The sequence below is a fragment of the Hevea brasiliensis genome, chromosome 18 (genome assembly GCF_030052815.1).
Source record: "Hevea brasiliensis isolate MT/VB/25A 57/8 chromosome 18, ASM3005281v1, whole genome shotgun sequence".
In the NCBI taxonomy this organism is placed as follows: Eukaryota; Viridiplantae; Streptophyta; class Magnoliopsida; order Malpighiales; family Euphorbiaceae; genus Hevea; species Hevea brasiliensis.
In genome coordinates, this window is record NC_079510.1 from 5515835 (window position 1) to 5660013 (window position 144179).

Consider the following 144179-nt stretch of genomic DNA (forward strand, 5'->3'; position numbering starts at 1 on the left):
CCACCTTTCTAAAGAGATGTCTCCAAAGACACCTAAAGAAAGAGATAAAATGGCCAAGATTCCATATGCTTCGGCTATTAGAAGTTTGATGTATGCAATGATGTGTACTAGGCCGGATATCGCACATGCTGTTAGTTTGACTAGCAGGTTTCAATACAATCCAGGTTTGGAACACTGGATAGCTGTCAAGAATATCCTTAAGTACTTGAGAAGAACTAAGGATTTATTCTTGATTTATGGAGGTGGCGACTTACAATTGGAAGGTTATACTGATTCTGATTTTCAATCAGATATCGATGATAGAATGTGACACCCCTTACCCGTCTACAGTATATCCGAGTAAGCTATGTCATACGGTGTACCGGAACACTCTATTTTATCTTAATTAATTTTCATCATAATTTTGAATATAACTTGTGAAATATAATTTATTTAAGTCATTTGTTTGAAATTTTAATTTATTTGAGGTTCCGAAAATTTTATAGAAAATCCGGCAGAGTACCGGCTAAAAATGGGGAAAAAAGTTCTTCGGAACCTGTGAAAAACACTTCCAATATTCATATACAATCACTCTCAAACTCCAATAATCATCAACAAGGTCTCAATTATTTTTCAACAACCTTTCCATTACTCAAACATTCATTTCTCATAGTATGAATAAATACTTAAATTCTCCATTCATAACCACAATTTTCATTATTTACATGAACATCAAAATACATTACATAAGTTTTAATTACACAAAAGAAAATAAAAGTTAGTTACAAAATATCAAAATGAAACCTAGTGCCCTACCAATGCACTGAAGATGGTGAGGTGACACGGACACTGTGCAGAGCTGCAGGAGGTCTCACCCAGTCTGTGATCTACTGGGCTCTCGGTCAGTATCTCCAGAACCTACGCGTGGCAAAAGCAACGCGCTAAACAATAATGCTTAGTGGTGCCAATAATAAAATAAAAGAAATAACAGAAAATAAATATGCAGTGAATGCATCGATGTCTTACTTATTTTGTACTTGTTATATTCATTATTTCGTTAAATTTATCCACTTTCATTTTTTTGTTGCCCAAGTAACCTATACTGGACGACTGGACTGGATAAACGGGTAAACTGGCTCTGGGTATCAAGTACCTCGGGCCGTCACACTATCGGTCACATATGTATCTCCAGGTGTGCAATAGAACAGCTAACAAGCTGTAATAACATCGGGCACAAGGCCACATCTCAACACAATGTCAGAATGGCTAAAAGCCATGAAATCACAGAATGGCATAATGCCATGTGCAGTACTGCTAACTGAACCCTATTGGCATGCCAAACTATCCAAACCAATCTTGTTAGGTATACTAGGGCATTTGATAATTTTGAATTTTGTAATTTTTGAATTTCAAGGTTTGGTGTTACTATTCACTTCATTAGTCAACAAAAATATTGACTTTTGCATAGAAAATAGGTACATTGGTTTTAACACTCCCAACATACTACATTTTGCATTCAAAACTTATTGGCATTAATCACCAATACTAGTTCTAAGCTTAAAACTAATGGAGCAGAATTTTCAGTTTTTATACCCTAGATTTACTGTTCCATTAGTTACTGTTGCAGTGGGAATTTGAGAAAATGATAAACATGAAAGTTGTTCCTTATTTTGTCTAGTTGAATTTCTTTTTTTGAATCACTCCATTTGGAGTTTTTGTTGCTCAAGTTATGGTCCAAAAACCACAACTGGCCGGATTGAAAAATTTCAAAACTGACCATATCTACAGTGCAGTGAACAGTGATTGCAACTGCCTTGTTGGATAGGTTATGGTCATAATTTGGGGTAGGTTTCTTCATGAAAGTTGTTGGTCTATATCTTAACTTGTTGCTGTAAAAATTTCAGGTCAATTGGGCCATTCTACAATGAGTTATGGCCAAATGAACAATTATTGTTCATTTGGTCATTCTGCAGAATCTGGTTGCAGGACATCCGGATTGGGGCAAGTTTTTGGTCCACTTGCTTCGGTCTTTTGGGCATGGTTTCTTCACCAAAATTGTGTCATTATGTGTCTAGTTTCATGTCCAATTAGCCAAACACCAATTGGACCTACACAGGCCAAGTTATGGCTGTCCAAACAGGCTGGACTCATAGCCACACCTGTTGCTCTCACTAGGCAGCATACCAAATCAGTTTGTAATGCTATAATTCACTCCAAATTATGGTCAACTTACCTCAAATGGTCACTAATTGACCATTAGAATGTTCATTCACCATTACATAAGCAAAGTCCAAGTTTCTCTCCAAAACCCTAACCCTAATTGACCAAGCCTCCAATTCATGCATCCCACTCCTAATTTGCTATACTAATCATATAATTTATAAGAGGGGCAGCAATATGTCACTTTAAACCAAAGATTTCTCCTAACCCTAACTCATGTCAAGGCTGCCAAACTTCATGGAATATAACCATGCTTCATTAATTCAATTTTTGTCAAATTTTTAACTTAACTTAGCTCAAATTCATGATTAGAAAGATGTAAAAGCAAAGGTTATGGCACTAACCTCTTTGTGTTAGTAGTATGCCCTAGAGCATATCATTTAGTATGTATCTTGTACATATTTTTAATAATAAAAGGCATTTCCACTTTTCCGTTTACATAATATATTTATGTGTAATAGAAAAGGTCCATTGATATTTTGTTAGAAATATTATTCTTAAGTTGTTAAGAATATGAGTGACAATATTTCTAGCACAAAGTATCATAAATAGGTTCACAATCGAAGATACTTCATAATAAGGACATAACTTATCCAGAAAGATTGTATTCATGTTTGTTCCCAAGTTATTTATATGAGATATAAATAAGATGGAATGGTGAGTCTCATGCCATATAACAAACATGATAGGCACTTATAAATGATAAGTAGGCCGAACCAGTGACACTTATGACAAGCACATGGAGTTTACTCTTGTCAATGTTTTGTCATAAATCATATCAGTGCATATAATCTTTAGACCTGAGATAGCACAGTTATCTTGTATATAGGTAGTTTGAGTTTGATACTGCTTTCATACTTGTACTATGTATGGGTATATGGGCATGTGTTGGCTCCTGCTAGTTATATATGGAGGTAGGTGTTGATCAAGATGGAATCTGTTCCTCTAAGTAAATAGAGATAAAATCCTATGTTCATTTAATTGTTCTTGATGTTTCAAGTTCCTAGCCAGGACAGATAGATTTATTCAGAAAAGAGTTTCTGATGAGAAAAATCTTTTAATCAAGAACTGGAATTAAAAGAGAACATAATATTCATAGCAAATGGAGTTTGACATAAACCATGACTTCAGCTTGATTTGGGATTTTGTAATAGAGAGATTCTAGTGCATGGTAACATATGATTATAGGTTCATTTAAGGTAAATCTTATTACTAATTGGGTGGCCATGGCATGCTATGCTAGGTGTTAACCATGGTCTATGAGGTTCATAAAATGATTTAGAGAAATCATTTATGGTAAGAAAGAGTTCTGATGATATTAAGAGTTGATATCATGTCTCATTGCCAATTAGTGATGAGCCTAGTAAGTCACACACATACACAAGTTATCACCTATTTAAATATGATTTAATTAATTAATTAAAGAGTTTAATTGATTAATTAAATAGATTTGGTTTGCAATTAAATTGCAAAGTCCCTAGCATGACTTGAAACCAAATCTAGATAATTGGATGTGTAGTATAAATTAAATTTATATTTAAAGTGTTTAAATATGAATTTAATTGATGAGAAATTAATTAATAGAGATTAATTAATTAATTTATATTTGATATAAATTAATTAGAAGAAGAAAATAATTATTTTGGGTTAAGAACTCAAAATTAAGACACAGGGGCATTTTGGTCATTTCACGACAGTGACACGTGGCACCATGAGATGGTGACACATGGCATAACACATAAGCTTGCCAAATGTTTTTAATCATGTAAGATGATTAAAATCAAGATTAAATATAGGTTTGACACTTGGCACAATGTGATTGGGTCACTTAAACCTAGAGCTAATCAAAAGGTGACATGTGGCTAGGGTTTAATGTGTTAACCTAGCTATTTAAGTGTGGTTATGAAAAGAAAACATAACCAGCAGCCTCTCCTCTCAATTGTCACGCCACTTTGAGCCTCTCCAGCTATTTCTCTTCATCTCTCATCAATTCAAAGAGATTAGCCATCAATCTCTTGAATTAAGAACACTAGAAATTGTTTCTAGTGTCCTGTTTACATCTCTAATCTCTTAAAAGGCAGAACTTGAATTTCTAATTAATAGAAAAGGCTTTAGAAGCTGTTCAAGGGCTGCCATAGGTGTTCTTGGTGTGGACAAGCTAGAGGGACAACATCTGGTGTCCTGAAGACGAATCTCAAAGGCGCAGACACGCTGCAGCACATCAAGAGGTTAGTGTAATCGTTCTTGATTTAATCTAGGGTTCTAAAATTAATCTGATTAATTTTAAAATCTTAAATGGCAAATACAGATCCAAAAACATATTAAAAGAGTTTTAATATGTTGTTTATCATTGAAATCAAATAGATAAAAATAAATCTTGCATGGTGCATGTGACCCTAGGTGAAAATTTTTGAATTCAATGGTATAATCTTGTGTTTTTCACGCTTCCGTTCCTTCAATTGGTATCAGAGCCACTATATTTGCCATTTAGATTGTTTATTATATGATTTACTTGTGTGATTTGATCATGAGATGATTGATTCATTGCTGGTTGGATTAAGAGGTGTGGCGTCACACATGGTGAAGCCACCATAGGTGGCGGCAACAATGGTTCCATGGGTGGTTCAAGGTTTGGCTTTTAATTCTGCAATTGTTGTATGATCTAAGGCCTATTCTTTGACTAATTAAAGTGTTTAATTAGTTGTTTTAATCACACAATTAAATTATGATTCAAATCAGATTTTTAAAAAATGTTTGAATGTGATTCAAATCTGAATTTTAAAAGTTGTTTGAATGTGATTCAAATCTGAATTTTTAAAGTTGTTTGAATCATATTTAAATCTGATTTTTTAAAATTGATTCAATAAAATTCAGATCTGATTTTTTAAAAAATATTTGAATGTGATTCAAATCTGATTTTTTAAAAAATATTTGAATGTGATTCAAATCTGAATTTTTGAAGTTGTTTGAATGTGATTCAAATCTGAATTTTTAAATTTGTTTGAATGAGATTCAAATCTGAATTTTTAAATTTATTTGAATCATATTCAAATCTGGATTTTTAAGTTGAATATGAGATATTCAATTTAATATAAGTATGTATGTTTTATTTAATTGTTAAATAGTGATATGCATGATGGATATCATGGACTATAAAAGACCAATTTGATTAGATTTATTTCTTTTATGTTTCTTTGGGATTGTAAATTAATTAATTTAGTTTAATTTATTTTGGGCATGTATTATTAAGTTTGTAATATTTTTGGGTTGTAATTTCATTTATTTAAGTTCTTGTAAATTCGCCTTGGTATGCCAAGGATTACTATGTAATATTGGATTGCAAGAAGTTCAAGGAGGTCAAGAGCATTGGTGGGACCAGTGGGAGGAATTCAATATCAAGTGTTGATTATGTACTCCTTCAGCAACTCTAGTAAAATGAATGAATGAAATGCACCTAGGAATGCCCTGATTCAATTCTTGGTGGCTCAGAATTGAATCCCTTAGAAAGTCCATGATCATACCATATTTACTGCTTATCCATGAATGCATGAGATGTATGGGAATGTATGCAATTATATGATATATGCATGCTAAGTGGATAATGTGCAAAGTGAGACCTTAATAGTAATTAGGATGGCTATAAAATCTTCCAAACAAATGATTAAGTTGGAAATGCTATAATTAAAGTAATTATAACATAAGCCCTCCATTGGGGCAATTATTTTAAGAAATTTTAAATAGTTGCATGAGATGCAATTAATTTAAGAGATTTTCTTAAGAATAATTGTTAAGCATGAGATGTTGTAAATATGTAAATGGTTTGGTGGCCAATATTGGATGTACCTGAGGACATTAAAATTATTTGCATAATTACTGGCTCAATGGGATCAACTTAACTAATGCAAGATAAGTCAATAATGGATGTACCTGAGATTTTGAGCATTAGGGGCTAGGTAAAGGATTGAACCTCACATGAGATGTGATGGGCAAGGAGTTGCTCACTTATAGTTTATTGTAATTCCAATAATGGATGTACCTGAGGATGATCAATAGAATTATAAGAATTCAATCACCCACTAGAAATCCATCCAACTAGGATTTCCGTTTTCTACTTTGGAAGTGTAGGATTCGCTAAGTTAGTGGGAGGACCAATTTGATTAAAAGACCATAATCATTTTGGTTAATTACTTGATACATTTACTAATTAATCTGGTTATTTTCTGCAGTTAATTTTCTGATAAAAATGACCACAAAACAACCACCACCATCCAATATCCTTGCAAGCATACTTGATCACAACAGGTTGACAGGACCTAATCATGCGATTGGCTAAGAAATTTGAAACTTGTCTGAACCTTGAACCTATAGGATATGTTCTAGACTCACAGGTTCCTGGTCCCTTACCTTCAGAGACCACTCAAGAGGAACATAAAACTTTGGACAAGTGGAAGGAGCATGATATGAGAGCCAAGTATTACATGCTTGCTTCTATGAGTAATGAGTTACAGAAGCAGCATGAGAACATGCAAAGTGCCAATGAGATCCTCCTTCACCTACAAGAGTTGTATGGTGAACATAACAGGAATGCTAGGTATGAGATATCTAGACAGTTATTCCTCATGAGGACGTCTGAGGGACAGAATGTTAGGGATCATGTCCACAAGATGATTAGGCTGATAAAGTAGCTGGAATATCTTGACTTTAACATGGATTTCCAACTGCAAACGGATTTAATCCTTCAGTCCCTTCCTGAGTCATTTGGGAATTTTGTGACAAATTTTCATATGACTAAACAGAATGCACCTTAGTGAATTACTCAACATGCTGGTTATTGCCCAAAAGAATATGCCAGCAATAAAGGAAAAGAGGTAGCTTTGGTTGCATCTTCTTACATTTGGAAAGTCCAACAAGAAGAAGGGTAATAAAAAAAAGAAACCTCAGATTCCTGGTCCTTCAAAGAAAATAGATAAACAGAAAAGGAATACTAAAGCTGAAGGAGGCAAACGAAAGTTTTTCCACTTCCAAAAGGATGGGCCTTTGGAAAAGGCGCGGAGTATCTTGCTTCTCTGAAGGACAAGAAGGATACACCTTGGAAGGTATATCCATATCTTGTTATTTAGATTCGATGATACTTATAGTTCATCTACTTGGGTTTTAGATCTGGTGCAGTTCTCACATTTCTAATGATATGCAGGAACTAGCAAACAGTAGCAGCTTGCGTTCTCAAGATATTAGAGTTCGGATTGGCAATGGCTCAACTGTTGAAGCTTTAGCCATAGGATCTAAATCTTTTTACATGTTTGGACATGTTTTGTGTTTGGATAATATTTTATATGTAACTGATGCTTTTAAGAACATCATTTCTATATCTAGTTTGACTAGAAATGGCTATGAATTTCAGTTCACAGATGATGTTTGCAATATTTATTTTGGAAATAAATATGTTGGTTCGGGTTATATGAATGATGGTCTTTATTATTTGGATAATAATAACAAACACAAATTGAATGCAAGTGATCTAAAAGAATACAATGCCATGGTGAAAACCAACTCAAGTTCAAAATATATTTGGCACTTAAGGTTATGTCATGTTGCAGAAGATAGGATTGCAAAATTGGAGAAAATGGGGATTCTATCCTCATTGGGCTCTGAGCCTACTCCAACTTGTGAATCTTGCCTTCAAGGCAAAATGACTAGATCACCCTTTGTTGGACAAGGGCTAAGAGCTGAAAATATTTTGGAGCTAATACATAGTGATGTATGTGGTCCATTTAAAGAAATGGCTAGAGGAGGCTTTCATTATTTTATTACCTTTACTGATGATAAATCAAGGTTTGGGTATTTGTATTTAATGAAATACAAACATGAATCCTTTGAAAAGTTCAAAGAATTTAAATCTGAAGTAGAAAATCAAACAGGAAAAAGTATTAAAGCTCTTCGATCAGATCGTGGAGGTGAATATTTGAGTACTGAATTTGATGAATACTTAAGAGAGCATGGCATTGTTTCTCAGCTGACTCCTCCAGGAACGCCACAGCTGAATGGTGTATCTGAAAGGAGAAATAGTACCCTATTGGATATGGTACGTAGTATGATGAGCTATACTGATATGCCAATCTCCTTTTGGGGATTTGCATTAGAATCAGCTTTATATATTCTGAATAGGAGTCCATCAAAATCGCTTTCTTCCACACCTTATGAGATATGGCATGGAAGAAAACCAAGTCTTAAGCATGTTAAGATTTGGGGTTGTCCACTTATATCAAAAGTCAACACCGATAAATTGGAGACCAGATCGTAAAGAGGTCGATTTGTTGGATATCCAAAAGATAGTTTTGGATATTATTTTTATTTGCCTACTTCACAAAAGGTTGTGATAAGTAGAGATGCCACATTTCTTGAACAAATTTGTTCAAGAAGGAGGCAAAGGAAGGCAAATAGAGTTAGAATTGGAGAATTCGACCAACCAGCAGATCGATGGATATAGATCCATCTAGTCAACCTATACCCATTGATGAAACATCTACACTGTTCCTCGTAGAACAACTGAGGTATCTCACCCACTGGTGAGATATGGTTTTCTTCATGAAGAAGAACAAGAGTTGTCTACTCATGAAGAAGTAGATCATGGAGATGATCCACTTACCTATGAAGAAGCTATATCCGATATAGACTCTTCAAAATGGATTGATGCTATGAAATCCGAGATTGATTCCATGTATAAGAATCAAGTTTGGGATCTTGTTGACCCACCAAGGTATTGTACCTATAGGGAACAAATGGGTTTTCAAGAAGAAAATTGGTTACGATGGAAAGGTAGAGACCTATAAGGCAAGGCTAGTAGCGAAAGGGTTTCGCCAAAGGCAAGGAATAGACTATGAGGAGACTTTCTACTTTGTTGCCATGCTTAAATCAATTAGGATTTTATTAGCAATATTGCATACTATGATTATGAGATTTGGCGGATGGATGTCAAAGCAGCTTTTTCTCAATGGATACATTGAAGAAAACATTTTCATGGAACAACCTAGGGGATTTGAATCCCAAGATGGTTCCAAGGTATGCAAGCTAAAGCGATCCATTTATGGGTTGAAACAAGCTTCGAGGAGTTGGAACATCCGTTTTGATGAAGCCATTAAATCTTTTGGTTTTATCAAAAATGAGGATGAGCCATGTGTATATAAGAAGGTTAGTGACAGTGCTATCACTTTCCTTGTCTTATATGTAGATGACATACTGTTGATGGGTAATGATACAGGTATGTTGACGACTATAAAGGTATGGTTGTCAAATACATTCTCCATGAAAAACTTAGGGGAGGCAACCTATATTCTTAGGATTCGCATCTATAGAGATAGAGCGAAAAGAATAATTGGTTTATCTGTCACACCCTACCCCTCTGTAAGGCATAACATGATCCCGTAGTATACCTAATGAATTACCAACTCCGTCTACTGATAATCCATTAATTACACTACAAGGGATTTTAAAAACTTTTCTTACTTCTTTTACAGTGGTGAGCACTATTTACAGGTGTGAAAGACTTTGGTGAACTGAAGTGAAACAACTAACTCATTTGATTTATTTGGAATATCTGTAAAAATTTTGGCAAGGTGCCATTTGTATTTTGGACAAAATAGTTCTTCAGAAAACCTGTAAAAAGCACTTCAATATATTTTCAAATCTCAACTCCAACATTTTTATCAACACAACACATTTCTCAAGTCAAATCCACAGTGATTTTCAAAGACTAAGATACAAAGATATAACACAATTTTTACAAGCCAAATAACTCATAATTATTTTACAACTATAATCAACAACTTAAATTTACAACTGCTTAAAACCCAGAACAACATATACATACGGTGAATATACATTACAAGACAAAATGCCACATGTGGTATACTCACTATACCCAAAATCTCTCATGGCGATACTAGCGCCTAGCTCGCCTGTCTGTCTCTCTACTGCGACAAAGAATAAAAGCTATCATTTGAAACAATGTCTCAGTGGTGCACAACATTTACCAAATACAAATTTTAAATCACAATTCATAAATCATATCAATAGTGGATACTTAAAACCATAGTTAAATTCAAGACAATAAATGTCAACAATAATTTAAACTCCATTTGTTAATATCACAATAATTTTCAATAAGTCAGATCATGGTTGAATTCAATAGACAGTATATGTCAATAAGAGTTTAAATCAATTTCACAATCTCACAATACATAATAACACAATTTGATCAAATAACTGAAGAATACAGTGTTGCCAATCTATAACACAATTTAGGCCATGACACAATTTTTCCATATATGCCGTGTTGTACACCACGACAAGACATGCTCACCCCAATAATCGAAATCAATGAGGGAGGAAGCTAGCTATATAATGAGAACTCATCCACACTCACCTCAGACTGGGAAGTCAAAGAGGGAGGAACATAATCATACTCACCCCAGACTGATAAGTCAAAGAGGGAGGAATAATCACACTCACCCCATTAATGGAGGAGGAACATAATATCTGTGTCATGCCAATTGTGAGTCAAAACAATTCCAAACATTTTATTCAAATGATCCGTAAGAATCCAATAAATTTCCAAAGTTATAATTTCATTCACAAAATGGCAACACAATTCGTAATTCACTTCAATTTCCACAAAAACCATTTACAGTGCTTTTCAATCAATAAGTATCCATCAAATACCATTCAAACAGTTTCTCACAGTTTCAAATCATTTACAATACTTTTCAAGCAATGAATATCCATTCAAGTACATTTCCACAATTTAAAACAATAATATACAAGTAGTCATAATTTATTTTAATTGAAAATAATTCAAAAGAAATAGTTGTTGTGCACAAACCTCTGATGACTGTCCCCCTGATCTGGACTCAGTGTTTCCTTCCCTTTTCCTGAGTCTTTGGTAACTGAGAAACACAATTTGAAGTGTTTCAGTGCTAAATTAAACTGTCTCTATCGATGGTGTTTGGTAAATAATGCACTGAACTCAATTATTCACTTAATCACCTAATATACCGACCCTCGATGCGTTTTAGGTAAATTAGGTTTTAGTGTCATTAATATGTCACACTCGATAGGGTTTTAGGTTTGGTACGTTTTACCAAAGTCATTTCCTTGTTTAGTGCATTTTAATGCAACTTGCTGGATTTCGGGATACTGGTTTGACCTAACCGGACGATCTAGTTCCCTCGGTTTTCGGGTCTCGGTCGAAACTACAAACTTGTAGATCTAGGTCTTATTGCACGCGGTGCAAAATTTTAGGTCAATCCGAGTTAAGTAGACCAAGTTATGGTCATTATACTACTGCTGGTCAAATGGCACCAATTTAGTCAATTTTAGGTCAATTTGGTCAACTCTGGTTCGGCCAGTTTTTGGACCCGAACTTGTGCAAGCTGTTTGACTTGCTTATGGTCATTTCTGGGCTTTGGTGTCTTCATAAGACTTGTAGGTATGGGTCTTAACTATTCATGGTTAAAATTTCAGGTTTATTGGACCTGTTTTGAGTGAGTTATGGCCTAAACACTAACTGCTGCCCAAATGGTCAGTTTTCAGGTTTCAATTGCACTTAATCCGAATTGGTCATTTTTTTATGTCACCTTGCAAGCAGAATTTTGGTATGCTTTCTCAATGAAAGTTGGCACATTTTGTGCCTAGTTCCACCTCCAATTGGTCTCATACCAATTGGAGTCACACAATTCCATTTATAGCCTAAAACATATACTGCCCTTAACACATTTTAAAAGCATCAATCCAATTACACATTCAACAATTGCATCTTTACTTCCCAAACCATTTTGCACTTATACCATATCATGCTCATTCAATAGTTTACATTATAGCAACCTTGGGCAGAATACCATGAGCTTATATACACCATAGATAACTCCTAATTTACAATATCCAATTCTAAACAATTTTCCATATATTATTCCTAACCAATACATACAATTTACACTACCAATTTACCTACATTATCACCATTATTTCATATACATATGCTGCCATTTTTGTACCATAATTCAACCACTTTTCATGAACTTAAACATTACCAATCTTCACCATGAGGCTGCCCAAGTAACACATATACATCAAGCTTCCATTTTAACTTTTCAAACTTACAATTCAAACTATATACATGGTAAATCATTCCTATACATTTAAACACTTAATTCAACACCTCAAAACACCATTTACATGAAGAAATAATTCATTAACCTTGATATTCCATGGCTGCCAAAAACAGTACCTTCCAATAACTCATCAATTCTTCCAATTTCTTCCATAAATCAACTCCTCTCAACACTAACACAAACTTTAATGAAGCAAAAATGGAAAACAAGCACTTACCTATCTTTGAAGCTTGTTAAATCTTCTTCAAATCTCCCTTTTGCTCCCAAAATGCTGCCCAAGATGTGTACTTCAACTTTAGTGAAGACAACTTCCAAGAACTATGGCTAAAAATGGAGTGCATGAAGGTTGAGTGGGGTTTGGCTATGGAGTTTTAAATGGTGGTTCACTTCGCCATGGATAACAATTTGAAGAATGAGATGATTTTTAGTGGAGAAATCTGTCCACAAGTTTTATAGGTGTCCCACAATTCATGGTTAGTGGAGCACTAACTTTGGATTAATGTTTAATTAATTTCCAAGTTCCATAATTTGCAAATTTGCCACCAAACTTTCACTATTTATATTTCATTTCTATTTTTCATTTTTCATGCAGTTTTCAAACTTTAATTTCATTTATTTTTCATGGACATTTAGGTCAAAAACCAACTCGGGGTGTCAAATGACCACAATGCCCTGCTCGGGTTGCATTCGATTTTTCTGAACACCGGTTTTGTCCGCTTTTTCGATTTCTCACTTTTCTTTGTACCAATTATTTAATTTTTCTTTGATCTTTCTAATGATATTTATACTTCAATAAGGTTCTATTTAAGTCCTAAAATGTTTTCCGGGTTCCCGCAGCCTAGGGCGACCAACGGTCCACGCCGTGACTTCCCAGTGCGGTCACCCATCGTTAGGTTTCCCGGCTCGTTTAACTTGATCACATTTCTTTGCAATCATTTTTCCTTTGTTTTTCTTGTACGTTCTTTTCTTTTATTTCATTATTTTATGTCTCCTCACTCTCATTGAAGTGTGGTTCTAGGCATCCTAGCTGTCCGGACAACACTGGTCACTGGAGCAGCAGAACGCACTACCGAACTTAGGGGTGTTACATTATCCCAAAGTCTATACTTGGAAAAGGTGTTAAAGAGGTTTAACATGCTTGATTCCAAGAGAGGATTGTTACCAGTGAGACATGGTATCCATCTTTCTAAAGAGATGTCTCCAAAGACACCTGAAGAAAGAGATAAGATGGCCAGGATTCCATATGCTTCGGCTATTGGAAGTTTAATGTATGCAATGTTGTGTACTAGGCTGGATATCGCATATGCTGTTAGTTTGACTAGCAGGTATCAATCCAATCCAGGTTTGAAACACTGGATAGCTGTCAAGAATATCCTTAAGTACTTGAGAAGAACTAAGGACTTATTCTTGAATTTATGGAGGTGGAGACTTGCAATTGGATGGTTATACTGATTCTGATTTCCAATCATATATTGATGATAGAAAGTCTACCTCTGGATATGTGTTCATTTGTAATGGAGGTGCAGTCAGTTGGAAGAGTTCCAAACAGAGCATGACTGCAGATTCCACTCATCGAGCTCGAGTATATTCTTGCATCGAGATCTTGCAAAAGAAGCTGTTTGGATAAAGAAGTTCGTGACAGAACTTACAGTAGTTCCTTCCGTTGAGTCAGCAGTTCCACTACACTGTGACAATAATGGAGCAGTCATACAGGCTAAGGAACTAAGGTCTCACCAAAATCCAAACACATAGAAAGGCACTACCACATTATCAGACATATAGTTGGGTAAGGCGATATAGCCATGCAGAAAAATAACATCAGCTGAAAAATCTAGCTGATCCATTCACTAAGCTTTTGTTACAAGCTCAGTTAGACCGACATCTTGAGAAGATGGGTCTAAGGTGTTGTAATGAATGGCTCTAGTGCTAGTGGGAGATTGTTAGTAGTATGCCCTAGAGCATATCATTTAGTATGTATCTTGTACATATTTTTAATAATAAAAGGCATTTCCACTTTTCCGTTTACATAATATATTTATGTGTAATAGAAAAGGTCCATTGATATTTTGTTAGAAATATTATTCTTAAGTTGTTAAGAATATGAGTGACAATATTTCTAGCACAAAGTATCATAAATAGGTTCACAATCGAGGATACTTCATAATAAGGACATGACTTATCCAGAAAGATTGTATTCATGTTTGTTCCCAAGTTATTTATATGAGATATAAATAAGATGGAATGGTGAGTCTCATGCCATATAACAAACATGATAGGCACTTATAAATGATAAGTAGGCCGAACCAGTGACACTTATGACAAGCACATGGAGTTTACTCTTGTCAATGTTTTGTCATAAATCATATCAGTGCATATAATCTTTAGACCTGAGATAGCACAGTTATCTTGTATATAGGTAGTTTGAGTTTGATACTGCTTTCATACTTGTACTATGTATGGGTATATGGGCATGTGTTGGCTCCTGCTAGTTATATATGGAGGTAGGTGTTGATCAAGATGGAATCTTTTCCTCTAAGTAAATAGAGTTAAAATCCTATGTTCATTTAATTGTTCTTGATGTTTCAAGTTCTGGCCAGACAGATAGATTTATTCGTAAAAGAGTTTCGATGAGAAAATCTTTTAATCAAGAACTGGAATTAAAAGGGAACATAATATTCATAGCAAATGGAGTTTGACATAAACCATGACTTCACTTGATTTGGGATTTTGTAATGAGAGATTCTAGTGCATGGTAACATATGATTATAGGTTCATTTAAGGTAAATCTTATTACTAATTGGGTGGCCATGGCATGCTATGCTAGGTGTTAACCATGGTCTATGAGGTTCATAAAATGATTTAGAGAAATCATTTATGGTAAGAAAGAGTTCGATGATATTAAGAGTTGATATCATGTCTCATTGCCAATTAGTGATGAGCCTAGTAAGTCACACACATACACAAGTTATCACCTATTTAAATATGATTTAATTAATTAATTAAAGAGTTTAATTGATTAATTAAATAGATTTGGTTTGCAATTAAATTGCAAAGTCCCTAGCATGACTTGAAACCAAATCTAGATTATTGGATGTGTAGTATAAATTAAATTTATATTTAAAGTGTTTAAATATGAATTTAATTGATGAGAAATTAATTAATAGAGATTAATTAATTAATTTATATTTGATATAAATTAATTAGAAGAAGAAAATAATTATTTTGGGTTAAGAACTCAAAATTAAGACACAGGGGCATTTTGGTCATTTCACAGTGTGACACATGGCACCATGAGATGGTGACACATGGCATAACACATAAGCTTGCCAAATGTTTTTTAATCATGTAAGATGATTAAAATCAAGATTAAATATAGGTTTGACACTTGGCACAATGTGATTGGGTCACTTAAACCTAGAGCTAATCAAAAGGTGACATGTGGCTAGGGTTTAATGTGTTAACCTAGCTATTTAAGTGTGGTTATGAAAAGAAAACATAACCAGCAGCCTCTCCTCTCAATTTTCACGCCACTTTGAGCCTCTCCAACTATTTCTCTTCATCTCTCATCAATTCAAAGAGATTAGCCATCAATCTCTTGAATTAAGAACACTAGAAATTGTTTCTAGTGTCCTGTTTACATCTCTAATCTCTTAAAAGGCAGAACTTGAATTTCTAATTAATAGAAAAGGCTTTAGAAGCTGTTCAAGGGCTGCCATAGGTGTTCTTGGTGTGGACAAGCTAGAGGGACAACATCCGTGTCCTCAAGACGAATCTCAAAGGCGCACACGCCGCAAAGACATCAAGAGGTTAGTGTAATCGTTCTTGATTTAATCTAGGGTTCTAAAATTAATCTGATTAATTTTAAAATCTTAAATGGCAAAAACAGATCCAAAAACATATTAAAAGAGTTTTAATATGTTGTTTATCATTGAAATCAAATAGATAAAAATAAATCTTGCATGGTGCATATGACCCTAGGTGAAAATTTTTGAATTCAATGGTGTAATCTTGTGTTTTTCACGCTTCCGTTCCTTCACTTTGGTGATTTTCTAAGCTTGTTCACACCTCACTTTCTTTCACTTTCTTTTGTTTTCTTGGCTGCCAAACACTCTAGCAAGGTTGGGTGACAAATTTTAGTGAAGGGACCTAAGGGTTTTGGGGTGAGAAATCAAAGATTGAAGGTATGAGAGAATGAGAGTTATGGAGGAAGAAGGAGAAACTCACGGCTGGCTGAAGAAGAAGGAGAAAACACCAGAATTTTTGGGTCCATTTTGTCTCTTTTAATTGTTTTAAGAAGGCTTGTTGAATGGTGATTGGTGGAGGGTATGTAAATGACATCATGTGATGTCATTATCCCTAATTTCCTTCATTTTTCTTTTCTTTTCTTTTCTACCAAATTTCAATTTAATTTTTAGCAATATTTATTCATATTTTATGTCATAATAATTATTTACTTAACTGGACAAGTCGGCCAAAAATCGCCTCTGAAGGCGAAATGACCAAAATGCCCTCCGTTTGGCTTAACAGGTCAAAATTATGCATGTAGATTGAAAAATTTTTCTAAATATTTTCTTGGCATTCTAATGCCATAGGAACCTCAATAACCCTTCTCTGGAGTCCCAAAAATTATTTTATGAATTTTCTCTCGAGTCTAGGGCTCCTAGATGCGAGAACCGCAACTTCCCACTGGGTTACCCATCGCTTGGGCACCGGCTCATTTGACTTATTTGTATTTTATTTCTAATATTTTTACTAAATTTTTCTTATTAATATTTGAGTTAATTATGGTTCCTCACTTTAGTTAAAATATTTTTCCGAACGTTCTAGCTGTCCGGACCGACACTGGTCACTGAAACAGTAGAATGTACGGAGTTGCCACAGGGAGGGTGTTACATAGAAAGTCTACCTCTGGGTTTGTGTTCATTTGTAATGGAGGTGTAGTCAGTTGGAAGAGTTCCAAACAGAGTACGACTGCTGATTCCACTACAGAGGCTGAGTATATTGCTGCATCAGATGCTGCAAAAGAGGATGTTTGGATAAAGAAGTTCGTGTCAGAACTTGCAGTAGCTCCTTCCATTGAGTTAGCAGTTCCTCTCTACTGTGACAACAATGGAGCAGTCATACAGGCTAAAGAACCCCGGTCTCACTAGAAATCCAAACACATAGAAAGGCGCTACCACATTATTAGAGAGATAGTTGGGCGAGGTGATGTAGCCATGCAGAAAATAGCATCAGCTGAAAATCCAGCTGATCCATTCACTAAGCCTATGTCACAAGCTCAATTAGACCGACATCTTGAGAAGATGGGTCTAAGATATTATAATGAATGGCTCTAGTGCTAGTGGGAGATTGTTAGTAGTATGCCCTAGAGCATATCATTTAGTATGTGTCTTGTACATATTTTATTAATAAAAGGCAATTTCACTTTTCCATTTACATAATGTATTTATGTGTAATAGAAAAGGTCCATTGATATTTTGTTAGAAATTCTATTCTTAAGTTATTAAGAATATGAGTGACAGTATTTCTAGCACAAAGTCTAACATCCTCACTTTAGCTAGTCCGTACAGTCTACTGTTCTAGTGACCAGTGTCGGTCCGGACAGCTAGAACGTCTGGAAAAATATTTAAACTAAAGTGAGGAACCATAATTAACTCAAATAGTAATAAGAAAAATTTAGGAAAAATTTTAGAAATAAAATACAACCAAGTTAAATGAGCCGGTGCCCTAGCAATGGGTAACCTAGTGAGAAGTTGCGGTTCTCACAACTAGGAGCCCTAGACCCAGGGGAAAAATTATAAAATAATTTTTGGGATTCCAGAAAAGGGTCATTGAGGTTCTTATGGCATTAGAATGCCAAGAAAATACTTAGAAAAATTTTTCTATTGGTACAGACAATTTTGGCTCGTTAAGCCAAATGGAGGACATTTTGGTCATTTCGTCTTTAGAGATTATTTTTGGCCAACTTGTCCAGTTAAATAAATAATTTATATAACATAAAATATGACTAAATGTTGTTAAAAATTTAATTGAAATTAATTAGACAAGAAATGGAGAGAAAATGAAAGAAAATGGCATTATGACATCATAATGATGTTATTAAAGTTCTCCCAACCTATCTAATATGGACACATGGCATAACTTTATTTAAAAGAGATAAAATGGGCTAGAAAAATGAAAAAAATTAGAATTCTCATTTCTTCTTTCTTCTTTACCGTAAGCCTCCATCATAGCCACCATTTTCAAGCTTGATTTCACCAACTTCTACCCAACTAAACCTTAAACTCCCAACACAAAAAAGTGTTCTTGTATCTTGGAGATTCTTTTGGGGGCAAAAAGAAAAAGAAAACAAGAACCCTAGCAAGTGGGAGACTTCACTCCATAGAGGTTAGTGACCTAACCTTGTTCTTTCACTTTAAATTCATGTGTAAGGACTAAGAATGAGTGTAAATGACAAAGAAAATTGATGGAATACCATTTGTATGTAAAGCCTAAATTTCAGCAGCCTTGGTTAGGGTAATATGGTGATGATTTTTGTGGAGCTAACATGCTAGTATGGCTACCCTTAATGTGTATCTCTTAAGTGAATTGATAAATGCAATGATAATGCTTGATTTATAAGGTTTGAGTTAGGGTTTAGGGTGGAAAATGAGACTTTGATCATATGATGATGGAAGTAGGTTTTAATGGTCAATTAGTGACCATTTGGTTTGGTTTGAATCAGAAATGAAGAGGATTGTGTAGTGGGATTTGGGTTTGGTGTGGCTACCCTTGCTGACCTGCAGGACTAGACATGAGTCCAGCAGATTTGGGCAGCAATAACTTGAATTGTAGAGGTTCAATTGGTGCAAGGCCAATTGGACATGAAACTAAACACATAATGTCACAACTTTGGTGAAGAAACCATGCTCAGAAAACCAAACCAAGTAGACCAAAAGATTGCCCTAATCCGGGTGACTTGCATTCTGCCTGGGCAAAATGACCAAATGAACAGTGTTTGGTCATTTGGCCATAATTCAGTGTAGAAAGGTCCAATTGACCTGAAATTTTACCAGCAATAAGCTGAGATATAGACCAACAACTTTCATGAAGAAACCTAACCCAAATTATGACCAAAACATATTTAAAAAGTGAGTTGCAGTCACTGTTCCTAACACTGTAGATTTGTTCAGTCCAGAAATTCTGGACAAAATTTTAATCCGGCCAGTTGTGGTTTTTGGGCCATAACTTGAGTTACAAAACTCCAAATGGAGTGATTCAAAAAAGGAAATTCAACTAGACAAAATAAGGAACAACTTTGATGTTGATCATTTTGCCAAATTCCCACTACAAAAATGACCAATGGAATAGTAAAAATAAAGCATGAAAACTAAAAATTCTGCCCAATTAACATTAAGCTTAGAAATGGTATTGGCAACCAATACCAACAAATTTTGAATGCAAAATGTGGTATGTTGGGAGTATTAAAACCAATGTACCTATTGTCTATGCAAAAGTCAACATTTTAGTTGACTAATGAAATGAATAGTAACATTCAAACTTGAAATTCAAAAATTGTGAAATTTAAAAGTGTAATATACCCTAGTATACCTAACAAGATTGGTTTGGATAGCTTGGCATGCCAATAGGGTTCTGTTAGTAGTACTGCATATGGCTTCATGCCATTCTGTGTTTCATTGCTTTCTATGCCATTCTGTGACATAATAGCCTTTGGGTATGTTATTTGAGTTGTTACACTCGAGTTTTAACCCTGATAATTATTACAGCTTATTAGCTATTCTGTTGCACACCGGGAGACACAATGTGACCGATGGTGTGATGGTCCGAGATACTTAGTACCCAGTGCCAGTTTACCCGTTTATCCAGTCCAGTCAACTAGTATGGGTTACTCGGGCAATGTTAATAAATCTTACCAAATTAAAATCGAATAATACTGCAAATAATATCAGAAATTAAGTCTACCCAAAAATGTAAACATACATTCTGCCTGCTTATATTTTATTTTATTTTATTTTATTTTATATTGTCACCACTAAGCAGATGTAACACCCCTAAGTTCGGTAGTGCGTTCTACTGCTCCGGTGACCAGTGTTGTCCGGACAGCTAGGATGCCTAGAGCTACATTTCAATATGAGTGAGGAGACATAAAATAATGAAATACAAGAAAAGAAAATACAAGAAAAATAAAGGAAAAATAATAGCAAAGAAATGTGATCAAGTTAAGCGAGCCGGGAAACCTAGCGATGGGTGACCGCACTGGGAAGTCACGGCGTGGACCGTTGACTGGCCCTGAACTGCGGGGAACCCTGGAAAATATTTTTAGGACTTAAATAGAACCTTATTGAAGTATAAATCTCATTAGAAAGATTAAAGAAAAATTAAATAATTAGTACAAAGAAAAGTGAGAAATTGAAAAACAGACAAAATACGGTTTTACCGAAAAATCGGGAACGTAACCCGAACAGGGGCATTATGGTCATTTGACACCCCGAATTGTCTTTTGACCTAAATGTCCATTAAAAATAAATAATATTACACTTAGAAAATGAAATGAAAAATTAAATTGGTGGTACCTAAAGTAAATAGTGAGAATTAAGGTTTTAATGTGGGATTAAGTGAAAGTAACTTATAAAATGAATTAATTAGAGTAAGTGGACCACTAAGGGAATTAATTAAACACATAGTGGGACATGTGTACACTTAATATGCAGCTGAAACTCCATCTTCTCCACATGAATTCAACATTGCCGTGAATGAAGGTGAGAGGAAACTCCATAGCCATTTTTCATGCAAGCTTTCTTATCTCCCCATTTTCAACTCCAATCCCTTAAGTAGCTTTATGAAAAATGGTCTACACATCACAAGGAAGATATTGATACCAATTTTGAGAAGTTTGGTGAAGGTTTAGCAAGTTACAATTAAAGGTAAGTTTGCATTTTTGAGAAATTCTTTGTTAAAGTTTATGTTCATGTTATGGGTGTTAGTTTGGTGAAGGAAAATTTTGAGTTTGAAGGGTTATTGTTGTTTTCATTTTGGACAGCCATGAGTCACGTTTTTGATGAGGTATTTGTGCATATAATTGATGAGAAATAATGTTAATCATGGTGATTTAGTAACTTAGTGAATTATTTCATGTTTATATGGTGAATTATGCACTTTGATGGGAATTGGTATATGGGACGGCAATGTGATGTTGAAGAATGGTTTGTGGCAGCTTGTGGACACTTGAGTAATGGTATATATTGAAGGAAGTGTGGGCAGAATATTGACCTAGAAGGATTGATGATATGTATGTAAATTAACATTGTAAAGTGTATGTAAAGTTTGTAATGTTTTGGTGTGTTTGTGATGGTACTTAGAAATTGTAATTGTGAATGATATTTGGTGTGTTGAGGGTGATTGGAATCTGCCCAAAATAATGCTAATGTAATGTAGAAAATGCTTTTGGTAATGTGCCAAAACAGTTTGGTAGGTAAGTAAACAAATGGCAAAGGTAAGTGTGTGTTTGAAGTTGGGGTGTGAAATGCATATTGAGGGCAGTGTATATTTTAGCCTATAACCTTGAATGTGTAACCTCAATTGGTATGAGACCAATTTGAGGTGAAACTAGGCACAAAAAATGTGCCAACTTTCATTGAGAAACCATGCCAAAATTCTGCTTGCAAGGTGACCTAAAAAAATGACCAATTCGGATTAGGTGCAATTAGGACCTGAAAAATGACCAATTGGGCAGCAGTGAGTGTTTAGGCCATAACTCACTCAAACCAGGTCCAATTGACCTGAAATTTTGACCAAGAATAGTTAAGACCCATACCTACGAGTCTTATGAAGACACCAAAGCCCAGAAATGACCATAAGCAAGTCAAACAACTTGCACAAGTTCGGGTCCAAAAACTGGCCGAACCAGAATTGACCAATTTGACCTAAAATTGACCTGAAATGGTACCACTTGACCAGCAATAGTGTAATGACCATAACTTGGTCTACTTAACTCGGATTGACCTAAAATTTTGCACCGCGGTCCATAAGACCTAGATCTACAAGTTTGTAGTTTTGACCGAAGCCCGAAAACTGAGGGAACTAGATCGTCCGGTTAGGTCAAACCAGTGTCCCGGAATCCAGCAATTTGCATTAAAATGCACTAAACAAGGAAATGACTTTGGTAAAACGTACCAAACCTAAAACCCTATCAAATGTGACATATTAATGACACTAAAACCTAATTTACCTAAAACGCAACGAGGGTCGGTATATTAGGTGATTAAGTGAATAATTGAGTTCAGTGCATTATTTACCAAACACCATCGATAGAGACAGTTTAATTTAGTACTGAAACACTTCAAATTGTGTTTCTCAGTTACTAAAGACTCGAGGAAAGGAAGGAAACACGAGTCGGACAGTGGAGACAGTCATCAGAGGTTTGTGCACAACAACTGTTTCTTTTGAATTATTTTCAATTGAAATAAATATTGACTATTTGTATATTATTGTTTTAAATTGTGTAAATGAGCTTGATGGACACTTATTGATTTAGAAATATTGTGAATGATTTGAAACTGTGAAAAATTGTTTGAATGACATTGATGGATACTTATTGATTAAAAAGCATTGTAAATGGTTTGAAATTGTGGGAAAGTTAGTTTAGTGTGATTTGTGAAAATCGAAGTTAATTATGAATTGTGTTGCCATTTTGTGAATGAAATTATGACTTTGGAAATTTATTGGATTCTCACGAATCATTTGAATAAAATGTTTGGAATTGATTTTGTGTTCACACTTAGCATGACAGTATCGTATCATTCCTTCTCCAATTATGGGGTTGTGATCGTTTATTTTCCTTCTCCATTTATGGAGTCGTGATCGTTTATTTTCCCTCTCTGGTTTACCAGTTGAGGTGATCGGATGAGTACTCATTATATAGCTAGCTCCCCTTCCTCATTGATTTCGATTAGTGAGGTTGTGATTGCTTTGTCGTGGTGTACAACGCGGCATTGATCGGAAAATTATGTCATGGCTTAAGTTGTGAATGAATTGGCAACACTGTATTCTTAAATTATTCGACTAAATTGCGTTATTATGTATTGTGAGATTGTGAAATTGATTTAAACTCTTGTTGACATATACTGTCTATTGAATTCAACCATGATCTGACTTATTAAAATTATTGTGATATTGACAAATGGAGTTTAAATTCTTGTTGACATTTATTGTCTTGAATTTAATTATGATTTTAAGTATCCACTATTTACATGACTTATGAATTGTGATTTGAAATTGTATTTGGTTAATGTTGTGCACCACTGAGACATTGTCTCGTGATAGCTTTATTCTTTGTCGCAGTAGAGAGACAGAAAGCAGACTAGGCTGCATATATACATCCAAATGAGGATTTCCTGGTATAATGAGTATACCAATATTTTGCATTTTGTACTGTAATGTATGACACTGTATGTACATATTGTTTTGGTTTTGAGCAGTTGTAAATTAAATTGTACCTTGAAGTTGTAAATTAATTATGAGTGTTTTGGATTGTAAAAGCTGTATTATATTTCCTTATCTCAGACTTTGAAAAATTTCTATGGAATTGAGTTGATAAATTGTTGTGTTGAGAAAAATGTGGAGTTGAGATTTGGAAAATTATTGAAGTGCTTTTTACAGGTTTTCTGAAGAACCGTTTTGTCCAAAATACAGATGGCACTCTACCAAAATTTTTACAGAAATTCCAAATAAACCAAATGAGTTAGTTATTTCACTTCAGTTCACCAAAGTCTTTAACACCTGTAAATAGTGCTCACCACGGTAAAAGAAGTAAGAAAAGTTTTTAAAATCCCTTGTAGTGTATTTAATGGGTTATCAGTAGACGGAGTTGGTAATTCATTAGGTATACTACGGGATCATGTTATGCCTTACAGAGGGGTAGGGTGTGACAGCAGAATTGCTTAGCACGTCGCTTTTACCACTCGTAGGTACTGGAGACCTAGCTGGGGAGCCCAGCAGACATCAGACAGGGTGAGCCTTCAAAGCTGCATCCGGAGTCCAGAGTCACCTCACATCTGCACTGCACATAGTAGGACATTAGGACTTTGGGTAGCATTTTGTATTTTATATTAGTTTTGGGATTGTAACTATAAACTCTTGAAATTATTGATGATGTAAATATATGAAATTTCATATTATTGAAATTTTCTGTATATTATGTTGAGAAATATTTATGGATGTGCTTCCAGTAATGAAGTGAAAAGAAAAATTTCTGAAAATAGTGTTGTGATTTGAGATTGAGATTTTGAGATTGACTTGAAATGTGTATAATGGAGTTTGGATTTGGAAATTATATTGGAAGTGTTTTTAAACAGGTTCAAAAGAACTGTTTTTCCAATTTACAGCCGGCACTATGCCGGATTTTCTATAAAATTTGTGGAAAAATTCAAATTTATCAAAAATTGTAAATAAAGGAATTAAAAGGGATAAATTGTAATTGAAATATAAATTGGTGCTCCGGCACACTGAGTGGCATATCTTGCTCGGCTACACTGTAGACGAGTTAGGGGTGTCACATTTAGTGGTATCAGAGCATCTGTTTAGGCGTTTCTAAGCCTAGATAGAGTGCATACCATTGCATTGCATTTGTAAGTGTTGAGGTGACACTGATGCAGATCTGTTTGTTTTCTTATTTTGAATAGGATATGGATCCTGCTTCGCAAAGAGCAATTGATGAAGAGGTGGAGAGTCGTGCTCCACCAAGGGCTGAATCTGGGAGCAGGGGAGAATCTGCTCCACCAGTAGCTGAGGCACCTGCCCAACCTCAGTTTGCTCTATTTCAGCAAATGACTGAATTCTACTGGCAAATGATGGGGGCAATTCCACCACCACAACCACAGCCACAACCTCCACCAGCACCACAAAAGTCCCATCTGGAGAAACTGCGAAAGCATGGGGCTGTAGACTTCTTTGGGAAGAGGGAGGATGATCCCATGACCACAGAAAACTGGTTGGATAGAACCATCAGAGTGCTGAAATAGCTTAACTGCACCCCCGAGCAGAACCTGGTGGGTGCTATGTCCCTACTTCAGGATAATGTAGATCAATGGTGGGACAGAGTAACCAGTGAGGTGCAACCTGAACAGATCACCTTGGAATTCTTCCTCACAGAGTTCAGAAAAAAATATGTGAGCAAAGTGTATTTAGAAGAGCGAAGAAGAGAATTTATTAGTCTGAGACAGAGGCAATTGTCAGTGGTGGAATATGAGCGTGAGTTTGTCAGACTGAGCCAATATGGGAGGGAGATAGTCCCTACTGAGGCAGAGAGGTGCAGAAGGTTTGAAGAAGGACTCAATGACAATATCAAAGTCATGATCACAACATTGGAGATCACAGATTTTGCTAAACTAGTTGATGCTGTAACAAAAGTAGAAAGGGTCCGAATAAATGAACAAAATAGAAGGGAAAGACAGCAGAAGAGGGGTCCGGGTCAGTCTAGTGCATTTTCTGCTCCCAGTAAGAAGAGTAAGGGTCCTCCTGCTCAGAGTTCAGGACCACCACAGGGTCAGGGTCAGTCTCAGGGGCCCAGACCACAGTTCACACCTAGGAGAGGCCAGTCCACACTATCAGTGGGCAGCTCTCCAGGGACGGTGTTTAGGGAACCAGCCCCAGCATCTTCTGCCTGTCAGTACCGTCAGAAGTGGCATAAGGGGGAATGTTGGCAAGTGACAGGTGCATGCTTACGGTGTGGATCGACAGAACATCAGATCAAGAATTATTCGAAGAGGACTACTAAAGTTGCTCCAACACAAGCTGACAGACCTGCTCCTGCACCACAAAGGGGTAGGAAGCCTGGTAAATCTGAGGTAGCTGGTCCATCACTGAGGCCTGCATCCGAGTCAGCTGAGAGGCCAGAGACTAGAATACCTGCCAGGGCCTATGCCATCAGAGCTCAGGAGGAGCAAGATGCCCCGGATGTCATCAGGGGTACGTTTTCCCTCTACAACACTTCTGTGCATGCATTGGTGGATCCAAGATCCACTCATTCCTACATTTGCATTAAACTACCCATAGAGAGGGGAGTTCCAGTAGAGGAGAGTGATCAAGACATTCTGGTCACAAATCCACTAGGCCACAATGTAGTAGTGAATAAGGTGTATAAAAGTTGCCTGTTGAGGATTCAGGGGTATGAATTCTTGGCAGACCTAATTGAATTGCCCTTCCACGAGTTTGACGTGATTTTAGGAATGGACTGGTTGTCACGTCATCAGGAAATAGTTGATTGCAAATTGAAGAGGATTTCTCTAAAAACTTCTGAGGGTAATGAGATCACTGTTGTGGGTGAAAGGACAGATTTCCTGTCCAATGTTATCTCAGCCACAGTTGCAAGAAGATTGATGAGAAAAGGCTGTGAAGCTTACCTAGTACACGTGGTTGATACCAGGCATGCTAAGCCGAACTTGTGTGATATACCCACAGTAAGAGACTTCCCAGATGTATTTCCTGAAGAGTTGCCTGGTTTACCACCAGAAAGGGAAGTGGAGTTTGTTATTGAGGTAATGCCGGGTACAGCACCCATTTCAATTGCTCCTTATAGGATGGCACCCACTGAATTGAGGGAGTTGAAAATTCAGTTGCAGGAGTTACTTGATAAGGGGTTCATACGCCCCAGTGTGTCACTATGGGGAGCTCCGGTGCTATTTGTGAAGAAGAAGGATGGAACCTTGAGATTGTGTATTGATTACCGGCAGTTGAACAAAGTAACTGTGAAGAATAAGTATCCATTGCCTAGAATTGACGATCTGTTTGATCAGTTGAAGGGAGTCGGTGTATTTTCAAAAATTGATCTCCGATCAGGGTATCATCAGTTGAGGGTAAAGGATGCAGATGTGTCAAAAACTGCATTTAGAACCCGATATGGGCACTATGAATTTCTAGTGATGCCGTTTGGGTTAACAAATGCACCAACAGCATTTATGGACCTTATGAACAGTATCTTCCATCCATATCTAGATCAGTTTGTAGTGGTCTTTATTGATGATATTCTGGTGTATTCCAAGGCTAGGGAGGAACATGATGAACATTTGAGGATTGTTCTGCAAACCCTGCAAGAAAAGAAGTTGTATGCTAAGCTGTCCAAGTGTAACTTCTGGATGAGTGAAATCTCCTTTCTTGGACACATAGTATCAGCTGAGGGGATTAGAGTGGATCCCAAAAAGATAGAAGTAGTGATGGAATGGAAGCCTCCCAGAAATACAACTGAGGTCAGAAGTTTCTTGGGGCTAGCTGGGTATTACAAAAGATTTGTGAAGGGGTTTTCTCTTATAGCTGCTCCAAGGACCAAGTTATTGCACAAGAATGTGAAATTTGGCTGGAACGACAAGTGCCAAGCCAGTTTTGAGAGGCTAAAGGCTATGTTGACAGAAGCACCAGTGTTAACACAGCCAGTGTCGGGGAAAGACTTTATGGTCTACAGTGATGTCTCACATAATAGGCTAGGGTGTGTATTGATGCAAGAGGGGAAAGTGGTCACCTATGGTTCCAGGTAGTTAAGGCCACATGAACATAACTACCCTACTCATGACCTGGAGTTAGCAGCAATTATCTTCGCACTGAAGATATGGAGGTATTATTTATATGGTGAAAAATGCTACATCTATACAGACCACAAGAGTCTAAAATATTTGCCTACCTAGAAGGAGCTCAATCTTAGACAGAGGCGATGGATTGAGTTCCTAAAGGACTATGATTGTGTGATAGATTATCATCCTGGGAAGGCAAATGTAGTTACTGATGCTTTAAGCAGAAAGTCCATCACAACTTTAAGATCACTCAATGCCCGTCTGTCCTTGGCTCAAGATGGAGCTATTTTGGCTGAGTTACAAGTGAGGCCAAACCTGCTATAGCAGATACAAGATGGGCAGAAGGCAGATGAAAAATTAATGGCCATTGTGAGAAAAATTTCTGAGGAAAAGGAAACTGATTATGAGGTGAAAGCAAATGGGTGTCTGTACTACAGAGGAAGAGTGTGTGTACCAGATGATGGGGAATTGAATACTACTATTCTGAAAGAAGCACACACTAGTGTTTATGATATACATCCGGGAAGCACAAAAATGTATAATGATTTGAAGCCTCATTATTGGTGGCCTGGTATGAAGAGGGATATAGCTGACTATGTGACTAAATGTTTGACATGTCAGCAAGTTAAAGTAGAACATCAAGTTCCATCAGGATTGCTACAGCCAATAAGCATACCTGAATGGAAATGGGACCAGGTCACTATGGATTTTGTTAATGGTCTACCTCTCACCCAGAAGAAGCATGATGCAGTATGGGTGATAGTGGATAGATTGATGAAGTCAGCACATTTTCTGCCAGTTAGAACTGACTACTCACTAGAGAAGCTAGCAGAATTGTATATTGGTGAGATAGTTAGACTGCATGGAATCCCACTTTCCATCATATCTGACCAAAACCCAAGGTTTACATCGAGATTCTGGAAAAAGTTGCAAGAAGCCTTGGGCACACAACTCCATTTTAGCACGGCTTTTCATCCCCAGACGGATGGACAGTCAGAACGAGTAATCTAGGTAAACCTAAGAACTAATTGAATTTTCATAGTTAATAAATTGAAATGATAGTAACAATGTGAATTATGTGATAGATCCTAGAGGATATTCTAAGGAGTTGTGTCATTGAGTTTGAGGGCAGTTGGGATAGATACCTCCCACTGGCAGAATTCGCATATAACAATAGCTACCAAGCTAGTATTCAGATGGCTCCGTATGAAGCACTGTATGGGAGGAAATGTAGAACCCCAGTGTGTTGGACTAAATTGGGCGAAGATAAGCTGGTAGGACCAGACCTGGTGAAACTGACTGAGGAAAAAGTGAAGATAATCAAAGCTAACCTGAAGGTTGCCTCAAATAGACAGAAATCTTATGCCGACTTGAATAGAAAAGAGATAGAGTATGCAGTTGGCGATAAAGTGTTTCTCAAAGTCTCACCGTGGAAGAAAGTACTAAGGTTTGGAAGAAATGGTAAGTTAAGCCCTAGGTTCATTAGCCCATATGAAGTCATTGAACATGTGGGACCAGTGGCCTATCGGCTAGCTTTACCACCAGAACTGGATAAAATTCATAATGTATTCCATGTTTCCATGTTGAGAAGATATCGCTCAGACCCTTCACATGTCATTTCCATGGAAGAGATTGAAATCCAACCGGACTTCACATATACAGAAGAACCTATACAGATCCTAGCTCGAGAAGTGAAGGAACTGAGAAATAAACAAATTCCACTGGTGAAAGTGCTTTGGAGGAATCACAACACTGAAGAGGCAACTTGGGAAAGTGAAGAGATGATGAGGCAACAGTTCCCTCAACTGTTTGCATCAAATAAATTTCGAGGACGAAATTTTTGTTAGAGGGGAAGAGTTGTAACATCCTCACTTTAGCTAGTCCATACAGTCTACTGTTCCAGTGAACATTGTCGGTCCGGATAGCTAGAACATCCGGAAAAATATTTAAATTAAAGTGAGGAATCATAATTAACTCAAATAGTAATAAGAAAAATTTAGGAAAAATTTTAGAAATAAAATACAACCAAGTTAAATGAGCCGGTGCCCTAGCGATGGGTAACCTAGTGAGAAGTTGCGGTTCTCGCAACTAGGAGCCCTAAACCCGGGGAAAAAATTATAAAATAATTTTTGGGACTCCAGAGAAGGGTCATTGAGGTTCTTATGGCATTAGAATGCCAAGAAAATACTTAGAAAAATTTTTCTATCAGTACAGATAATTTTGGCTCGTTAAGCCAAATGGAGGGCATTTTGGTCATTTCGTCTTTAGAGATGATTTTTGGCCAACTTGTCCAGTTAAATAAATAATTTATATAACATAAAATATGACTAAATGTTGTTAAAAATTTAATTGAAGTTAATTAGATAAGAAATGGAGAGAAAATGAAAGAAAATGGCATTATGACATCATAATGATGCCATTAAAGTTCTCCCAACCTATCTAATATGGACACATGGCATAACTTTATTTACAAGAGATAAAATGGGCTGGAAAAATGAAAAAAATCAGAACTCTCATTTCTTCTTTCTTCTTTGCCATGAGCCTCCACCATAGCCACCATTTTCAAGCTTTTTCAAGCTTGATTTCACCAACTTCTACCCAACTAAACTCTAAACTCCCAACACAAAAAGTGTTCTTGCATCTTGGAGATTCTTTTGGGGGCAAAAAGAAAAAGAAAACAAGAACCCTAGCAAGTGGGAGACTTCACTCCATAGAGGTTAGTGACCTAACCTTATTCTTTCACTTTAAATTCATGTGTAAGGACTAAGAATGAGTGTAAATGACAAAGAAAATTGATGGAATACCATTTGTATGTAAACCCTAAATTTCAGTAGCCTTGGTAGGGTAATATGGTGATGATTTTTGTGGAGTTAACATGCTAGTATGGCTGCCCTTAATGTGTATCTCTTAAGTGAATTGATAAATGCAATGATAATGCATGATTTATAAGGTTTGAGTTAGGGTTTGGGGTGGAAAATGAGACTTTGATCATGTGATAATAGAAGTAGGTTTTAATGGTTAATTAGTGACCATTTGGTTTGGTTTGAATCAGAAATGAAGTGGATTGTGTAGTGGGATTTGGGTTTGGTGTGGCTGCCCTTGGTGACCTGCAGGACTAGACATGAGTCTAGCAGGTTTGGGTAGCAATAACTTGAATTGTAGAGGTTCAATTGGTGCAAAGTCAATTGGACATGAAACTAGACACATAATGGCACAACTTTGGTGAAGAAACCATGCCCAGAAAACCAAACCAAGTGGACCAAAAGATTGCCCTAATCCGGGTGACCTGCATTCTACCTGGGCAAAATGACCAAATGAACAGTGTTTGGTCATTTGGCCATAACTCAGTGTAGAAAAGTCCAATCGACCTGAAATTTTACCAGAAACAAGCTGAGATATATACCAACAACTTTCATGAAAATACCTAACCCAAATTATGACCATAACATATTTAAAAAGTGAGTTGCACTCACTATTCCTAACACTGTAGATTTGGTCAGTCCAAAAATTCTGGACAAAATTTTAATCCGGCCAATTTTGGTTTTTGGCCATAACTTGAGCTACAGAACTCTAAATGGAGTGATTCAAAAAAGGAAATTCAACTAGACAAAATAAGGAACAACTTTTATGTTGATCATTTTACCAAATTCCCACTGAAAAAATGACCAATGGAATAGTAAAAATAAAGTATGAAAACTGAAAATTCTGCCAAATCAACATTAAGCTTAGAAATGGTATTGGCAACCAATACCAACAAATTTTGAATGCAAAATGTGGTATGTTGGGAGTATTAAAACCAATGTACCTATTGTCTATGCAAAAGTCAACATTTTAGTTGACTAATAAAATGAATAGTAATATTCAAACTTGAAATTCAAAAATTATGAAATTGAAAAGTGTAATATGCCCTAGTATACCTAACTAGATTGGTTTGGATAGCTTGGCATGCCAATAGGGTTTTGTTAGTAGTACTGCATATGGCTTCATGCCATTCTGTGTTTCATGGCTTTCCATGCCATTCTGTGACATAATAGCCTTTGGCTATGTTATTTGAGTTGTTACACTCGAGTTTTAACCCTGATAATTATTACAGCTTATTAGCTGCTCATTAATAATCGAGACACAATGTGACCGATGGTGTGATGGTCTGAGGTACTTAGTACCCAGTGCTAGTTTACCTGTTTATCCAGTCCAGTCGACTAGTATGGGTTACTCGGGCAATGTTAATAAATCTTATCAAATTTAAATCGAATAATACTGCAAATAATATCAGAAATTAAGTCTATCAAAAAATGTAAACATACGTTCTGCCTCCTTATATTTTATTTTATTTTATTTTATTTTATATTGTCACCACTAAGCAGAATTGCTTAGCGCGTCGCTTTTACCACGCGTAGGTACTGGAGACCTAGCTGGGGAGCCCAGCAGACATCAGACAGGGTGAGCCTTCAAAGCTGCATCCGGAGTCCAGAGTCACCTCACATCTGCACTGCACATAGTAGGACATTAGGACTTTGGGTAGCATTTTGTATTTTATATTAGTTTTGGGATTGTAACTATAAACTCTTGAAATTATTGATGATGTAAATATATGAAATTTCATATTATTGAAATTTTCTGTATATTATGTTGGGAAATATTTATGGATGTGCTTCCAGTAATGAAGTGAAAAGAAAAATTTCTGAAAATAGTATTGTGATTTGAGATTGAGATTTTGAGATTGACTTGAAATGTGTATAATGGAGTTTGGATTTGGAAATTATATTGAAAGTGTTTTTAAACAGGTTCAGAAGAACTGTTTTTCCAATTTACAGCCGGCACTGTGTCGGATTTTCTATAAAATTTGAGGAAAAATTCAGATTTATCAAAAATTATAAATAAAGGAATTAAAAGGGATAAATTGTAATTGAAACATAAATTGGTGCTCCGGCACACTAAGTGGCATATCTTGCTCGGTTACACTGTAGACGGGTAAGGAGTGTCACACAAAGTATTACAAATCGGTTCACAATTGAGGATACTTCACACAGGACATGACTTTTCCAGAAAGATTGTAATCATGTTTGTTCCCAAGGTATTTATATGAGATATAAATAAGATGGAGTGGTGAGTCTCATGCCACATAACAAACATGATAGGCACTTATACATGATAAGTAGGCCGAACCAGTAACGCATATAACAAGCACATGGAGTTTACTCTTGTCAATGCTTTGTCATATATCATATCAGTGCATATAATCTTTAGACCTAAGATAACACAGTTATCTCGTATAAAGGTGGTTTGAGTTTGATACTGCTTTCATACTTGTACTGTGTATGGGTATATGGGCATGTGTTGGCTCCTACTAGTTATATATGGAGATAGGTGTTGATCAAGATGGAATCTGTTACCCTAAGTAAATAGGGATAAAATCCTATGTTCATTTAATTATTCTTGATGTTTCAAGTTCCTGGCCAGGACAGACAGATTTAGTCAGAAAAGAGTTTTTTACAGGAAAATCTAATCAATCAAGACTGGAATTAAAATAGAACATAATGTTCATAGCAAATGAGGTTTGACATAAACCATGACTCCAGCTCGAATTGGGATTTTGTAATAGAGAGATTCTAGTGCATGGTAACATATGATTATAGGTTCATTTAAAGTATTTCTTATTACTAATTGGGTGGCCATGACACGCTATGCTAGGTATCAACCATGGTCTATGAGATGCCTAAAATGATTTAGAGAAATCATTTATGGTAAGAAAGAGTTCTGATAATATTAAGAGTTGATATCATATCCCATTGCCAATTAGTGATGAGCCTAGTAAGTCACACATATACACAAGATAATCACCAAGTAAAATGTGATTTAATTGATTAATTAAAGAGTTTAATTAATTAATTAAATAGTTTTGGTTTGCAATAAGATTGTAAAGTCCCTAGCATGACTTGAAACCAAATCTAGGTTATTGGATGTATAGTATAAGTTCAAGTTATATTTAAAGTATTTAAATATGAATTTAATTGTGAGAAATTAATTAATAAAGATTAATTAATTAATTTATATTTGATATAAATTGATTTGAAGAGGAGAAATAATGATTTTGGGTTGAGAACTCAAAATTACAACATAAGGGTAATTTGGTCATTTCACATGGTAACATGTGGCACCATGAGATGGTGACACATGGCATCATATAAGTTTGCCAATTGTCTTCCTATCATACAAGGTGATCAAAGTTAAGATTAAGTCTACCTTTGACACTTGGCTTAATGTGATTAGGTCAATTAAAAATAAGATGCAATGTGGTGGTGACATGTGGCAAAGGGTTTAAGTGATTACTTGACCTAATTATATAAAGAGAAGTTAAAAGAAAAATCAACAACCTCTCCTTTCTCTCTTATGTGAGATAGCACATAGTGTTCTTCCTCTCCTCTCTTCCTTTCTCACTTGATTCACAGAAAAATCCTTTTGTTTGTTTGAATTAAAATTGCTAGAAATTGTTTCTAGTGTCCTATACACACATACAACCTCTCTAAAAGTAAGAACCCAAATTATAATTAGTTGGCAAGGCTTGAGAAGCTGATTTGGGGGCTTTCCATTAGTGATCTTGGTGTGGACATGCTAGAGGGATAACACTTAGAGTCCTAGGTGCTTCCTAAAGGTGCTAATTGCATCCATAGTGCATCAAAGAGGTTAGTGCTCAAACTCCTCTTTTAAACTAGGGTTTAAATGAATTAATTTGTTAATTCACAATCTTGAATGGCAAACATAGATCCTAATACATATTAAAAGTGTTTTAATATGCAATTAAGCATTGAAATTAATTAGGCACATAAGAGATGTGGCATGATACATGAAACCCTAGAAGTAAATTTTTAAAATTTAATGCTCTAATGAACTAATCAACATGCTTCCGCTCCTTCAGATCTGTGGGAGCACAAGACTTCAAGAGTTGGAGAATTGTGAATAAGCTACAAATAGATGGATGTTAACCTAGGATGACCCTGAGTTCAATCCTTGTGGCTGAGATTGAATTCCCCTAGAATAGTCTATGATCATGCCTATTTACATTATCATTGTGTAGATGTATGTATGTGATATGTATGTTCATGATGTGTATAGGGATATACATGAAAATAGCTAATGTGCAAAGTGAGACCAAATAATAATAATTAAATTGGACAAAGGAATCTTCCAATAAAATGATTAAGTTGGTGATAGTGTAATTTTGAAAATTGCATCGTGGCTCTCCACTAAGGCAATTATTTAAGAAATTTTAAACACTTGCATTGTTGGCTATGGTTACATAGGGATAATGTATGTGGTTTAAGAGATTTTCTTAAAATAATTTTTAAGCATGAAAGATGTTATGGGTATGTAAATACTTTGATGACCAAGAATGGATGTACCCGAGGTCATTAAAGTTTAAATTTGTATAATTGCTGACTTTGTGGGCTTAACATAACTAATGCAAGATAGACCAAGAATGGATGTACCTAAGATTTTGAGCATTAGGAGCCATATAATTGATTGAACCTCACATGTGATGTAATGAGTAAACTCACTTATGAATTATTATAATTCCAAGAATGGATGTACCTAAGGATGATTAACAAGTTTATAAGAATTCAATCACCTACTAGAAATCCTATCCAACTAGGATTTTTGTTTCCTACTTTAGAAGTATAGAATCCGCTAAATTAGTGGGAGAACCAATTTGATCAAAAGACGATGATCAATTGATAAGTTACAAAACACTACACACTAATTAGAATCTTGTTATCTTCTACAGTATATTCTGATAAAATGAATATAACACAATTACCTGCCATTATTCTCGCTGGCATGCTAGAGGCTAATAAGCTCACTGGACCTAATTTCCAAAATTGGCTAAGCGATTTAAAAATACTTTTAAATTTTAAACATATAGGATATGTTTTAGACACAAAACCTTCTGATCCCTTGCTTAAAAGTGCATCAAAAGAGGAACATGACACTTTGAGAAAAGCAGTATGATGACAACTTGCAAGTGAAGTGTTACATGCTTGCTACCATGTGTAATGAGTTACAAAGGGAGCATGAGAACACTTCTATAGCTTTAGAAATCCTATTTAACCTACAAAGGTTGTATGGTGAGCAAAATAGGACTGTAGGACATGAGATGTCAGGATGTCAGGGCAATTGTTCATGTTAAGGATGTTAGAAGGATTAGAGGTGGGAAATGACTTACACAATCTGATTGAGTTAAGTCATGATTTCTTGAAAGATTTCACCCCTCAAATGGATATGATCCAACAATCTTTTCTTAACTCTTTTTATAAGACTGTTGTAGACTTTCACATGAACAAACTAGAGTGTACACTTACAGAGTTGTTAAAATTGCTAGTCGTAGCCCAAAAGGCTAAGCCTAGAAATAATAGAAAAATGTCCAACAGTCAATTTAAGGAAAAGATGGTTAAAGCTACAGACAAAGGAAAGTATTTCTATTGTCAGATGGAAACTACCCACAGTACTTGGAGTATAGGAAGAACAAGAATGATAAGCCTTGTGAAGGTATATCTTTTTCTTATTTTCTAAATATTCCAAAGTGCTTATAGTTCATTATATTACTGGAACCAATTCTAATAAATGTTATGAGTTCTCATAAATGTTATGACATGCAGGAACCAGCAGATGATAAAGCTTGGGAAACATATAAAGATAGAGAAAATCTTGGTGATGGAGCAATAGTTACTGCCTAGTCCATAATGTTTTATCTTTGTACATTTATTTTGGACACTATTTGTATGTACCTAATGTTTTTACTTCATTTTTGTATCAAGTGTGACTTGTAATGGACATGAATACAGATTCATGGATGATGAATACATTTTATTTATGAAATGAAATGTTTGCATGGGTTACTTCAATAATTGTTCTTATTATTATTGATAATATTAACAAAACAATTCCAAGCAATTAACTTGAGATTAATATTATCATCAAAACCTAATCTTATTTAAAATGAATTTAGCTTTTGAGATCAAGTCAAATTGCAAGAGGATGGGATCACTGAGTTGGTTAAATGGGTATAAGGTGCTTATTAACCTAACTAGTGAATCTTATTCTCAAGGCAAGGTGACAAAATCAAGAAAGCTGAAGAAATTTTAAAACCAATACATAGAGATGTATGTAGTCCATAAAGAAATGATTAGAAAAGGTTTTTCTCAATACTTTGAAGATGTTTACATTTATGAAATGCAAACTTGAAATCTTTGAACAGTTCAAGGAATTCAAACCTAAAGTAGAGAAATACATGAAAAGGGTACTAAGGTCCTTAATCTGATTAAAGGTCAAATATACTCAAGTACTAAATTCAATGAGTTCCTACAACAACAAAATATTGTATCTCAATTTAATCTTTTTAGAAAACCATAGTTGTATGGAATCTCTAAAAGGAAAAATTTATGTTATTTAGGACACAGTAAAAATTATGATGAACTATAAGAAATTGATAATCTTATTGTAAGGATTACTATTAACAACAACTTTAAATCTTCAAAGTAGATAATGATCTATATCAATTTCCACGACGTCATATAAGATATATTGTGGTTAAACACTAAATCTTAAAGTTTTTAAGATTAAATTCTTTAAAAGTGAAATTGATAAAATGATAAATTTGTTGGATATCCTAAAGGAAGTTTGGGATATAATTTTAACTTTCTGCTGAACAAAGAGTTGTTATGAGCAGGATTATTTTCTCAAGAAAAGAGTTTCTACAAGAGAATGACAAAGATGGAAGATGAAATTGGATGAAGAATCATCTAACAACAAATTAAAAAGGATGTAAATCCTTCCAGTAATGAGCTTATTCCTATTAATAATGTCACCATAACAATACCATGAAGTTAAATTCTACATATTAATATATAAAAGTTGTCCATTTAAGCAGAGATTGGTCATGAAGATGATCATATTATTAATGAACAAATTATATTAGATATAAGTTTATTTCATTAATGGTAAAAAAATGGATTTAATCATTATGAACTATATTTATGTTTTTATAAACCTTCCTATAGGTTGCTACCTAGTGTAAGCTACCTAATGGCCGCTATCTAATGAAAGCTACCTAGTGTTAGCTACCTAGTGGGAGCTACCCAATGAAGGCCCAAAAGGTTTATCAAGAACTAAATAAGTTCTAAATGAGTAGGTAGAGACCTATAAAGCAAAGCTGAGTGTGAAATTAGTTTCACATAAAGGAAAGGGGTTGTCTTTAAAGAAACATCCTTACCTAAGGCTATGCTTGAATTTATTGAGATAAAGATGGCAACATAGCGTATTAGATTTTATGTTTTGTCAACTAGTTTTCAAAACTATCTTCCTTAATGGAAACATAAAAGAAGATATAATCTTGGAAAGGTTCTAAAGTGCATAAGCTTAAGAGATACATTTATGGTTTTCAGCAAAACTTCAAAGAGTTCCATATATATAAAGAAGGTTAATGGGAGCAACTACTTACCTAAGTATATATGTGATAACCTTTATTAATAGGAAATGGCAATTGGCACATCAGTGACTGTAAAGCTTAGTTACATAAATTTTCTCCTTTTATGACTTAGAAAATGAAACCTATGTTCTTATTTTTGCATCTATCTAGATAGAGCAAATAAGAATAATGGGATTCTTCATCAGTCTAATTTTGGAAAGGATGTTGAAAGAGTTCAACATGGTTATCTCCAAAGGAAGGATTCTTATTTGTGAAATAAAATATCCAACTTTCTTAAGGAGATCTTTAAGATTCCTAAAGATAGAAGCTAAGTATACTTAATTGTATACAAAGCAAGATATTGCATATGCTATTGGTGACTTGCAAATACCAATCCAACTTAGATTTGGAATGTTGAGTATATGATGAGATTATTCCTAAATACATTGGAAGCATTTGGAATTTAAATCTTGTCAAGAGGAGAAAATAATGCACAACTAATAGAGGTTACAAATCAGACTTATAGTCAAATGGTAAGGATGAAAGGTCTATCTAAAATAGAAAAATTTGATAATCACCCCAAATGTGTAAAAGTAACATAGGATCATGTGGTTATTCAATAAGCTAATGTGATAGTCACTCAAAGCTTTGTAAAAGTTACATATCTCTATTTACGGTTTTGTGTCTATCTATGGTAGTTGAACAATTGAATGAAAAGGTTTCATAAGAGATAACAAATGTGGATTTTGCTATGGAAGCTAAGCATTTTGCTGCATATGATGTCGCAAAAAGGCTATTTGGATTCAGAAGTTCTCACTAAAACTAAAAAGGTTCCTTTCATTGTATCGTCAGTTTGTTTTAACTATGACAATAATAATGCCTTAGTTTAGGCAGAGGGACCAGGTCTCACCTAAAATCTAAACACCAGAAATTAGCTAAATCATTTAATCAGAATAATAGTTGGAAAATACATTAGAGGACAACGTCGGCCGGTAATTCAGCTAATCCCTTTATGTAAGTCATAGATTGACAATAGTTATACAGTCATCTTTAGAAGATGAGTTATGTATACTATAGTCATTGACTCTAGTGTAAGTGGAAGATTGTTAGTAACATGTCCTAGAGCAATGCCTAAGTGTTATGTATTGTAAATAATATCACCTTAAACAGCATGATTATTTTCGATTAATATAAATTATTTATGTTTAATTGAAAATGTCCTTTAACATTATGTTAGATGTTCCATTCTTAAGTTGTTAAGAATATGAGTGACAAGACATTCTAGTACATATGTTATAAACTTGGTTCACAATCTAGGATACTTCATTGGGCTTGATCTATCCGGAAAGATTATCACTTGTGTTTATTTCTATAATTAGTATAGGATACTAATGAGATGGAATGGTGAGTGTCATACCATATAACGAATATGATGGGCACTTATATGAAAAGTAGGCCAAATCAGTGACACAAGATGACTTATACATGGAGTTTACTCTTATCAATACAAAGTCATCTAGATCATATTAGTGCATATAATCCCAAGACCTGAGATAACATAGTTATCTTGTATATAGGTGGTTTGAGTTTGATACTACTTTCTTACTTGTACTGTGTATGGGTATATGGGTATGTGTTGACTCCGACTAGTTATATATGGAGATAAGTATTAATCAAGATGGAATCTGTTACCCTAAGTAAATAGGGATAAAATCCTATGCCCATTTAATTGTTCTTGATGAGTTAAAGTTCTTGGCCAAGACAGATAGACTTAGTCAGAAAAGAGATTTTGACAGGAAAGTCTTATTAATCAAGAATTAAAATTAAAAGAAGAACATATGATTCTAAGCATAAGAGTTTGACATGAACCATGACTCTAGCTAGAATCGGAATTTTGTAATGGAGAGATTCTAGTGCATGCTTTGTATGATCGGGGTTCTTGAATTGGAGAATCAATTCAGAACTAGTTGGGTAGTCATAGCACATTATGCTAGATGTCAACTATGACTTATAAGAACTTAGATGAAATGAAAATTTCATTTGAGTTTGGAATGGTTTCAATAATATTAAAGAGTTAATATTATTCTTATTGCTAATTAGTAATGAACCTAATAAATCACACATATAAGAGCTCAATGATAAAAGCAAGATTAATTTAATTAATTAATTGAATTAATAAATTTAGTTTGCAATAAGATTTCAAAGTCTCTAGTATGACTTGAAACTAAATTTATTTATGGAAGTATTCAAGTTAATATTTAAAGTGTTAAATATAAACTTGAATAAATTTGGCATAAAGAAAAAAAAATCAAATTTTGACAAATTTGACTTTTTAAAATTTGACCATTTGACTTGTTCAAATGCTTACATGGCATAAGTTGACTTGGTCAAAAATAGTGGCTTAAGGTTAATTAATTAGTAATTAGATTACTAATTAATCAAGATTAATTTTTTTAATTGAGTATTGACAAGTGTACCAATAAGGTGATGAAAACTCATTCAAAGTTTGAATTAGAGTTTGACACTTGTCTAATTAATTTTTATTAAAGAAATTAAAAGATAAATATAAAAGAAAACAAATTTGTTGTCTTCTTCCCTTGGTTGGCTGAACCAAAAGTTTTCCTCCATAGCCATTTTGATTTCTTCCTTCCATAGTCAAATTCAAAGTGTTTAAATGTTAAACACTTGAATTAGAACTAGAGAAAAGGTTTCTCACCCCTTCCATAACCTTATGACCGAAGAAAAACCAAAGAATTCTTTCTCTTCTTTTGGCCGCCCCATTTAGAGATGAATTCAAAGGGTTTTTGCTTGGACATGGTGCTATGATCATGGGGCTTGTGTGGACAAGCTAGAGGGTCAACAATTGGTAGCCTAGCTCCCCGGATTAAGGTGATAGAATTTGATTATGCGCCTAATTGAGTAAGTTGTTACTTAAAATCCTAACTTTATAAATTGGGGATTTGTTTCTAAATTGGCAAATTGGGATTGTTATCAATTGTTTGGGACCTATTTCAAGTGTTTTGTAATAGTATAAATTGATTATACATGTTGCATGAAACTTAGGGTTTGAAAGTTTTCAAATTACTAACTATGCACCTAACTAGTGAAATGTTCCAACTTTGGTGCATTAACCTAGAATATATGTAAATATATGAAGAGGAACATTGACATTGCTCAAAATTCCCTTTGTTATTTATATTATTTATGAAAATACTAATAAAAATATACCTATAGCAACAAATGTAAGCATTTGTCACTAATAACTTAAATAGCAGAGAAAAATTCATCACTAATTACTTTTAGTGACAACATATCTGTCGCTAATACATTCAACAATGAGAAGCTATTATATACAAATTTGTTGCTAATAGTTTTAAGGATTATATATTTGTCATTGATACTTTCAGTAATGAGAAAATTATTCTATATGGCACAATTTTTTTATCTAAAATTAATTTATTATATTACATATCAATTTTTTATTAAATATTTTGAAATTTCAACTATAAAAATCTTATATAAAAAGAATAATTATTATACTACATCTTTTAAGAATTTTAAAATCCATATGTTTACAATTTTGGATATTATAAAATTTTGCTCATCATATTATATATTTTTAAAAATCAATTTTTTTTTTAGCTAGAGCTTGGCAAGATTGGAAAGAGGGCGAATTATTTGTTTAAATTATATATATAAATATATGATGAGGTAAAAAACTATTTATAAATTTTAAAATTTTATTTTTCAAAAATTTTATTATATTTAAAGTCTAAGAATTTTAAGAATAATAGTTCCAAAATTGTCATGTGGTATATGTACTTTTTCTTTTTTTTTTTTTACTTTATTTATCATTTTATTGGTATATATCAATTAATTTTTAAAAAAATAAAACTAATCTATCAATCAACTTATTTATTTATTAATATTTGAAATAAAATTATAATTAATTAAAAATTTTATTATTAACATTATAAAAATGTAATATATATATATATATATATATATATATATATATATATATATATATATATTGGTTATAAAATAGAATAAAAAAATAAATAATTTACCTGTTACAGAAGAAAAATAACTAATTTTAGTTGTAATTATGTGAACTTCACCATTTAAAAAAAAATAATAATATTTTGATTATTGAATAAATTCACAACTAACTTTTGAAATTAAGATAAATTACTAAATTTAAAATATTTGAAAATGATTAAAAATTTCATACACACACACGAACATATATATATATATATATATATATATATATATATATATATATATGAAGTTACAAGTTAAGAAGGAAGCTAAACTAATAGATGTACTTTTTGAAAAAAAAAAGAATTAGATTTAAAATTTTATTCAACTTATTTATTTATTAATATTTGAAATAAAATTATAATTATTTAAAAATTATATTATTAACATTATAAAAATGTAATATATATATATATATATATATATATATATATATATATATATATATATATATTGGTTATAAAATAGAATAAAAAAAATAAATAATTTACCTGTTACACAAGAAAAATAACTAATTTTAGTTGTAATTATGTGAACTTCACAATTTAAAAAAAATAATAATAGTTTGATTATTGAATAAATTCACAATTAACTTTTGAAATTAAGATAAATTACTAAATTTAAAATATTTGAAAATGATTAAAAATTTCATACACACACACACACACACACACACATATATATATATATATATATATATATATATATATATATATATATATATATATATATATATTTATGCTTATTTCAACCCTATTTTTTAAGGCCAATACAAATTGATAGAAGTTATAAGTTAAGAAGGAAACTAAACTAATAGATGTACTTTTTGAAAAAAAAAAGAATTAGATTTAAAATTTTAATTTTTCCCCAATATTTTTTATAAAAAATATTAACTAGTAGAAAAGGGTACATGCAATAAAAGATAATTTATGGATAAAAAGTATTTAAAAAAATGAATTATTTTTTATTGATTAGTAATAACATTAAATATCAATTAAAAATATTTTTTAACGGACATTAATAATATATATATATATATATATATATATATATATATATATATATATATATATATGACACAAAGTAATGCTATATTATTAATATATTGAAAAACCTTAAGGCTTACTCATGAAGGTTTGACTGGGTGGTAATACATATTTTAAACCTATACTCAGACAGAAGTTCGAGTAGTAGAGTTACTATTCATAGGAAGGACTTTAACATAATCACACTCAGCCTAAAAATGGGGGATGAGGAACATCCTTAATATTTCCCAAAAAAAAAAAAAAAAGGCCTTGAGGCTCAATCCAATAGAGTTGATTAAAGCTACAAGACTTATTGGCTAAGAAAGGTTGAGACACTTTACAGCATTATTGATAATTATAAAGTTCTTGTTTGCTCAAGAAGTGATTTAATCTTTTGATTAAGTTGTAATTTTTTTTTTTTTAGTATTGGGGATGTTTTAATAATTTTTAAATACTTTTACAAATATAAAAAAAAATTTATTGTCTAGCCTAGTTTGATTCATTTGTTGAAGACATATCACCCACATAGTAAATGCTACGTTCGAATCCCCACTTCATTTTCTAAAAACAAAAATTCCCATTATGAATTTTACATAATTAATTTATAGATCACATTGAAGATAAATTTAAAAACATAATAAGAATGAATCACATATTCACATCTCATTCTTAGGTCTTTGTTTGATTTAAATTCTCTACTTTAATTTTTCAGGAAGTAATTATACTCTCATGAGTGTGAGCTACTCCTGTGAAGTGGAAGAAATTGCTTTCTTGATTTCATAGGAAATTGAGGTAAAATGCCAATCAAATAATATTGATTTTTACACTTTTCTAAGAACTTGAAGTTCGTTAACCAAGTTATCCTCAACCAACCAAGGCCTTAGTCTCATGATTGGGCTATTCTTAATTCCAAGAAATTATTCAGTATATTCGGTGTACATACACTACCTAGAATATACGTGAATGTATAACATTGACATTGCTCAAAATCCCCTTTATGATTTATATTATTTATGAAAATACCAATAAAAATATATCTATAGCAACAAATGTAACTCTTTGTCACTAATAACCTAAATAGCAGAGAAAAATTCATCACTAATTACTTTTAGCGATAACATATCTGTCACTAATACTTTCAACAATCAGAAGCTATTATATACAAATTTGTTGCTAATAGTTTTAAGGATTACATATTCGTCACCGATACTCTCAGCAATGAGAAAATTATTCTATACAAATTCATCACTAATAATTTTTAGCGACGACTTATGTAATCTAAATTTATAAATAATTTCAATTGCTAATATTGCTATAAGTAATATAAATTAAAATTTTAAAATTATTTTAATAGTAATTCTGCTTATACCAAAAATCATATTACAATTATATATTCTTAATTCTATAATATTATTAATTCATTAAAAGTTATTTAGTTTATTCTAACAAAATTAATAAATAACTTTAAACATTGAATTTAGTTTCTACTAATTTATTTTTTTAATTATTCTAAATATAGACATACTTATTACATTAAATTATAAAATTACTATTAAAAAATTAATTGTTTAGTTAACATAATTATAATTATTATTAAAAATTAACTATTTAAGTAAATAAAATTTTTTATTTATTTATATCGATAGATATAAAATTCTAGCATCTCAAGTCTCAACATATTTTTACATATTCACAATAAATAAAACGTCAAAATCACAAATTTAGACTAAAAAGAAAAGAAAAAGAAAAATAGCACAGGGTAAAACACTGCTAGAGGCAGAGAGAGCATGGCAGGCCCCCAAAAAAAAAAAGAAGAAGAAGAAGACAGTGCAGCACCATGGACAAGCGAAACAGAGCAATGGAGAGAGCATGAGCATGGTAGCCAAAAAAAAAAGAAGAAGAAGAAGACAGTGCAGTGCCATGGATGAGAGAAACAGAGCAGAGGAGAGAGCATGAGCATGGCAGCCCAAAAAAGAAAAAGAGAGAAAGAGGAAAAGAAAGTGCAGCACAGGAAGAGAGCAGATGAGAGAGAAGAAGAAGATAAAGAAAACTATAAAATTAAAACATACATACCAGGTCTGTCCTTTCCCTATTCTTCTTCTTCTTCTTCTTTTTTATCTTTTTGTTGGCTGCTGGTTTGGAGAAATTTTAAAGGAAACCCTAGCCCATTTATATCCATCGCCTTGACTCCTTGGGGCGCGCCTCGGTGTGTCTGGCGCCTTGGTGCGTCTCTTGGAGCTTACTTGTCTCTGGGCGCTTGAGGCGTGCCTTTGATAACTATGCGTAACGGTGGTAATGGTCGTTACACATACAACTTAGGATTGGCCTATAAATAACGGGATAACGCTAAATGGAGCCTTTAAAAACCTATAAATAGTGGTTGTTATTTGAAACCATGGAACTAACCCAATCTACATCTAAATATCCAATAACTTGTGAGTGATCTTATCTTCATATAAAAATCTTTATTCCTTTGCATAGTTATCAAAGGCTTAAGGCGAACCAAGGCGCTAGGGTGTCTTGCATCCTAGGTGCAAGGTGCAAGCGCACACCCGAGCCAGTCAAAGCACAAAAATAAAAAAAATAAAATTAAAAAAATTAAAAATGTTCTATCTCAATTCAAGTAACATAATGCTAAACATTAAAAAAAAAAGAGAGACAAGAAAATTAATAATTTATAGGATAAATTTAAATAATTATCCCTGAACTTATATGGTTATAACACTATAGTCCTTCAACTTTAAAATGTAACATAAAACCTCCTAAACTTTCAAATTTTGCACAGTAAAATCTCTCTGACTTTCAATTATTAATTTTTCAATTAGAAACTGATGTAGATAGCTCCCACATGGTGCCCAGTCAACATTTCTCTCACCTCTCTTATATAAAATATAAAATTATTCTCTCTACATGTAAAAAATTATTCTATCTACAAAGAGAAGAAGGATTTAATTTACCCATGGCTTAAGAGAGAAAAGATAAATACTGACTAAGCTTCATACTAAAACTGTCTAAGTCAGCGTTTAACTAAAAAATCGGTAATTAGAGGCTTGAGGGATTTTACTGTGCAAAATTTAAAAGTTGATGGGGTTTTATGTTGCATTCTTAAATTGAGAAACTGTAATTTTACAACTAGATAAGTTCATGGACGGTTGTCAAAATTTATCTTAATTTATAATAGCATAAACTCTATTTGCCTAATAGCAATTAGCAAGTAGCAACATACAAACTAATTTATAATACCATAATCCCAATTATAATAACAAAAACTAATAATTTATGATAACATAAACTCAATTATTATATTTCTAAATTCTAATAATTTGTAAAAATTTCCACTAATAGCAAAACCTAATAGCAAATACCAAGAAGATAAACCCTATTTAATTCAATCATAAATCTGAAAGGTAGTAACAAATTTAATCCATAAAGCTAATAAAAAATTTAGAATAATAGCATTTTATATCTATTCTTTCACAATAAAGAATAAACAAAATCAGAAATTTAGACAAGGAAAAAAAAAAAGAAAATAGCATATGAGTAGAAGACAGAGCATGGTAGAACAAAAAAAAAAAGAAAAAGAAGGAGAGAGCAGCTGCCATATAAAACAGAGCAAGAGAGAGAGAGAGGACAGAGCATGGTAGAACCAAAAAAAAAATAGAGAGAGAGAGAGAGTAGCTGTTGGATAAAACTGAGAGAGACTAGAAGATGAGTAGAACAAAAGAAGAAGAAAAAACAAAGAAAAATATGTACATACCTAGATTTGGACTGTTGGAGATCAAGGTTAGTAGCTGCTTCTTCTTCTTCTCTTTCTTCGGTAGCTGATAACAGGTTTTAAGCCAAAGAAACCTTATCTTCTTCTTCTTCTTCTCTTTCTTTAGTGGCTAATGATAGGTTTTAAGCCAAAGAAATGCTATTTTTTCTTTTAAATGCGGCGTGCCTTGCTGCGCCTCTTTCTCCTTTAGGCGCCACCACTTGCTCCTTTTTCTCCTTCAGTTGCCACCACTTGCACGTCAAGCGTGCCTCAGGCTCGCCTCAAGCTTGCCTTTGATAACAATGTCCTTTTGACATACTTGAGAATGCGGATTACTGCATCTTAATGGCTTTTGCATGGAGTTTGGAGAAATTGACCCACCACACTAGCAATAAAAAAAAAATATCTGGGAGATAATTAAGTTTTTCAACAAGTCTCTAATATCTTCTAGAATCTATCAAGGCCTCCTGTCCAGTAATGAGTTTTACATTTGGATGTATAGGGGTATCTACAAGTATGCAATCTAGCATGATGGTCTCTTTCAATATGTTTACTAAATATTTTAGCAATGAAATTGCCATAGCAATACTAGATTGTGCAACTTTGACTTCTAAAAAATATTTCAATTTATCCAAGTCTTTGACCTAAAAGTAATTGAAGGTTGCTATATTAATTGATTAATTCCATCATGATCATTGCCTATAATAACAATAACATTAACATAACCCATGAAATGGATACTCTTACCATGAGCAGTATGATGATAAATGCTGAGTGATCAACTCTAATTTGAGTAATCTCAAATTGTTGGATAAAAGTATCGAACCATCCAAACCATGCCCTTGGGGATTTTTGTAATCCATAAAAGGATCAATGTAGTCTACATTCTAAGCTAAACTGTCCCTAAGCAACAAACCCTGGTAGTTACTCCATATAATCCTTTTCTATCAACTCCCCATTTAAGAAAGCATTTTTTATATCAAGTTCATGAAGTGGCCAATGATGAATGGTATGTTAGTAGTATGCCCTAGAGCATATCATTTAGTATGTATCTTGTACATGTTTTTATTAATAAAAGGCATTTTCATTTTTCTGTTTACATAATATATTTATGTGTAATAGAAAAGGTCCATTGATATTTTGTTAGAAATTCTATTCTTCAGTTGTTGAGAATATGAGTGACAGTATTTCTAGCACAAAGTATCATAAATAGGTTCACAATCGAGGATACTTCACAATAAGGACATGACTTATCCAGAAAGATTGTAATCATGTTTGTTCCCAAGTTATTTATATGAGATGTAAATAAGATGGAATGGTGAGTTTCATGCCATATAACAAATATGATAGACACTTATACATAATAAGTAGGCCGAACCAGTGACATTTATGACAAGCACATGGAGTTTACTCTTGTCAATGTATTGTCATAAATCATATTAGTGCATATAATCTTTAAACCTGAGATAGCACAATTATCTTATATATAGGTGGTTTGAGTTTGATACTACTTTCATACTTGTACTGTGTATGGGTATATAGGCATGTGTTGGCTCCTACTAGTTATATATGGAGGTAGGTGTTGATCAAAATGGAATCTGTTCCTCTAAGTAAATAGGGATAAAATCCTATGTTCATTTAATTATTCTTGATGTTTCAAGTTCCTGGCCAGGACAGATAGATTTAATCAGAAAAGAGTTTCTGATGAGAAAAATCTTTTAATCAAGAACTGGAATTAAAAGAGAACATAATATTCATAGCAAATGAGGTTTGACATAAACTATGACTCCAGCTCGAATTGGGATTTTGTAACAGAGAGATTCTAGTGCATGGTAACATATGATTATAGGTTCATTTAAGGTAAACCTTATTACTAATTGGGTGGCCATGACATGCTATGCTAGGTGTTAACCATGGTCTATGAGGTGCATAAAATGATTTAGAGAAATCATTGATGGTAAGAAAGAGTTCTGATGATATTAAGAGTTGATATCATCTCTCATTGCCAATTAGTGATGAGCCTAGTAAGTCACACACATACACAAGTAATCACCAAATTAAATATAACTTAATTAATTAATTAAAGAGTTTAATTGATTAATTAAATAGGTTTGGTTTGCAATTAGATTGCAAAGTCCCTAGCATGACTTGAAACCAAATCTAGGTTATTGGATGTATGGTATAAGTTAAATTTATATTTAAAGTGTTTAAATATGAATTTAATTAATGAGAAATTAATTAATAGAGATTAATTAATTTATTTATATTTGATATAAATTGATTAGAAGAAGAGAAATAATTATTTTGGATTGAGAACTCAAAATTAAGACATAGGAGTATTTTGGTCATTTCATAGGGTGACATGTGGCACCATGAGATGGTGACACATGGCACTACACATAAGCTTGCCAAATGTATTTTAATCATGTAAGATGATTAGATTAAGATTAAATATAGGTTTGACACTTGGCACAATGTGATTGGGTAAAATTAAACCTAGAGCGAATGAGAAGGTGACATGTGGCAAGAGTTTTAAGTGGTGACCTAGCTATATAAGTGTAAGGATGAAAGAATAAACATAACAAGCTGCCATTCTTCTCTTTGTGCTGCCACCCTTGGCTGCTCTCCCTTCTCTTCTTCTTCATCTCTCATCTATTCCAAGAGATTAGCAAATAATCTCTTGAATTAAAAATGCTAGAAATTGTTTCTAGTGTCCTGTTTACATCTGTAATCTCTCAAAAGGCAAAACTTGATTTTCTAATTCATAGAAAAAGCTTTAGAAGCTGTTCAAGGGCTACCATCGGTGATCTTGGTGTGGACAAGCTAGAGGGACAACATCTGGTGTCCTAGACGCATCCCAAAGGTGTCAAATACACTACAGTGCATCAAGAGGTTAGTGCACTTATTCTTGATCTGATCTAGGGTTCTAATAATTAATCTGATTAATTCTAAGATCTTAAATGGCAAATATAGATCCAAAAATATATTAAAAGAGTTTTAATATACTGTTTATCATTGAAATCAAATAGATAAAAATGAATTTTGCATGATGCATGTGATCCTAGATGAAAAATTTTGAATTTTAATGATCTAAAGTTGTGTTTTTCATGCCTCCGCTCCTTCATAGTAGCCACTAAGATAAGGAGGTGAATAAAGGCAATCTTGGCCACTGGAGAAAAAGTATCACTATAATCTTCCTAAAAGATTTAGAATGTATCCTTTAGCAACAAATCGAGCCTTCAGGTGATCAAATTTTCCATTAGGACAAACCTTATCTGTATAAATCGAACAACCAACAGTAGACTTTCAATAAGGCAAGAGAACTAAATCTTATCATAATTACTATTAGAATGAAGAGTAGTAATTTCCTCAATCATTGCCTTACACCACCTAGGATGGGATAATGCTTCAATAAAGGTTTTTGGAACTTGGATAGAGTAAAATTTGGAACAAAAGCATAATGGGGTAACGACAGATGATGATAACGAAAGACATTGTAAAAGGGATGAGGATTACGAGAAGTATGAGTACCTTTACGAAGAGCAATAAGGGGAGTAGTTGCTTCCGTTCGAGGCATGACTGGTGTAAGTGATGATGTTGGTATAAGAGATGAGTCACCTAGCGCATTTTGTGGACTTGTACCATCAAGAGAAACATCATTCGTGTTAGTCTGAGGATTTGGATGAAGTATTTGTTAGTAGACCCGAGGAGGAGGTGGGATACCATTTGGAGTAGGAATAAAAGGAATTGGGAGAGCTTCAAAGATGAAATTTTAGTTTACTTTTTAAGTGAGAGGTTCAGAGATGTTTTGAAGAAGTTTACATCTACTAAGATTAAATATTTATTTATGATTGGCTCATAAAAATTTGTAACCTTTTTAAAGGTGAGAATATCTTAGAAAAGTACATTTAATAGATTTTGGTCGAAATTTGTCTTTCCAGAAGTAAGATTATGAACAAAGCAAGTACAACCAAACACACAAGGGGAAAGATGATATGCATTTTAATATGGAAACAAACGAGAATGAGGACTCTAATTCTTTAAAACAAAAGAAGACATATGATTAATTAAGTAACAAGAAGTAAGAATCTCTCCCCAAAAATGAAGTGGAACATAATGGCGTATGAGTAAAGTATGGGTTGTTTCAATAAGTTGCCAATCCTTATGCTTAGCTACTCTACTTTGTTGAGGAGTACAAGCAAAAAAAATTTGATGAATGATTCCTTAAGAAGACATGAAATATTAAAAAGGAAGAGAAAAATATTCTCGTGTATTGTTACTTCGTTACACTAATGGAAACACTAAATTGATTATATATCTTAGCTTAGGGTGTAAACAAACCAAGCTCAGTTGAGCTTTGAAGAGCTCAGGCTTGGTTCATTAAAATTCTTTTCAAGCAATTCGCGAGTAGCTTGAATCATTTACATCCTTGATGAGTTTAAGATTTAGAGTTATGAAGTTTAAACTTCATACTTTTGATTAGCTCTTATATAAAAAATAACTTAATTTTCATAAAAAATTAAATTTAAAATACAAATAACTATATTCTATAAATACATTTTATATATTGATTATATCATAGGTTTGTGAAGCTCGAGCTCGGTTCATTTATTAAACAAGCCTAAAAATCAATCCTGAGCTTGGCTTATTTTCTAATCAAGTCAAACGAGCCTGAGCAACTTGCGAATAACTTGGTTCATTTACACCCTTAATTTCAGGACAAAAATTTTGAAGATAGAAAATAATTGAAAACTATTTTTTATAAAAAATAACCAAATGCATCGAGAATAATCATTAATGAAGGTAACAAATAGTGAAATCCCAAAGTTGAACTGTTGAATTGACACAAATCAGAAGTCATATGTCCAAATGAACAATGTCAAAAATGAATGCAACACGTTTAAAGAAGAATGAGTTTGTTTTCTGAGCTAACATGACTTGCTATTTAAAGAAGATAAAAGTAGAAAGAGTACGAACTAGTGTCTAGATTTTAGAGATACTAGGACGATCGAAACAATTGTGAAGAAGATCAAGAGAAGTAATGAAAGCAAAGGCAATTAAAGTTTTTGTGCTAGAGAGATAATATAATTCTTTTGATTCATGTCCTATGCCAACCACATTCCCCTCCTACACAATAATAAAATTAGTTATGAATGTGACAAAACAATTAAGGTGTTCGGTTAATTTGCTAATGGAGATATTGTATGGACACCTAGAAGCAAACATTACTAAAGTTAAATAAACAGAGGGGAGAGGAAATGCCTCCCTTGCTCTTTCAATCATGGCCTTTGATCCATTGGCTAAAGTATCATTAGATTGAATGGGATAAGAAATAGGGGTAGAAAAAAGATTTTTGTTACTAGGATGTGATTATAAGCACTGAAATCAAGGACTCATGGTTCAATGGATGAGGGTAGAATGAGTTAATTAATGAGCAAAATGACACATGATTGTATTTATAGAGACTGCTTTATTGATCACCTTTTTTTTTCTTTTTTATTTAATCAGGTAGGAACAATATCTTGAACTTACAAGCCTAAGAAGTATAAAAGTAATAGCAATAGAATTGGTTGAGCCCAAGTCCGAGTAAGGAGAAGAAAGCCTTAAAAAAAAAAAAAGAAGTGAGGAAGACTGAAATACTTAGAGAAAGACTTTGTAATTGCTGGGGATTCATGATACCTAAAGGATGAAAGGAAGGAGGGCCAAAAGCTTTGATTCTTAGAGACAATAGGCTAAGATATGCTTTTATTAGATGAGAGGAGACAAATCTACAATAATCCAATATACCAAAACCTTCTATTCTCCAAGACACCCAAGATACCAGGGGATTTAGTTGAAGGTCTGCAGTTGGAAGGAGTTGCATAATCAAAGCAAGGTGACTAGTGTTGATTCCGATGGAAAAAGGATGGTTGATGACATCTCATTCGCATGCATGTGTATACAAGTCCAGAACCTAGTGTAGAAGGCGATTGGCGGTGGCCAAGGTAATTGGGATGGTGTTGCGACTAAACGTCTCTTAAACACCCTTTGATTGAAAAACATTAGTTTCAATTCTCAAAACAATGAAATAGGGGAGAAATAAATGATAGGAGACCAGAACCTACAACTCTAATATCATTTAGAAAATGAAGTGGGGGAAGTAATCGAAAGAGAATGTAGGAAAGAATTGCTTTATTATTCCCTTAACCCTTTGGGTTTATATACTATTACACAAACTGAGAACGGCATGTTACATATTTATGGAACACGCACATTTATAGGCATAAACATAGCACACAATCACAGATTTCACTCAATCATAGCTTAATCCCAGTACTCAATCAGTTATTCATAACTAGCATTCTAAAGTAACAATCTTGGTGCAAGTATCTAAATAGTCGAGTCATGTTCAAATCACCCTTCTTACAACTCTGCTTTATTGGGGCAAAACAAGTTTATGGACATTTTGTGAGCTATTAATGATTATCTATTCATCTGGATGCATTTACTGTTGTGCTCTATAATTTTATTAATTTCTTGCTTTTTGCCAAATCACTACGCATCAAGAATGATCTGAATCAAGGATATTGGCATAGATAGAAATGCATTTTCTATGATAAACTTGCAATTGTCAATCTTGACATAGAAATTTTGTTATGAATTATTTCAGGAACGTTTTCTAGATCCACAATCTTTGGCGAAAGATCTCCATGATATAGTTTTAAAGCAACTTGGATGCTTGACCCTGGTATCAAATGTGAAGAAGGTTATTTTGTGTATGATAATGGTTCTAAAAGTGATGTTTGGGTTCAAAGAGTAGATGGACGACCATTTATTGGTTTATTTTAATTTGCATTCAAACATTGCTTATCTCCTTGCCTCCCCCCCCTCCCCACTCAGCAGCCCAAAAAAAGAAAATGTTGAGTTGTTACTTTATTCTTACCCATTTTCAGGGGAGATGTGGCCTGGGCCTTGTGTTTTCCCTGATTTCACACAATCAAAGGTTCACTCTTGGTGGGCTAATTTAGTTAAAGATTTCATTTCTAATGGTGTTGATGGTATATGGAATGATATGAATGAGCCAACTATTTTAAAGGTGACTCTCATTGTGATTTTCTTACTGCTTGCAATTTCTTCAGTGGTACTTAGACTTATCATTTAACTTTTCAGATGGAAACAAGGACAATGCCTGAAAGCAATATTCATTGAGGAGATAATGAACTTGGGGGTTGTCAAGAGCACTCGTACTATCACAATGTATTTATCCTTTGCTTTTCCCTTGTTTTCTTTTAACAAGAGAATGATTTCTACTAATGAAATTTAAGAATAGTTCCATGTTGTGATTGTTTTTATTTGTATTTATTGTTGATAACCAAATAAATTTTGAACTTGAAGTTCTAATTTTTAGGTATATGGCATGCTAACGACAAGATCAACATTTGAAGGCATGAAATTAGCTAATGAAAATAAGCGTCCCTTTGTTGTTACTAGAGCTGGATTTATTGGCAGTCAAAAGAATGCTACAACATGGACAAGAGATAACGTTTCAAATTGGGAGCATTTGCACATGTCTATCTCCATGGTTCTTCAATTGGTGAGCAATTTATGAAGTTTGAGAAACTAGATTATTGTATTTTGGGGCTAGAAGTTTTAGGAAAGTGTGAAAAATTGAATAGGTGGGAGGTCTAAATTTATGAATATCCTATATGAATGCCATTACCTAAGTTTACCTAATCAACATGATGAAGATTATGCACTTTGCATCATCTTTTCTCTAGATTGTTGGATTTTAGTCCTCGCAATCATAGTTTTATGCATAATTAACCATGGATTGATATCAATTGCTTTAGGAGGAAAAGGCTATCAAAATGCAAAAAGAGTCAGAACAAATGGCTTTCTTATAGTTTTTGCATACGTTGAACCAAGGATTTAGGGCTTTCATTTTAAATGTTGTAGAACTTCACTTGTAGAGACCTTTACTTGTCTTTTATGTGTTTCTATTGTCGTATCAAATAATGGCTGCTAATGAATTTTGAATGCCTCATTAAGACCTTGATGCCCTAAATGATACCCGAAAAAATGTTGCATGGTTAACAAAAGACTCTTTGATGCCCACATCAATTTCAAGGAGTTGGGATCTAAGGTTGAAGAGAGTTTTTGAGGAGAAAAACTTAGTTACTTGTCATGTTCTAGTCTCCTTGTATCTCTTTGACTCCTATCTTGTCTGTTGCTTTAAAAGCACTTTTCAAATAGGTACAGTCTCTAGCAAAATGGATGCTACATTAGTCTATTATCGAAAGTCAACCAAACTCTATATAGCCTATATATAGTAGGATTCCTATTTAGGATGGATAACTAAATTGTAGAAACATAGTTATAGGGACTCTGAATATATGGGTGTGTGTGTGCATGTATGTAAAGTTCTCTTTGAAATTAATGAAATAATATTAGCTTTCTACATGGTCCATGCAGGAGACCTTGTTGTGTTCATTAAACTTTTACCTATAAAGTATTCCTTGCAAAGGAAATCTTCCTAGTTGGGTTTAAGCATTTGAACTTCTAATCAATATAGTGAGCTTGATAGTATATAACCAAGCTAAGAGCTTGGTTATGTTTGTTGGCTTAGAGGTCGTGGCAAGTTTGACTCAACTATTTCTAAGCATTGCCTTATGTTGACCACATTTTGTAACACCCTCACTGTAGCAATTCCGCACATTCTACTGTTCTGGTGACCAGTGTCGGTCCGGACAGCTAGAACATCTGGAAAAATAATTAGACCAGAGTGAGGAGTCATAAATAACTCAAATATTAATAAGAAAAATTTAGGAAAAATTTTAGAAATAAAATACAACCAAGTTAAATGAGCCGGTGCCCTAGCGATGGGTAACCCAGTGGGAAGTTGCGGTTCTCGCAACTAGGAGCCCTAGACCCAGGAGAAAATTCATAAAATAAATATTGGGACTCCAGAGAAGGGTCATTGAGGTTCCTATGGCATTAGAATGCCAAGAAAATATTTAGAAAAATTTTTCAATCGGTACAGACAATTTTAGTCTGTTAAGCCAAACGGAGGGCATTTTGGTCATTTCGTCTTCGGAGATGATTTTTGACCAACTTGTCCAATTAAGTAAATAATTATTATGACATAAAATTGGAATATATATTGATGAAAATTAAATTAAAAATGAGTAAAAGAAAGAAGAAAGAAAGATAAACCGACAACTCGGTAAGAGCAAAATTTGGTCAATTAAATTTGAGGGTCCAATATTGACAAAAAAAATAATGATTATCAATTTAATGAAGTTAAATTAATTATATAAATTGAAATTATGAAAATTAAAAATAATTATTGAAAAGTCAAATTATAATGATTATAAACTTCAAAATAATTTCAAATTTGCCATTCTACTTATTTACCATATTGCCATTAAATATTATTATATAGGTTAATTATTGAACAAAAATCTGCATTTTTTCCTTCTTCTTTCCGTCACTTGCCTTCTTCTCTTCTTCTCTAAAATTCTCCATTAAAAACCCAAAATCCAAAGCTTGAAACCCTAAGTCACAACCAAATTTTTTCTTGGAAAAATTATAGCACACCCTAAACTAAAGCCTAATTAGTAGAAAGCACTCAAGAAAACCAAAAAAAAAAAAAATTAAGTTTGGGGCAAGAGGAATTTCAGCCAAGGTGGACCAAGAAGGAGCTTCAAGTTTTTGATTGATTAGAAGGTTGAATTGAAGTTGAGTGAAGCTAAGGAATAAGGTTAGTGCTAGAAATTCTCTTGGAATTTAAAATTTATGCAAGTTGATTTAGGGTTTGCTCAAATATGGAATTTTGTGTTGTGACTTGAATTTGATGATGTTGAGGTTGATTATTGACTATTAGAAGTGTTATAAATGTGAATTGAAGTTTGGAAGTTGGGTGAAATTGAAAATTGGGAGTGCTTCTCTTATGCAGGAAATTGGACCTATGAGTCCAGGGTATTGTTTGACCTATAACTGAGGTTATGTGACTCCAATTGGTATGAGGCCAATTGGAGGTGAAACTAGACACATAATGGCACAACTTTGGTGAAGAAACCATGCCCAGAAAACCAAACCAACTTGACCAAAAGTTTGCCCTAATCCGGGTGACCTGCAATCTGCTTGGGCAAAATGACCAAATGAACAGTATTTGGTCATTTGGCCATAACTCAATGTAGCAAGGTTCAATTGACCTGAAATTTTATCAGCAACAAGTTGAGATAAAGACCAACAACTTTCATGAAGAAACCTGACCCAAATTATGACCATAACCTAGTCAAATTGCCAACCAAACTTGAGTTACCAAATCTGGCAGAAACAAGTTTACCCAGAATTTTGGGTTCTGCCCAATCTGGCCAGTCATGGTTTTTAGGCCATAACTTGAGTTACAAAACTCCAAATGGAGTGATTCAAAAAAAGGAAATTTAACTAGACAAAATAAGGAACAACTTTCATCTTGAACATTTTTCCAAATTCCCACTGCAAAAGTGACAAATGGAACAGTAAAAACAAAGTATGAAAACTGAAAATTCTGCCCAATTAACATTAAGCTTGGAAATGGTATTGGCAACCAATACCAATAAATTTTGAATGCAAAATGTGGTATCTTGGAGAACTTAGTTTCAATAAATTTATTATGTATTAAAAAGTCAACAATTTGAGTGAATAGTAATGTGAATAGTAATACAAAGACACAAAGTATAATAACTAAATTTGTAGAGGAAATTAAGGTATTAAATTTAGAATCCATGAAACATTCATGGATTACTTGGAATAGAAATAGTAATTTACCTAAATGACTTAATAAACATTTAAGTTATGTGAGTATATGATTAAGATTTGTATTCCCCTTACTAGTAGGTCTAATAAAACATAAGTAATACCACTTGAATATGAAATGAAATTAAACTAGATGGATTGTTGAGTATAAATAGGATGAGGTTTACATTAGAATTTATGTTTCCATTACAAATAAGATAATAACACCTTGTATGAGTTATGAATTCATATAAATATTGTAATGAATAAATGAATCACATGAAAATATAAATGAAACATTAGTTCTATTTATAGTAGAAAGGAGAAGTATTTTGAGTACAATGGTATAAAAGGATAATTGATGTGAATTGTGATCATATAAATGATCAAATGAATGTATGAATTATAATTGAAATTTATCATGAAATAATGAAGTCATAAAACACAATATATTAATATTTAATGATATTATGTGCCCTTGTATTGCCTAGACACGTGTGTCAGATTGGATAGATTGGCATGCCAATAGGGTATTGTTTTAGCAGTACTGCGAAAGGCTTTGTGCCTGTATTCATGACTTTATGCCTGTATTCATGGCTTTATGCCCGTATTCATGGCTTTTATGCCCGTATTCATGGCTTTTATGCCCGATTATGTGATATCATGGCTTTTTAGCCATACTGACTGCATACGTGGTTGACATTCTGCGTCCCATGGTATGACGGCCCGAGGCACCGCGGTGCCCAGTGCCAACGACCCGTTATCCAGTTTAGTCAACCTGTCGTAGGTTACTTGGGCAGTGTAATTTATTGAAATAAATTAAGACTATTAGTAATTAAAAATATTAGAAATCAAATAAATGAGTTAATAAGACTTCAAAAGAATTAGTTATAATTATGAAATGATCCAAACCACATAAAAATTGTTAAGTAAAATGATAAAAGAGTTGCAAAAATAGGTATAACTTAACTAAATATTTTAAAAATACCTTCTATTGCCATATGAATATAAACTGAGTATTTTTATTAATTTTGTATATTGTACATTATCACTGTGAATTTAGGAATTAAACGCTTCCAAAGCGGAACAAATTAGAACAAAAGATAATTAATATTAGACACATTGTATTAAATTAAATTGATTCTTAAATATTCAAATTATGCTTCGTTCTTTCTTTATTTGTATATTTTATTTTCTTGTCCTATTATTGCACCACTAAGCAGCAATGCTTAGCGTGATGGATTTGTTTCCTCGCGCAGGTACTTTGACTAAGATTTTTGGAGTCCAGATCTGCAGAAGTGTATGAAGTATTCAAGGTTGTCACCTCCTCAGCAATGCATGTAGATAGGGCCCATATAGATCATATTTTGTATTTTGTATAAAATGCTAGATATTGTATTATAATGTAGATTATGAACAGGTAATTAATAGGAATGCAATGTAAATTAATTAATTAGCTTTTTCATATGTAATTAATTTATATATTATGTAAATTATGAAATTTTGTAATTATTTTGTAAATTATGTAAATTAAGGAAATTTGAAAATTTTGCTTATGTAATTTGAGAATGTTTACATATGAATTGAGTATGAATAGAAATGTATAGAAATGATTATGAAATTGAAATGTATGGATGAGATTTGAAATATGAGAAAATTATGAGAATGATTGATGAGATAATTATTATTAGCATGGATGAGATTTTTATTTTAAAATATTGTTGAATTTCAAACAGGTGAATATTGAAATACGCCAAATGATAATAAAATAGGGGAAACTTCACTGGTTTCTCCGTCAAAAAATAATTGATATTAAATTAAACGAATTCAAAATTATTAAAAAAATAAAGTAAGATAAGTTAGGGTGCTCCGGCACCGATTGTAGCACGCCTTGCTCGGCTACACTGTAGTAGGGTGAGTGGTGTTACACATTTCATCTGAGGGTGGACCCAATGCACCATTTTTCTCATGAATAGTGGATCATAATTTTGATCCTATCTTAGTCTTAAACAACCTCCATCTGCTTTGTCGGGTTAATTTACTGATGTTATGGAGTTTGGTGTCGTAAGTGTTATATTGCCAATATTGTCTTTTGTAGTCAAGCCAAGGAGAGGGAAGTTGTCTTAATTGTCTATGCAAATGATACTGTGATTACAGGATATGATATTGAAGGCATTCAAGCACTATATAAATGTTAGGGCCCTTTGCTAGGGATCATGTTACAGGTCTATGGATAGAATATGGAGGCTGATTTGAAGTTTGTAAGGAGAGTGTAATAGGGTTTTTCTTCTTGCCAACTATGATTGCTAACTTATGGGCTCATTAGAGAGCACGCAAAAATCTCTTAAGTTGAAAGGGCATTCTAATCAGTTTGGTATTCTAGGAATGTATATGTGTACATATGATTAGTGTATAATCAATATAATAACTACAGATCTGTTTTCTCTGTCTTTGTTTATTTTGATTGTCTTTTCACCCTAGATTGCATATCCATTTTGCTGAATTTTATTCTTTGTGGAACTCGTTTTCCTTATCATAATCCCCCTAGTCTTCCATTCTTCCTTAGTTTCTTGAATTTTTCATTGATTCTCAGTATGTTTCAGGGCATAGTTTGATTTGGAAGGCAGTAGAAAATCATCTTTTTATCTAGAGGAAAATAAATTACTTCAATAATAAAATAATTTTTGGGTTTATCTCTTGCAATATAATTATTTTCTATAATTTTGGTTTTACTTTATGAACAGGGACTCAGTGGTTAACCATTTTCAGGACCTGATATTGGCGGATTTTTTGGAAATGCAACACCCAAGCTTTTTGGAAGGTGGATGGGTGTCGGTGCAATATTTCCTTTCTATCATAGGCATTCTGTAAAAAGCTCTTTTGACCATGAGCCATGGTCTTTTGGAGAAGAGGTTTGTCCTATACACTAGCAATTTCATAGTAACCATCTTCAGATTTCTTATTGATATGTATGTAGATATTCCATTTAATTCAGCAAAGCCCAGAGTTGATTTAATGCTATGATAGATTTGTTTAGACCTGAACCTGAGATAACTATGTGAAATATTTCTTTTTCATAAGTGTCATGGTTTATATCATGTTGCTTTAATATCATGTGCTTGCGCCTATCTTGTCTCTTTTTAAATTTTCTATATTGCTTTTCAAGTTTATCTTAATTATCCTGTCCTGTTGGCAACTATGTTACGAACTAACTTCAATTCCAACTTCCAATAGTGTGAAGAAGTTTGCCATCGGGCATTGAAGAGACATTATCGCTTTATATCACACTTATATACTCTGTTTTATGCTGCTCATATAATGGGTACACCAGTGATAACTCCTACATTCTTCGCTGGTATGTGCTTGTGCCTTTGAATAATCCAATTTCATTTGAATGAGTTTGGAAAAAATATGTTCTTGTCAATACTTAATGTACGCAAATTACTTATGCAGATCCAAAAAATCTTAGCTTAAGGACAGCTAAAAATTCCTTCCTTTTGGGTCCACTTCTGGTTTATGCAAGGTTTTGCTCTCTTTATTATGAGATAAATCACTAGGTTATGACTCAAATATATATATGTTGACTTTATATCAATGCACATAATGTGGGCTTGTTTATAAGGATTTTTTTTTTTTTTTTAACTAATAGCTATGTGACATAAGGACCATTGTGCAATATAATGGTAAGAGCTTAAGTTTTCAACGGAATGTTTGCAATTATAAGGACTTATAGAACTTATGCAAGGAGTGTTGCTATGTTACATATAAGAGAAAGGAGGAAGGCTAATAAGCAGCTTCTTTTAAGTTAATTATGGCAGGCATAGTTGTTGTAGTTATTTACAGTTTGTTATATAACAAACTGTAATATATACATATGCAATTATAAAGTGAGAATTCATTGATTGATTAATAGAGAATTCACTGCTATTCTTCTCCTTCTCCTCTTTTTCCTACTCTCATCTCCCTTAATTCTTGTCTTCCATTCCTAACATGTTTCCAAAATTTCCTTCTGGGGTCTTATTTGCCATTCCCATAATTGTAACCACCTCTTTTTTTCCCCAATCTTCCTGCCACATGTTAGGGCTAATCAAATCTCTAATCTTCTTGCTGCACGTTAGGGGTAATCAAATGAAAAGAGCCAAAATTGCAAAAACGAAATTGAAAAAAAATGGTTAAATGAGCCTGTTAGATTAGATAATAATATTCATGGTTTTTCATTTTAGATTTTTGGCTATGGATTTCAATTTAAGAATCCATTGATTAACCAGTGGAGAAGTGAGACAAACAGGTCTATGTGATTGCAAAATGCCAACTAAGTTGAAGAGAGAATTTCAGAGGACTATAATTCTACTCGTTATGATGTATGATAGGATGGAGAAATGAGGATGTCAAGATGAATGTGTAAAAAATACAATGACAAATAGGGTAAGGAATGAATTGATGTGCAGGAAGGTAAAAGTGGCACAACAGGAAAAACTAGGAGAATGGAGATTGAGATGGTTTGGAAGTGTGCCATGTAGATTAAGCAAACTCATCAATATAGAAGGTTGGGCACATTGAATGTAAGTGATAAGAAAAAGGAAGTGAGGTTATAGCTACATGACATGGGATGAAATAGTGAGGAGGATATAATACTAAATCAATAAAAAATGGAGCAAATGGATCTATATATCTAACCCCAATTAGTTTGAGGACCCCAATACAAGCTCATAAGGGAGCTAGCTCAATGAGGGAGCCTACTACCTGTTTAAAAGAGAGAAAAGACTAAAAATTTTTCCACACTTTGTTCCTTATTTCAGTCCATGTACAAGTACACATATTATTGGGCTTTATTTTGAATAATACATGTACAAGACTGTGAATATCAAACTGGCAGGCTACATACAGAATTGATCTTGAAATTAGGCTCTTCATCAGCATAACAATCTAAGCCATTAGTCCATTTTGGTTTGGTTTGCTAATACTTACATACAATGTAATTTTCTTGCATACTACCGATGTGATACTTATTCCCACAAGTGATTTTCCAATATTCCTCAAGTGCAACTGGTTTAGTTTAGGCTCACACTGGCTAACAAGCCTAGTTGTCACTTGCCATTGGTGGCCCATCTAACTTGGGTTTGGCTTATCTTGGCTCTGCCCTCAAGGTCTAACTCAATGGGCTAGCTCATGGATTCACGTAAGTTTGGCTCGCTAAGGCTTAGCTTGCAGGTCTGGCTCACTAGGGCTCAATTGACCATGTTGTTTGGGTCCCGGATCTCCAACTGGTCGATCTTACTGCTCTGATACCATGTTGAGAATCATTGACCCAAGACTGTTACACTAAACTGTGCAAGAAATTAGGCTTCGTATCACCAAATTGAGCCTTAGAGAGCCAAAGCAAATAGTAATGCAGAATAGGAAGCTTAGAATTTTATTTAGTAATTTAAATTATTATAAAAATAGGAAAATTAAAGAGCTTTTATTATTTAAGAATTTTATTATTATTAGGTCTATTATTCTCTAATTTATCTTAGTTAATGTTCCCAATTAGAGTTTATAAGGGTTTCTATTCCTGATTTAATTAGGGTTGTAAGCTTTGTAAATATAACTAATTTTCTATTATTCAGAAGCTTTGGATTATAATTTTCTATTATTCAGAAGCTTTGGATTATGATTACTATTGAGATTAATAAAATTATTGAGAATTAGTTCTCTTTCCCAATAATTGGTCCTTGTTTTTTTGCATTATTTCAACGAGGTATGATTTTCTGATTAGAATTCAATGTTGTGGGCTGAAAATAAAAGTTCTAAGGAGCAATTAGATGAATTATGGGATACAATTCACAAAATACAACGAGAAATTGATGAATGAACAGCTTGATGAAATATCTTATTTGATAGTTTTATATAGTGGTCTTAACTATACTCTTTGTGGTTTATTTGATGAGTATCAAGATATACAAATAATAATACATTATAGGGAGAAAGCACTTGAAGAATGTAAAAAAGAGTATCATGTTCAACAGACTCATCAATAAGGTAAGGATAAAGAACTTGAAGAATTTGAAGCATGGAAAGAAGCACACTTGTTTCAATTGAAAGAACAGTTGGATTCAATAAAAAGTGTTGAAAATATAAAGGCAAGAAATCTTGAAAAGGCAAGGCAGCAATAAGAAGAACAACAGAAGCTTGAATTCAAAAAGAAACTTGAGGTTAAAGATGAAATTGAAAATAAATAACCTGAAGAACCTAAGTTTGAAGAATCTAAAATTGAACAATTCAAATTTTTTATTGTTGAGCCTTCACCTATTAAAGAGCTTATTCTAGAGCATGGAGTTGATCAAGCCATGGAAACTTCAATTGAAATTAAAGAAAATCAAGTTGTGGAGCCAACAAAAGAATTTGAAAATTGGAATCTTGTTCCTAAGAACTTTTCAACTATTATTCTTATTGATTTTATCTGTCTGATGTCTCTAGTAATGCAAAAGAGAGCACTGACTTCTTCAAGTCAATTTTTTTATAACATCAAAAAGATGCTACTGTGTGTTCTACTCACTTGGTTTCTGATCCTTCCACACTTCAGAACTCGAGGTCAGTTTTTTCCAACCAGGAGAGAATAATGCTAAATAGGAAGTTTAGAATTTCATTAAGAAATTTTAATTATTATAAAAATAGGAAATTTAAAGAGTTTTTATTGTTTAGGAATTTTATTATTATTAGGTTTATTATTCCCTAGTTTATCTTAGTTAATGTTCCTAATTAAAGTGGGCTAGGGTTTTTATTCCTAACTTAATTAGAGTTGTTAACTCTATAAATAAAGCTAATTTTCTATTATTGAGAAGCTTAGGACTATCATTACTATTGAGATTAATAAAATTATTGAGAATTATTTCTCTTTCCTAGTCCTGTATTTGTTCTACATCAAATAGATTAGCTGAAACTAAAGCAAGAGGAATGAACCAGTAATTGACAATTAACCAGTGAGGCAGTCGATTAAAAAACAACAATCCAAACATGATCAGAAGATGGCTTTTAAAAGTAGCAAGAACAAGACCTGAAGTAGAGTTGTAAGAATGGCCAAAGATTCAAAGGACCCAAGTAACGGAGTAACGGGTTGCAACTAGATGGAGTTGTCTGGAGAGACTACTGATGTTGATTTCAGCGAAAAGGGATGATGAGAACTTGGAGAAGTAGAGGCAGATCCTAACCCGACCTGGTAAGATCTCAAGGATGCAGCATTAGAATGGAGCTTCGGCACTAGATTTGGAGATGCCCATAGCTGACAAGGGGTAGGGAAGGTTCGTCCATCAAAAACTGTTGAGATTTTTTTTAGTCACGACCCAAGTCACCTTCCAACCTGATAAGATCTTTACCTCTAGTCACTTTCATGCAGCTGGACTGGATTCGCTATTGTCACTTAGTTGCAATCAGTCATTTGGCAGTGGAGTTGTGGTTGTCCAGTAAATGGAGAATGGTGCTTTAGGAGAAACAGAGATTTGTGCTAAGTTTTTGTGAGACCTATGAAAAAGGAAAGGGAAGAAACGGAGCAAGGATTAGAACCCAAGCTCTAGACCTTGTAAAATTAGAGCAGAAGTGGAAAGGGAAGAGAATTGGAATGAATTACTTGATTATTGTTACACTCATTTCATATAGGCATTTTAGGGTAGTTTTGCATTCATTTTGCCCTTATATTTTAGTATATTTTACGTTTTTAGCTTTATTTTAGCTTATTTGTTAAATTTAAATACTTTATATTTGATTTTTATAATTTTGTTGTTTTTGATAGGATTTTGTGGCAAATCGAAGATCAATGAGTGCATTAGGAAGTGATTTGAAGAAATTTGGAGTTCTTTAAGCATAGAGGAAAGTTGAAGAAATCAAGCCTTGAAAGAGCAAGTTAGCCGAAATTTGCTTGAGACTTTGCTTAAGATCCTGCTTAGGGTAAAGCGGCAGTGCTTAAGGTGCAGCACAAGTCAAGCATGAGCAGAAAAGTCTATTTTACTTTAAGTCCGAAATTTCTCGAGGGTCCGCTTAACCTTGCGCATAAAGCGACTGAAGCTAAAATTTGCTAAGAAGTCGCTTAGGTTAAGCCGCACTTGCTGCATCGCCCAAAACGTGAATAATGCTGCTGACTTGGATAATTTTACACCTCATTTCCTATCCACTCCTTGGCTCTTATTCACTTTTAGGGAAACTTTTTGGGACCATATAAATTCATCATTTCCTAGTTTTTGCCACAAGAGGAACTGGGAAGAAACAAAGAAAAGAAAAAAAAACACGCAAGAAAGAATAAGAAGGAGAAGGAGCACGCCATTTCTACTGGAGAGCTGCTGCCAAGTGATGTCCACCTGCAGTTTTTCAGAGTTTTGGGCTCTCCTTCCCCTGGGTTTTTCTATTTCTTAGTCTATTTTTATGTTTCTTTTACTAGTTTTATCATATCCTCTTGTAAATTTTATCATGATAGAATAGTTTTTCTAAGATTTCAGAGTTGGGTTGCACTATTTTGAATCTATTTGTGGATTTGGATTGGGTTTTATCTAGATTTATATAAATATGAGTTTTGATTCTTTTCTTTGTGTGCTTTATGACTTACCTAATGTTGGATCCCATTGGGTTTAGTTTTTAATCTTTGATTGAAGGACCGAAAGGTGAAAATCATTGATAGATAATCAAGGATTAGAACTTGAAATCCCCTAGATTTAGAAATAAACTAGGGTTTTAAGAGGATTCATTGATTGATTACAAAACTTAATGGGTTTTAAGTTAATCAAATATCGTACGAAAGTAGGTTTGGTATTCTTAAAATACTCTTTGGTTTGCTTGAAAAAGATATCAAAGGATTTTAGAATCAATCACCTTCAAACTCTATTTTCTTTTAAAATTGGATGACCCAAGACAAATCCCAATAGACTTAATTCATAAACCCCAACTTTGGAATCAATTTTACTATTAATTAGTCTTTGTTTTTGCTTGCCCATTATTAATTTAGTTAATTTTTGCTTAGATTAACACTTTATTTACATTACCCATTACCTATTTTCTTTATTTTCTACTTAAATTGCTGCATTTAGTAAAATTAGTTCTTACAAATTGTCATTAGTCTAAATAATTGAAATAACCATAGTCTAGTACTCAAACACAATTCCTCGTGGGAATGATACTTTACTTATCACTCTATTACTTGATACGACCCGTATACTTGCGGATTCGCCCCATCAAGTTTTTGACGCCGTTGCCGGGGAACTTGTTGTTTGATATTAGATGATTTGGTTGTTTGGTTAATTTAGACATTTTCTTTTTAATTTTCTTTTATTATTACTTTACTTTGTGTTTTTCTTTTTAAAATTTTCTTTTATATTTCTAATTTTGTTTCCATTTGCTTATCTTGTGAGGTATTTCAAAATGTTTCATGTACAAGTCTTCACAAGTTTTGCTTAACTGCACTTGGAGCCCTTTTATGCTGCTTGGGGAAGATTTAATGATATGGTAGAGAGATTTTCCAACCACAACCTTTCAAATCAGTCTCTAATTCTTTGTTTCTATGATGGTTTGGATGAAGCGATAAGAAATTGGGTAGATTATGGAGCTTGGGCAACTGGTGATCATGTTCTTCAAAGAGGTCATGAGGATGTCATTCACTTGTTGAATGACATGGCGAATTTTGATTACCATTGGCGTTGGGACCCTTCACTGCAGGGTTGGAGTCACCAATATCCCCCATACCACAAACAACCCAATATTTCACACCAATCATTTGAGTTTGAAGAAGAGAAGGGAGTTGGACATGAAGAGGCAAAAGATAAATTTGAAAATCTCTTTAACCAATTATTAAAGATTCAAGAAGACTAAGGAATGAAACTTAAAGAGATGGTAGCTAAATTAGATGATCTTGAAACATCAATGAAAAAAAATGAGCTATCAATTAAGATAATGAATGGAGTTTATAAGGAGGAACAAAATACTCAAGCTGGGGACAATGGGTTAAGCTATGATAATGCTTCATGGGAATTTGAATCTGCAGAAGAAGTCGAGCCTCAATCAAAAAAAGAAAAATCCCTTGAAGATGAGTTACCAATAGAGTTTCCACAAGAAAATGAGTTACTTGAAGAAGAAATAGAACTTAAAGTTGAAGGAAACAACTCTTTTATCCTTGGAGAGTTATTGGAAGAGGGCTTATATGGAAATGAGTTAGAAAAGAAGTTGGTGGTTGAGGAAATTGATAAAACCATCAACTTGAGCTCATTTATGGATCTTTCACATACACCACCAGAAGACCCTTTTCTCTCATGGATACCTCTTTCATCATTTTATATCCTACATGAGCTAAAGCTTTCTTCAACCCAAGCATGTGATTCAACTCCAAGTGTTGTTCATGCTACATGGAAATTTGCTTCAAATCTGGCCAATCTTGATGGCACTTTACATCAAGACCCATATGTCATATTATATGATAATTATTATGGAAGGAAGCCACTTTTTGATTAGCATATCTGAAGGGGTCAAGCTAATGACCTTAAACAAGCGCTTATTGGGAGGCAACCCAAGTTTACTTTTAGTAGTTTGTTTGTTTTCTTTTTTTGAGTTTTTGAGTTTTACCCTCATTAAACTCAAAAGTGACATTTGTTTATCTTTTGTAGGTCATTCATGAAGATTGGGCAAATTGACACTTGTAGCAAAAAGAAAGAATTGAAAGGGAGCAAGTATAAGTAAAATTCTGCACTTTATCCAGTGCCTGTGAACAGTAACACCTTTAAACTTGTGCTAAATTGCTGATACTGCAATCTACTTGATAGCACATGTTTAATTTTGTATCTTGTGTAAATTCTGTGAAATACAACTTGAATGAGGATTAATTTTGATATTTAGGACTGATGTGAGCTTTATTGAAGTGCAAAAATAGTGTTTGTTAAGTTTTACCTTTTAGTGTATATATAGTTTTGTAATCTGTTAGAAATTTACATGTTTTTGTTTGAATTGCTGCTAGTTTTTGTAGTCTGCTAATTTTTGTTACTGTTCATGCTACTGTTCATGCTGCTTAAAAAGTCAATTTCTATGTCTTTTCTGCAATTTTTAAATGTCTGGAACTTGTCTCAAATGCTGCTGAAAATGTGCTTTTGGTATAAGCTTAGGAATAAGACCATTTCATTAAGTTTGCAAAAAGGTAATCACAATTGGTGCCTAATTTGAACCATGCTTGCAAAAAGCTAAATGAACATGTAGCATGCTTGCTAAGTTTATGAGAGATGATGAGCTTATATTTTTCAATTTTGTGATATTAATGTGTATTTGGTAATTGCTGAGGGTCATGATAGCATTCTATAGCATTTGGACTGTTTTTGATAAGTAAAATTGTAATTTTTTTCAAAACCTGCCGAAATTTGCTGATAATGTTGCTTACTAAGCTGTATCCTATGCAAATTCTGCTTAACCCTATGCAAATTCTGCTTAACCCTAAGCAAATTTCTGCTTGACCCTAAGCAACACCAGAATCGTTAGTTCAGCAATTGCTGCATGCTTACCCTAAGTTGTACCCTAGGCAAATCTTGCTTAACCCTAAGCAAATTTGTGCAGACCCTAAACATTACCCAGAATCTTTAATTTCAGCAATTGCTACATGCTTAACCTAAGCAACTACCCTATGCAAGTCATGCTTAACCTTAAGTAATTTTGTGCTTACCCCAAAGAAATGTCCGTGCCACTAGTAGACCCACCAAAGAACAAGTGAACAATAGTAAAGCCTTGACACAGAGCTTGAGCGAGTGTGAGTTTAGTACTAGTTTTAGTTCTTCAATTCAGTTTTAGTTTCTGTTTTAGGTTTATTTTGTAATCTGTTTATTTTAATCTTCAAACTTTAGTAATAGTTGTAATACTTTGGTAATTAGTTTTTATGATTATATTTGCATTCATTTCCTTTAGTTTAGTTTATTTTATTTTATTTTATTTTATCTTCTGATATGGATATAGTTATTCTATGAATGCTTTTTGGTTTAATTCTTGATTTAACTGTTAGATCTTATTTCATTACACTTTTTCATCTTCTTGCACATTATTTTTGTACTTTATCTTTTATTCAGTCCTAATTTTGTTGATATTGATGAGTTGCACAATTTCCTTTGAGCTGCATATGTTTAACATCATTTTGAGGTAACAGCTTACCCTTTTACTAGTTATGCTTATGGTATGTTGCCAATGCTTATGCTTTTGCTTACCCTACGCAACAGGTTAAGCAATATCTTAAGCAGTGTAAATTCATACATTTGGGATACCTTTTCACATTTTTCTCTTTAAAGCTTCATTGTTAATATCATTTTGAGCTAATTTTGGAATTCTTGAGCTTATATTGATTTAATCCCCAATTGTATATTGATTAGTTCACACAATTTTGCCCATCTTTGCATTCATTTTAGACACTGAGGACAATGTTTCATTTGAGTTTGGGGATGAGGGCAAAATTTTTGCAAAATTTTTAAATTTTTCTTTAAAATTTTCATTCATTCATTTATTGCTTTTCATTCATTCATATATAGATAATCCATACACTTATACATATACCACACACATGTCTATACTCATACACATACATTTGTATATAGTTTTCATATAGATTACACTTAATTTTAATTTGATTTATGCATTCATTTTAGGATCATGCATATCATAAAAATAAATTTTTACCTTGTCCTTAAAGAATTGAGAGTTGCTTTGAAGAGCAATTAAGCTTACTTTTAGAAGGGTTTGATGGATTGAAAGTTCTAGATAGGTACAAAGTTATTAGATCCTTGCCTTAGTTTATATCTTCTTAGCCAAGGGCCACCCAATCAATTGCATTGACTTTGAGTGCCTAGAGAAAACTCTAGGGTGAGAAGTAGCTAATTGATGTCTCACCAATCCTAGAACAATCTTTCTAAACCTTTCAAGGCGAAATCATAGCATGCACTTGAAAAAGAAATGATCTAGGCATTCTTTGAATTTTAAATCCATATTTTAGCCTTAGCCAACCTCACTTTAAAATTTTCCTTTGGAACCAATTTGAGCCTACATTTATCTCTCTTACTCCTTTGGAACCCACATCAATGCCTAGCCATAAACCCAAACACTTACCTACCCTCCATGAGAATAATTCTTTGAGTGATAGATACACATAAAAAAAAAAGAAAAAAAAATATATATATATATATAACAACTAGTTAGGAGAAGTGACTAAAATAAAAAGGCTAGCAAATTCAATTATGGTATGTAAAGTAATTCACCATCCAAGTACACAAAGAAATGAGTTTGGGGGTGAATTGAAAGGGACAATTATAATTCAAAGTCAATGTTATTTATGTAGTCCCTCTAAAAGCTTCAAAATTATATGCTAGCATTGGTGAATAATTGTAAAGCTCCTTCCCCCATTTGATTCAAAAAAAAAAAAGAAATAAAATAAATTTTTTTGTGTGTCTTGATCTTTTAATAATTTGATTATTCTCATATTTTGTTACCTTTATCCTTTCCTTGTTAGCCACATTATCACCCCCTTGGCCCCATTACAACCGTTGAAAGTCCTTTTAATCTTTTGATGGTGCTTTGCTACATTAGTGGAGATTGGAATAGGAGAATTGCCTATGGGATTGTGATATCATTAATCCATTCATTTACTTCCATCATTATTTGAGACACTTTAGTTTGTGGATTACCCTATAGTCTATTTAGGCATGATTATTCTTTGTGATTGAGTGGTTTGGGCTTGATGATGTGGATAATTGACCCAAGGCTAAGCGGTGATAACTTTGGTGAGGATTAAACTCTTTGTATCTTGAAAGTGGGTATATGGTTTGTTGGTAGCTAAAGGTAAGCTTGAGAGTTTGGATAAGTAATTTTCATAAATTTAAGGAAAGGTACCCCAAATTGCATTAATTGTTTTTAATTTGCTTGAGGACAAGCAAAGGTTTGAGTTTGAGGAAATTTGTTACACTCATTTCATATAGGCATTTTAGGGTATTTTTGCATTCATTTTGCCCTTATATTTTAGTATATTTTATGTTTTTAGCTTTATTTTAGCTTATTTATTAAATTTAAATACTTTATATTTGATTTTTGTAATTTTGTTGTTTTTGATAGGATTTTGTGGCAAATCGAAGATCAATGAGTGCATTAGGAAGTGATTTAAAGAAATTTGGAGTTCTTTAAGCATAGAGGAAAGTTGAAGAAATCAAGCCTTGAAAGAGCAAGTTAGCCGAAATTTGCTTGAGACTTTGCTTAAGATCCTGCTTAGGGTAAAGCGGCAGTGCTTAAGGTGCAGCACAAGTCAAGCATGAGCAGAAAAGTCTATTTTACTCTAAGTCTGCCGAAATTTCTTTGAGGGTCCGCTAACCTTAAGCGCATGCAGAAGCTGAAATTTGCTAAGAAGCTGCTTAGGGTTAAGCCGTACCCTAAGCAGACTGCCCAGAACGTGAATAATGCTGCTGACTTGGATAATTTTACACCTCATTTCCTATCCACTCCTTGGCTCTTATTCACTTTTAGGGAAACTTTTTGGGACCATATAAATTCATCATTTCCTAGTTTTTGCCACAAGAGGAAACGGGAAGAAACAAAGAAAAGAAAAAAAAACACGCAAGAAAGAATAAGAAGGAGAAGGAGCACACCATTTCTGCTGGAGAGCTGCTGCCAAGTGATGTCCACCTGCAGTTTTTCAGAGTTTTGGGCTCTCCTTTCCCTGGGTTTTTCTATTTCTTAGTCCATTTTTATGTTTCTTTTGCTAATTTTATCATTTCCTCTTGTAAATTTTATCATGATAGAATAGTTTTTCTAAGATTTCAGAGTTGGGTTGCACTATTTTGAATCTATTTGTGGATTTGGATTGGGTTTTATCTAGATTTATATAAATATGAGTTTTGATTCTTTTCTTTGTGTGCTTTATGACTTACCTAATGTTGGATCCCATTGGGTCTAGTTTTTAATCTTTGATTGAAGGACCGAAAGGTGAAAATCATTGATAGATAATCAAGGATTAGAACTTGAAATCCCCTAGATTTAGAAATAAACTAGGGTTTTAAGAGGATTCATTGATTGATTACAAAACTTAATGGGTTTTAAGTTAATCAAATATGGTACGAAAATAGGTTTGGTTTTCTTAAAATACTCTTTGGTTTGCTTGAAAAAGATATCAAAGGATTTTAGAATCAATCACCTTCAAACTCTATTTTCTTTTAAAATTAGATGACCCAAGACAAATCCCAATAGACTTAATTCATAAACCCCAACTTTGGAATCAATTTTACTATTAATTAGTCTTTGGTTTTGCTTGCCCATTATTAATTTAGTTAATTTTTGCTTAGATTAACACTTTATTTACATTACCCATTACCTATTTTCTTTATTTTCTACTTAAATTGCTGCATTTAGTAAAATTAGTTCTTACAAATTGTCATTAGTCTAAATAATCGAAATAACCATAGTCTAGTACTCAAACACAATTCCTCGTGGGAACGATACTTTACTTATCACTCTATTACTTGATACGACCCGTATACTTGTGGATTCACCCCATCAATTATTCCCTCAAGCATCTTGGGGTATATATACACTTACATTAAGGATATAAGGTTACAATCAATTGCATAATTACAACACAAGGTCATTCACATGATTATAGTTATAATACAGCCAGCATTCTAACAGAACCCATGCGATTGTTCTGATGTTCTTTTTCATATGCTATAGCACAAATCCTGATCAGGGAATAGACAAATTGCAGCATGACTTGCCTAAAGGAATCTGGTTGAGATTTGACTTTGATAATTCACATCCGGTAGGCATATTACATTAGTTGTGCTTCTATTGTAAAGATGCATATTTCTTGTTCCTAACTGTTTTCCATGCATAATAGGATTTGCCAAATTTATACTTGCAAGGCGGATCAATAATTCCTTTGGGGCCCCCTTATCAGCATGTTGGTGAAGCTAATTTTTCTGATGACTTGACGCTTATTGTAGCTTTAGATGAATATGGTAATTTGATGCATATTATTTTTCGTAAAGAAAAATCTTAAAAATTTGCATTTGAGGTCATAATTATATGTTTAACAGTTATTACTAATTTTGGGCTAGATCTTTTGCCTAAATCTTTTTTCCTTTTATCAGAAATTTATCCCAAAAATAATTATGAAGTTGCATAGTTGACAATTATCCACTTGATTTACTTAGCATGAATTAAGCAACATTATTGTAATGGTCAGCAATGCTCAAGAAGCTAGATATCAGGTCTCCTGTGTTGATAAACAAATTTGTTACTAAAAATTTGTGTACTGATGTTGATTGTTGATGGCTTTAACAAATTAAATTATCCCAAATGCAAAGCATCTTTTTTCTATGAATTGAGAAACTAAAATATTGGTTAGCGTATGCCTAAAGTCTCTATAATGAGTGTTCTTCCTCTTATAAGCAAATTGGACTCGGAATTTGTTGAGCGTAGAGAAAATGGTTATTGCTGTCGAACGATGTGACAATCGAAATCCAAATGCTTTGTAAATTCGTGAAACACCAGATTTTCGGAAATATGCACAGCAGCTTTATTTTCACAAAACAACTGGATGGGAAGAACAAATGGAAGCTGAAAATCTTGCAACAAGTAAGATATCCACTGAAGCTTACAAATTGTCGTGGCCATGCTTCGATATTTGGCTTCTGCGATTAACTTACTAACCGTGAATTGCTTCTTTGATTTCAATGAAACCAATGACTGTCCAAGAAAAATGCAATACCCTGTTAATGATTTCCTTGTAATAGGGCATGTAGCCCAATCTGTGTCACAATATGCACGAACATGGAGCTCTGTGTCAGTAGGGAAAAACAGCCCTTTAGCCGGTGTTCCCTTCAAGTATCATAGGAGTGTTTGTAGGGCATCCCAATGTGACTTTTGTGGATGTTGGCGAAATTGCTTGAGATTTTGGACAACATACGAAATGTTAGGGCGTGTGAGGTTCAAGTAAAGCAAACGACCAACAATTCGTCGATACTCCTCTGGATTGGAAATGGATTCATTAGATTCATCATCAAGCTTCAAGTTTTTATCCATAGGGAATTCCTTAGACTTGCAATTCAATAAGCCAACATCAGAAAGGATATTTAAAATGTATTTCTGCTGATTCAAAAATAATCCAGAGGTAGAACGAGTAATTTCAACACCAAGGAAATACTTGGCATAGCCAAGATCCTTGATAATAAAAGATTGATGTGGATAGTCCTTGACAGGAAGAATAAAAGATTCTTTAATACCAGTAATAAGAACGTCATCAACATAAACAAGGAGAGCAAGAAAATTATTACCCGAACCCTTGTGAATAGGCAGTTGTCATGTGGAGATTCAGTAAAACCATAAGAACAGAGTTTAGAAGTCAACTCCTTATTCCACTGTCGGCCAGCTTGTTTAAGACCATAAAGTGATTTACGTAAGTGACAAACTTGCCCTAGCTAAGCTTTAAAATAGCCATCAGGTGGTTTCATGTACAATTCTTCATCAATGTAGCTATGTAAATACACATTATCAATATCTAACTGATGTATGAATCAATTCCGAGTAGCTTGGAAATCTTCGCAACAACCGTTTTTGCAACAAGAGAAAACTTGCTTTATAATCTGATAGAGAAGTAAGCTCCCATGTGCCATTCTGTTCTAACGCAACAAGCTCTTTTCCCATAGCATCAATCCATTTAGGGTCAGATTTAGGTTGAGAATAAGTTGTGATACATTAGCAACAAATGTGAGATAAGGAGGGTGAAAAACAGGGTGAGAAAAGGATGGATTACCTGAGAAGGAGCTATGAACTGATCTGCCATCAAAGGAAAATTGCGTGGGATCCTAGCTAGTGCCTAATGAAGGATGGACAGTAGCCACAAAGTCTTGAAGCCATGCTGGTTTAGTTGTAACTCTGTTGCTTTTACGTATGGGTTGTATAGGAGAAGAAAGTGTATGTGGTGGATTAGACTTTGGTGGATGAATGGATAAAGAAGTAGGTTGTGATAGGATAGTATGTTCAGTAAGAGGAGTAAGAGTTGTGGGGTAAGATACAGGTGTTGATGGTCAAGCAAAAATAGAAATTCAATGGTGTGTTACTTTCGGCCTTTTGTGGAATAAAAAGGAATAGGTGAAGATAAAGATGGGTTGTGTGAATTAGTGGAGGAAGAAAAAGGGAAAATGTTTTCACAAAACGCAACATCTCTGGATATAATAGAAGAATGGGTATGAAGATTATATACTTTGTAGGCCTTCTGACCCCGTGGGTATCCAAGAAAAACACATTTGTGAGCCCTCGGATTAAACTTAGATTTTTTGGTAAAGTGTAAGTTGAGTAACACAAGCAGTTGAAGGTTCATAGGAAGGCATAATCTGGAGCAACACCATTGACGACTTTGAAGGGAGTTTTCCATTTGAGGAGCTTGGTAGGCAATCTATTTATAATAAAAGTTGCAACAAGTAGGGATTTAGTCTAGAATTTGGAAGGAAGATTAGACTGAAACATAAGTGATCGTGCAACTTGAATTAGATGTTGGTGTGTTCATTCCACGACCCCGTTCTATTGTGGAGAATATGCACATGACTTCTGATGTATAATTCCTCGCATTTGAAACAATTTGTGACATGAAGAGTTAACAAACTCACTCCTATTATCGCTGCGAATGTGCTTCACTATGGCTTGATATTGAGTTTGGACAAGGTTGAGAAAAGTAATGAGAGCATTATGCGTCCAGCTTTTATCTTGTAGCAAATAGGTCCATATTGCACGATTTTAATCATCCACAATAGTTAGCATGAATCTTGCTCCTGTGATGGATGGGACTCAGTATGGACCCCATAAATCCACATGTACTAGCTGGAAAGAAGAAATAGATCGTGTTGTACTTGGTGGAAAATGTAGTCGATGTTGCTTAGACAAATGACATACATCACAAGCATTAAAATCTGTGTGAGAGTCAACTAGAGTGATGTGACTAAGAATTGTAGCTGGTACGTAACCCAGCCTATTATGCCATACACAGCTGGAAATAAGGGAGTTTTTATTGATATCTGTATTAGTGTTGTTTGTATTACAACTTGCAATAGTAGGTAGTGGTGGTACAACACCCAAAGTACAACTAGCATGTGAAAACAAATTTGAGTTTTCCATCCTATACAAGCCCCCAACTAGTCTCCCAACAGCAATCACCTCATCAGTCCATCGGTCCTACATGACACATTGTGCAGGTGAGAGAGATTAGAAGGTTAGACTGGGTAAAAAGTTGGCCAATAGATAAAAGATTGTGCTTAAAATTTGGAAGATAATAAAATTTGTTAGCTTTAATTTTGGGTGTAAAATCACAGAACCTATTTGAGCTATGTATTGCTTGGATCCACAGGAAGGTACACGGGTTTGTTACTAATAAAGATTTCATTAGAATCAAACAAAGTTGGGTCAGAATCATGTGATTTGAATCTCCAGTATCAATGATCCATTCACCTCTACAATTATTTTCAAAACCAAGAAAACATTGGTTTATATCCATGCCTGCGACACCAGCAAATCCAAAGAACGGAGGATTAACACCATCATTCATCTTACCCTTCATGTATCTGATCACCTCTTGTTGAACTGCGTTTGCAAAATATTTATTCCACTCATCACCATGCTTGGCTGAGTTAGATGTCTCAACTTCATCTAATGGCGTATCTTGCACTGCCACATATGCTTGTGGTTTGTTGTACTTCTTCTATTTGAAATCTTGGAACCATTCAGGGTACCCGTTGAGCTTGAAGCATGTATCCCTTACATGCCATGGTTTGTGAAGTAATTGCAATATCGATCCTCCTTCTCCCTTTTCTTGGTAGATGACATTTTATTGCTAAAGTCTTTCTTGACATGACTGCCCTTGGCCATCATAGCCACATTATCTCCTGTATCTACATTATTCTGATATACTTCTCTTTTCTTCTCCACTCGTAGAGCCATGGAGTAAGCCTTGTCAATATTCAGTGAAGGATCTATGAGCAAAATTTGGTTCTTCACATTATCATAGGGTTCACCAAGTCCCTATCAGGAATTGAATTAACTTCTCATCGTTATCATAATCGGCCATGGCTTTCATAGCACCACAAGCACAAGCACCATAAGTGCATACTAGAAATGGTTTCAAACACTGTAATTCATCCCATAGTTTCTTCAGCTTAGTAAAACACATAACCAAAGACATGTTACCCTGTGAAAAAAGACGGATCTCACGCTTCATGTTGTATGGTAATGGACCATTACTCTCACCAAAACGCTGTTCTAGCTCAGTCCGTAGGTCTTTCGCACTATTCATATACAAAAATGCTCTTGCCAATTCCTTTGAAATAGCATTCAAGATCCAAGCAATCACTATACAATCCACACACTTCCATTTCTCATACAATGGAGATTTTTCATCGGGTTTTTCAATTTTTCCCGTAACAAACCCCAATTTATCTTTTGCACATAACGCTATTATCATAGATCTACTTCATGCCAAATAGTTTGATCCATTGAGAGGTGCACTTACCAGATTCATGCTCATTGTTAGAACTTTGTAAGCGAAATGCCTCTTCCATCGACTGATCTGCCATTGTTCTGTTTGAACTACCCGATTCCATTATCAAGATTCACCGTAGCTTTATAAGTAAAAAAACCAGTAAGAAGGGAAATATCTACATAGGAAAAATATGCTCTGATACCATGTTAAATGCATAGAAAAAGGATTATTGAGAGAATGAAAAATCATATTGATTTAGTAACTTGCTAGTGTTTATATATAGCATGCATAACAGTGAGCCATAACAAACAAACTCTATGACTGCTCTGACTCCAGCTCAGATTCTAACTACCTAACAATAACAACTTTCTCCTACCAATTATAACTTAAATATATTCTATAGAATTCAATATTTAGGAGGGGCCATTGAATTTTTGGCTTTACTGTATGTACAAGAAAGATGAATAATTTTTCATTGCCCGATCCTCATTATGAATTTTTCTTGCTTTGTAGATTACCTGTACACTTTAAATTATCTATTTGGCAATTCTTATTATGTGAATTTGATATTGCTTTCCTCTACAAAGCTATAGTTTTGAAAAGTGTGGATATAGGACTCGTCTCCTCACTAGTTCTATGATCCTAATTCTGCTTATTCAAGTGTCCTTGGTGGTGATGTAGGATTTATTAAAGATTTTAGGACTACCTATTTTAGGAAGAAGTATAAGAAGTAAAGTCTTATTTTATTTTGGAAGTTTGTGTTAATTTTACATTCATAATTAGTATTGGATTAATATTTTCTTGTTTAGGGTTCCTAATCCTAATACTTGTAGGATTACAAATACTCTATATATACTTGTCTTCTAGGTATTTTGAGGAGAATTTTTCTATGATTGACAATTGATTTGAGTATTAACAAAAAAGAGGGAACAAAAAAATAAAGGGAAATGACCATAAAGTATAAACTCCTTTTTTTATCATTATAAACCCCCTTGACATTATGTAAAATTTGCATTCACATTCTTGTTTATGGAAAGTGAATTAAGCAGTCCACTTTAGTCCTTCCATTACATTTTAGTTCATCACTTTTTACGTAAAATAACTTCTTAGTTCCTCACTATTCGATTTTTTAGGGATGAAAAAGTAATTTTATTTGAACATTCAAGGACTAAAATTTAATTCAAAATAAAATCTTAGGGATAAAGTTTATAATATTTTAAGTAATGGCAAATTGTTAAGAAATTTAAAAGAAGACTATTTAATTCAATTTTGAAAATGCAAGGACATAAGTGTGAATATTGGACAAAGTCAGGGAGATCTTTTGTAATTTTCCCAAAAATAAAATAATTATTGGCATTATAATGTACATTAGAAATAAGATTATATGTAAGAACCCTAGTGTAGGGTTTAGACTGATTAGGATGTACAAGATTCCAGCTAGCATGTCCATTCAACCTTGGTAATCTTGTACACTTTGAACTGCCTAGTTACGGTTTTGCTCATGCTGGGGGCCTGGCCCTCCTCCCTCTACTAATTTGTATAGCAGAAGGAAATGCAACATAACCTTCCTACTCTACTTCACTCTCTCTCTCTCTCTCTCTCTCTCTCTCTCTCTCTCTTTCTCTACAAGTGTATTATTTTGTGTTGGTCATCTAGCAAAGGGATGTCTAAACCATTTCTTATTTACAGGGCAAGCTAAAGGTGTATTATTTGAAGATGATGGTGATGGATATGAATTCACCAAGGGTGGATATTTGCTTACACATTATGTTGCTGAACGTCAAAATTTAGTTGTTAGAGTTTCTGAAACAGAAGGGTCTTGGAAGAGGCCGCAGAGACGTTTGCAAGTGCTATTATTGCTTGGTGGAGGTGCTGTGGTATATCCTTTTTACTCAAGAGAGACTGGCTTGTTAGCATTGCCTTTAATTTGCCATCTGATTTGAAATATTTTGCAAAACTTATTTAATCTGTTCAAGCAAATTGAAGCATGGGGCAGGGATGGATGTGTTGTGATAATTTGGATGCCTTCAGAACTTGATGTTTCTAAGTTGGTATCAACAAGCAAGAAACAATATAGGAGTCATTTAGGTAATATTTCTTCTGTGGAGCTGTTAGCCTGCCTTCTCATCCTCCTTTGCCTTCTCTTTTTGGTTCCCATACATGCAGTTTGATTAAGATCTATTTTAATATTACTATAATTTTCTTCATTAACACTATTTTGATGCATTATATTGATGGCATAATTATCTTCTTCCAATAATTATGTGCAAGCAAAACATTTGGGGTGAACTACTCATTCTTTTTGCTGTATTCTTTCATTATACTTCAGTTGTCCAACTCCAAATTCTTAGTCTCTGTACTACTGATTTTTTTTTTTTTTGTAATATACTTTTTGTTTTGTTTCTTGAATTGCCATTGCTATGATATTATGATGAGCATATATATTTTGAAATTTTGAATTCTTAGTTCAAAGCTGCCTATTCTTCTTCTTCCTTTTTCCCCCTTCTTTTGTCCCTAGGCTCTTTTAGCAATAAGATTTAGATTTTTCTGTGGGGTTATGTTGTATTGCAGGCTTTGACTTGAGATAAAATCTTTTATGGGCTTTATGGTTGATGGATTTTGGGTTCCAATTTATAGGATGAATCGGTTTTCCACAGTTAAATGCTGTTAAAATAGGCAGAAATTTAGTTAAGGATTTAGATTTTGCTATGGTTATATATTGTATTGCAAATCAATTAGGGATTTGCACATCAATTACGGATTTAAAGACTCAATGTAAAGCTTAAAATAAATTGTCTAATTCCCTGCATTTTCATTTGAGACTTCATTGGAAAATGTGGAAGGTTTGGAGAAAAAATAATATTTTGTCTATTCTAATATTTAAATTTGGCAAATCTTGTTTACTAATAAAAGACTTAGAAGTTCACATTTTTTTTATGTGGATGAATATGTCTTAGAAATGATATGTTTCAATAGCTCTACCAGCATGATTTATTGTAGTTGCTAGACCTTTAAGAGTCCTTTTTTCATTTATATTATAGTTGTTTCTCTTATCAATTATCTCTCTTGCTTCTTTTTTTTATTGGATATTTACTAAATCATTTTTTTTTCATAAATAAATTTACTAATGAATACTGAACTTCAAATATTCCTATATATTAATTGTGAACTTTTTAGGTGTCATGTTGTTTGCTCATTGTTCAATGCAGAAAGTTGTAAGCATATCCCAGATATTAAAGAGGTTTCAGGACCAAAGGACGCAGAGCTTTCTAAAATCCCTATTGAACTGAAATGTGGTTATTGGATTGTTAAAATAGTTCCCTAGATTGGGGGTAGGATTATTTCCATGGAGCACCATCCTTCAGGTAATGATCGTATTTTGGTGAGAGCAGTTGAGGAACAAATTATAATTGTATCTTTCTGTTCATGTGAGACTATACATTTATTTATCTTGTTGGCAATCAATCAATGGCATTATATTCCTATCCATTTAGAAGTCTTTGTGAAATTTGAGAATGATAAAATTAAGAATTTCTTGTGTCAATATTATTTAATTATACATTAGGTGATGAGGTATTTGATTCCCATTTTGTTGATGACGACAACAGGAACAAAGTGGCTTCATGGCAGGATTGAGATTGATGGATATGAAGAATATATTGGTACTGAGTACCGATCAGCAAGATGCTTTGAGGAATACAAGGTCATTGAGTAAGTTGCTATGAAATCAATCCAACTTTGAATATTTGTTTTCTAATACAAACATGATTTTAGAGTACATTTTTTTTCTACGTGATAAATTGAAGGATGTGAGATAATTACTTATGAAATCATGTTATACTGTTCTACCAGAGAAATATTTTTAGATTGGTGGCATAGGCAACAAGAAGCTAAAGGGGAAAAATAAAATTAAGCAATCCGAAAGCTTAGAATTAAAGGAGGGTTTTTAAGTGCCTATTTGGCATTGAGGTTAGAAAGCTAAAACTATTTTTCAAAAAAAAATAAAACCCATTTTAGATGCTGTTAAAAAAAATTGTTTGGAAAAAACTGTTTTGTTATTTTAGTATTCTTATGATTAAAACTTATCATATTTAATTTTAAATTATTTTTTAATACTTTCTAACTTGTATTTTTAAAAAAGTGTTTCTCAACAGCAACTTCAACTATAATGCCAAATAGGCCCTAAGTAACAGATTTGGAAATGGTTTCGAACTTGAAAACAGCATAGTGGAATCAGATTGAATTGATCCAAAATGGGCCAAATCGGCCACCAATTTCATGAATTTTTCAAAAACTATCAACAACATGACAATATGACATATATAAATTTAAATTACTGGTGTAAAACTTTTTGTAATTTGGTGATGTTTTTGTTTCTCCTGGCATGGTATTTCCTTCTTCCATTGAAATTGTTATGCTGCCCTTCTTTCTCCTCCTTCGCCTTTGGAGATAATCAAAATAAACACTGCTTTTGGGGAAATTTTACTTTTCAATAGTTGTCTACTTGAAAATAATTACAATATGTCTCCCTTGCTCCTGCTTTATGTTATGTACTAGCTACACACTCAGTTTTAGCAAAATTTATTTTCTTGTAGGTGGGATTTTAGGCATGCAGGTGAGGATGAATATCTGATATTAGAAGGTGATATTGGTGGGGGATTGGTTCTTCAATGGAAGATATCTATTCAAAAAGATGATCCAAAGATTCTTCATATCGACTCTAGTACTATAGCCCAGAAAGTTGGAGCTGGTTCAGGTGAATTTTCCAAGTTAGATTGAAAGATTCTTTTTCAATGATTTTGTTCATTATTTCTGACAGCATTAGTAATTCTGTAACAGTTTGAATCTAATAATTATAAAATCCCTTTCATTTTGCTTTCTGTGTAACCCATCGACAACATTTGCAATTGAATTAAGCTAATTGGGTGACAGAATGCCAAAATAATGAATTTACTCTACATTGTCATCAAATATCCATCAAATTGTTTGCTTAATGCTTAGCTTGCCATGTTTCTCATGTATGTATATAGATTCTACAGGATAGCAGCATTACCTATCTGGGTTATTGTTGATCCCACATTTAGACATCTATTCAATTTTACTTCTGTCTATTTAACTCGAGTTTTGGCATAAGTCAAGCCAACCAAATGAGAGATTCTCTCTCTCTCTCTCTCTTTCTCTCTCTCTCCACCCAGACTTCATGGCCTGCCCCTCCTCCCACCATTGTTTTAAATAACATGATAGCCATTATTTACAAGTGTCATGGGATATCATTTGATCGTATGCTTGTATAAAGTGTTTGGCTTAGCTTATAAATTAGTTTATAAATACCTAATGTTTATATGTTAATATGAGCTTATATGCATTTAAAATTTTAAGCAGTTATTTATTTGGTTAGAGTGCTTATAAATGGCTGATAAGTAGCTAACATGTTAGGTAAATGAAAAAATATGGCAATGTGCAGTACATGTTTTCTTGGAGTTTATTCTGCAAATAAATTCTTGCAATTAAAGTCACAATGCATTTTATTGTTATTACAAAATGGCAATTGTTCTCATGAGAAAGTGATTGAAAATTTTCATTTTTGTCTATTTGCTTATTTGAGTCATCTTCATTTTTCTTCTTGCTTGGTGCTTCTCTTGTATGTCTGGGTTTTTTCTCTCTTTCTTTTGATCACTATTATTTTATATGGAAAAAAAATGATGATGCCTACTTCTTGTTGTTGCTGTAAATTTTGTGATGTAGGCTAGTTTGCTTGAAAGTACATCCAACCTTTACTGTCTTACATCCCATAGAAACTTTTGTCTCATTCACTTCTATTGATGGATCGAAGCATGAAATTTGGCCTGAATCTGGAGATCGATTTTATGAAGGGAATCTTCTGCCAAATGGTAGTTATACTTTTTCTTTTTTGTTTTGCTTTTGCAATTTTATGAATTCTTTTGTTTTTTTTTTTTTTCCTTTTTATGGAAAAAAGTGAAAGCATAAGCGAAATAAAAGAAAACTTGGACTAAAAACAAAAAAAAAAGTTGGTCAAAAACAATGTTTCTGTTAATTAACAACTTCTGTCTTGGATGATGAACAGGCCTTACATGGATTTGGTAGCTTGTCTTACCTTTTAGAAATTCAAATATGGTCATAAGTTTGCATATAAAACTACTTGTCCCATATTAAATGCTTCTATCATTGATCATGGATATAAATCCACACTAGTTCATTCCAGCTGATGATATGGTGTACGTAAGTGATGATTTTTCAAGCTCTTCCAAAGCTGAAATCATTAAAATGCATGTAATGTGCTAATACACAATTGGCCTTTTTCTTATACCTAATAATCAATATATTGATGATATGCAATGGTCAAAAATTATTTAAAAGTTAAACTGCATTTTCACTGAATGCAGGGTCATCTTTTGTTGCACTAGTATTATTTAATGCAATGCAAAAGTCAGGGAGTGGTGTAATTAGACCTAATTTCAGTCAATGGAAATGTCCTTAAATGTAGCTTTATAACTTTATGTTCATGTAGACTTGAATATTAACTTTTCCTTCCTGCTACCTTCTTTTTCTTCTTCTTGAAAGCCGGATGCCTTATTTTTTTTGTTTGAGAAGTCTTCTAGAATTACATGCATGAGCATGAGACAATCTTGAAATATTATGTACATATTAATTTGTTCATGGTTTCTCATTTTAGGAGAATGGATGCTTGTTGATAAATATCTTGGTATTGGATTAGTCAACCAATTTAACATCAAAGAGATTGTCACGACCCAAAATTCTAAATCGTGACCGGCGCATAATTTAAGTATTCTTAAATCATGCAAGCCTTATCAGAGTATCTTGAATGAATATATTGTCACTTACTAATCCCAAAAATAGACAAAATTCAATTAAATAAAATGCTGAATAAACATCATAAATATCCCATAGGTAAACTGCGGAGTCTCTACAGATTTCAATAAAAACTTAAACTGTTCAATAAACTAAACTAATTATTAGCCCGAGAAAACATGAATTCGGGCATACCATGATAATAAATCAAAGTTGTCCCTCTCCAGAAAATGGACTGAATATTTGGATCACCGCGAATTCTACCGATCTAAAACAGATAATGCATGAGAAAAACGTAGTTTGAGCTAGATGCTCAGTGAATGATAATTACAGCACACAACGGAATAGGAACAGGCAGACGCTTGATTAATTTCACAATAAATTTCTATTCAATAAAATCATGCTCATGCTGTCAAAATCATTAATAAAATAACTTCATAAAAATATAAATATAAAAGAAATTCATTCAATAAAAATTTTATGGTACAGTGCACCAGGGTGATGATACCCCACATCACCAAAGGCCAGATGGTAAGCGCGCTACCAGATATTAGATACCTTCCTCCTCCTTCACAGATATCAATGCATATAATACTAATGCAAACCATAAACTGCAATGATGCATGACTCGACAATGCAACCTAATACCGTGATAGTCCACACGGCGGGGCCAGATAACAGAAACAGATACTGGGCACAGGTACCAATTCAAAACAGAAAATCAATTTGTACAAATCAATCAAAATCAATAAAAAATTTCAGATAGCAAATAATAACTGATAGTGCAATTCCAATAGTGTATTTCAATAGTTTCAGAGAGTCAATAAAATCAAATCAATCTCAAATCAATTCAATAAAATCAAATCAATCTCAAATCAATTCAATAAAATCAAATCAATCTCAAATCAATTCAGTAACACATCAGTAAATTTTATAGTCAAATATCAATCAATATAAATACATTAAAGGCTGCTCTTAATCCTAATGGATCTAATGCAGAGATAGTTGACAAAATCAATTATTTAATCAAAATTGAAATAAAATTCAATAATAAAATAAAACTGTAGAAAATCACATATAAAATATTTGTTAAAATATTGATTTAAAATTTCATTTAATAACAAACTTAATGCTAAGAAATTTTAAAAGGGACTAAAACGATGCCATGTACTATAATTATCACTCACCTGAAACTTCCAAGACAGTAGTTATTTTCAATTAAAGAGAGACAATTTCAGCTGTCAGAATGAATATTTGAATCTCCTACATACCCAAAATATTAAAGGAAATATCAAATAATAATAAAATATAATAACTTTTATTTATATATATATTTGCGGATTGGATTAGTGGCGAAAGAACAGGACGAAGTGCACGTGGATGAAAAGTTTATATATATATATATATATATATATGTAAACGTGAACGGGACGTCATGGGATGAAGACGTCGTGGGACAAATAGCTTGCGGATTTCTCACGTGCACGGGACGTCGTGGGATGAAGACGTCGTGGGACATATAGCGTGCGGGTTTCTGTGCATGTTATACTGATTGATATATATATATATATATATATATATATATATATATATATATATATATGTAAATGTGAACGGGACGTCGTGGGATGAAGACGTCGTGGGACAAATAGCTTGCAGATTTCTAACGTGAACGGGACGTCGTGGGATGAAGACGTCGTGGGACAAATAGCTTGCGGGTTTCTGTGCATGTTATACTGATTGATATATATATATATATATATATATATATATATATATATATATATATATATATATATAATAATCAATTATTGTTCAATAATAATTATGATTAATCTAATTTAATATCAATTATTAAAAAAAATAAATTTATAGGGTAGTTGTAACAGATCAAGAAAAGAAAATAAAATTAGATTCACCCATTATTGAACAAAGAATGAGAATTTTTACCTTGAAAATAGAATCGAAAGTGATGAATAGAGGAGTAAAAATTTAGGGATTCTCTGTTGAGAGTATTTGATAGAAAAAGGAGGTGACAAACAGGTTTTGAGAGCAAAGTTTAGCAAAAGAGATGATTAGGATATATATATATTTCAAGAGTTCTATTAGGTGTAGAATGGAAATAGAGTTATTATTGAACTGGGTTGTTCAGATTGCAGATATATATTTAATTTCAAAAATAAAAAAAAATAAGTAGACCATCTAATAAAATATATATATATATTTTTTATAAATATATTAAATTATTGTTAGCTAATTAAAATAAAATAATAATAAATAATAAATGTATATGGGTTTCCACATACTTCCCCCCTTAAAAAAAATTCGGTCCCCGAATTTGAATAGACAAAATTCTAACCTGAAGAATCAAATAAGTGAGGATATTTGGCTCGCATTTCAGATTCTGCCTTCCATGTGGCCTCACTGCTTGAGTGATTATGCCACAAGACTTTGATCAAAGCTACTTCCTTAGACCGGAGTTTCCTAATTTGTCGATCTAAAATCTTTACTGGTTGTTCCTCATATGACATATCATCCCTAATTTGCATGGTTTGAGGTTGTAAAATATGAGATGGATCTGGTACATACTTCCTAAGCATAGAAATATGGAAAACTGGATGTACATGTGCAAAACCAGGTGGAAGGGCTAAACGGTAAGCAACTGCTCCAATTCTCTCCAAAATTTCAAATGGACCAACAAAACGAGGGCTAAGCTTCCCTTTCTTCCCAAACCTTATGATTCCTTTCATAGGGGAAACTCTCAGAAATACATGATCACCAATCATAAATTCTACATCTTTACGCTTAGGATCAGCATAACTTCTCTGTCGACTTTGAGCAGTCAAAAGTCGATCACGAATTAGTCGAACCTTCTTTGAAGTTAATTGTATCAACTCTGGTCTAGTAAGCCTTCTTTCTCTAACTTCATCCCAACAAACCGGTGACCTACACTTTCAACCATATAATGCCTCATATTGAGCCATCTCTATACTTGCCTGATAACTGTTATTATAAGCTAACTCCACTAAAGGCAAATGATGATCCCAACAGCCACCAAAATCCATAACGCATGCACGAAGCATGTCCTCTAATGTCTGTATGGTCCTTTCTGACTGTCCATCCGTCTGAGGGTGAAAAGCAGTACTAAAGTCTACTCGTGTTCCTAAAGCTTCTTGGAATTTCTTCCAAAATCGAGAAGTAAACTGAGTACCACGATCAGATACAATGGAAACTGGAACTCCATGAAGACTAACAATCTTGTTTATATACAACTGTGCAAGTTTAGCAAAGTCATATGTAGTCTTCACAGGAAGGAAATGAGCAGATTTTGTCAATCTGTCCACTATCACCCATATTGCATTGTAACCACCTCGTGTACTAGGTAAACCCACAACAAAGTCCATGGCAATATGCTCCCACTTCCACTCGGGGATAGGCAATGGCTGAAGTAACCCAGATGGTCTCTGATGTTCTGCCTTAACCTGCTAACAAGTCAAACATTTAGCAACAAAGTCTGCAATATCCCTCTTCATACCACCCCACCAATAATGCTCCCTTAAATCATGGTACATCTTAGTTGAACACAGGTGTACTGTAAAGGTAATGGTGTGCCTCCTCCATGATTTCTCTTCTCAACTCATCAACATTGGGGACACAAAGTCTAGTGTCATAACGAAGAACTCCATCATCATTCAACATGAATCCTTGAGCTTGGTCTTGATGAATATTATCTATAATCTCACACAGCTGAGAATCCCTCTTTTGAGCAGCCTTAATTCGATCAATCAAGATAGGCCTAACTCGAAAATGTGCTAAGAATGATCCAGCTATGATTTCAAACTCTACTCCTTGATCTAGCAACCCATGTAATTCACCAATCAGAGGCCTCATCTTGGTAGATATATGGGCTAAACTACCAGAAGACTTCCTGCTTAGAGCATCAGCCACTACATTAGCTTTTCCAGATGATATCAGATAGTGCAATCATAATCCTTCAAAGAATTCTACCCATCTCCTTTGCCTAAGATTAAGATCACGTTGGTCAAATATGTATTTGAGACTTTTGTGGTCAGTGAAGATTTCACAAGTCTCACCATACAGATAGTGCCTCCATTTTCAAAGCAAAAATTATCGACCATTTCCAAATCATGAGTTGGATAATTCTGCTCGTGCCTTTTCAACTGACGAAGCATATGCAATAACCCGTCCATGTTGCATCAAAACACATCCTAAACCAATCCTAGAAGCATCACAATATACTACATAACCCCCTGATCCAGATGGAAGGGCTAACACTGGTGCTGTAGTTAAACGAGTCTTAAGCTCCTGAAAACTTTTTTCACAAGCCTCAGACCACTGAAATTTCACATTCTTCTATGTCAACTTAGTTAAAGGTGCTGCAATATGAGAGAAGTCTTGAACAAACCGTCTATAATACCCTGCTAAACCCAAGAAACTACGAATCTCTGACACAGTTGTGGGTCTAGGCCAATGAAGCACTGCCTCAACTTTCTTCTTATCAACGCACACCCCATCCTTAGATACTGTATGGCCTAGGAAAGCCACACTATCTAACCAAAACTCACATTTTGAGAACTTGGCATATAGCTTGTGTTCTCGTAAGGTCTGAAGGACAATTCTCAAATGCTGCTCATGCTCCTCCTTACTCTTTGAGTACACTAGAATGTCATCGATGAACACTATAACAAATTGATCTAAGAAAGGCTTGAAAACTCTATTCATGAGATCCATAAAAGCGGCCGGAGCATTGGTAAGACCAAAAGACATTACAAGAAATTCATAGTGTCCATACCTAGTCCTAAAGGCCGTCTTGAGTATGTCTTCTTTCTTGACCCTCAATTGATGATACCCAGATCGAAGATCAATCTTGGAAAAATACTTTGCACCTTGAAGTTGGTCAAACAGGTCATCTATGCGTGGAAGAGGATACTTATTACGCACAGTTACCTTATTCAATTGCCTATAATCAATGCACATTCTCAAAGACCCATCCTTCTTCCGTACAAATAACACAGGAGCACCCCATGGAGAAACACTAGGGCGAATGAACCCCTTATCTAGTAGGTCTTGTAGTTACTCCTTCAACTCCTTAAGTTCTGCAGGTGCCATACGATAAGGTGGCATAGATATGGGCTCAGTTCCAGGGACTAAGTCTATACTAAACTCTACCTCTCGCTCCGGGGGTAAACCTGATAAATCTTCTGGAAACACATCAGGAAACTCCTTAACCACTACAACATTCTCCAAACCTGCACCTTCTACCTGAACATCTCTAACATAAGCTAGATACCCTTTACACCTCTTTCGCAATAATCGTCTAGCACTCACTACAGAGATAAGATTACTAGAGGCTATACTGTGATCTCCCTGAAATTAAAATTCTGCCTCCCCAGGAATTTTAAGGAGTACAACTTTATTATAATAATCCAATGAAACGTGATAAGTGGCTAAACAATCCATGCCTAAAATCACATTAAACTCAAACATATCTAAAGAAACAAGATCTACAACTAATTCCCTATCTCCAATGTGAATTATACATCCCCTATACACCATATCAGTGTCTATTGCGTTCCTCATAGGTGTTGATACAGATGAAGGAAACTCTAACAAAGTAGGTGGTGTACTAAATATCATGGAAAAGTATGGAGAAACAAAAGAATGGTTGTGCCCCAGTCTTAGCCATAGGCGTCTGTTAAGATGTCTGATTAATAGTTTGAGATGGTACCTCCCTTGTTGGATCAAGGTTTGCACCATTAAGACCCTTGACCCAAGCTCTCCTCTTACGTTTAACAGTCTCAGGCACTTATTTATTTTAATAAACAAGTATTAAATTTGAAAATGTGAGCCAAATTAAGACAGGTGAAAAGGATAAGAAGGACGCAGACATCTAAAGCAATGATAAACTGAAAAGACGTTAAGGATCCTATGCTCCGCAAGTTTACTAGACCTTAACCGAGCTCTGATACCAACTTTGTCACGACCCAAAATTCTAAATCGTGACCGGCGCATAATTTAAGTATTCTTAAATCATGCAAGCCTTATCAGAGTATCTTGAATGAATATATTGTCACTTACTAATCCCAAAAATAGACAAAATTCAATTAAACAAAATGCTGAATAAACATCATAAATATCCCATAGGTAAACTGCGGAGTCTCTACAGATTTCAATAAAAACTTAAACTGTTCAATAAACTAAACTAATTATTAGCCCGAGAAAACATGAATTCGGGCATACCATGAGAATAAATCAAAGTTGTCCCTCTCCAGAAAATGGACTGAATATTTGGATCAGCTGCAGAATTCTACTGATCTAAAATAGATAACAGACAGAGAAAACGTGGTTTGAGCTAGATGCTCAGTGAATGATAATTATAGCACACAACGAAATAGGAACAGGCAGACGCTTGATTAATTTCACAATAAATTTCTATTCAATAAAATCATGCTCATGCTGTCAAAATCATTAATAAAATAACTTCATAAAAATATAAATATAAAAGAAATTCATTCAATAAAAATTTTATGGTAGAGTGCACCAGGGTGATGATACCCCACATCACCAAAGGCCAGATGGTAAGCGCGCTACCAGATATTAGATACCTTCTTCCTCCTTCACAGATATCAATGCATATGATACTAATGCAAACCATAAACTGCAATGATGCATGACTCGACAATGCAACCTAATACCGTGATAGTCCACACGGCGGGGCCAGATAACAGAAACAGATACTGGGCACAGGTACCAATTCAAAACAGAAAATCAATTTGTACAAATCAATCAAAATCAATAAAAAATTTCAGATAGCAAATAATAACTGATAGTGCAATTCCAATAGTGTATTTCAATAGTTTCAGAGAGTCAATAAAATCAAATCAATCTCAAATCAATTCAATAAAATCAAATCAATCTCAAATCAATTCAATAAAATCAAATCAATCTCAAATCAATTCAATAAAATCAAATCAATCTCAAATCAATTCAGTAACACATCAGTAAATTTTATAGTCAAATATCAATCAATATAAATACATTAAAGGCCTGTTCCCGGAATCCTAATGGATCTAATGCAGAGATAGTTGACAAAATCAATTATTTAATCAAAATTGAAATAAAATTCAATAATAAAATAAAACTGTAGAAAATCACATATAAAATATTTGTTAAAATATTGATTTAAAATTTCATTTAATAACAAACTTAATGCTAAGAAATTTTAAAAGGGACTAAAACGATGCCATGTACTATAATTACCACTCACCTGAAACTTCCAAGACAGTAGTTATTTTTAATTAAAGAGAGACAATTTCAGCTGTCAGAATGAATATTTGAATCTCCTACATACCCAAAATATTAAAAAAAATATCAAATAATAATAAAATATAATAACTTTTATTTATATATACATTTGCGGATTGGATTAGTGGCGAAAGAACAGGACGAAGTGCATGTGGATGAAAAGTTTATATATATATATATATATATATATATATATATATATATATATATATATATATATATATATAATCAATTATTGTTCAATAATAATTATGATTAATCTAATTTAATATCAATTATTAAAAAAAATAAATTTATAGGGTAGTTGTAACAGATTAAGAAAAGAAAATAAAATTAGATTCACCCATTATTGAACAAAGAATGAGAATTTTTACCTTGAAAATAGAATCGAAAGTGATGAATAGAGGAGTGAAAATTTAGGGATTCTCTGTTGAAAGTATTTGATAGAAAAAGGAGGTGACAAACAGGTTTTGAGAGCAAAGTTTAGCAGAAGAAATGATTAGGATATATATATATTTCAAGAGTTCTATTAGGTGTAGAATGGAAATAGAGTTATTATTGAACTGGGTTGTTCAGATTGCAGATATATATTTAATTTCAAAAATAAAAAAAAAATAAGTAGACCATCTAATAAAATATATATATTTTTTTTTATAAATATATTAAATTATTGTTAGCTAATTAAAATAAAATAATAATAAATAATAAATATATATGGGTTTCCACAGAGATCTACAAGTGTTTCGTCCACTGGGGAACTAAAGCAGTTAATCTGGAGCTGTGGTCTAAAGACAGGCCTGTTTCAACGCAATCTCCTCTCATAATTTCTCACCAGCATAAAGTAAGAGGAACCTCTTAGTTGCTTGTATTATCAATTGTACTTATAAAACTTTTCTCAGAATAAGCTGTGCACTATAACACTATGCAACTTAGAATTCTATTATGCAACCAGAAACTACCAAGTATGCGTGTAGAACTTTTTGGGATTACTCAAAGAGATTGCTTTATCTACAAACAATTAGATTTCTAGCATGCTTCTTTTTCCCTACTAATCTTTAATATACTAATATTTAATATAGAATTATTTGTTCCTAATTTAAATCTGCACCCATTATTTATTCTAGTCAAATAATTTCATGGTATTTTGCTAAAATTTGAAACAGACTCTTGAATGGATGTGACCTCAACCATTACTAATGTTATTCTGCAGGAGGAAGAAGGCATCTTTGTTGTTTATATATATATATAAAATCCACATTATTGTTTTAGTTGTACATAATCGTGATTTAATTTGTTTTTTATATATAATTTTCAGTTAACTTTTTATATATGATATAATATGATCTTAGTATTAAAATGTTTTAATTATTTAAATAAAAATATTGATTTTAATATTATTTTAATCAATTTATAGATAAAAATATTTATTAATTTAAAATTATTATATTTTATTAGATCATATTTTTATGAAAGTCATATGCTATAAAATTTAATAAAACAATAATGTAATAATAAATTTTAAAAATATAAATGGATGAAGATATTTAAAAAATAAAATAAATTAATAAAAAATAAAAATTTAGCTCATTGAATTAAGTTTATTTAAATTTTTTATTTTATTTTATTTTTTAAAAATTAATTTGCCTATATTATATTTGTTATAATTTAAACTAATATTAACTTGTATGTGATGTTGCATAGCTAGATTAATGTGAAAGAAATTTATTTTTAAAAAATTAAAAATAGGATAATTTTTAAAATGTATTTTGTAGTTTAGTTAATTGTCATTATAAAATTTTTATTTTTATGATATTGATATCTTGAAATTTTACATTGTTATATTATTTAATATAAATAATTTTAAAAAATAAGTATTTTTATTTTTTAAATTATAAATTATATTATATATGTTATAGAAATATTAATTATATATTAAAACATAAATATAAATTTAATCAAATTAATTCATATTAATTATATAATAAATACTCTCAAGTGGTTAATTTCTTTTTTTTTTCTTTTTCATATTTTTTCTCATTTTTATTATTTTAAAAATATAAAACCTATGACAATTTAAAATTAATATTAAGAGGTGTATATCTTTTCATATAAATATGTACAAAAATATAATTAAAATTTCTTATAACCTTATGGTTAAAATTAATAACCTATCAACAACTTAATTAAAATTGACTAATGAATTAAAAATAAAAAATATATCCATAAACATGAGGTTATTAACAAATTAAAATAAATCTACATTTAAATTAAATAGATCTAAGAAAATTAAAATCTCATATAATTATATGTAAAATACACTTTTAATGTAAAAATAATATTAATCATCCCAACTATTATATGATGCATTAATATTAAACAAAAAAAAAAGAAGAAAATCAATCTATGCTAACCTATATAAATATAATTGAATTTGCAAGGATATTGATTTTATTTAGTATTAGCAATAATAACAAAATCCTAATGATTATATTTATATGCAGCTACTCTCATAAAAATGACACTTATAACATATAAAAGCTCAAAAAATTTAAAGAATTATAAGTAGATTTTATCCATTAAAAAAATACAAAAATGTAGTAAATAAAGAAAAAAAATTCAAATTATAAGTCAGGCTTGAGTTTTATTGTGCGAAAATAGAGTATGTAAATGTAAAACCTATCCATCACTAATATTTAAAAAAAAATAGCTACAAATTTATTACAAATAAAATATTTTTCATTGAATAGAATTTTATATCTATTGATATAAATACTATTTTTTATCTAATTAAATAGTTAATTTTTAATAATAATTTTGTAATTATTTTAATTAAAAATTAAAATCTCATATAATTATATGTAAAATACACTTTTAATGTAAAAATAATATTAATCATCCCAACTATTATATGATGCATTAATATTAAAAAAAAAAAATAAGAAAATCAATCTATGCTAACCTATATAAATATAATTGAATTTGCAAGGATATTGATTTTATTTAGTATTAGCAATAATAACAAAATCCTAATGATTATATTTATATGCAGCTACTCTCATAAAAATGACACTTATAACATATAAAAGTTCAAAAAATTTAAAGAATTATAAGTAGATTTTATCCATTAAAAAAATACAAAAATGTAGTAAATAAAGAAAAAAAAATCAAATTATAAGTCAGGCTTGAGTTTTATTGTGCGAAAATAGAGTATGTAAATGTAAAACCTATCCATCACTAATATTTAAAAAAAAAATAGCTACAAATTTATTACAAATAAAATATTTGTCATTGAATAGAATTTTATATCTATTGATATAAATTCTATTTTTTATCTAATTAAATAGTTAATTTTTAATAATAATTTTGTAATTATTTTAATTAAATAATTATTTTTAATAATGATTTTATAATTTAAATAAGTTTGTAAATATTTAAAATAATTAAAAAATAAATTAATATAGGTGAGATTTGATATTTAATATTATTTATTAATTTTATTTTATTAAATTAAATAATTTTTAATAAATTAATAATGCTTACATGATTACAAATATAGAATTATAGTAAGATTTTTAGTATAAGTGTAATTACTATTAAAATAATATTAAAATTTTATTAATAATAATAATAGTAATATTAAAAATTGAAATTATTTATAAATTTATTGACAGATAAGTCGTTGCTAAAACTTACTAGCAATAAATTTATATAGAATAGCTTCTCATCATTGAAAGTATTATCGATGGATAACTTACCGTTAAAAGTTATTAGTCACGAATTTATATAAAATATTTTCTATATTAAAAATATTACCGACGGATGTATTATCGTTAAAGGTAATTAGCGATAAATTTTTGCTTACTAAATCAATAAAATAAAATTATTATTTACTAAAAAATTATTCCTATATAATAAATTTAAAAAATCAATTATATAATTCTTATTAAACAAAAATATTTTTTTATTATTTCCTTTTCTTTTAATTCTATGATATTTTTATTTTATTGAATATATATATATATATATATATATATATATATATTATTTAAAAATATATTATATATACTTATAAACTTAAAATAAAAAAAAATTCAATGATTTCATAGTTTAATTAAGGTTTTTAAATTTTTTAATATCATAAATAATATAATGATTGCCTACCAATTTTAAAATTAATTTTAGTTTTCATTACTCAATTAAATTTGATTATTTATTATTATAATTAATTTTGAATTGCATAACTAATTAAATTTTGTTATTCATTGTTATAATACTAAATTACTATGGGTGTTTTTGAAAATTTTAATGATTTCCTCCTTCATATATATATATATATATGTGTGTGTGTGTGTGTGTGTGTTTTTATAGATAAAACCAGAATTAGAATCAAATCTTTAGTTTTTCAATTTTTAGATATCGGAATTGGAATCAAATTACAATTTTGATTTTAGTTCAATTTCAAGTAATTTTTTATTATGATTTCAGTTCTAGTTTTAGACTTTTGGTTCCATTTTGATTCCATTTTTTATTTCAATTTCAATTTAAATATTAATCGCACTTAAAATTATATCATTCTTGTATTTATTTTAAAAGAGTAAAGATAATTTTAAATTTCTAACATCAAAATAATAATTGAAATAAAAATGCTAACGTCAAAAATAATAATTAACTAATTATATATATATATATATATATATATATATATATATATATATATATATATATATATATATATATAAAATCTTCTGAAGGAAACATATATAATTAAGAAATAAAAGTATATTAAGTGATAACTTGTGATTTAATCATATAATATAATTAAGGATTATAAAATAATTTAATGTATTTATTATTAAAATTATTATAAAATTTTAAAAATAAAAAATAATATTAAACTATATATGCTATAATTATATATGATAATTTTAATTAGGTAAAAAAATTATATAATTTTATTGAAATTATTTTTAAGAAACATTATATATATATATATATATATATATATATATATATATATATATATATAATTAGTTAATTATTGAGTTTAATTCTAATTTGATATATGGTAATGATGAAGAATCAGAACTAAATTAAAATAATAAATATAAATTTAGCTTTATATGATTTTGTTCTTACAATAATAGTTTTTTTTTTTTCAATGTTATTCAGTATGATTTTTTTTTATTTAATTCGAAATCCTATGAAGCATGCACAATCCCTATATCAAATGATTTATAATATATATATATATATATATATATATTGAATATATATATATATATATATATATATATATATATTGAATTTAATTATTTAAAATTCAATTAAATTAATATTGAGAAAATTAGTATTCAATAAAAATTTTATAATTTCATAAAAATGTTTTACCTATTTTAACATTTAAATTATTACTTTTACTGCTTAATTATATATTTATTGTAATTCACTATTAATAATTAATAGTGCCTACTATATTTTAAATTATAAAAATTTGTGATAAAAAAGTTAAATATTTATATTTTAATAAATACTAAATATTTATAACTTAAGAATAAATTTTGTTCATCACAAAAGTTTTATACCTATTTAGAAAAGAGTTAAAATCTTAACAAAAATCAGAATTGAGAAAATATTTTTTCCTTTTTCATGCATTATATAAAAATGAATTTATAATAATATTTAATTTAACATTATAAATAATATAAAAATAAAACTATTTTTATATATTCACAAATCGCTTCTTCATTTATATTTAAAACAATTATATAGGAATTTTATAATTCACAAATTTTTTCAAAAATATTTTAAAAAATATAACAAAAACGTTATAATTTTACACTTATACCCTTTAAGGCCTTTATTTTCTTAGTAAAAGAAATATGATTTAAAAATTGCCTTGGTAATTTGAATCAAAGCCAATGCCAAAGACCCATCAATAAAATGCACAATGAAAAGTAAAAATACGGAAATACCCACATATTGTATTAACATGTTAATAAATGATAAATTTATGCATAACATATTTTTATCTCCTTTTAACTTTGGAATGGCTACGGGTCCCTTTGTGCTTATTCTTTAGAAAATTGTGATAGGAAAAAGTTTCCTCACTAGAATTTTTCTTTTTATTTCAATTTATAATTATACAATATAAATTCATTCATTAAAAATATAAATTATAAGTTAGTAATATAATTTTTATGCATGATCTTATATATATATATATATATATATATATATATATATATATATATATATATATATATATATATTGAACTTACAATATTTAAATACTTTGATACATAAAAATAAATTAATTTTTAATAAAAATAATAATATACTATTATTGTGGCGGTTGCAGATATTTTCTTTTCATTCTTGTTTCGAATAATATCAAGGTCAAAAAAAATTGATTGAGTCATATTCAAGAACAATGGCCATCCTATTTTCACTCTATTAATGAAAATCAATGCTAAAAAATATTGAATAATCAATGAGTTTTAAGAAAATTAAAAAATTAGATATTTAAATTATTAAAATGCAATTAAATATTAACAATTAATATTAACTGTTCACAATCAACTCTAATTAGTTTGAGATTAAGACTTAATTATTATTCTCCAATACAAAAATATAAAAATTAGTGGTAAAAAAAGTTGCAAGCAAAATAAAGAAACCTAAAATGATGTGTTTCCATAATATCAAAAGTTGAGATTTAAATAAAATTGAATAGAGAAAGGAAATCTACATAATTGGTCCGAATTAAGAGAGAACATTTGATCGGTTTAGTTCAAAATCAACTGAAATTGAAAAACTAAAAAATCAAATTTATGTTAAATTCTAACTGAAACTGAACTAAATTAAACCGAATCAAATTAGTTCGGTTTAATTGAATTTAAAACCATTGATTTTGTTCAACCCAAAAAACATACTCCATTCTCAGTTAAAATGATGTTGTCACATAAAGAGGGAGAAAAAAAAAAAAAAAAAAAAGCCATGATCTAACGTTCTTAATACCCAAATCTCAACAACTTCCGAACAGGGAAAAAAAAAAAACTCAAGTATCCATAATTCTCAAATTTCAAAAAAAGAAAAAAAAAAAAAAAAAAAAAAAAAAAAAAAAAATAATCAAGGCAAATCCATAGCTTAGCCACACCCGAAACGTTAGTCTTCATTGAACCCATGCCACGCCCTTCATCGGAGTACATCGATCAAGGAGTATATACAAAAGACAAGAAGGAGCAATGGATCTACATCTCTATTCAAAAAAAATTTTCCTGTTCTTCTTTCTTTCTTGAAATTCTTGAATAAAATTTCTTTCTTTTTCTATTAATTTCTGATTCTTTCTTCTATTTTTTCTTTTTTAATATTTTTTCTTCTTTAATTTTTCACTTCCTGCATTTCAAGAAACCTATTTCTTGAAATTCTTAGAAATTCAGGAAACCTGTTTCTTCCTCCACTTTTTTCCTAATTTCTAAAAATTTCCTTTTCCCTGAGTTCTTATTCTATTTATTTATAATCAAATTTCTATCTTTTCTTGATTTTCTTTGCTTCTTGAAGTTCTTCATGTGTGAGTTTTGCTTCCAATCCATTCCACTGGTATCACAAGAATGACTAGATCTAGGGTAGTTACTTAAGACTCAAGGATCTCTGAGTTGGAGGAATTAGTTAGGGTTTTGTAGGCAAAATCCAATAAGGATAGGGATGATTTGAGGGAGGAAATGACGCAGCATGCCTTGCAGAGTGCAATGGAGATTAGAAAGATGACCAGAGAGGAGTTGCGAGCCATTTTTGGGGATTCTTTGCTTGTTAAAAGTAAAGGAAGTGGTCCTGGAATAAATGAAGAAGTGGGAAACTCTGTTGCTGTCCTTGGGAGTAAGGGTATTCTCCCTAATCCAAAGGAGAAAGTAAACTAGCAGCAAGGAGGAATTGTTAGCAATGGATCAGCAGTTGAGAATGAAAATAAACATATAATTGATGAAGATCAACTTCTTAGAAATTATGATAAATCAAATAAAAACCAAAATGCTTCTAGTGACATTTTCAATAAGAATGACAAGGGCACTAACCAGGAGTAGGATTTTTTGCTGATATATTTGGTATGAATGAAGATTCTAAGGAGGAAAATGATGGAGAAGAGGATGATGGACAACCCGAGTTTGCAGTGGAGAAAATAAGAGGTAAATCTGAAGTGAATTTTGAAGAAAAAATATTCAGAATCTCTTGAACATGTCTTTGTTGTGAAGCCAGACCACCGATTCCTTTTTAGTTCTGGTTAGATTTTTCTAGGGGAATATGCTGCTGGATTTTATGAAGAAAAGATATGTGGAAAAGAGTATTGCAATTTTGGGGATAGCAAAATTGAGTTGACATCATGTAGTCATATAATCCTTAAAGAGAATGAATATGAAATTTGGAGTAGACAGAGGAAGAAAATGTGTCCTCTAAGATACTACAATTATTTACTGTTCAAAGAAAAGGAATTTGAAATTTGGAGGGGACAAAGGAAGAAAATACAATCCAATCAATGGATGAGAGATAATTTGTGTAAAACTCCCTCAGTTCAGCAGTAGTTCTGGTCACAATTTTGCTACATCCACTTTTGCTTCAATTGATTTACCAGTGATAACTTACAAGTGCTTCGCGGCCTTACAACTGGCTTCAACATCTAGGAGAAGAAGCTACTTGGGGGATCAATCATTTGTCCTGGCTCAATTTCCAGAATTTTTATCTTCTTGGGGATAAGGAGTGTCACAACCTGATTCCACGGCATGACTAGTATTAGGACCTGGACTGGTATAAAGTGCCCGAGGCCCGTAGTAAGCCTCATTATTCTCAAATCATTAACTAGTGCCAAAATTAAAGCACAACATACAAATAAAATAAAATAAAATATCATATTTTTATTTGGGCCAACTCAACCCGATAATCATTAGAAACCAAAACTAGGGAAGCCCAGCTCAACCTTGATACTATCATGTACAAACTATTCAATATGATAAAAATTTTTCATTAATTAATACTATAAATACATAATCTAATGTCATAGCGAAATTCTAGTTATTAAACAAATAAATAAATAAATAGATACAAGAACTATTAAACTAAGATACACAACCTGCAGAGGAAAATGCAAGTTAGACTCAAAGAAATAAACTCGTTTCTCCTGTAACATAGGAAAAATATTTGAACAGGAATAAGCGTTTGACTTAGAGAGTTTAGATATTGATTATAGATGCAATTTCTATAACTATCTAAGACTAGTGCAATCCTACCATGAAATGCACATCCAACACATAAAATAAATAATTCATCTAATATGTGCACGAGAATTTAATTTGGAGCTACTCACACATCCAGTGTACCACATCAATATATACAAATGGGAGTTGATCCCTTATATAGATCTCTTAATCCAATACCTGCTAGCAAAGTCAACTCAAGCTAGACTTTTGCTTAATAATCCAAGTGCAGGGGTCAATGAGATCAATTCAAAGTCGTACTCATCCTGACTTATCTATATATAAGGATCGAGTCCCAGTGAGTCAAGCTCCAGCCGCTACTACCCGTCCTACCTATATCCATTTAACACCATACTCACGCCAACACATACACACAACTCTAAATTATTCTCAGGGCGATAATCACAAATAAATAATAATAATAATTAAATATGCAGTAGCCAAAATGCCCCAATATATTAACTATTCATGTGCATAATAAATTATTTATAGAATGCATGAGAATGCCAGATATATAATTAATATTGAAATTACAAAAATAATTAATATCCAACTCACAGACTGATCGACTTAACTGTAGCTGGTCCGGTTGGAAAGAAAAAATAGCCAGTACCGATCACCTAAACATACACATTAACCTCTATCAAAAAATTAATAAAATTAAATAACTAATTCAAACTATAGAATTTAAAATAAATTTTAAGGTCTTGTCAAAATTTTGGCTGAGTCTCTCCTATAATTGTACCTAACCCCCCTACAAGAAAAATGCAATAACAACAACACAAAGAGCCTCAAGTGCACAACAATAATTATAACGTCAATCCGGGGCCTACAAGAATTCTAATCTAGGTCCAATCCTCCAAACTCCTGCTCAGGTCCTCAACTCCTCTACAGTCCAAACAATTCCTTTCAGTACTTCAAAAAATTATAAAAATATTCCTAGAAGTCCTCCATATTGTCCTTGTATTAATTAAAATTATTTTACTTAATTTTGTTAAGCCAATAATATTTTACAGATTTATCAGCTAGCTTAGCTAAGATAAAAATTACACAATTTAAGTTTAAGACTAACTTTGCAAGTTCTGCTACTTGGAACGTATTTAAGACATTTGAAAATGCTAAAATCGACTATAATATTGATTATATTCTGAGATAGGCTGCCAGGCAACCAGATCAGGCTGAAAACCAGATCCTGGGTGCCGATGAGTTAACATCGATCCGATTGCACCTAAACAAAGCTCATAAATTATTAATAATTATCATATAATTATATTTAATTTACAAGCATCGAAAAAGGTCGAAAATCTCACCAAGCAATCTGGATTGTTTGATGATCGCCTTTTTCAAACGGTGTTTAATCAGAGCGGAATCTATCCCATCTCGAAGGTTTTGTTGCACTGAGTTTATCAGTGGTCTTAGCTCACTGATCTGAAGGTCAGATCACTAGAAAAACAGCCGAAAAGTGGCAAAAGCCATATTTCTCTCTCATCTTTCTCTCACCGAATCTTCTCTCACCGGCCACCATTGGAAGCGAGACTGATTGGTTCTTGAAGCTTGTTGTGCTATGAGTTGAACGAGCCCTACCTTGCCTGAAACAACCACCGGACGACGTCGAAATGAGGCTTAGAAGTTATTACCTCACACACGCGTCCACCTCTCTCTCTCTTCATTCATGTGGCTATGAGAGTCCTTGCCGGCGTCCATAGCTACTGGAGGATGGCCGATCGATGCTAGGGCTATTAGGGGAGGCGGTTGGACTCTTGGCCGGCAGTGGGTTACTTGGGTGGTGGTAGGAAAACAAAGGAATAGAAGGGGAGGAAGAACGAGTCGAGCAGAGAGAGAGCTTTTTGCGGGGGGGTGGGGGGGAGGGGGGGTGTGGAGAGTCCTGTTGCCTGAAATTTGATTGGTCCCTCTTCTTTTTCTTTTTTTAACTTTTAATTACAATTTTAGTGCCTAAACTTTTTTGGGTATATTCAAATGTGTCCAATATACAAATATATGTATAATTAAATAATAAAGAAAACACAAATAATCATATTGATAATAATAATAATAATAGTAATAATCAAATTTATAACTATTAAATTAAATCTTAGAGCCAAGGTTAATAATAATGTCATAATATATCTTTTTAATTGATTTAATATTAATATTTAAAACTAATCATTTCAATTAAATTAGGCTATTAAATATTTTATAAATATGTTTAGAAATAATACTAAGAATATATAAATGAGGGTTTTACAAAAATTATAAAATAGTTTGATACTATTAAAATAATATTTAAATACCATATAAAAAAATAAAATTAATAATTTTAAAATTTAGGTTATTACAATCTTTCCCCCTTAAAATAAAATTTGTCCCCAAATTTTAAACAAAAAAGGTCAAGGAAAGAAGGTGACTGATCCTTGCTCCTCGAACTCAACATATACTGTCGAACCTGATCTACTATTCTCTAACTTTGCTATAGCGTCTAAGCCATCGTCATCCTTTCGTAGTGAAACTCCTACATCCAACCACTCCTTAATCTTTTTCTGACATCTTTGATATTCTTTATTCTTTCACTGCACTCTGGTGTAGCTTGAAATTCTAATCTCTAGTCTCTTCTATTACCAATCTTAGTGGTGCACAAAAGTGACTCGTACTGCTTACTTTACAATGTCTCATGAAGTGCCCTTCTAAAATAACTATCTTTGCACGCACCTTATCTAAGATCATTACTGATCCAGTTTGACCATTAGGGCTTTAGCAAGACTTTTCTTCGTGTTAAAAGCACCTGTACTTCTTAATTTCATGATATTGTGAACTTCCCACTTACTTTGTGCAGCTAGTAAGGTCCTTGTATGTTACTCCAACTTATCTCACAAGTAATTAGTTGTGTAGAGTTCCATCCAAAAGCCAAACATTCCTTACTCCATCTATTGACATTAGAAAGTGATCTAGTCTCTTATTTGTCATGATAAAAGTTTAAGTATTCTCAAGCCACCTAGTCAACACTACTTAGCATATTCTACTCCTTTCTTGAAAAAGGAGTTCCTTGACTTCTGCTTGCAACTTGTTAATTTCTGACACATTGGTACTTAGATCGAACCTCCACTATTCCTTTAACCTACTATTTTACCATACCTAGACATCCCTTAGTGTCCCTCTCATACCATTTTTGTTTTGTTTTTTTCTCACCTTGTGACTTTTCCTTTGAAGATATCCATCCTATCAATGTTAACTTTAACCTTTTTATTATTTCTTAATCCTAACTTGATTGCTAACATCATTACTTCTAAAATTTCAAATCTGCGAGTGTTTCCCACAAGCACATCCATCATATATTATCACATTATATTACCAACCTACTAGGCAATTCACCATGGATGATTTTTCTCGTACCTCCTTCCTAACATGACCATCAAAATATTATCATTCCCCATAATCCTTTGTAGGGAAAATGCTCTTCATGGCTAGATAGGTATCCTTGAATCTATAAATTTCACTTGAGCTATCGTGGTAGCAAGAAATGTGTGTTAAACCATAATCCCAGACAAGATACTTTATACATTCATTCTTCTTGATATATCCACATCTATTGTTTACAACTTTCCAAACTTCAGCCTTAAATCTACCCATGTCTCTTGATCCTCCCCTTTAATTTTTTATTTCATCATCTCTTTGCAACTATTGTGCTCTATTATAAGATATCAGCTGTACTTATACTTTGTTGTACTGTTGACCTACCTGACATATCATCTTAGAATTTATAATCTCTTTTTATTTGCCACTTATTCTCTATACTTATAATTATTTGTCTAGTGCCCCTTATATTCTGCTATATTCTGAAAGATATCTCTCAAAAACAAATCCTCCTAGAATTAACTCTAGTCTTATTAATAATAATTTCTCTGATCCTTATACTTCCTAATAAGTTGTGAGTAACATATATACTTATCCTATCCTGTCCTGTCCTATCCTCTACTAGTGTTGTATTACGTATTATCATATTGTCACTCATGTTTCCTTCCAAAGTTGGTCACATTGAAAATGCCTGCCTAACTCTGATTACAGACTTTAGGTCTCACCATTCTGAATTCTAACATCAAACCTTTGTGCCATTATCCCTCATTTCTTTCTCCCATCAGGCATATTTGAATCCATTAAATTGAGTTTTATTCAACTTACTACCTACTGATTTTGCTTCTTTGTCTAATAAGATAGTTTGAGTTATTGTTACATACTCTTTGGTTACTACCTACTTTGATTGCACATCTCACCTAACTTTTCTTATACTATTAACAATCTAAAAGGTTCTTTTCTTATAACACCCCAAAAATTTTAAATTTATGAGTATTTTTGGTATTTTAATTTTATTTGAATTTTAGGAATTTTTTTGAGATTTTTCGGATTTTAAAAATCGGGTTCGATTTTTTGAAAATATAAACTTTGATGATTTTTAAAAATTAATTTAAAGACCACGTGGCAAAACTAAAAATATATTTGGAGTCTACGTATTTTTCTGAGTTTTTTGAAATTTTTTCGAAATTTTTGGACCTCGTTTTCGGTCCCGAGGCAGAGTAAAAATTCAAAATTTTGTATTTCGAATCGAACCGGCCGAATCGAAAAGGACCGGATCGGACCGGTCGAATCGGACCGGTCTTCTTCTCTTTTTCTCCTCCCTCCCGCGCGCGACGACCCTCTCCCCTTCTCTCTCTCTTTTCTCTCTCCTCCCTCCTCCCCTTGCCGCGCCGCCGCCTCCCCTGCGTCCCCACCTTGCCGGCGCCCCACCTCGGCCCTTCCCCACGGCCGGCCGCCGCCTGAAACGCCGGAAAACGGCCTTGGAAGGGACGCGCAGCGCGCGCGCCGTTTCAGCTTCCCCGGCCAAATCCGGCCGATCCGGCCACCAATTGGACCGGGTCTTGTGTCCAAAATCATCTACTCGGCGAGAGCTTTCCATAGACACCAAGAACGCCGAAATCCATCGAGCGGATTGTCCGATTTTTGCTCGGGAAGATTTTAGCCCATTTCGACTTTTGGGCTAGATTTCTCGAAAACCGTGAATCCCACGAGAAAACCGAGGCCACCAGCACGCTCCATTCGTCGAGAGCTTCGCAACGACATAAATTTCGAATTTTTCCGACATCGTTTTTCGGTGGGTCCCACGGAACTTCGCAGTGTATTTTCGAGCATTAAATGAGCTTAGAAAATTCTGAAAAATTTATGTACTAACCCCCGTGTTATGGGCTTCGTGTAGGTATCCTCGATTCGCAGAAATTCGACAGTTGACCGATCGCAAACTTGGGCGCATGGACTGTTCTGGAAAAGTCCCCGAATTGGACCGAGGTTTTGGCTAGCCCCCCATTGTCAGACGTCCCGAGCGCGTTCCCGAAGTCGGAATCGGCAAAGGTAAACCCGAACCTTGTTTTTACGTAATTTTCTAGTGCTTAAATAGGATTAAAAATCCATAAAATATTCGTGGTAGCTTAGAAAATTACGATTCTTTTTGCAATAGCTTAGTAATATTGCTAAGGACCGCGGGGCAAAGTTTTATAATTTTTAGAGCTTGTTTGGGCAGTTTTTGCAAAAATGATCAATAATAAGGACTAAATTGAAATTTTGCGTATTGTGATGGATGACTGATTTGATGGGCCCAGGAGGGGCTGTGTGATATGATTGAACTGTTGATATATGGATTGTGAGTATAGAAGTGTGTTTTGAACCCTTTTGCAGGTTGGGTAGGTCCTAGGTATAGGGGAGACTCTGCCGGATTTTCGGCACGACTTAGGACGTAATTGGTCTTTTTCTTTGTTTGTATTGAGTCAGATTGTATTAAATAAATGTAATATGATTGTCAGGTGAGGCCGACAGTCTTCCTCCGCCACCGCCCACAGTAATTTGTCGTCAAGTCTGTGAGTAAAATATTAATTTTAATTGTAATTTCGATATTATTATATGTTCAGCATGCCCATGCATCACTTATATGCATATATTTATGTAGTTAAACTCTAGGCACGAATTATGTTGCATTCATAACTGTTAATGTGCCATGAATGTTGTTGTGGTAATTTGGAGCAGCAGCGTGCGTTGGCGTGCGTGTGATGTGGTGTGGACTATGGATAGGACTGGCGATCCACGGCTTGAGTAATTTGGGACCCGATCCTTCGAGGGGTAGTCACGGCTTGAGTAATTATTGGGACCCTCGATTTGGTTATTAAGTGGAAGTCCGAGCTTGAGTAATTACGGCACCAGGTGGGATTTAAGAGAGCTATATAGGGGATCAGCTCCCATATGTTATGATTGATACTACAGGGTGTGTGAGTGCTCCAAATTACCTTTTTGATGTTATGATGTGAAAATGTTGTTTATGTTGCATTTCACTCTACAGGGTGCATTAGTTAAGATAGTTATAGAGATTATAGTTAAGATTGATATTTTACTCTCTGAGTCGAACGCTCACTCCTGTTCAAAAATTTTTACAGGCCACAGGAGGATATTTATTCTGGGTTAACCTGCTTTTATACTTCGCAGGTTGTTTATCGATATTTGTGTAATTTTATTTACTCCTAGAATTTCCGCATGTGTTAGCAGTAATTATTTGAATTTGGTCTGTAATATTATATTCATGTTGGACCTGTAAACTTAATATTTTAAGTCTGTTTTGATGGATTGGATGAGGGAGCTGAGCTCCCATTTATTATTATGTTGATGAGTATGTGGAGGGTGAGCTGAGCTCCCCAATGGATGGTTTATTGTGTTTACAGGTCGGGTGAGTCGAAAACTCCCCGTTGGAAAGTCCATTTTATGGCCGGACTCTGTCCGTTTGTTTTCTTGAATTTGGGCCCAATGGGCCTTAGAGTTGGGTTAATGAACAGTTAGGCTTCCTACGGGCCTCGGGGGCTTTAGGCTGGCCCAGGTCCTAGTGCCGGTCCGGCCCATAGGTTGGGTCGTGACACTCCTTATTCTACCTTGGGTACAGAAAATAGACAAAGTCTATTCTAGATCCTACAACTCTGAGCTCGATGTTTTGGCTCTTAACACTCTATCAACTATGACCTACTTTGAGTTCTGCACTTCTGGATTCTATACTGTAACAAACATCCTCCCTGATGTCATCCTTTTCTAAGCTCTCTATCCTTACTTTTCTGTTTATCTTGTTTGTCTTCCCTAGAACCACATTTTCCCCCTTTGTATCTTGACTCTACTCATCCTAATCTTATCCTAATCTGGGCTTTTTAGTTCATTCTTTAGCCAACTCCTTTTAGCTATCCAAAACTGAACTTTGACTATTTTCTTTTTTAGCTCTATTCTCTTTCTTGACTTGACTATCATGTCATAAACTTGTACCTTTTTACCGTCTCTACTAAGTCATCTACACCTCAATGTTACTCAGATTTGGTCCTTCGACCACTCTAGCTAGTACTTCCACTAGCATTCTATAATTTGTCTTCACTAACTTACTACTTTTAATATTATTCTGTTCAGAGTATACTCTTGTCTTGAGTAATAAGAATTTGGAAAGGAACCCAGGGAATTATAGCCATGCATTCAGTGTGTGATCTCTGTTCCTATCCTTTAGACTACATACTACCCCTTACTAAATCAAGGAGGGGCTTTGTAGGGATTCTATTTTCCCATATCTACTCAAATAGTCAAAACTTAAGATATTAGGTACCATAACTCGTCATTCAATTTAAAATCTTTACATTCATCATGATCCGATTGCTTATGGTCCCTACAATGGAACTTATACTCTTTTCAGGATACTTGAGCTAACAACTCTCTACCACACTCTACAGTCTATTTTGGACATTATTCTATAGGTCACTATCACCAGTAGTAACCTTCTGTCTCTCCTGAAAGGATAAAACCAACCCACATCATAACTGACTGCTAAATAGGTATTGTATCTAGCACCTTGCCACAACCATATCAGGCTATTTGCTCTCTTATCATACTATAAACCCCCTTAAAGCATCATTTCACAGGCTATGAACATCATTCATAGCATCTGGTCTCCTTTTAGGGAAGCAAAGTCATACTCTGTACCTTGCTGCCACATAAGAAAGATATTATTTTTACTAAACTTTAGGCAAAACATCCATTGTAATGCCAAAACTATATAAAGCCCCATATCGGAGATTTTTGGTCTCACTCTGCAGGTGCTTACTTTGTTACTATACTGAAACCTCTAATCTTATGGACTCCTGAAATAACTCTAGATCATACTAGGGTAACCGAGTCACTGACTCTAGTTACCACCCAACTGTAAACTTTAATATTCTAGCTTAAGGGTTTTAAACCCTTAACTAGGAGTTCTCAACTCCTCTATAGATATAGAACTCTGTTCTGACGTAACTGTATCAAAACAAAGGCTATCTGCAAACACCCTTAGGAAACACATTGGAAATGCACGCAGTTCTACATAATAATCCCATGTCAGTACTGTAATCTGTAGCTTACGGCATAAACATTGAGAGCATTGCATAGTTAGTATGATATGGCCCAACAAACTAGGTTTTCTAATCTCTTATCTCTCTTGAAACCACTAATACCATAAACTTATTCTGATTAAGCTATCCACTAAAGATTGCCAGTAGTGATACCCTCACCCCTATTTAGGGCAACTACACTACTATAACTCATCTTTATGTACTCATCCTTGCACTAGATAGGCACATCGCTAGCCCCATACTGATAAAAACACAGCATTTCTTGGATTATATATCCCTATGGCAGACCTCAACATGCCTGCTAGCTCTAGTTCACATCACCATATACTCCACAAAAATTGAGACATTGAACTGAAGCACTCTTACACTACCTAGGTTCTAACGTAGAATCTAGAAACAAGGAATTACAGAAGAAGACGAAATAGGATCCTATACTTCGCATGTGAAAACTCTAGGTACACACTTTCCCATAATCTAGAGCCTAAACTCTGATACTAACTTTGTCATGACCCGATTCCACGAGCCAGACTAGCACTAGGACTTGGATTGGCATAAAGCCCCCGAGGCCCGTAGTAAACCTCACTATTCCCAAACCCATAACCAGGGCCAAAATTAAGGCCTAACATGCAAATAAAATAAAATAAAATATTATTTTTTTATTTGGGTCAATCCAACCTGATAATCATCAGAAACTAAAACTAAGGGAGCCCAGCTCAACCCTGATACCATCATGTACAAACTATTCAATATCATAAAAAATTTTCATTAATTAATACTATAAATACATAACCCAATGTTACAATGAAGTTCTAGTTATTAAACAAATAAATAAGTAAATAAATAAATAGATACATGAACTATTAAACTAAGAAGCACAACCTACAGAGAAAAAATACAGGTTAAACTTAAAGAAATAAACTCGCTCCTTGTACAACCTTGAAAAAACATTTGAAAAGGAATGAGCGTTCGACTCAGAGAGTTTAGATATTGATTATAAATGCAATTTTTATAACTATCTAAGACTAGTGCAATCCTCCCATGAAATGTACATTTAACACATAAAATAAATAATTCACCCAATATTCGCATGAGAACTTGATTTAGAGCTACTCACACACCTAGTATATCATATTAATATATATATATATATATATATATATATATATATATATGGGAGCTGATCTCCTATACAGCTCTCTTAATCCAATACCTGCCAGCAAGGTCAATTCAAGCTAGACTTTCGCTTAATAATCCAAGTGCGGGGGTTAGCAAGATTAACTCAAAGCCATACTCACCCCGACTTATCCATATATAATGATCGGATCCTAGCGAGTCAAGCTCCAACGGCCACTACTTGTCCTACCCAAATCCATAGCCATACCATACTCACACTAATACACGCATATAGCTTTAAATTATTTTCAGGGTGGTAATCATAAATAAATAATAATAATTAAATATATAGCTACCAAAATGCCCTAATATATTAAATATTCATGTGTATAATAAATTATTTATATAATGCATAAGTATGCCAGATATATAATTAATATTGAAAATACAAAAATAATCAATATCCAACTCACAAACTAATCGACTTGACTGTAGATATCTGGTTGGAAGGAGAAGACGGTCAGTACTGATAACCTAAATATGCACATTGACCTCTATCAAAAAATTGATAAAATTAAATAATTAATTTAAACTATAGAATTTAAAATAAACCCTAAGGTTTTACCAAAATTTCAGCAGAGTATCCCCTATAATTGGACCTAACCCCCTGTAAAAAATGTAATAACAGTAACACACAGAGCATCAGGCCCACAACAACATTTATAACGCCCATCCGGGGCCTATAAGAATCCTAATCTAGGTCAAATCTTCTAAACTCCTGCTCGAGTCCTTAACTCTTTTACAGTCCAAATAATTATTTTTAGTACTTTAAAAAATTATAAAAATATTCTTAGAGGTCCTCCATATTGTCCTTGTATTAATTAAAATTATTTTACTTAATTTTACTAAGCTAGGAATATTTTACAGATTTATCAGTTAGCTTAGCCTAGATAAAAATTACACAATTTAATTTTGAGACTACCTTTGCTAATTATACTACTTGGAACACATCTAAGATGTCTGAAAAATGCTAGGATCAGCTATAATATTGACTATGTTCTAGGACGGGCCACCGAGCAGCCGAATCATGCTAAAAACTAAGTCCCGGGTGCCGATGAGCTCACATCGATCCGATTGTACCTAAACAAAGCTCATAAATTATTAATAATTATCATATAATTATATTAATTTACAGGCATTGAAAAAGGTCAAAAATCTCACAAAGCAATATGAACCGTCCGATGATCGCCTTTTTCAAACGATGTCCAATCAGAGCAGGGTCAGTCCCATCTCGAAGGTTTTGCCGTGCTGAGTTCATCGATCCGACAGTTGGATCGCCAGAAAATGTCAAAACCCATATTTTCTCTCTCATCTTTTTCTCTGTACAAATCTTCTCTCTCTGGCCACCGTTGGGGGAGAGTCTGGTTGGGTCTTGAAGCTTGCTGTGCCAAGACTTGAATGAGCCATGCTTTGCTAAAAACAACCACCGGACGAGGTCGAAATGAGGCTTGGAAGTTGCTGCCTCACACACGCGTCCACCTCTCTCCCTCTTCATTCCTGTGGCTATGGAAGTCCTTGCTGGCATCCATGGCTGCTGGAAGATGGCCAATCGGTGCTGGCACTACTGGGGGAGGCAGTTGGACTCTTGGCCAGCGTTGGGTTGCTTGGGTAATGGCCGAAAAACAAAGGAAAAGAAGAGGAGGAATAAGCAGTTTGGGAGAAAGAGAGAGAGAGAGAGAGCTGGAGGAGGGAGGGGGGGTGCCAGCTGCTCGAAATTTGATTGGTCCCTCTTCTTTTTTTTTTTTAACTTTAAATTATACTTTCAATCCATGAACTTTTTTTGGTATTTTTAAATGGGTCCAAAATACAAATATATGTATAATTAAATAATAAAGAAAATACAAATAATAATAATAATAATAATAATAATAATAATAATAATAATAATAATAATAATAATAATCAAATTTATAACAATTGAATTAAATCTTCAAGCCAAAGTTAATAATAATGTAATAATATATCTTGTTAATTGATTTAATATCAATATTTAAAACCAATCATTTCAATTAAATTAGACTATTAATAATTTATAAAATATAAAATATGTTGAGAAATGATACTAAGAATATATAAATGAGGGTTTTACAAAAATTATAAATTAGTTAGATACTATTAAAATAATATTTAAATATCATATAAAAAAAATAAAAAATTTATATTCTTTAAATACAGGTTATTACAATCTTCCCTCCTTAAAAAAAATTTGTCCCTAAATTTTAAAAAAAATGGTCAAGGAAAGAAGGTGGTTGGTCCTTGCTCCTCAAACTTAACATATGTTGTCGAACCTTATCTACTATTCCCTAACTTTGTTATAGCATCAAAGCCATCATCATCCTTTCATAGCGAAACTCCTACACCCAACCACTCTTTAATCTTTTTCTGACATCTTTGATACTCTTTATTTTTTCACTGCACTCTAGTGTACTAGCTAAAAATTTTAATCTTTGTTCTCTTCTATTACCAACTTAGTGGTGCACAAAAGTGACTCATACTGCTTGTTTTACAATGTCTCATTAAGTGCTGTTCTAAAATAACTACCTTTGCACGAACTTTATCCTAGATCATTGCTAATCCTATTTGACCACTAGGGCTTTAGCAAGACTTCTCTTCATGCTAAAAACACCTATACTTCTTAATTTCATGATATTGTGAACTTCTCACTTACTTCGTGCCACTAATAAAATCCTTGTACCAACTCCTACCTATCTCACAGGTAATTAGCTGTGTAGAGTTCCATCCAAAAGCCAAACGTTCATCGCACCATCTATTGACACTAGAAAGTGATCTGGTCTCTCATCTATCATGACAAAAGTTTAAGTATTCTCGAGCCACCCAGTCAACACTACTTATCATATCCTGCTTCTTTCCTGAAAAATGAGCTCCTTGACTTCTGCTTACAACTTTTTATTATCAAACATACTTCCTGACACATTGATACTTAGATCAAACCTCCACTATTCCTTTAACCTACCAGTTTACCATAACTTGTCTTACACATCCCTTAATGTCCCTCTCATACCATTCTTGTTTTGTTTTTTTTTTTTTTTTTCACCTTGTGACTTTTCCTTTGAAGATATCCATCCTATCAACTTTAATTTTAATCATTTTATTATTTCTTAATCCTAACTTGATTGCTAACTCTATTACTTTTAAAATTTCAACTCTGCAATTGGCTTCCATCAGCACATCTACAATATATTATCATATTATAGTACTAACTTACTACTCATTTCATGAAATACGGGTAATTCACCATGGATGATTCTAAAATTAAGATAAATTAGTAAAATTAAAATATTTAAATAAAATTCACATAGATTTATTTATTTATTTTCATTAAGCCCTATCTTTATACTTATTTCAATTCTATTTTTTAAGGCCAATAAAGAAATGTAAGATATAAGCAAGGAAGCGGAACTAAAATGCGTATTTAAAAAAGAATAAAAAGAATAGGGTTTAAAATCTTAATTTTTCTATTTTTTTTTTTTTTTTTTTTTTTTTTTAAGAAACACTAATAATTAGAGATGGCGCGCGCAATCTGTGACAAATGAAAAAAAAAAATTGCGGTCAATATAAGAATAAATTATATAATATATTTAATAAATTAAAAAATAATGTACTTAATACTCATATAAAAATAATTAAATCATAAATTTAAAAAATTAGTGTCTATAATTTGCTTAATATATAGGAGTTAATTAATTTTTTTTATTAGTAAACATATTTTTTCCATTAAAAAGATTTAATATTTAAATTTGAGAAATTAATTTAAATAAATATATAAATATACAATCGCAATTTGGAAAAAATAATTTATAAAAAAATTATTTATATGTAAAAAATTAAAAAAAAATAAATTATTTCCTATTATTTAGTAATAACATTAGATATTAATTAAAATTATTTTTTTATGAACATTAATAATGAATTTTTTTATATATTAATATGATATAAAAGAAATGCTATATTATTTTTAAACCAATAATAATAATAATAATAAAAAGTTGAAAGCTACCTTAGAACATATAAATAAATATTAATATAGAGAATGTTTAAGATTGATGTCAAATTTTTATTAAAAAAAATGATTGATGTTAAATTTAAAGGTCTATTAAAGTGTGTGTGTGTATATATATATATATATATATATATACACGGTAAGGTTGACCAATAACCCATTAAAAATTTGCTTTCTTTAAGTAGGTTAAGTGGGTGGTTGGATTAGTGGTTGATTTTAAGTGAACTTTTACCTACAAAATTAAGGATTAAAATTCTAGAATTGTCTTTAATGAAGGATTTTATTCAAATATCATTCACAGTTTGAATGTGAAATACTATATACTTAAATAATAAAAAAGAATTAGCGAATTGTGTCGTCATAAAATCTATGAATGAATCTTCTGACCAATTGACTGCTTAGAGGGATTAACTTAGCAAAGAAAATATTTATATCATGGAAAGCTAGAAGACATGCTATATTACCTTTTTTTTTTTTTTACTTTTTTTAGCTTTATTTAATTTTTTATTTATATTTATTATGTTTAATATTCTGAACCCTTTGTCCTATTTTCTATTTATTAATTTGAATGAATAAAGGTATTATAATAATTTATTCTCTTTACTTATTCTAAATATAATTATTTATTGGCATGATTTTGTTTATTTTTTATTTTATTTATATTTTAGATGAAATATATTGATTAGGACATCTAAAATTATGTGCAATGCAATCCCATTCGAAAAAGAAATAATAAAAGCCATTAGAATAATGAGGAACAAAAGGTTTTAGTTGATACAAGCAACAATGCTACACCATTTTGCGGATATAATTTTTTTTTTATTAAAATTTTGATAATATTATTAATAAATGAAATAATTTGGTCAAAAAAAAATATTATATTGCTATGATTTTATAAATTAATAGATTAGAGTGAACAATTAGAGATAATTTTCTTAATAAAAATAAATTATCATAATTTTCATGTTCATTATAATTATAGTGTAATTTTTTTTATACTTTTTTATTTTAGAGATAATCTATATCACTTGATATAAATGTAATCATTTAATAGTAAAAAATAATTAAAATACGATAATATTTCAAAATTAGATATTGCAAGATTATTCAAATGGTCGCAAAGTGCATATGAGAATATTTTTACTTCTTTCGTTACGCAATGAAAGGAGCAGGAATTTTAAACGTTACATACCATACCATTCTGCAGTCGTGAATCGTAAAGCACACTAATTCAGTAAAAATTGAGAGGATTCAACAATTGAAATAAAAATAATAATAATAATAAATTGTTTTCAGTATTATTGGTATAGTAACTAAAAATGAGTTTTGAGATATAAAAGTAAAATTGATTGCGTAATGCTTTTTATTTATTTTTCATGTTATATTAATTTTGTAATATTATAATTTGTTTTTTTTTTTAAATAATAGTATAGATTATTTTTAATTTATTACAAAAAATTGTATTTTATAAATTCATATTGCTAAATTATTTATTTATAAAAAAAATTAACTATATTTTATTGGAATTATATAAAAATATTTAAATAATATTATCTTTTTATATAAATATTGAATTAATTAAATAAAAAAAACAAAAGGAATGAAATAAAAAATAAGCAAAAGAGAATAAAAATGTAAGACAAAAAGGCTAAAGAGTTTTAAAATTAAAAAAAATGAAAATAAATAAAAGAAAGGCTATTTCAAAAGGGCGGATGCCTTAAGTAGTCTTAAGAGAAGGCATTGGGCGGACTGACACTCTTATAAAAATATATATCAATCCGGTACAACGCGTGGGTAACTTCGCTTGCATATATTGAGGTTGTTTCTTTAGCAAACAGCTTTCTTGATGACTGACAGATGGTGCGAGTAAGAGTTTCGTCTTTAGTATCTTGGGGTGCTGCTGTCACTGAGTTTGGTTCAATGGGAGAAGCCTAAGGCATGGCAAAGTAAAGTGTAATGTGGATGCTACTATTTAATTTTGGGCAGGAAGGAAAAACAGCTGAAGGGGCTGTTCTGCGTGATGAAAATGATGCTTTTGTTGTGGGTTACTCTGGCTTTTTCCTTGGATGTCATCAAGCGAAGGAGGCAAAAGCAATGGGACTCGTGAAGTTCTTTCTTGGTTGTTAGCAAGGGATTGTCATAATGTTGATTTAGAGATCGATGCTCAAAAAGTATTTCATGCGATGGGTTCTTGAGTCTTGTTTTTCTATGGTTTTTGAGTCTTTTATTATGTTACTTGATATTTAATTCTTGTTAAATGAGTTGAATTTTGTGGTGTTCTTTGAATTGGTTCTTTGTGCTTAAGCTGATAATTTTCAATTTCCTTTATTAATTTTTTCTCGTTGACTGGTTTTTTGTATTAATTTATTTGGTTGGTGTGAAAATTAAGAAAATCAGAGGCAACTATCCTCTTTTCCAAAAAAAAAAAATTATTTTGCTAGTCCTTCAAATGAAATGATGATTATCGCCTATGATTTCTAAGTGGCCAAACGTGAGTTTAGTTCTTGTATTAACGTCTGATTAAAAGTTTTGCCCTTCTGTGGCTCTTGTGAGATAGAATTGAAATCATGCCATGTCAAACGCGGGATCATATTAGTAGGGAAAAGAGGAGGCCCATCTACTCCATTGCCCACTTGGAGGCTTGAGTTCTCTTCTCTGGATGGAAATTACTAACAGCAGCAACCCTGTTTAACAATTCCTCAATACCACGACTATCATCTCTGCTAGAAAGCTCTGTGCCAACCTTTGGGATATTCAATTGCAGCTCCAACTTTCACCTTCCAAAATGAGCAAGAATATTGGTTTTAGACGAGCTCGCCGTGGCCACCACAAGACAAACAAGGCTTTTGAGCTTCGCACTCATTTGGTCGACCCTCCTAATAACTTACTTGATCAGGTTTACCATCTTACCTTTCCCTGTAGCAAATTTACTTCGTCGAAGAGGTTTAGCGAGTGGGAGTTTTGAAGGTTGATAGGGTTTAGGATTTCTTGAATTTTTTCAAAATTTTTTTTAATTATGTTTTTGTTGGTACCAATTTTAATTGTTTTTGTGCGTGCGTGTGGGATTTTATTTGCTTAATGCTTGTGGTTTTGCTTCCTTGCCTTTTGCTCTTGTTGGTCTGCGTTGATCTTCGTCTATCTGTTCCTTTCTTCGTCTTGTGTTCTGAGTGCTTACCACAATTTTATTGTTCTTTACAATTATCAGCTTTGGTGCTTGTGGTACATGAGCAGATTTGTCATGCGTATTTTTTTATTTGGCAATTTCATTTTCAATCGAGAAGTTTCATTTTTTCTTTTTAATGCCACGTCATTATTTTTTCTCAATCTGCACTCGCTCAAGAGAGCGTCTCCTCACGCTAATTGCTGACTGAAATTATTGGGATATATTAATTTCACTTTATAAAAATTGATATATAAAATATAATTTTTTAAAAGTTAAGAGTTAATAGGTGACTGTAATTATTGAGATATATTAATTTCATTTTATAAAAATTGAAATGTATAATAAGACGTTTTAAAAGTTAAGAGTGTCATTATATTTTTTTATAAAATTTAAGGTTAATTTATATTTTTGATCATTTTTGGGCTCCCAACTTATCTTGCTTGTTAATACAATTATTAATTAATTTATATTTTTGATCATTTTTTAATAAATTTATTATTATTTAAAAAATAAGTAATAAATAATATACATATAATTAATAATTGTATTAATAAGCAAGATAAGTTGGGAGCTCTTACCATACGTATAATGAACTCATGCTATGTCTATTCCTTCTCCACAGGTACTCACTGGTTGTGTCCTTTTGTACATTATACATATGATAACAGGACCGTCGCACCTAATATCATAACAAAGATATTTTTGATACACAGGATCCTCTTAGAGAGGCAAGTGTAGAGCATACGTATCTCTGATTATAAGAATATGATACAAGTTCAAAGGTTTTCAGAGAGAAAGAGAAAGGTTTAGAAAGCCATAGAAGAGAACTTCAGAGAATATTATTGAAAGAAAAATTGAGTCTGATCACAACTGAAGAGAGCAACTCCTTATATAAACTTGGAGGCTCTTAGCATTATAGGCAACCGGTTAGAAACGAGCTACCGATACTCTTAAAGTAGATAAAGTAAAAGCAAAATAAAGAAGGACACATTATTACATTATTGACTGACAAACTTTAACTTTCTCATGGAGTGGTGGACAGGTTGAGGGTGTCAAAGTCGGAGTCGTCAGAGTCGATTCCAAAAAAGTCCTTTGGCCACTGTCGGTGTACAGGAGATGGTGGGTCAGCGCTTTGAATGGCATCCCGTGACTCTGTGTCCATTGGATCCTGAGAATCTTGCCACATGGGATGGGTTCAGTCAATGGGCTCATTAGTGAGAGACTGGATGGGACCAAGTGATGTACAGTTCACATGGGGAGGCACCAGACAATAATAGCTGTTGATTTCACAGAGATATTCAACTAGTTGTTTTCTTAGGGGTCCCATGGCGTCATTTTCAGTGATTGATCCCTCATAAGTTCTCTATTCGTACTTAGTATTTTGGGTCTAGAGGAGTCCATCGGGCCTTCTAGAGAAAGGCTTGTGCATTATGAACATGGTCTTGATATTGGGCTAAATGCTAATGGGCCTGTCCTCAATTCCATGGGTGTCTATGATGCGCTTCAGACTGTAGCGCTATGCTGAAATGGGCTTGAATCATTCCAGGAATCTGGACAGGAGAGTCCTGTTAATATGAAATGGGAGTCCTGTTAATATTACACATAACATACTGGTATAGGGCCATGAGTGGGAACTCTATCCCCATGGAATAGAGAGTAACCATGCACCAGAGGAGCCATAGTTCTTCCAAGATAAGTTCTCTGTCAGGGTGGATACTGAAACAGATGAGGAAAGGGTTATCAGGGATAAAGATAGACGAGGATGGGAGTAACCCTCTCAGAGTGTTCCTGGCACTTAGGTAGTGGAATAGATGATCCCTTGCAAACTGAGCCATTTTTGTGATAGGCTGGTTTGGTGAGTATCCGGGAGGAAAACTATCTGGAGTAGGAACTAGGAAATTATGATTTGGAGAAGGAGTATGTGGAGAGGATGATGATGCCATAAGGATCAAAGGGAGTGTAGAGAAAGATTGAATCAAGTGGAGGTTTTTGGGCCTGGATAAAAGATCAGGAATCAAGTTGTGCTTCTCTTTGATATGCTGGACTGTGAATTTATACTTGGCGAACCAGTCCTTTAGCTTCAGTAATTGTGGTTCAGGGAGAGACTTGTTTTTGAAGCCTAGAACCTTTGGGAATGATGAGCTGTCCATGACCACAGTGAAATGATGGCCAATAAGATGGAATTTGAATCTCTTTATCTCATTTTTTATAACTAATATTTCTTTGTAGACCGAATGATAATATTTCTGAGGCTCTGAGAATTCTCCACTAGCATGTCCGCAGATATGCTTTTCTCCTTGTATTTCTTCGATGAGGACTGCACCCCAGTGGGTGTCACTAGCATCAGTCTGAAGGATCCGATGTCTAATGCTAGGGATCTTCAGAGGTGGCGGATTTAGAGCCACTTCTTTTAGCGCCTTGAGTGCACATATTTGTTCTTCTCTCCAAGGTGGAGCATTCTTTTTAAGCATCTTTGACAACTGGCAGGTGTGGGTGGCCACATTTGGAATAAACTTCCTGATATAATTGATAATACCAAGGAACTGCTGTATTTGTTTTACTGTCAAGTCCTTATCAGGGAACTTCAGTAATTCTTCTGCAAGGTGAGGTCCCGGTTGGTATTTTCATTTTTGAACTTCATTCCAAGGAAGTCAATATCAGTTTGGGCCAATGAGCTCTTCTTTTCTGATAGCATAATTCCATAGGAATCCACCAATTGTTGAAATGTAGAGAGAAGTGTTCTGTGGACCATAACATCTTTGGAGAAGAGAAAGATATCGTCTATGTAAATAAGAGCACTGTGAAGTATGGGCTCGAATATCCTTGTCATGGCTTTTTGAAAACCGATGGGGCTGTCTTAAGGCAAAATGGAAGGACTGTTCATTGGTATTGGGTCGTGGGAATGCAGAAAGCGGTTTTGGGCCTATCAGAGGGGTTAATACCCAATTGCCAAAATCCAACTTTAAGATCAAACTTGGAGAAGACATGAGCCTCGCGGAGTTGAGTGAACAAGGCTTCAGGTTTTGATAGTGGGATCTTGTCGTCTTGAAGGAAATGATTGAAGGGCTTGTAATCAATGACAAGTCTTTTCTTTCCTTTAATCGCTCGGATCTTTTTTCAACATAAAAGGCCTGGCATTCCCATTGAGAGAAAGTGGGTTCTATGAGTCCTTGAAGAAGCTGTTTGCACTCTTCTTGGGCTAGAGCCAAGTCTGTAGGGTTCATCCCCGGGTGTGATGCCTTTGTCAGGTTAATATCTTCATTGAGTTTGAATGGGAGATTGACAAAGAAATCTGGGTTCTTCCACAGGGGGTGATGATGGTGGAAATGTGCATGGGAATCAGCACAGGATTCTAAGAGGAGCTCCTTGTGTTCTTGAAATTCAGCTGAAGCATCAGTCAAAGAATATAACCTTAGGACAGAGGTGAATGGCTGAAAATTTCTCTTATATTTTAATCCTGTGGGGTGGATCTTCAAATGCTTCGCCTGTTGATACAAGTCAAAGCCTATTAGCAGATCCTTGTTAGGAAGATCTGACCCGATGACCTTGGTCCAGAGGATATAGGTAGGGAAGAATTGAATCCCAATGGGATACTTGGTGATGAGGCTAGTCTTGAAAACATTCCCATCTGCTGCCTTGAAGTATTCTTCATGGGGAACCCAGTATTCTGATGGTAAGATGGTTGAGTTCATCATGCTTTTGTGAGCCTCGGTATCTAGGAAACTAATGACACTAATGGGCCGTTCATATTTGCTAGGAAGGATATGAAGCGGAACTAAATGAATTAGAATAGTGTCTGGGTCGTAAGTTGATTGGGAGGATTGGATATGTTGGGCCAGGTAAGACGGGTAATGGGCTTCAGTATCTGAACTGGATTCTTCTGAAGAGAAAGAGTGGTCTTGCTCTGAGCCAGTATCTACTCCAAGGGCAAAGACTGTATCTTCATCTGTTTCATCTTGTTCAGAGAACAGAGATTCAACATCATCATGTTCCAGAGAGATGTGAGAAGCCTGCTGTATGTGTTGTAAAAGCTTGACTGCCTTATTAGGGTTCTTAGGGCAGTTCTTGGCATAGTGACCTCGATTGTCACAGATGTAACACCTATCAGACTTCTTTGTACCCGTTTTTTTCTTCCAAAAGTATCTGATTGGTCTTCTTCCTTTCTTTTGCTTGAAAGGGGGTTTGAATCCAGAGGAATATTTCTTGTAATGCCCTTTCTTCTTTGGCTTGCATTCACAATTCTTTTCCTTGCATTTGATAGCAAGGTGGGATTTCTGATAGATATTCTTCAAGGCTTTGCTATTGTCAATGATATCCTTGAATAATTTCTGTTACTCGCACATCTTATCTAAACAGGCTAAAGTCATCTGATGGATTTCTCCAATGGTGATGGCATTCATTGCTTTTCTGGTAGCAGTGATGCTCCTGTGGAGTTCAAGTTGTAATACTTCTGGGAGAGAAGTAATGTATGTATGTCTGAGGTTGACATCATTATACCCATTTAGTAAATAGTAGCGCTGAGCCATGCGCTCGTAATGCTTTTTAATATCTGTTCTCTTTAAAGAACAACAACGCATGTTAAAAAACTCCTGTCGTAGCTGTTTGCTATATAAAGATGCATCGCCAAGGAACTCAGCAAAAATAGCATTGATAGCATGTATAACATTCAGGTGACAAAACTGGGCCTTATTATATTCTCCAATGGAGGCAAACTAGTCTTGTAATGTGCCAGTAGTTCGAGAGATAAATTCTCTGAGAACAGTATGAGAATCATCATCTTCTCGAAGCATCTGAACATCGAGCCAGGCTTTGAATTCTGCAAGACGATCCCTCCATTTTAAGGGAGGAATGTCGTCCAATGTAAACCATGGGCCTGAGCTGGGCCTGGATTGATGTGGGGCGCTTGGGAGATTAAAATCCAGGATTGGATCATCTTCTAGCATTTCCACATGTGGATCTTGGGCTTGAGGAGGCCCAGTGGGAGGGCCTATAGTACCACTGGTGGAATCTATAGTTGGTGAAGGGCCTGTTTGAGATGCAGTTGGTTGGGGATCAGCCATGAGCAATGTCGTGATATCCATTAGTCCATCCTCACTGTCATCAGACAAGTTATCAGAAGAGTCATCTTCTGGTTCAGAGGGTATAGATACCATATGCTAAGGAGGAGGATTAGAGTACATTTTGTCCTTTCCCTTATCAATCTTCCTTTTTAGAGTATGGGATTCTTCCGAAGAATATGGACTCTTCGGCTCATATTTGGTAGGTGTAGGATTAGGTCTGAACAAAGGGGATGGGTGATATGTGGTTGGAGGTGGTTCATATGAGTAGTTAAAGGGGCGAAAGGGGAATATGCAGTTCAGGAGTAGAAAGGAAAGGATTATGGGCCATTGGAGTGGAAAATGGGCTGTAAGAAATTGGAGCCTCTGTTGGCTTAGGCAGGTCTGCTTCAACTTGGGCTAACTGTTTTCTTAACTGTCTGATTTCCTGTTCCTTCTGGTTAAATTCTGCGCCAAACCTCCTTTGTTGGATTGAGGATCGTAAGTCCCTGTCAAGCTGGGCAATTCTGCCTTGCAAATCTTTGTACATGTTCTGGGCAAATGCAGTGAAAGAATCGACCTTCTGATCGATATGCTGAGTCCTGGTGAGGACTTGATCAATCTTGGAGTCAATTCGTTGTAATGTTTTGTTTTGAATAGCTGCATTCTTTGTCTGCCAATTCAGAACTTCTTCAGCTTGAGTGATCGGGGTTATCTGACCTTCACTATCAACCTTAGTTGAATGAACGAAAGGTCTAGTGGGGATTTTGGTCTGCTGGTCTGTCTGTTGTGCTAATGGGGGAAAATCTGCTTCAAAAGAAGTGGGTGAGAATATCATACAAGGTTGTACTAAAGGAAGTACAGGAGGAGGGGAAGAAATTGGTTTAAGAGGGGGCAGTTTCTTTCCTTCTTTTCTGATGATCTCAAGGGCAAGCTCATAGATGGGAAGAGGCTTCTTTTTCTTGGTTTCCTCATGGATACCAATCTATGGGCTATTATCTGGATAGTCTCTTCTGAGAACTTGTTGAGGCTTGCAAGAGGCTCTCCTTGTTTGTTTGGTAAGCTTCCTCTAGTTTTTATCAGACAAAGGATGGTCATATTTATTTTTCCAGTAGTTATCACAACAGTCACAATCTTTATTGCACATTCCAGATCCTGGGAGATCCCAGGGACAGTAACCATTTATCTTCTGAGGATAGATGTAATGGTTGTCAGGTGTTACTGCTCCAATGGGAAAGTCTTCTTGCTCCTTTTCTAATGGTTGGACCATCATGGTTTGGAATACAGGCAATGATCCTGTAGAATGCCGCGGTGGCTGAAAAGTGGTCTGTACCGTACCGTCAGGATTTCTCCTGAAAGAGGATTCTGTGATCTGGATTGGTTGAGAGGTTAAATGGAGCCTTTCATAATTGGTTAACCAATCCTTTGGGATAAGCTGTTCAAGCTCATATCTAGGCAGTTGCCTAGGTATCTGAATAATTTTTGGGGTGATCTCAGTGTCTGCTAACACAAGCAGAGCGTCATTTGATACGGATGGCTGAGATAGATCTACTGCATGATCTTGCAGCCTATAGATAATCTGATGGTGTAACGTAGCATGGATGATGTAATTTGTGCTGCACCAGTGAGTTGGATTTGGACTTTTAAAGCGGTGCTGAGATGTGGATCCCTGAGTGAAAGATTGTAGTTCGGGAAGAACGTCAGTACCACACTTCCAGCATGCAAAGTAGTAAGGCATGTTCCTATCACTGCATGTTCATACTGTAAGAATCTCGTATCCAGGAGTGATACTCTTGCTGTCACTGGAAGCCCTCGTCTTCCATGTAGACTGAGGATAAGTCTAACAGCTCCAAAGTGAAGGTGAGAAAATCCTTCTTGTCTCCATCTAAGAATAAGCTGAAGAGGGATTTCTAAGGTCACATACTGTTCAGCAGATAAACTCTGAAGAGAGTATTGATCCATTCTGGAGGCCAGAACATATTCTTTTGATAAAGATCTTCTGGAAGAAATGAGAGATCTGATCTGGTTAAAGATCCAGATCGTCTGTAAATGTTATAGGGACTTAGAAGGGGTAAGAGGAAAATGGTATAAATTGGTAATTTTATATTTGATGGGGAATAAAATAATAATTTTACTTCTTTTAATTTAAAAACTTATTATTATAAATTAAAGAGATTTTTTTTAAAAATAAAATTAAATTTAAGTAATTTAATTATTAAAGTTTAAATACCAAAGTGAAACACATAAATAAAATTTAAGGATATGTTGTAAAAATTACCAGCCATACCAGCACAACGCCATTTTTTTTTTCTTTTTAAACATAAGCCACATTCTCATCCCTACCCTTGTAATGGCACTTCCATTAGTTTTATTCTTAATTCCATTCTTAAAAGGTAACGACATGAAACAAAAAAATACTTATATGCACTTGAGTGTATGAGCTAATCATGCACTCGATCAATTCACAATTGACACATATACTAATAGAACTTATTATGATTATTAACTAGAGCAATATCGCGTGGCTTTTCTATCTTTTCTTTTAAGGGAAATTTTCATAAATACTTAACTCTTAATAAATGATGTGATAAGTGTGGATAGATGGGGTCTGTCGCTGACTTGTGCGTCCAAGATGTATATAAGTATGATAATGAACATGGCAGTCGTAAAAATTATTTTATTTAAATATTTATTTGATATTATATTTAAAAGTTAAATTTTTTTTAAATAAAAATATTATTTTAAATGTTATTAAAAAATATAATTTAAAAAAATTATTTTATTATTTTAATATTTTTATAATTAAAATTTATTAAATTTAATTTTAAATAAATTTTTAATATCTTAAAATTAATGGATCTAATTTTTTCAATAATAATTTCAATATTAATGCTAAACAAGTCATGAATTTATATTTAATTACTATTTTCATTATCTGAATTTATTATCAAATCTAATTAAATTTATCATAAATTACTTAATCTCATTCAAATAAATTATTAATACTTTATATATTTTAATTAATAATATACATAAAATTTATATTTAAAAAATTTAATAACTCTCTAAATATTTAAAATTATTATTATTAAAAATATATTATTTATTTAATTATTTTTTTATATAAAAAAAATTTTAAATATTAGATACCTAATCTATAAAGCTTCAACTCAATTCAGATATTATTTTTTAAATTTAAGTTCAATAAAATTTAATTATATTATTTAAATTGATTATATACTACGAATCCGCTGTTTTGCTGCGATCGAATAATGCCTTTGTGCGTACAAAAAATTCTAAAACTAAAAAGTCCAGCCACGTGGCAATCAAAGCTTTTTCACCAAACTGCTTTGTCTGACTCTCCCCCTGTCTGCAATGATATGCGCACAACGACAAGACATATTAAAACAACAATAATAATAATAATAAAAGAATTTGCAAAATGAAGGAGCACTTTACGCCAATGGAACCAAACTCCTTTGTCTCACTATCCCCTTCTCTCCAATTATATGCAAAACGAAAAGACATAATAATAATAATAATAATAATAATAATAATAATAATAATAAAAGAATTTGCAGAATAAAGGAGGTGGAAATTAAGCTGCTGTCATTCTAAGCTTCATCTTAGTCCTCACACTTTCTTCACTCTTAGACCACTTGACCGATTTTCATCATCCAGGTTCTTAATATTTCTTTTTTTATTGTTTCATTTCAAGTCTGCAATATCATTCAACCATCTGTTTCTGAATTCTGATTTTGATTCTGAAAGTGTAACTTTAGCTTCATATGCATTCTTCCAGTAGAAACTATTTGTGAATTCAACATCTTGTATATGTTCCCAAAGGTGGTAGTGGCCTAGTAGGGGTAATGGATTTTATTTATTTATTTATTATTCATCTGTTTGTTTGGTTGAATTGAATTCCACTGATTCTTGATCTTGTTTATAGTAAATTTGGGTTTAGAATGCTGTAAATTATTGCATGCACCCTTTTTCCTTCCTAACCTCTGCCCTCCCTCCCCAGGCGACATTGCATGCACCCATTAGAGTTCTATTTTTGAATATATCATTTGTTGATTCAAAGGTGGTAGTGGCCTAGTGGGAGTAATGGGTTATAATTTAGCCACTTAATTTTTTTTTTTTGTGGATTATTCTATTTTTATTGGTTGAATCGAATTCCAACTGATTCTTATCCTGTTTATAATAAAATTGGGTTGTGGAATTGTGCAATTCCTATACAATTTTTGGCATGCAGAAAGAAGAGGCCGGACTCGTTACGAAGTTGGCATTGGTATCTAAATGGCTGGTCATGAAGGGAAGACAGTTACTTCTGATGTCAAATCAGGGAATATGATTTTTGAGCCTATCCTAGAGGATGGAGTTTTTCGATTTGATTGTTCTGCAGATGATAGAGTTGCTGCATATCCCAGTTTTTCATTCATCAATACAAAAGATAGGGACACACCAATCATCAATCATTCTGTTCCTTCACATATCCCTACTTTCGATTGTGTTTTAGGAAAGCAGATTGTCAAACTTGAGGTTGGGTATTGATAGCTTTCCCATAGTTGTACCCGCCACTTGTTAAATTTAAAATTTCATTTTTTAACCCTTTATGTTGTTTCTAGTTGTATTTATTTGCTTATAGCATCCTTAATGCTAATGATGTTTTTTCCCCCAATTTTAGCTTCCCAGTGGTACCTCCTTCTATGGAACTGGAGAAGTTAGTGGACCACTTGAGCGGACAGGGAAGAGAGTAAGTCATTTTAATTTGTATGCCATTTCCACTCTGAAATTAGATCACTCTTATAGAGTTCTCAAATGAACTCTAATATTTAGAGATTCCCAGCACCATACCACCAAGAATTCCCCTTCTGTATTCATAACAAAAAGTCTTCCAAATCCAAACAAAATAGGAATTCTATGGTGTGATCCACCACATCTAAATATAAGCAGTTTCATTCTAAAAATGTAGGTTTTCACATGGAACACAGATGCATATGGCTATGGTCCTGGAACTACATCCTTGTATCAGTCACATCCTTGGGTGCTAGCTATTCTTCCAAATGGAGAGGCAATAGGGGTTCTTGCTGACACCACAAAATATTGTGAGGTAATGAGAATTGTAGCAAAACTGTTTAAAAATCTTTAAGTAAGCTCTTATATTTTACCTAATTTACTGCCAAACATCTACCATAAGCAGATTGATTTGAGGAAAGAATCAATTATTCAATTCATTGCTTCAGCCTCATATCCTGTCATTACATTTGGTCCATTTGCTTCACCCACCGCTGTCCTGAAATCTTTATCTTGTGCAATTGGTAATTTACTTGACCCTTTTAGCTTTATATCTGTGAATCTAATTATGCCCTCTTTCAATAACTTTTTCTGTGTGCACGATGTGCTGTTTTTGTTGTTAGATTTACATTCATATTTTGTCAAACATACAATATATAGCTTATGGAATGAATTTTAACCTTTGAAAATTGACTGACGAATATTGGGGTGTGTCTTATTTTGATGTTAAAGGATAAATGTTAAGTGCGAAAAGATATATATATATATATATATATATATATATATATATATATATATATATATATATATATATATATAAGTTTGCAGTAATCTCTATAGTGTAAACAAGATGGGTTATAAAATCTGCAAGAAGGGGATGGGAAATTAGGGGACAAAAGAAAGAATGAAAGAAAGATGACTGCAGATATTTTTCACCTTATTGTGTATGGCATCACCACTCCCTTGGTTTTCAACTAAATTTGTAAATGTTGTATGTTACAAATAAGACTTTAGTGCTCATGGTTCTTCCCTTCTCTCTCTGATTGCCAATGAGAATTGTGGAAAGGCTATCCTTTTTTTTAGTTTCTAAATTTTTTTTTTCTTTTTGGTGTGGTGTGGGAGAGGCTCTCTAAACTTAAAGGGACTGTTAATTGAAGGCCTAAAGTGAGTTTAGAAACTTGTAATGCTATATGCACAAACTTCGAGTGCATAAAATGCTGTTTGTATTTTGCAGAGAAAATTTGCTTTCCCTTGCTAATTCTCAAAGTTCTGTTTAGAACAAGGGAATTTGTCAAAAAAACCATGAAAGTGTTGTTGAATGGGGATCTATGGGTCTAGTAGTAGCCATCAGCATTGTAGGCAAGCTTCTAAACCATGGCCAATACGTATCAGCTATGTGTATAAGAAATTCAGCCTTCTGACATGAGGTTCCTATTTCAGAAATGGGGATTTGTAATCACAATGAAATGGCTTTGTATTTGTTGTAATAGCCATAATAGTTGCTACTTACCATGACACGAGCTGTGTAATGGCTCAGTAGTAGAGGGTGTAAAGAAAAAGAGGGAGAGAGAGAGAGAGAGACAAGGGGTTTTAGGTGGTGTACCGCAGAAGTGGCATATGGGTGGCTTAGGTAGTTATCGTTGGCATGTAAATGACCAATCTAACTATTTATTATCCATTTAAAATTGTGTGGATGCCCATATCAATTTAACCCGTATGAGCTCTAATCTAGCATTTATGAGATTGGTGATAAATTAGTAGTGGTGGCGGCAACACTTGTTGATTGGTTTATTTTGATTCATTTAATACCCATTTGTACCTTTTATAATGGATGAATAAATTTGCCACCTCTACACTGATAGAGGGAAGGACGGTATGCTATGAGAATGTTGGATAGAATTTATATTCAAACATTAATTGGTTGCGTATTAGATGACAATAAATATGGGTGTATGGTGCCTTGCTGTTATAGGAGGATGAATGGGGAGGGGGGACGGGGGAGGGGAAGAGGGGTGTTGCACTAGTGTTGGAGTTTTATTGTTTTAGTTTCTCTCTCTCTCTCTCTCTCTCTCTCTCTCCATGTTTCCTCTTGTAGCCTTAATTTCTAATTTTTTTTAAGAACCATAATTTGTAGTGGGTTTTCATTTTTTCCATTTTTATATTTCAATCACCATTAACATTTGTGGTAAAATAAATTCGGGAAAAATTTTTCTTAGTACATATATTTCCTCAATTTTTATTGGTTAAACTTAAATAGAAGAATGGTATTTGCAACTTTTGTCATAGCATGATACATAATAGTTGGTAGAAATAGGGAAGGGGGGAGTCATGGATTGAATCCTATCATCATGTCAAACGAAGATCATGTCATTTGTATCTAATTTTAGGAAAAAAAAAAAGTGTATTTTTCCATGGTCAGTTTTTCTCAAAGCATTAAACAATTATATTTGACAACTTGCATAGTGTTTTCGTAACTTCTTGTTGTTTCTTTTCTATTTTATTTTTTGAATATCTTTTTGGCAATGATTTATGTTGTATATATATATATTCAGGAACTGTTTTTATGCCTCCGAAGTGGGCCTTGGGTTATCAACAATGCCGTTGGAGCTATGATTCTGATAAGAGGGTTCACGAGGTAGGGTGTTGATAAATTATGTCAATATGTTGACCACTATGAGATCTCAAGCTAGATTGTTTTTATTTATTTATATATTTTTAATTGTGGAAAGACAAGTTTTAATATTTCCATTTTGCAAAGTTTGGTCTATTGATTTTACTATGGGCCTTTGATGGTTAGACATCATATATCCTTTTTTACTAGTTGTTAAGCCTTTTGCTTTGCAGATTGCTAGAACATTTAGGAAGAAGGGCATTCCTTGTGATGCCATATGGATGGACATTGACTACATGGATGGTTTTCGCTGTTTCACATTTGACCAGGCATATTTCCCTAAGATCCTTTGATTATAAATTCATCCCTAATTAAATTGAAATGTTAGGTTAGTCTATGTGTAAACACTGCTCTGTTTTTTTCCTTGAATAAGCTCAATGTGGTGATTCTTTCCTTGCCTCATTGCTTCTTGCTACATATTCATTACTAGACAATAATGAAATTTTGCCACTTATGGATGATCACTATTCAATTCTAGAATCGGGAATGATATTTTTCCGTGGAGCATATTTAGCGGCTTGCATTATCCTAATCTTGATAGTCATGCCTATGGACCTAATTGAGTTCCTACAAATACAAATACGCAGCACAAATTCACATAGATATATCATATACATGCATGTTGAAAGCAAGTTTATGATATTCCTATTTCCAATAAAAAATGGATTCTTCTTCAGTATTACTGGGCTAAGGCTATCCATAGACTCCAAAATTGAACCCCGCCTTGCAACTTAATACTTCAAGTCTGAGGATACAAATAAGCCAAATGTACATTATTCAAGTCTTTAAAGGTAACTATAGAAAATGAAAAGGGGGAAGAAATAGAAAGAGAATGTGGGGAAGATTCATTTAAGCCTTTGGGTATATAATGTATACTGTTACACAAAAACTAAGAATGGTATGTTACACATTTACAGCACATAAGCACGTTTACAGGCATAAACATAGCACACAATCATAGACCTAATTCACTCAATCACAGCTTAATCACATCACTCAATCACTCATTCATAGCTAGCATTCTAATAGTAACCATCTTGGCAAAAGTATCTAAATAGTCAATTCATGTTAAAATCACCCTTCTTACAACTCTGCTTTATCGAGGCAGCACTGGTTTATGGATATTTTGTGAGCGATTAATAATTATCTACTCCTCTGGATGCATTTACTATTGTACTCTATAATTTTATTAGTTGCTTGTCTTTTGCCAAATTCACTAAACATCAAGAATGATCTGAATCAAAGATATTGGCGTAAATAGAAATGCATTTTCTGTGATAAACTTGCAATTGCCAATCTTGACAGATATTTTGCTATGATATTTTAGGAACGTTTTCCAGATCCACAATCTTTGGTGAAAGATCTCCATGATATAGGTTTTAAAGCAATTTGGATGCTTGACCCTGGTATCAAATGTGAAGAAGGTTATTTTGTGTATGATGGTGGATCTAAAAGTGATGTTTGGATTCAAAGAGCAGATGGAAGACCATTTATTGGTGTGTTTTCAGTTTGCATTTAGAATCTAGCTAATTTTCTTGCGCACCTTCCTCTTCCCACACCCACCACGCCACCAACTCCCCCGGACCACCGCCCCCGCAACCCCCCCCAACCCCCCCCCCAACCCAAACCATAACTGCAGCCCAACAAAATGTTGAGTTGTTAATTTTTCCTATCCATTTTTAGGGAAGGTGTGGCCTGGTCCTTGTGCTTTCCCCGACTTCACACAATCAAAGGTTCGTTCTTGGTGGGCTAGCTTAGTTAAAGATTTCATTTCTAATGGTGTTGATGGCATATGGAATGATATGAATGAGCCAGCTATTTTTAAGGTGACTCTTATTGTGAGTTTCTTAGTGCTTGCAATTTCTTCGGTGGTACTTGGCCTTATTATTACACTTTTCAGACAGCAACAAAGACAATGCCTGAAAACAATATTCATCGAGGAGATGATGAACTTGGAGGTTGTCAAGAGCACTCATACTATCACAATGTATTCATCCTTTACTTTTCTTTTGTTTTCTTTTAACAAGATAATGATTTCTATTAATGGATTTTAAAAGAGTTCCATGTCGTTATTGCTTTATTTGTATTTACCATTGATAACCAAATAAATTCTAAAATTGAAGTTCTTATTTTTAGATATATGGCATGCTGATGGCAAGATCAACATTTGAAGGAATGAAATTAGCTAATGAAAATAAGCGTCCCTTTGTTCTTACTAGAGCTGGATTTATTGGCAGTCAAAAGTATGCTGCAACATGGACAGGGGATAACCTTTCAAATTGGGAGCATCTGCACATGTCTATCTCCATGGTACTTCAATTGGTAAGTAATTTATTAAGTTTGAGAAACTAGATTGATGTATTTTGGGGCTAGAAGTCTTAGGAATGTGTGGAAATTGAATACTCAAGAATTCTAAAGTTTATGAATGTCCTACATGAAGGCTATTAGCAAAATTTACATGATCAAAATGATGAAGATTACTCAACTTGCATCCTCTTTTCTCTGCATTGTTCCATTTTGTGGCTAGCAATCTTAGTTATATGTATAGTTGAACTATGGATTGATTTGAATTGCTATAGGAGGAAAAGGCTATCAGATGTGGAACAATGCAATAAGAGTCGAAATAAATGGCTTTCATAAAGTTTTTGCATATGTTGAAGCAAGCACATGTGTATTAGGGCTTAGATTTTAATTGTTGTAGAAGTTCACTTGTAGAGACCTTTAGTTGTCTTTTATGTGTTTTTATTGTGATTTCAAATAACGGCTGCTAATGAATTTTTAATGCCAAAAAACTGAATGGTTAACAAATGAAATTTTGATGCTTATATCACGGAGTTTGAAGATAAGGATGAATTAGTGGAGATGAAGGAAAGAAGAGAGTTTTTGAGGAAGAAGACTTAGCTTACTTATCATGTCCAAGTCCCCTTGTATGTCTTTGACTATGGTCCCTACTCCCTACCGTGTTTCTTCAATCTTTAGGTCTTCAATTCTCCTTCCTTGATTTCTAGCTCAAAATTAATGTTTCTCTTGATTTTCCAGCAGCCAAAAGTTCTTTAACAAATGCAAATTAGGCTTAAATGGTGTTAGGGTCCGACTGAATGAACTGACCGACAACTAGGGAGATAAACCTTCCTTATGAGTACGCACAGCCAGGCTGTGCGTTTGGGCAATTTCTCATGGCTTGGCCGTGATTCTACTGCCTTGTTTTCCTCAACACAAAGCAATAGAAATATGGCCTAACTCTTTTCCTTTTAATTTCACATGTTGGAGATGATGAATTCATGGCCTAATTATGTGTAATTAGCAGATTTACTTATCAAATCATCAGGTTGATCGAGAGTTGAGTTTACTCTTAACAAGTTGGCTCATATTATTTAAATGCATCAGCTTGAGATTTAGTGATTATAGTAGAAGGGCTTTCTAGTCAGTTCGGTATTTTAGGAATGTATATGTGTGAATGATTAGTGTTTAATCAATTAAACTACTACAGATCTGTTTTCTTTGTCTCTATTTATTCTTATTGTCTTTTTACCCTAGATTGCATATCTATTTTGCTGAGTTTTATTCTTTGTGGAACTCGTTTTCCTTATCATAATCCCCATTATCTTCTGTTCTTTCTTCTTTTCTTGAAATATTCATTGATTTTCAGTATTATTCAGGGCATAGTTTAATTTTAATGGAAGTAGAAATTTGTCTTTTCATCTAGAGGAAAATAAATTACTTCAAAAATAAAAATACTTTCTGGGTCCATCTCTTGCAGCATAATTATTCTCTAATTTTGGGTTTACTTTATGGACAGGGACTCAGTGGTCAACCATTTTCAGGACCTGATATTGGCGGATTTGCACGAAATGCAACTCCCAAGCTTTTTGGAAGGTGGATGGGAGTCGGTGCAATGTTTCCTTTCTGCCGTGGACATTCTGAAACAGGCACTTTTGACCATGAGCCATGGTCTTTTGGAGAAGAGGTTTGTTCTATGCGCTAGCAATTTGATAGTAGCCACCTTCAGATTTCCTACTAATTATATGTATGTAGATATTCCATTTAATTGAGCAAAGCCCAAAGTTGATTTATTGCTATAATAGATTTTTTTAGACCTGAACCTGAGATAATTATGTGAAATATTTCTTTTCCATATGTATCATGGTTTATATCACATTGGTTTAATATCATGTGTTGGCTTCTTTCTTATCTCTTTCTAAATTTTCTATATTGCTTTTGAATTTTATGTTAATTATCCTATTCTATTGGCAACTTCATTATGAACTAACTTTAGTTCCAACTTCCAATAGTGTGAAGAAGTTTGCCGTCTGGCTTTGAAGAGACGTTATCGCCTTATACCACACTTATATACTCTGTTTTATGCTGCTCATATAATGGGTACACCAGTGACAACTCCTACTTTCTTTGCTGGTATGTGCTTGTGCTCTTGCGTAATCCAATTTCATTTGAATGGGTTTCGGAAAAAATATGTTCTTTTCAATATTGAACGTTCATAAATTGCTTGTGCAGATACAAAAAATCCTAGCTTAAGGACCCTTGAAAGTTCCTTCCTGTTGGGTCCACTTTTGGTTTATGCAAGGTTTTGCTCTCCTTACTATGAGATAAATCACTAGGTTATGACACAAAAATATATGTACTTTGTTGACTTCATCTCATTGCATTGCACAGAATGTGAGTTGGTTTATAAGTGTTTTTTTTTTGAACTAACACTTATATTATAGCAATGTTACATAAGGACCATTGTGCGGTAAAATGTTAAGAGCTTCAGTTTTCAATGGAATGGTTGCAATTCTAAGGAGTAAGGACTGAATACTTCATGCAAGAAAGAGTGGTGCTATGTTGTGAAGAAGAGAAGCGAGGAAGGCTGATAAGTAGCTTATTCTAAGCTAATTATGCCTTTTTAGGCTATTTTGCGTTCTTTATAATTTCTATGAGTGTTTTTTATGCTTTGTAGAATCTCCAGGTCCTAGGCACAATTAGTTGTAGTTATGGTTTGTTATATAACAAACTGCAATATATACAGATACATTTGTAAAGTGGAAAATCGTTGATTGATTAATAGAGAATTCACTACTATTCTCCTCAATTCTTCTCTCTATTCTTCTTCTTCTCCTCCTTCTTTCATACTCTCATCTCCCTTAATTCCTTTTGCATGATCCCTTTTCTCACTTAAGTTAATTCGAGTGAGAAAATATCTTCTGCTTACATTACTAGGAAATTACATATGTAAGGTTATGACACTTGTGATATGGATTCTGTTCATTAAGACCCTTAAAAATGTGATCATCTGTCTTATCCATCATATTCACTCTCATGGCTGTTTACACTGATGTTTTTTAAGTATCTCTATCTTGTGTTGTATTCATTCAATTGTACTAATGTTCTTTCTCATCTGTTGTAGCACGATTCTTGATCAGGGAACAGACAAATTGCAGCATGACCTACCCAAAGGAATCTGGTTGAGATTTGATTTTGATGATTCACATCCGGTATGCTTATTACATTAATTGTGCTTCTTTTCTAACGAAGCATTTTTCTTGTCCCTGACTTTTTTCTGCTTATAATAGGATTTGCCAACTTTATACTTGCAAGGTGGATCAATAATTCCTTTGGGGCCCCCTTATCAACATGTTGGTGAAGCTAATTTGTCAGATGACTTAACGCTCATTGTAGCTTTAGATGAATATGGTAATTTGATGCATGTTAATTTTCATGAAGAAAAATCTTAAAAATTTACATTTGAGGTTATAATTATAAGTTTAAACAGTTATTACTAATTTTGGCCTTGATCTTTTGCCTAAATCCCTTGTTATGAAGTTGCATCTTGCATGGTTGGTTTTTTACTGATAGAACTGCAAATCAGTAACTGAGATAAGGGATGTAGAAAAAAGTAACAAACATAAAGCTATGTGTTTCTTGGAATAATACTTGGCTTAAACTCACTTCAGAACTTAGAGCACATAATGGTGTATCTTATGCTATAAGTTACTAATCTTGAAGTGTTGCAAAGGACTAATACAAGATTCCATGCTTTCTTTTTTGTCCTCCAACTGACAGCATCCGTGTTTCCCGGTTTTCTTGTGTTGATTTAATTTTAGCTACTCATTTGAATATATAAATTTTATGATTGCAAAAAAAAAATTCATTTAGTTTCGTAGATGGTGTATCAATTGGATTAGTTTACATTCAGAATCTTGGGGTGGAGAATCAGGGCATGCAATTTAAAAATTTGACCTACATGAATGAATTCTTTATGCTAGATCATAGATAGCAAAGTCAATGTTGATAAACAATTGATTTGATAAAGCTACTTAATCTTTATCCTGTTTCTTTTATGTCTAAACTCCAGTAAATTCATCTAAATTCTTTATAGTTTCTTATGGGTGCAATCATAAAATTGGTCGTGGCCTATCATGTTAAATTTAAATTTGTGGCCAAAAGTAAAAAGTGCTAAGAATCGTGGATTTTACTAGGTTATTGGCTTTGTTTTTAGGAAAGAGGGTGGAATTTGGTGCAATGGTATAGTTACTCTGCTTATGACCAGGAGGACACGGGTTCAAGCCATGAAAATTACCTCTCTGTAAAGCAGGGTTAAGGCTGCACTCATTGACCCTCCCCAGATCCCACAAGTGTGGGAGATTTCATGTACTGGGTCACCCTTTATCTGCTTTTTTAGGAATGCTATCTAGACAACCATGATTTTACACTAGAGCTTCTCCCAAAATTTTCCTATTTGGTTCATCTGAAGGTTCAATGGAAGCAATGGCATTAACCATTGTTTTAAAACTAGAATGGTTGGTGAACCTGTCAGTTGACTGGTTCATTGGTCTGATTGATGCAACTGAGTTGACTCAGTTGAGAACTGGACAATAGTTTGAAAAAATATGTAACTTAATATTAGTGGTTTTTAAGGTAGAAAATGAAAATGAAATGAAAAACCAAACCATATTGGACCAAATTGATTGTTGGATTAGTTTCAGGTTTCACAAGTCAACTGTCTCATTCAATCTAGTTCAAATCTTTAAAACACTAACACTGGTAATAACCAGTATATTAGATATGTTGTTTTTCTATTGATAAACAATAAATAAGGTTTGTTGTTTTTCTATCTTTAAGCAGTAAATAGGATTTGTTGTTCTTCTATCTTTAAGATTTCTCAAGAGATGAAAATCCTTGTTTCAAAATCGCCATTGATAATGATATAATTTTTTGCTGTCCAAAGCTTGATCTAAGCTGTAGGATCACAAAATCCTACAGCCAAAAAAAAATTATGGAAGTAAAATTGAGTCTCTACAGAGTTGGGTCGATTTCTGTGGGATGCTAAAATTACTAGGAATTGTACGATTGACATTCTCCCGGAATACCTAAAATCTTAACTCAATCCCTAAAAAATAATTAACTATCAAGAGCTTGGTTGAACAAGCATAAAGAATACCAATATTTTTTTTTCATAAACTACAAATTTTGAGCAATTGTTTGTTTTCCTAAAACCTCCAGCCACAATTAAACCTTGGCATTAAAGTTCCTCGGGTCTTGTAGATACATTAAAAGTGAGAAGATAAGGGAATAAAGCAGGACAAAAGGGATTAGAAACAGTACATATTCAATTACATAAGGCCTAATAAACATAAAATGTGTGATCTTCTTAGAAATTAAAATGGATGCTGAATTTTAATGCAACCTAAATTTCATTTGTGGTGATTTGTATTGGCATTTATTTATTTATTTAGCTTATAGTTTATAGGTCATTTAATTCCTATAATTTAAGCTTGCTTGATAATATCATGGAAAATATTTCTTTGTATTGCACAGTAATGCTTGCAGATTTTCACAAATTGCAGAATTTTGTTATTTTTGATGTCATCCTCTGACTTACCCTTAAATGATCATGATAGAATTCTAATTTAGACAACTTCCATTTGGATTAGAAACAGGGTTGTGATGTCATAGACTGACAATAGAGGCTTGCAAAAAATAGAGAACAGATTATCTCTTTCCCAAACATCCTCCCACAAGCAAATTCAGGATAGGTACTGACTTTGTATTTCATTAGCAGAAATAGAGATTAATATACCTATAAATGAGTTTTCATGAGCTTCTATTAGCTAGCTTTTTTTGTCTTGAGATGCCACCCATGTTGGTGTAGGCTAAAACAAATCCTAAACTTGTATTGCTAAGTCTAAACTAATATCTGTTAGTTGACACAGATTATCCACTTGATTTACTTGGCATGAATCAAACATCTTAGTTTTAGTGGTCAGCGGTGCTCAAGAAGCTAGATATCAGGTCTCCTGTGTTGATAAACAAATTTGTTATTGAAAAATTGTGTACTTTTATTAGCAATATCTTTTAGTCATCCATGTATTGACGATTAATGTTGATGGCTTTAACAGATTAAATTACCCCCAATGCAAAGCATCTGTTTTTTATGAATTGAGAAACTAAAATACTGCTTAAGTAACGTATGTCTAAAGTTTCGATAATGAGTTTCCTTCCTCTTATAAGCAAACTGGATAGGAATTAAATATTTGGAAGGGGCCACTGAATTTTAGCTTTACGTACAGGATGGAAGAATAATTTTCTATTGCCCAATCCTCATTATGAAGTGCTTTTGCTTTGTAGATTTACTATAAACTTTAAATTATCTATATGGCAATTCTTTTTATGTGAATTTGATATGGCTTTCCTCTACAAAGCTATAGATTGAAAAGTTTGGATATAGGACTCCCCTCCTTACTAGTTCTATGATCCTAGTTTTGCTAATTCAAGTTTTCCTTCGTGCTCTAGGATTTACTAGAGATTTTAGGACTACCTATTTTAGGAAATATAGGAGGTAAATTCTTATTTTATTTAGGAATTTGTGTTGATTTGAGATTCCCAATTAGTATTCGATTAATATTTTTTTTTTATTTAGTGTTTGAGCTATAGAAAAAGCCACTGTACAAAGCAAAGGTAAGGCTGCATACATCAACCCTCTTCAAAACCCACAAGTGTAAGATGTTTCGTGCACTAGGTCACCTCTCTTAGGGTTCTAAATCCTAATAATGGTAGAATTATAAATACTTTATGGGCCCATTTGGGCATTGAGTTTCAAGGGCCAAAAAAACACTTTTCAGAAAAAGTACCATTTTGGATGCTGTTAAAAAAATTATTCGAAAAAATCTATTTTGTTATTTTGAAGCTCTCATGACAAACATATCAAATAATTTTAAATCAATTTTTAATGCTCTCTAACTAAATATTTAAGAAAATATTTTTCTCAATGGTAGCTCTAACAACAGTGTCCAGTAGACCCTATATACTTGTCTTCTATGTATTTTGAGTAGAATTTTTTTATATTTGACAATTGAATTAGTATTAATAAAAATTGATAATTTGTTTCTCATTCCCCTTTGTTCTATTAGTTCTACAACACATAGTAAAAAAGAAAAAAAAAAGAACAAAAAAATAATTAGAAAATTACTATAAACCCCCTTGGCATTATGTAAAATTTGCGTTCACTTTCTTTTTTTTGGAAAGTGAATAAGTTGTCCACTTTATTCCTTCCATTGCATTTTAGTCCCTCAGTAAAATAACTTCTTAGTCCCTCATATTCAATTTTTACTAGGGATGAAAATGTAATTTTATTTGAAAACTCTATGGCTAAATGTGATCCAAAATAAAATCTTAGGGACTAAAGTACATGATATTTTAAATGAAAGACTGAAGTGTTATGAAATTAAAATGTTGAGGACCATTTAATTCGATTTTAAAAAAGTAAAGACATAGGTGTGAATATTGATAAATGTCAAGGATATTTTAGTAATTTTTCCAAAAATAAAATATTTATTGACATTTAACTGTACAGTAGAAATAGGGATTATAGGTAAGAACCCTTGTGTAGGGTTATATAGACTGATTAGGTTGTACAAGATTTCAGCCAGTATGTCCATTCAACCTTGGTAGTCTTGTGCACGTTGGACTGCCTAGTTGTAGTTTTGCTAATGCTGGGGGCTTGGACCTTGTCCTCTAGTAATTTATATGGTAGAAAGAAAGGCAACATAATCTTTCTACTCTGGTTCACTCTCTCTCTCTCTCTCTCTCTCTCTCTCTGTGCAAGTGCATGATTCTGTGTTATTCAGCTAGCAAAGTGATGTTTGAATCATTTCTTAATTGCAGGGCAAGCTAAAGGTGTATTATTTGAAGATGATGGTGATGGATACGAATTCACGAAGGGTGGATTTCTGCTTACACGTTATGTTGCTGAACTTCAATCTTCAATTGTTACCGTTAGAGTTTCTGAAACAGAAGGGTCTTGGAAGAGGCCCAAAAGAAGTCTGCACGTGCAATTATTGCTTGGTGGAGGTGCAATGGTACATCCTTTTTACGCGAGGAACATTGGCTTAGAGTTAGCATTGCCTATGTTCTGCCATTGAAATATTTTGGAAAACTTACTTAATATGTTCAAACAGGTTGATTCATGGGGCATGGATGGAGATGTTGTGCATATTATAATGCCTTCGGAACATGATGTTTCTGTGTTGGTAGCAACAAGTGAGAAACAATATAGGAGTCATTTAGGTAAATATTTCTTCTTTGGAGCTGTTAGCCAGCTAGCCTACCCCCTCATCCTCCTTTGCCTTCTCTTAGTTTGATTAAGATCTATTTTAATATTACTATAGCTTTCTTCATTGACACTGTTTTGATGCTTTAAATCGATGGCATAACTATCTTCTTCCAATAATTATGTGTATGCTAAATATTTGGCATGAAGTGCTCATTCTTTTTGTTGTAATCTTTCATTATATTTCAATTGTCCAGCTCCAAGTTCTATCTTAGTTTCTGCGTAATTTATTTTGTTTTTTGTTTCTTAAGTTGCCACTGCTAGGATATTATGATGAACAGATATGTTTTGAAACTTTGAATTATTTGTTGAAAGGTGTTTGTTCTTGTTGTTCCTTCTTTCCCTTCTTTTATCCCCTGATTCTTTTAGCAATAAGATTTAGATTTTGCTATGGTTATATATTGTATTGCTGGCTTTGGCTTTAGATAGAATCTTTTATGGGCTTTCATGGTTGATGGGTTTGGGGGTTGAATTTATAGGATGTATCAGGTTTCTATAGTTAAATGTTAAGAAAGGTGGAAATTTATCCTATATTGCAAATCAATTAGGAAGTTAATGGCTGAATGTAAAGCTTAAATTAAGTTGTCTAATTCTCTACAATTTCATTGAGACTAAAATGGAAAATTTTGAAAGTATGGAGACTAAAAGTAGTATCTTGTAAATTTGGAAAAAATTTGTTATCTAATAAATGATTTTTATATGTGGATGAATATGCCGCAAAAATGATGTGTATCAACAGCTATACCAGCACAATTTTACCTGTTGTTTTTAGACCTTTAGGAGTCCTCTCTTCATTTCTTATTAAAGTGGTAGCTGTTAAAAAATCAATTATCTCTCTTCTCTTTTTATAGGATAATTATTAAGTCAATTTCTTTCATAAATAAACTTATTGGTGAATCCTAAACTTTAAGTATTTATATATATATCAATTGTGAACTTTTTAGTTAATGTCATATTGTTTGCTTATTGTTCAATGCAGAAAGTTCTAAGCATATCCCAGATGTTGAAGAGGTTTCGGCACCAAGGGGAGGAGAACTTTCTAAAATCCCTATTGAACTAAAAAGTGGTGATTGGATTGTTAAAATAGTTCCCTGGATTGGGGGTAGAATTATTTCCATGGACCACCTTCCATCAGGTAATAATCATATTTTGGTGAGAGTATTCCTTTTAATGCCGAGGCTAGGACCTCCATTTTTATAATTATAATTTTTTAAACATGAAATACTAAAAAATAGTTAATTAGATAATAATATGCTTTTTCAAATAGTAAAAAATAGTTAATAACAAATAATATGTTTTACTAAATTCTTAATTTTTTTATATTATAGTCTATAATTTTGTAAAAAAAATTATTTTATAGTAATATTTTTCAATAAATGAATAATTATAAAAATTCTTTTAACATGATTTTCAAGAAAAATATTGTACAAAAAAGTTTATTTTTATATAATCTAATATAATTTGACAATACATAATCATACATAAATCATTTAAAGTTATAGTTTATTTATAACTTGTAAGTATTTTCAAAACTTATATCTTAAAATAAATTTTCATTTAACTTAATTTTTTGAAAATTAAATTATATCATATTCTAAATGAAAATTTAATTTAAAATGTAAAATTCAAAAATAAACTTTCTTGTACAATTTTTTAAGAATTAATTTAAAATTTGGATGCATAATTAGAAAAAAAATTTAAATACTTTATAAAATATATAACTATTTAAATATAAAATAAATAATTGCTTGAATATAAAATTTGATTGTATGAACTATTTTGTTAATGAAACAAAACTTTATGGACTAAATTATTTCAAATTGGGACTGTTATGGAAAGTCAATCACTATATTATTTCTCTGTATATTCTGTATTCTGTATTCCTATTTAGGATTTCTTATTTAGGATTTCTTCCTAATTAGTAGAATACAATTATAGGAATCAATTGTATATATACACCCACGTATAGATTAATTGAAATTAAGGAGAATCATCTCTTTCTACATGGTATCAGAGTAGGTCATCTATCTAGGGTGACTATTTGTTTTCACCACCCAGCTCAGGAGAGACCTTGGCCGCCGACCGGCCATCCCCTCTGATCTGGTCTTCGGAATCCAAGCGCGTGAGGCTCACGCGCCCAACTCAGGTTCTCGCCGTTTCTTCACTCGCCGGCGAGTGGAGGCGCTTTCGCTGGCCGTTTCAACTCCGATCAACATCGCCGGCGTTGCCTCAACCCCCTCATTCCACCACTGTGCACTGTTGCCTGATCTAGTATACCATTAAAGGACTTCTGAGGTTTAGCTCTCAGATCCTATTTTGGTATTTGCTTGATTTGTGATTTTGGGTTATTTTGTAGCTGTAAGCACTTTGGATTAGCGTTTCGGTTAGTTTTCTTTGTCTCAACAAATGGCAGACAATAAGAATA

At 33.0% G+C, this 144179-nt stretch overlaps 1 protein-coding gene and 1 pseudogene across 5 annotated transcripts in view; both read left to right on the top strand.

Annotated features, from left to right (window-relative positions):
- Positions 1–50785: 50785 nt before the first annotated feature.
- Positions 50786–93469, top strand: LOC110656455 (uncharacterized; annotated as a pseudogene).
- Positions 93470–127211: 33742 nt separating this feature from the next.
- Positions 127212–144179, top strand: part of LOC110646260 (uncharacterized) — a 23917-nt gene continuing 6949 nt past the window's right edge. For 3 of the 5 annotated variants that reach the window (XM_058141242.1, XM_058141239.1, XM_058141243.1), the window contains exons 1-19: positions 127212–127361; positions 127936–128222; positions 128368–128436; positions 128656–128793; positions 128884–129001; positions 131030–131112; positions 131322–131417; positions 132476–132644; positions 132832–132974; positions 133049–133135; positions 133285–133470; positions 134948–135115; positions 135441–135561; positions 135661–135730; positions 136553–136640; positions 136719–136839; positions 141310–141503; positions 141603–141711; positions 142734–142889. In XM_058141242.1, the coding sequence (XP_057997225.1) occupies positions 127980–128222; positions 128368–128436; positions 128656–128793; positions 128884–129001; positions 131030–131112; positions 131322–131417; positions 132476–132644; positions 132832–132974; positions 133049–133135; positions 133285–133470; positions 134948–135115; positions 135441–135561; positions 135661–135730; positions 136553–136640; positions 136719–136839; positions 141310–141503; positions 141603–141711; positions 142734–142889 (2359 nt within the window). In that variant the 5' untranslated portion in view covers positions 127212–127361; positions 127936–127979. The remainder of the gene's footprint in view (positions 127362–127935; positions 128223–128367; positions 128437–128655; positions 128794–128883; positions 129002–131029; positions 131113–131321; positions 131418–132475; positions 132645–132831; positions 132975–133048; positions 133136–133284; positions 133471–134947; positions 135116–135440; positions 135562–135660; positions 135731–136552; positions 136641–136718; positions 136840–141309; positions 141504–141602; positions 141712–142733; positions 142890–144179) is intronic. The other 2 variants (XM_058141240.1, XM_058141241.1) reach the window with 2 other exon arrangements.